At 37.3% G+C, this 112,351-nt stretch overlaps 10 protein-coding genes across 20 annotated transcripts; 4 read left to right on the top strand and 6 right to left on the bottom strand.

Annotated features, from left to right (window-relative positions):
* Positions 1-479: 479 nt before the first annotated feature.
* ppef2a (protein phosphatase with EF-hand domain 2a) lies at positions 480-23,131 on the bottom strand. Of its 3 annotated transcripts, XM_084412893.1 has the most exons (18): positions 22,992-23,131; positions 21,782-22,183; positions 20,349-20,408; positions 19,645-19,772; positions 19,468-19,522; positions 19,191-19,366; positions 15,997-16,111; positions 15,862-15,908; positions 15,602-15,768; positions 12,607-12,643; positions 8,296-8,445; positions 7,866-8,213; positions 5,894-6,079; positions 4,042-4,184; positions 2,526-2,632; positions 2,151-2,314; positions 1,942-2,029; positions 480-1,464 (listed from the first exon to the last, which is right to left on the bottom strand). In XM_084412893.1, exons 3-18 carry the CDS (start codon positions 20,398-20,400, stop codon positions 1,073-1,075), a joined length of 2,355 nt encoding a protein of 784 aa, XP_084269019.1. In that variant the 5' UTR covers positions 20,401-20,408; positions 21,782-22,183; positions 22,992-23,131; the 3' UTR covers positions 480-1,072. The 3 variants fall into 3 exon arrangements, with proteins under 3 accessions (XP_084269019.1, XP_084269017.1, XP_084269018.1); XM_084412891.1 differs by having other exon boundaries at positions 19,645-20,408; XM_084412892.1 differs by having other exon boundaries at positions 19,645-20,408; positions 21,782-21,874.
* Positions 23,132-25,448: 2,317 nt separating this feature from the next.
* LOC311293458 (N-acylethanolamine-hydrolyzing acid amidase-like) lies at positions 25,449-39,638 on the bottom strand. Of its 2 annotated transcripts, none has more exons than XM_084413770.1 (11): positions 39,410-39,638; positions 30,253-30,417; positions 30,017-30,140; positions 29,329-29,419; positions 29,091-29,167; positions 28,819-28,991; positions 28,586-28,648; positions 28,434-28,500; positions 28,132-28,160; positions 25,991-26,057; positions 25,449-25,602 (listed from the first exon to the last, which is right to left on the bottom strand). In XM_084413770.1, the coding sequence occupies exons 1-11, from the start codon at positions 39,583-39,585 to the stop codon at positions 25,591-25,593; spliced, it is 1,044 nt and encodes a 347-aa protein (XP_084269896.1). In that variant the 5' UTR covers positions 39,586-39,638; the 3' UTR covers positions 25,449-25,590. The 2 variants fall into 2 exon arrangements, with proteins under 2 accessions (XP_084269896.1, XP_084269895.1); XM_084413769.1 differs by lacking the exon at positions 39,410-39,638 and adding an exon at positions 30,800-31,116.
* On the top strand, positions 31,308-38,722 carry LOC311293459 (flavin reductase (NADPH)-like). Of its 4 annotated transcripts, none has more exons than XM_084413771.1 (5): positions 31,308-31,421; positions 34,938-35,099; positions 35,823-36,024; positions 37,112-37,276; positions 38,126-38,722. In XM_084413771.1, exons 2-5 carry the CDS (start codon positions 34,965-34,967, stop codon positions 38,269-38,271), a joined length of 648 nt encoding a protein of 215 aa, XP_084269897.1. In that variant the 5' UTR covers positions 31,308-31,421; positions 34,938-34,964; the 3' UTR covers positions 38,272-38,722. The 4 variants fall into 4 exon arrangements, with proteins under 4 accessions (XP_084269897.1, XP_084269900.1, XP_084269899.1 ...); XM_084413774.1 differs by lacking the exon at positions 31,308-31,421 and adding an exon at positions 32,855-32,907; XM_084413773.1 differs by lacking the exon at positions 31,308-31,421 and adding an exon at positions 33,243-33,332.
* A 14,876-nt stretch (positions 39,639-54,514) lies between the features above and the next one.
* LOC311293808 (flavin reductase (NADPH)-like) lies at positions 54,515-60,670 on the top strand. Its single transcript, XM_084414297.1, has 5 exons — positions 54,515-54,644; positions 55,178-55,339; positions 56,049-56,250; positions 56,932-57,096; positions 59,622-60,670. Exons 2-5 carry the CDS (start codon positions 55,205-55,207, stop codon positions 59,777-59,779), a joined length of 660 nt encoding a protein of 219 aa, XP_084270423.1. The 5' UTR covers positions 54,515-54,644; positions 55,178-55,204; the 3' UTR covers positions 59,780-60,670.
* Positions 60,671-62,668: 1,998 nt separating this feature from the next.
* LOC311293805 (long-chain-fatty-acid--CoA ligase ACSBG2-like) lies at positions 62,669-73,856 on the bottom strand. Its single transcript, XM_084414293.1, has 15 exons — positions 73,719-73,856; positions 72,258-72,327; positions 72,030-72,124; positions 70,088-70,365; positions 69,284-69,372; positions 69,022-69,142; positions 66,925-67,005; positions 66,551-66,700; positions 66,236-66,403; positions 65,915-66,096; positions 65,599-65,832; positions 64,554-64,771; positions 63,931-64,070; positions 63,531-63,774; positions 62,669-63,275 (listed from the first exon to the last, which is right to left on the bottom strand). The coding sequence occupies exons 2-15, from the start codon at positions 72,317-72,319 to the stop codon at positions 63,199-63,201; spliced, it is 2,139 nt and encodes a 712-aa protein (XP_084270419.1). The 5' UTR covers positions 72,320-72,327; positions 73,719-73,856; the 3' UTR covers positions 62,669-63,198.
* Positions 73,857-75,178: 1,322 nt separating this feature from the next.
* hint2 (histidine triad nucleotide binding protein 2) lies at positions 75,179-76,484 on the bottom strand. Its single transcript, XM_084414300.1, has 5 exons — positions 76,285-76,484; positions 75,994-76,131; positions 75,756-75,860; positions 75,585-75,657; positions 75,179-75,432 (listed from the first exon to the last, which is right to left on the bottom strand). Exons 1-5 carry the CDS (start codon positions 76,396-76,398, stop codon positions 75,341-75,343), a joined length of 522 nt encoding a protein of 173 aa, XP_084270426.1. The 5' UTR covers positions 76,399-76,484; the 3' UTR covers positions 75,179-75,340.
* Positions 76,485-77,188: 704 nt separating this feature from the next.
* Positions 77,189-84,988, top strand: mrps30 (mitochondrial ribosomal protein S30). The gene is made up of 5 exons (XM_084414294.1): positions 77,189-77,821; positions 81,025-81,170; positions 81,348-81,453; positions 83,923-84,099; positions 84,656-84,988. The coding sequence occupies exons 1-5, from the start codon at positions 77,257-77,259 to the stop codon at positions 84,916-84,918; spliced, it is 1,257 nt and encodes a 418-aa protein (XP_084270420.1). The 5' UTR covers positions 77,189-77,256; the 3' UTR covers positions 84,919-84,988.
* Positions 84,989-85,030: 42 nt separating this feature from the next.
* Positions 85,031-88,880, bottom strand: emb (embigin). 2 transcript variants are annotated; one of them, XM_084414295.1, is made up of 8 exons: positions 88,677-88,879; positions 88,310-88,369; positions 87,948-88,137; positions 87,726-87,808; positions 87,500-87,627; positions 86,318-86,606; positions 86,189-86,222; positions 85,031-86,082 (listed from the first exon to the last, which is right to left on the bottom strand). In XM_084414295.1, the coding sequence occupies exons 1-8, from the start codon at positions 88,777-88,779 to the stop codon at positions 86,022-86,024; spliced, it is 948 nt and encodes a 315-aa protein (XP_084270421.1). In that variant the 5' UTR covers positions 88,780-88,879; the 3' UTR covers positions 85,031-86,021. The 2 variants fall into 2 exon arrangements, with proteins under 2 accessions (XP_084270421.1, XP_084270422.1); XM_084414296.1 differs by having other exon boundaries at positions 85,036-86,082; positions 87,948-88,017; positions 88,677-88,880.
* Positions 88,881-92,250: 3,370 nt separating this feature from the next.
* On the top strand, positions 92,251-95,470 carry cplx4b (complexin 4b). The gene is made up of 3 exons (XM_084414053.1): positions 92,251-92,531; positions 92,783-92,870; positions 94,685-95,470. The coding sequence occupies exons 1-3, from the start codon at positions 92,467-92,469 to the stop codon at positions 94,910-94,912; spliced, it is 381 nt and encodes a 126-aa protein (XP_084270179.1). The 5' UTR covers positions 92,251-92,466; the 3' UTR covers positions 94,913-95,470.
* A 761-nt stretch (positions 95,471-96,231) lies between these two features.
* Positions 96,232-109,500, bottom strand: malt1 (MALT paracaspase 1). 4 transcript variants are annotated; one of them, XM_084414049.1, is made up of 18 exons: positions 109,367-109,500; positions 108,303-108,527; positions 108,034-108,200; positions 107,072-107,193; positions 106,846-106,993; positions 106,588-106,766; positions 106,020-106,119; positions 105,618-105,692; positions 104,699-104,722; positions 104,590-104,613; positions 104,294-104,497; positions 102,495-102,672; positions 102,337-102,408; positions 102,122-102,249; positions 101,648-101,797; positions 99,680-99,837; positions 97,261-97,386; positions 96,232-97,119 (listed from the first exon to the last, which is right to left on the bottom strand). In XM_084414049.1, exons 2-18 carry the CDS (start codon positions 108,449-108,451, stop codon positions 96,661-96,663), a joined length of 2,463 nt encoding a protein of 820 aa, XP_084270175.1. In that variant the 5' UTR covers positions 108,452-108,527; positions 109,367-109,500; the 3' UTR covers positions 96,232-96,660. The 4 variants fall into 4 exon arrangements, with proteins under 4 accessions (XP_084270175.1, XP_084270176.1, XP_084270177.1 ...); XM_084414050.1 differs by having other exon boundaries at positions 109,338-109,466; XM_084414051.1 differs by lacking the exon at positions 105,618-105,692.
* Between the last annotated feature and the right edge of the window lie 2,851 nt (positions 109,501-112,351).

The following is a 112,351-nucleotide window of genomic DNA, read 5'->3' as shown; positions in this document are numbered from 1 at the left end:
TTAAATTTTGGCATTACAGCCTTTTTATTTGTGTATTCCCACAACAAATGTTTACCTGGATGTGCTGGGTGTGCCGTCATTCCCAGCTCCTCAAGGTAAATGGAACGCAGCATTAGCCATTTAGCAGCGTTAGCAACCACCTTTTCCCAAGAAAAGTAAAACAATTTTTTTTTTTTTTTCACAAAGGGTTATTATGTATTTTGTCGTGGAATAAAATGTGCAAATATCTTAAGCTTCTGTTAACCACAAACCTTATTTCAGGCATTTAATCATAATCTCCTTCAAAAAACCTATTGTTTTCATGGCGATAGAATCTGAATTTCAAAAATGCTAACTCGTTTCTGTGTTTTAGCCAATAAAAATATTCTTCCCTGCATCACTACTACTTCCAAGTATACCACCCATACTGTATACTCCCTCTAAACCATTTCCCTCAGTCAGCGTGTAGGTAGAGAGGAAAACATCAGTCATCTTTTTGGCTAGTATGTTTTCTAGGACAATATCTTTTATTTCCAGCAATAGCACAGAGCTTAACGTCAACATGCCTCTTATTAAAAATAGCTCTTGAAACACAAGTTGCAGGCAAAGAGTTTTAAAACTCTATCTAGCCTTTTACTTGCATGCTTATGCAGACATCAAATCCATAATGAACAACATGTAGTCTATGTTACGGAACAGTTATGTCATGGTGTATTGTTCAAGATACCGATGGCTCATTTTCATACAAAATATGCAAACAAATTTGTCAGAGGCAATGAAGACAAACTCGAAAAGCCTCATGATCTTGACAGATCAAGTTTGCAGGGAGATAAGAACAAATGTAGGAATCCTTGAGAGATCAGCAGCTTGCAATACAATTTAGTACATTGAGGAAACATGGAGAACATTCATGATTGATCACAGAACTTCCAGGTGCATTGTAAACCTGAACCTGAAGCTAACACAGACGTATATTTGGTTTAGAGAGGAAGATTCAAAGTCTAAAAAAAGCATATAAAGGTTCATCCGGAAGGTACAATACCAAGAGGAAGACTACAGTTTACAACAGTTTATTTTTTTCAACAGCCAATAGTTATTGTGGTGGAACAACAACAGAAATGTCACAGAGATCTTCAGTCTGTGAAGATGAACAATCTTCAGTGTGTGTACCAAGCGAACCTGCAGTTTGTGAAGGTGGACCTTGTGAAATCTGTGGGCCTGTAGAGTCTGCAGTTTGTGAGGTTTCTTCCTCCTGAGGAAGACGCTGATATTCCTGCTTGAACTGTAATGGACTTTTACCTCTCTCAAGTCTGCTTTTGTCCACCAGCCGAAAAGCCTCCATGAATTCATCAATGTCAATGCTACCGTCGTTATTTGTGTCTGTGCTGATGACCAGCTCATTGATGACCTCATCGGAGATTTCCATTTTCAGATAGGCACTGAGCAGTTTCAACGTCTGACGGAAATCCTCAAAAGAGATGAGACCTGAGAAAAACAGAAACATAGGCCATAGGAAGGTGCTATGGAAAGCCATCAAACTACATTTAGTCTATTCTCTGAAGGAATCGTCATCAACAGGGAAATGTTAAAGCTGCAATGAAATCCAAATGGACAATTCTTAAAAAAAAAATCCAAATAATACAGTGTTTATTATAAATGATTTATCCGTACACGTCTCGAGAACGCACTCCCTGAAATGGGTTCGAAGGTGCAAACGATCATCCGTAATGTGGGCTCATAATCTTTCATCAAAATAACTTCCCCCTCGCAAAAATTTCTCTTCTCTGATGACGTGTTTACTGGCGTGAGGGTGGGACAATCACAGAAATAGCAAACCATGTTGTTTTCACTGGAAGATCCAGTTATGACATGTTGATTAAGCATTACGAGGTCAAACATTCTTTACATTTAATAAGTATTTTATCAGTATTATTATTACTACCTGCAAATATTTTTTCATACCTGAATTATCTGTGTCCACTATTCTGAAAATGGTCTCCAGGGTGGAGCGATGTTTATACAGTGTCTGCAGCATACTCTGCTCAATGTGCTGTATAGTGAGAACAGAAGAGAGCGCTTTCTGCAAAAGTATCTACAGAATTTTGCGATACTAACACAGCAGACAGAGAGATGCATTTCTGGAAATGTTCAAATCAAGGGTTCTGCTTTACCTCAGAGCTGTGATTTTTTAGGGCGAGATCCCGGAACCAGCCGTGGTAGTCCAGCATCCCGTCAGGGGTGCTGGACACTAGCTGAGGTTGAAGAACTCTCCAGGGCAGATCCAGGTGAAGAACTCGCTCGATTGCACTGGCCCAGTCGGACAAACAGATCAGTCCTGTGATGGCATTGACATTGCTTTGACATTTGAACAACTGCAAAACTAGCCATTAAGTAACTAGAAACGCAGTGATTTTAAATATTAAACAGTCTGAACTCCATTTTTATTCCTTAGCTATTAGTGGAAGTGATATCATCACACCACTAGGTAGCAAAATACTGCAGTACTGTATTAAAATATGCATTTTATATCAGACAGTTGTCTGTACCTGTGTTCTCCTTATCAAGCTCTTGAAAGGCACTGAGAAGATCTGACTTGTGCACGAACAGTTGCTCTCGTAGGACCTTGAGAGCAGTGTGCTCTGTGCGTTTTACACTGAAAGAACATCGAGAAATGAGCTGGAAACTTGACAATGAACCTGTAAGACTATAAACTATCCAGAATGACTGGAACACAACATCTGCTGTAGATTTTCCAACAAAACTTAAGTCATACCAAATAACATATTTGAAATTGTGAATGAAAATCATTCCCCTAGTTCAGTGGTTCACCGGGGCCACTAGGGGCCTCAGGATAAAAGATGACTCAAAATAAGACAAAACAAGCATTCAACAACTACAAATCAAGATATTTCTTATTTTAATTCAATTTCATTTTTTTCTTTGAAGAATCAGGATATGTACATAAGGTAGTTTTTTTTTATATTTATTTTGGTTATTATACTATACTATACTATCCTTTTTTATGATAGGATAGTATAGAGTGGGCATGAAGGAAGGTGGGAGAGAGAGAAGGGGACGGGATCGGGAAAGGTCCACGAGCCGGGACTCGAACTCGGGACGCCCGAAGCGCAACGGCGCTATATGTTGGCGCGCTGCCCACAAGGCTATCGGCGCCAACAGCAAACCTAATTTTGAAAGTGTGATTTATAATAATAATAATTTTTTACATTTATATAGCGCTTTTCTGGGTATTCAGAGTGCTTTACATATGGAAGGGGGAATCTCCTCAACCACCACCAATGTGCAGCATCCACCTGGATGATGCGACGGCAGCCATATTGCGCCAGAACGCCCACCACACACCAGCTTACTGGTGGAGAGGAGACAGTGATGAAGCCAATCAGTATATGGGGATGATTAGGAGGCCATGATGGACAGAGGACAAGGGGCAAATTTGGCCAGGATGCCGGGGTTACACCTCTACTCTTTTTCGAAGGACATCCTGGGATTTTTAATGACCACAGAGAGTCAGGACCTCGGTTTAACGTCTCATCCGAAGGACGGTGCTCTTTGACAGTATAGTGTCCCCATCACTATACTGGGGCATTAGGACCCACACAGACCACAGGGTGAGCACCCCCTACTGGCCTCAGTAACACCTCTTCCAGCAGCAACCTGTTTTTTCTCAGGAGGTCTCCCATCCAGGAACTAACCAGGCTCAACCCTGCTTGGCTTCAGTGGGCAACCAGTCTTGGGCTACAGGGTGATATGGCTGCTGGCATATAGACATGTAAATTAACCAAATCTTATAACTCCATGGGCATTTTTATAACAAATAAAAAAAATGTCTAGTTATGCCAAGCTCTAAATTATTTTAGCAGGTATAAGTGAGTAAAATATGTTTAAACAAATCTTTATCCTAAATGCTTATTCAATTAATCATGAAAAACTGGTATTTGGTCATTGGGCCTTTGTATATTGTTGTGGACAATGAGAGGCCTTGGAGTTAAAAAGGTTGAGAATCACTGTCAAATGGCTGATGATGGTATGTGTGTTGATTACATTTGTGGAAAGCTCAGTCCTCGGATCATACTGGTGGCCTGATACTGAACAAAGTAAGGCACGAGATCTGGACCCAGTCTGACAAAGGCTCCTCTGTTACTGCCAATCTCATAGTAGTTAGAGGCTGAAAAAAGGGTCAGGACCTGAAAATCAAAATACATGAATCAAATCAACTTTAAAAACTGTCAAGAACTTTTCTACAAACATACACTGGCCCCAAAAATATTTAGACATTTAAGATGAAAAAACTGCACTTAAAGATTGATGCATGTCAATCTGGACAACTAAAACATTAAGTAGGACTGCACACACTGCTAATGAAATACACTCACCTAAAGGATTATTAGGAACACCTGTTCAATTTCTCATTAATGCAATTATCTAATCAATCAATCACATGGTAGTTGCTTCAATGCATTTAGGGGTGTGGTCCTGGTCAAGACAATCTCCTGAACTCCAAACTGAATGTCAGAATGGGAAAGAAAGGTGATTTAAGCAATTTTGAGCGTGGCATGGTTGTTGGTGCCGGACGGGCCGGTCTGAGTATTTCACAATCTGCTCAGTTACTGGGATTTTCACGCACAACCATTTCTAGGGTTTACAAAGAATGGTGTGAAAAGGGAAAAACATCCAGTATGCAGCAGTCCTGTGGGCGAAAATGCCTTGTTGATGCTAGAGGTCAGAGGAGAATGGGCTGACTGATTCAAGCTGATAGAAGAGCAACTTTGACTGAAATAACCACTCGTTACAACCGAGGTATGCAGCAAAGCATTTGTGAAGCCACAACACGCACAACCTTGAGGCGGATGGGCTACAACAGCAGAAGACCCCACCAGGTACCACTCATCTCCACTACAAATAGGAAAAAGAGGCTACAATTTGCACGAGCTCACCAAAATTGGACAGTTGAAGACTGGAAAAATGTTGCCTGGTCTGATGAGTCTCGATTTCTGTTGAGACATTCAGATGGTAGAGTCAGAATTTGGCGTAAACAGAATGAGAACATGGATCCATCATGCCTTGTTACCACTGTGCAGGCTGGTGGTGGTGGTGTAATGGTGTGGGGGATGTTTTCTTGGCACACTTTAGGCCCCTTAGTGCCAATTGGGCATCGTTTAAATGCCACGGCCTACCTGAGCCACGGTTTCTGACCATGTCCATCCCTTTATGACCACCATGTACCCATCCTCTGATGGCTACTTCCAGCAGGATAATGCACCATGTAACAAAGCTCGAATCATTTCAAATTGGTTTCTTGAACATGACAATGAGTTCACTGTACTAAAATGGCCCCCACAGTCACCAGATCTCAACCCAATAGAGCATCTTTGGGATGTGGTGGAACGGGAGCTTCGTGCCCTGGATGTGCATCCCACAAATCTCCATCAACTGCAAGATGCTATCCTATCAATATGGGCCAACATTTCTAAAGAATGCTTTCAGCACCTTGTTGAATCAATGCCACGTAGAATTAAGGCAGTTCTGAAGGCGAAAGGGGGTCAAACACAGTATTAGTATGGTGTTCCTAATAATCCTTTAGGTGAGTGTATACAGTAACTGAGAACTTGCGTTTCTTTAACTATGAAAGGGCAAAATGTCTGAAGAATAATTTTCCTCCGAGCTCATCTAGAGAATTACTATATTACTCACAGGACAAAGTGTCCTAAAAAGCACTCTAAATTAACATGAGCCATCATAAGTACATGAATGTAAATGTAAATAAGACAATTGATCACCTTTTAAAATGAGTTTGTTAATCTAAATTCAGTCCCTGCCTTAGCCGAAATGACAAAGTCATTATTATTTCCTTCTCAAACGACTGTACAAGTCCTCAGAACATTGCATTGCTGACCTTACGATTGTGGCAAAACTCGTAACCATCCTGCTTGCACTCGTGTGAGCGGATAATGAGCTGGAGATTGTGTCTGTTCAGAAAGTCCTCGGTGACATCAGGACCCCAGTAACAACCTCCGCCACGGACCTCATTGGGAACGCAACCGTCCTGGGACATGGGGTCACTCCACAGCAGGTCCAAAATCTGATGACACCAAAGTATAAATGTAATTGCAAGGAGAGATTGTAAAACTATTTAACTGTTGGCATAATTACCTATGTTTTTAAGAGTAATGGTCCAGATTATAAACAAATTGATCACACTAGTCTCATATTAGCATAGATATACTTTTGAAATCTTTTATACTTTATTACACTTTTTGTGTATTTTAAAAAGGTACACCATGTAACTTTTTTCCCCCCAAAATTTACTACATTAAAATAAATAAGTCAATACATCATCAATCCTTGTGTGTTTTTGTCTTACCCTGATTCACTATGGTAAGCCTATTAGAATTGTTTGTATTTTAGGGGCTTTACACAACACCGTTTTCAACTAAACGGTTTTGGCCGTTAATTTACACGACACCTGTGTTTTGGGTGCCTGAAAATGGAAAAATTTGAAAACGGGTTTCAAAGTGCAAGTTTTTGAAAACGATATCCGTGTAAACAACAAAAACGCGAATCTCTGAAGACGATGACGTCATGCACATGCGTATTACATGTTCAGTCTATACCGTTTCATCGCCATCTAGTGGCCTGGCAGCAGAATACAGTGTTTTTAGTCGTTTTCACGGATACGTGTGAATAGGGATCGTTTTGAAAAAGGTGTCGTCTTTACGCGGAAAACTCAAAGGAAAAACTTCTCCTTTTTAAGCATATCGTTGTCGTGTAAACATACCCTTAGACCTGTTGGGATGGTTTTCGCAGGAAATTGCATACATTTGTCACTCGCCCGTGCATGTGGTATTTTATTGAACAGATAAATTGCCATGTGTAGCTCTCTAACACAGTTCAATGTAAAGCATTATCTATTGTGAAGGATCATTTCATTATGGTTGTTGTAGTGCTGGGCTGGAAGTACTATGTCTTACTTTAACGTCTTCAGTTAGTCAGCTTGAGATCCTTTCCATCTAAACTGGTTATATCTCTTAAGCCTAGTAGTGAATTTTGTATAAGCAGCAGCATAACCACAGCCGAGGCACAACCAAAACAATGTTCCTCCACAAAATGCATGCAGTTTTGCTTTTTAACCTTTAGAGGGCCAAAAGTTACATTGTGTCCCTTTAATGTTTATTTTTGTGCAACGTCTTATCCAAAAGACTTCCATTGTACTATAAGTACAATACACCAAATGCAATTTGTGTTTTTTATACACTGAGGAATGAGTTGAAATGAATGGTTCAAAACTACACGTATCAAATTAGTACAGTGGATCTCAACCAGTCAACCAGAGCCCACTAGGAGGCCTCAAAATGACATACATAATTTTAAATAAAGACAAAACAAGCATCAAAATAAGACCAAAATAAAATCCAACTAAGACCAACTAAAAACATCATATTTCTTATCTTATTTCACCTCCTATGAAAGTATGATTTTAAGTAATTTAAAGGAGCCGTATGTAAGATTGTGGCCAAAACTGGTACTGCAATCACTTTCAAATTACTGTAGAGCGGTGCTGATGTTTAAGGTCACCTAGTTATATTGTACTTCCTCAAATAAGTACTGAGTAATATTAATTAACTACTATTAATGTACTTGCTATGGAGTTACGATTATAGGGTTAGTTACTTATAATTATGCATAATTTACTGTTATTACTATAGTATACTATATGTACACTATATGTAGTAACGTGTAACTACGTCACCTTAAAAATAAAGTGTTACCTAACTGTTTTAGTACTAAACTTAAAACTAGTACTTTAGTATTAAGTACTAAACAAATCACAAACATGTACCAAAGCAGATACCGTCAATGAAGCCTACCTGTTTCCAATCATCATCGCTGGTGTCGAAGACCTCAGATGAGTCTGATTCAGACACACAGGACGGGGCAGAGCCCAGAATGTGGTGAGACTGGCTGAAGCTGGACATGGTAAACTGCGCTTGCCTACGGCGGACCTCGAGCTCCTCCTCAACCGTCCGAGCCACAGTCCTTGAGAAGTCTTGAAGGGAGCGTCTCTGGAAACTGTCCCGAGCAGCAAACTGTTTGGGAAAGGTCATCGAGCCTGTTCTGTTCTTACAGATGATCATCTCATTATAACGCTCTGAATCTGTATGTAAACTACTGCGGGATGGAGTCTTCTTCTTCGGGGGCTTCATAGCAGACACATACTATAGAAAGACAGGTCATATTCATCAGTTAAAAGAGGAGATGTTCAGGATTTAACAACATGTAACCGTTTGTTTGACTCACTTTGTGTCTGTCCACTCGAGCTATCAGAGCGAGTTCTGTGGTATCTGAGATTCCTCCATGGACTATCAGCACCCGGTGGTCGATTACCGTCACTAAGGGCAACCAGCTGAAGATCTTCTGGAGCAACTTGAGGATACGCTTTCCATGCAACTTAAAGGAATTGAACAGATAAGAGAAGCTCCTCAGATTCATTTCACCATAATGTGAAGCTCAGAGCAGGAACAGAGCAGAGCTTGAAACACATTACTGACGATGTTAATGAGTTATTCCTCAGCAGAGTTATTGTCGTTAACTAAAACCATAAAAATACTTTATTACTTACAAACATTAACTGAACATAACCTCAGTTAATTTCAGTTAGCACCATCAATAGATATTTTGCCAAAGATGTTTGCCATTGACCCTAAATCTGCCCAAAAAACAACACTTGACAAAGATCATTCTATTGCCCATCTGCTTAAAGGGATATTTCACCGTTGGAAAGATGAATGTGTATTTAAATTGGGTCATTTATGTAGTAGAAATGTGAAATTATTTTAGAAGTTGGTGCCTTCTAGACTGACAAAAGCCAAAAATATATATATATATATATTTGGCTCACGTGGATGAAAGACAACAACTCCCAGAATGCACTTGCTTCGCTCCCCTACGAGGCCATTCCCAAGCCACACCTACCAGTTACAGAGGGCAGTATCGGATGAAATGATACAACTAGGCTACTAGTTGATGCGAAACTGAAAAGACACCGTTTTATCGTGAGATCCCACCCCCTATGGGCGGGTTGAAGACATGCTGAACTAGCTCCTACTACTGGCTATAGTCTCTAGCCTCTGGCCAAAAAAGCCTCCGAAGATGCAAAAAAAATAAACACACACATATATACACTCACCTAAAGGATTATTAGGAACACCTGTTCAATTTCTCATTAATGCAATTATCTAATCAACCAATCACATGGCAGTTGCTTCAATGCATTTAGGGGTGTGGTCCTGGTCAAGACAATCTCCTGAACTCCAAACTGAATGTCAGAATGGGAAAGAAAGGTGATTTAAGCAATTTTGAGCGTGGCATGGTTGTTGGTGCCAGACGGGCCGGTCTGAGTATTTCACAATCTGCTCAGTTACTGGGATTTTCACGCACAACCATTTCTAGGGTTTACAAAGAATGGTGTGAAAAGGGAAAAACATCCAGTATGCGGCAGTCCTGTGGGCGAAAATGCCTTGTTGATGCTAGAGGTCAGAGGAGAATGGGCCGACTGATTCAAGCTGATAGAAGAGCAACTTTGACTGAAATAACCACTCGTTACAACCGAGGTATGCAGCAAAGCATTTGTGAAGCCACAACACGCACCACCTTGAGGTGGATGGGTTACAACAGCAGAAGACCCCACCGGGTACCACTCATCTCCACTACAATTAGGAAAAAGAGGCTGCAATTTGCACAAGCTCACCAAAATTGGACAGTTGAAGACTGGAAAAATGTTGCCTGGTCTGATGAGTCTCGATTTCTGTTGAGACATTCAGATGGTAGAGTCAGAATTTGGCGTAAACAGAATGAGAACATGGATCCATCATGCCTTGTTACCACTGTGCAGGCTGGTGGTGGTGGTGTAATGGTGTGGGGGATGTTTTCTTGGCACACTTTAGGCCCCTTAGTGCCAATTGGGCATCGTTTAAATGCCACGGCCTACCTGAGCATTGTTTCTGACCATGTCCATCCCTTTAAGACCACCATGTACCCATCCTCTGATGGCTACTTCCAGCAGGATAATGCACCATGTCACAAAGCTCGAATCATTTCAAATTGGTTTCTTGAACATGACAATGAGTTAACTGTACTAAAATGGCCCCCACAGTCACCAGATCTCAACCCAATAGAGCATCTTTGGGATGTGGTGGAACGGGAGCTTCGTGCCCTGGATGTGCATCCCACAAATCTCCATCAACTGCAAGATGCTATCCTATCAATATGGCCAACATTTCTAAAGAATGCTTTCAGCACCTTGTTGAATCAATGCCACGTAGAATTAAGGCAGTTCTGAAGGTGAAAGGGGGTCAAACACAGTATTAGTATGGTGTTCCTAATAATCCTTTAGGTGAGTGTATATATGCCCAATCTGAGATTTTTGAGACACACAATACAGAAATCTCTCGTCTCAGGGGGACATGAGGGAGGGAAGCACGGTCATTCGAAAATACTACCAGGTTTCTACTGATACAAAGCTTAATGCTAATTGGTGAAGTATCCCTTTAACCTGTGATGTTCTTTAAAATACTATCATAAATATAGTATATTTTCAATGTTAAAAAATGACTGTCATTTAAGGTGTCATATGCAGATAAATGTTTGTTACCAACTAGTTAACAGCCACCAGTCCTTTAAAAAACTAGTAAAAATAAGTATATTTCCAAAAATGACTCATGACTAAATATATTTAATTCTCTACTAAGTTGTCATATATGCAGTCAAATGTTTGTTCATTTAACAACTAGTTAACTGCCACCAGTACTTCAAAATACTTGAATAAATGTAGTATCTTCCAATGTAAAAAGAATTACACATTACCGTTTATTCAATTTCCTAAGGCGGCATGTCAACAGTTAGTTGATTTAGCAGCTAGTTAATCCATACCAGTGACAGAGTGCAAGAATGTTTAAGACTTTACGTTGTAATCCTCTTACCAAGGACTGGCCAACATTCACAGTGAAAATAACTGCAGGAGAATTGACCAGAGTTTCCCCTTTTAAACTCTAAGCAGGCTACTAGCAGTTAAGAGGTGGCATTCTTGGAAAGAAAGTGTTGGGATATCCCTTACTGTTTCATAATGGAGATAAACAGCTAAGGGCGTATGGTAAACAAACTCTAACGCATCTTTTTCTCTCTGTTTTGGACTTCCATTCACATGAGACAGCGTTTTTATCAACGAAAACAAAGCTTTTTGAAACCGCTCTCTAGAGTGGATAAAACGCAGTTTTCGTGTTGTAGTGTGCACTGTAAAAACTGAGGTATTTGAAAACAATGAAGCACGTCATGGGACACATATTGAACCGATAGATAATGTTTTTTTATACCGCTATTGTGTCTGTTATGTGCAATTCACTTTCACATAGTTGCTAAAATGTTACTTTGCACACGCTTCATATCACAGTCCTGCAAAGATGACAGGAAATCCATTTGCATTTGTGGCAAAACATGAGAGCAGCTGCGTTTTAGACCAAACATATAATTGTGAGTGAGTGTGACCTGAACGCATCAGTGAATGGAGAGATCTTTTGCTAAAAGTTATCATGCAATTTTTCTGGCAGGATCATTTTTATTATGATGTCTGTATCATCTCAGTGAGCTTTTATGAGGTTTTACACATGTGAGTGACTCTATAATTGGAGATACATTTAGCATTTTCTTAAAAGTTAAGGGGAAAAACTGTTCACTAACAAAAATTCTTTCCAGGATCTTATTGTAAACATTAATTTTAATAACTCAATGCTTGCCAAACACAAGTTACTTCCTTTTTTTTTCATAAAAAAAACAACAAAACATTTCCTTATAGTCAAATTCTGCTACATACTGTCAGCATTGTTACTCTAACTTGGCAACAGAATTTGACGGTAAACCGAATTGACCATTTTAAACTTTAGCCAAAACCCCACTGGCTAGCATAAATGCTAATAAACCCCTAGAGTCGCTGTGGAGTACTTGTATTTAACGTTACTGTCGTAAATATCACTCACGCAGAGCCGTCTCTGCACTCTGACCGCGCTTTCTTAGTTTTTTTCGTCGACTCTGCCATGATTCGCGTCTGAAATGCATGCTAGTGTCTTCCATAGAGGCTGCTTCATATGTTGTTGATGTATGTGACGTCGTGCCGTAAAGCAAGTCGTGATTCTCGCGAGATTTGTCGGGGCGCCACCTCTCAAACTTGCGTCCCCCCCCCCCCCCCCCCCCCCCCCGCTTTGCTTTCGGGATGATTCGCCCTACTACGAGTTCGTTTACCATCGAAATGATTTTGAAGCTGTTATATCAAGGTACAAATCTTGCATAGTGTGCCTTTAAAGGCAAAGTATGGTACAGTAACAGAATTGACGCATTCATGGACACACATTTTTATAAAATAAGTTATTTTTAAACAATTTAATGTTGCAGAATTAAAAAAAATACTATTTAGGGCTAAATGAAATGCAGTAAGGTAAATTAAGCACTTTCCGACGCTTCAGTGAGGACAAGAAACTTTTGGAAAACGCTTGAAAACGCCGAGAGTTAGGAACTTGAGGAATTGTAGAACACAGACATTAGATGTAATTAATGACCTACCTTGTATTTTCCCAGCACTTCTTTGGTGAAGCCATACCTTTGAACAGAAAATGAAATGTTATCACCAAGAAAATTAAAGGAGTCATAATGTAGAAATTTCACTTTTCCACGAGAATCAATGTATGTTATGATTGCATAATGATTATACACTGGCCGGGAAGCCGATATTTAAAAGTGAAGCGTTTGTTTACCGCGGGGTTTGTAAAATAGGCCACGTGCACGCGCACGAAAAAACGAGATTTTGATTTCTTCCCCTTCTTGACGTCAAGACGGGGGAGGATATACCAAATATGGACACCGCAAACCTATGCCGCGGGAAGCCCGCCCCTCTCCCCCTCTCCCCCTCAGATTCAGTTTAGTTGACTCGAGAAAGATGGAGAAATCGAGTGCACACCTGAGATGCTCTGTGGGTGACTGCCACAAACAACATGCAAATGTGTTTTATCTACCAAAAACGGACGAAACTATCAGGGAACAGTGGATGAAATTCATTTTTAATGACGCTGTCCCAACAATTCTTTCAAGTGGCGTATCGTTAGGTGTGTGTGCTAAACATTTTACACCGGAATCTTTTACAAATTTGGGGCAGTATCAGGCGAACTTGGCCTCGAAGCTCCGGTTGGGAAAAGGTGCCATCCCAACCATCAGGGACTTGCCAGAAATTGAAAAGGTAAGACTGTGTTTTTATTGCTCTACTGTGGTTAACAAATAGCAGCTAACTGCTAATGCGGCTATTGTATGTAACGTTACCTTCGAGGTAAACACGGGGAATGGACTCTACGAATGCTAGCCACATCTTTCCACTTTGTTTTACACTAGCAGCTACAGTAGTGACGGTACAGGAGTCCATGCTCAGTGGCTAAAACTGTTTAAATGCAAGTATGAAAACAATATACCACTAAACATTATTAGCCAAACTCATGCAAAACATGCAGTTTGAAAATAGCTTTCAGTTAGTGGGGCTTCTGTAAGAATGTATATGGCAATGGTGTATTTTTTCTTTTTTCTTTGGTTGTGATTACAATTTCACTAACAATAAGTACCGTCACATTTATTGAGCTATTGCAGTATTTTGTCTATGTTTTTGTACTGCTTGGAAGTAGTAAAATACATTCCTGCAACGAATCAACGCGCCCCTCATTTGCATTATTATAATGACCGTCCACGACAGCCAAAACATCGCATCAGATCTCGCGAGACAATAATGCCTTTAGAAATAAGGGTCTGAGGGGCTCCGTGTTGATTTTTTTTCCACTTTTCTTTTTTAGAAGTGCCTAAAATACTATAATAGAGCATTTGGGTATCCAAGGTAACACAACATTATGACTCCTTTAAATAAAGTAAAATTCAAAGTGGCAGAAGATTTTTTTCTTGCAGAAAAAGGGACATCAATCTGACCATCTGATTTGTGAACACTGAAAGATTAAGATAAAAACAGAATCTTTATTCTTGCCCTTATGGTTATGTGCTCAGAGCCGCCCTAACCTAATGTTAGGCCCCGGGGCTGAGAGGTTTTGTAGGCCCCATCCCCTCGATTTATAGTCTCATTTAAAAAAAAAAGTGTAATATCTAGGTAATCTACATCACAGTTGAGAAATGTCAATTTTATGCAAATGAGAAGCGATTTTCGCGAGCGACTACCAATAGGAAAGAAGCCTTTCAGTGGAGCTCAGCTCCCGTCGTCACCGTCTCGAGTGCAGTGCAGGGCAAAACAGAAGAGTTCGAGGGCGATTTCACTGTTTTACATGATTTGACTGTAACTAACCACATACATGGATATAATAAAATGATGCATGGAAAAGAAACTGTCGACAGTCTCAGTGAGTTTAATTCATACATGTATAGTTCGAGTGTTGTAGTTTTATGATGCAAGTTTAGCACTGCTGCAGTTGATTTTACAGTTTCACCTGCATTACGTTGACTATTAGGGACAAGAACATTTGTTATTTGTCAAATTCGGATGACGTTTTAGTAATTTATGACAGTATGAGTGAGTTTAATTTGTAGATTGATCGATCGTTAATCTAGTAAATTATTTAATCCACTGCTGTGTGGTAATATAAAAACACTCCCTCAACAGCATACTGTTTTTTTTAGCCTAATTCCTAGTCAAATTAAAATAATATAGCCTAGTTGTATTACTTGTGATGGTGTTTTGTATAGATGTGGCCAGACGAGCAGTCTACCAATAACATTAGAGCGACAGCACTATCAACGCCCACAAGCGACTTCACAGTATAGAGACTACTAGCGACATACAGCGACAAAATCGCTGGCTGTGTGACTGGGCTTATGGAGCCACGTGGGTCACTCAATCAGCAGACATGTAACGTGCGATTAGAGTGATTGACAGAAAACCTGACAAGTTACAAAACAATATGACCTTTTCAGCTCATCATGAACCTGAACATGGGAGGCCCCTCAACTTGGGAGGCCCCTGGACTTCAGCCCAGGTAAGCCCGTGCATTAATGCGGCCTTGTATGTGCTATATTGTAAATGTAACATGTAAAATGATCACATTATAGCGTCATCTTGTGGCTGATTCTCACAAAAAAATTGTACACCACCTCATCTAGACCAGTGGTTCATAAACGTTTTGACTCCAATATGTGCTGTAATAAAAAATAAATCAGTTTGCTGAGGCCCTCTAGTGGTTGACAACCACTGATCTAGACACTGATTAATATGCTCATATACCTATGAACCAATTTAATGATTCAGAATTGTTTTGATAACGTTTTTTTGTCAAGGGAGTCTGAAAAAAAACACATATGAATTGGTAAGAGAGGAGTTAGAAAAATAATGATGCTTGATGCTTGGACCCTTAATTATAAAAATGTAAGTTATTAGCTCTTACGTTTAGTGTTGGTAACATTATATTTACTTGGTTGAGGTACTCCAAAATGCTTGTGGTGAGCAAAGTTTTAACAATATATAGCACGTATAATTATTATATAAATATTGTGTCACTGAATGCATGTGTTCTTCCATTACCTCAAATTAATAATGTGGTCTTCATGGTTTCCTCGATTAAGATAAACATCTCCAGGATACACAAGCAGGAAAGCAAACAATATGAGCAGAATCTCTATGGAGTCTTTGCCTCGGTCCACATAGTCTCCATTGAAAACGTAGGGTTTCTCCATTGACGGCATTCCATTCTGGGAAAAGAAATAGACCACAAATTCATAGGAATAGATACATTGTACTTAAAGGCAATCTCGTAGTTAGGTGTGGACAGATTTGAAACCTACCTTGTAAAATATTAGTAGCAAGTCCTCTAATTGTCCATGTAAATCACCTGTAATAAAGTTTGTGACTTGATTTTCGAAGAGGCGTTGAATAATGTAACAATAAAAAAGTTAAAAGGTTGTGTCGGGTATTCTTACCACAAACAGTTATTTCTTTGCTATGGCATGTAGAGACTCGGTTGATATTTGGCAACCCTCTGAGTAACTTCCACGTTTCCAGAAGAAGCTGAAGAACGTAACGAGAGTGAAGCTGCTGCTTGGAGAAACCAGAAGTGTACATGGTTAATAACATTAGTGTTATCTGACTGTCACATATCTATGACAGGGATAGGCCACTGTCCTGCAGAGTTCAGCTCCATCCCTGACAAAAACTCACCTGCCTGTAGATTTCTAGTAATCATGAAGACATTGATTAACGTATCTTTTCCAGGTGTGTTTAATTAGGGATGGAGCTAAACTCTGCAGGACAGTGGCTCTCCAGGACGGAAGTTCCCCATCCCTGCTCTATAAAATAAAGGTTCCAAAAGGGAGTTTTAGCAGCAATGGCACAGTGGATCCTTTTTTGGGTTCTCAAAAACTTGGGTTCTCACTGTATATTTCTTAAAAGAACGTGAAGATTCTTCTTGGTGTGAAGAATATCTAAACCAGGCCATGTTCAATTCAGCTCAAGATTTTGAGGGAGATTGGCATTTCGGCCACTCAAACTCTGCTCAAATCTGCTCTTTAACTGAATAACTTCTGGATAACTGCAACAGGAGTGTGCGAAAGGCTGGAGAAGGCAGGCAGATTACAGGGAGAAGAAGGTCCAGGCAGAAGGGAGGTGTATTCAGCGGGAAGACTCATGACCCATGGTGGAGCCGATGGAGGGAATAGCCATGGAGGTTGAAGGGCAGAAGATTCTAGGGCGATGACGGACTGAGGTGGAAACGATGGGGGGAGGATGACAGGGAGGAGACGGAAGTTCACTGGGCCATGGTGGAGCAGAGGGTTCAGAGGGACACGGGGAAGCCGCTGGCTTGGGCGACTGAGGTGTAGACGGGGACACAGAAGGGCGCGGTGGAGACAGAGGGACTGAGGACCAAGGAGGGGAGTGAGGAGTCCAATGGAGCCGAGGGGACGAAGGGACGAGGCGAAGCCAGAGAAGTGCAGTCCAGAGGTGATAGAAGGTCGATGAGCGACCAAGGTGAATCCGGGGGGTACGAGGGAGCTTGGTTGAACTGGTGAACTGATGGGCCACGACGGAGATGAAGGAGGTAGGAGCCAAGGGTGAGCTAGTGGACTGATAGGCCGATGTGGAATCCTACGTGGTGGCTGGAGTAGGATCCCAGGCATCCACTGTCCAAGATGGTGCTGAGGACTGGAAGCCCCTCAGCGAGCCCACCATTCCACTGGCGTGAAGGCGAGTGATGGGGCTGACAGGAGAGGAGATGAGGATGGCGGCTGGATGATAAGAAAAGGCGGAAGAGGGAGGTTGGGAATTCAGGCTCAGGAACCAACTCAGGCGTAGCGGCGTCCATCTCCGCTGAAGGCTCCGGCGGCGAGGCTACGGCAATCTTTGTCGGAGACGGATTCTCAGACTTGACAGGCGGCCATCTTGGCCAGAGACGAGGGCTCAGGCTTGACAGGCAGCCATCTTGGCCAGAGACGAGGGCTCAGGCTTGACAGGCACGGCGTGAAGCTCAGGCTTGACAGGCACGGCGTGAAGCTCAGGCTTGACAGGCACGGCATGAAGCTCAGGCTTGACAGGCACGGCGTGAAGCTCAGGCTTGACAGGCACGGCATGAAGCTCAGGCTTGACAGGCACGGCGTGAAGCTCAGGCTTGATAGGTACGGCGTGAAGCTCAGGCTTGACAGGCATGGCTTGAAGCAGCTCTGGAAGGGTGGTCTCGACGGGACGAGACTCTGGAAGGTGGGGTCTCAGCGGGACGAGACTCTGGGCGCAGATTGGGTACGTCTCTGGGCACTGGACGAAGACAGGAGGCTTAGCGATGAAGATGGCTGGCGACGGTGGTTGAGCGGTGATGTCATCATCAGCCTTCACCGTGGGCTCAGCCGCAGCACATGATCCAGGTATTGTGCGAACGTACCTGGGATCGCTGCTGCTGGAGCTTGCTGGTGCAGATGATCGTCCAGTCCGTATCAGAAAACAGTCTTTAGGATGCCATCTGCCCAGTCAGCATGGTGTGAAATCTCGAGAAACCTCTCGACATATTCCTCGAGCAGTTGGCAATCCTGGAAACAGGTTACGAGCCGATCTGCGGGATTCAGCAGGGTATGGAGAACGCCCATGTTCTCCTTTATTCAGTCGGTCTATAATTTCCGACTTTTTTGGTGTGGTCGGTTCTTCTGTCACGCTTTGGCTGCGTGTGGCACGTTCAGGAAGACGGATCAGGCTTACACTCTATTATTTACAAACAAGACACGTACCAAACATAGCAAACTGATGACAAGGATGATGATAGGTAACAGGTGAAACCGATTAACAATAAAACACATGGTGCACAAACACAGAAGGCAAAACAAAGTCCAAGACAGGTGTCACGGTGACAGGCGGGGCCAGTGAAAATTTTGGCAGGGCAAATAACCAGTAAACTCCTTAGCGTTGAGCCCTGTGTGTTTATATATAGAGTCCCTTTTAAGACCTGTCCCTTTTAGTATAAAATAAAGTTACAAAATCTGTCACGGGGAAAAAATTTAATAATGTCAAAATGACCAGGAATGTCACTTGGCCAGGTTATCTTTACATGTTAGAGCCGCCAGGGCTTGAAATGAACATCCTTTTTACACTATAAAGAACCTTATTTTGCAATAGAAAGGTTCCATCCCAGCAAATAAAAATATGTTTAAATACAGTGTGCATTAAGTTTTGAAAACATTATTTCTGACTGTTCTTTTAATGTTCAAACGTCTAGTTTTTAAAAAATGTTTTTCCTGGTTATGTAAATGTTAAGGAAACTATTAACATTCTATTTGGTCATTTTGTAAACATTATAGCAACGTTACTTTTGAATGTTCTCTGAACATTCTGAAACAAGTAGCATTTAAAACTAAAATGTTTCCAGAAAAAACATTCCATGTACAATGTATAAATAATGTGCTGTCGTTTTGAGATTATTAAAGACCAGATTGCTCTGACCGAACATTCTATAAACGTTACTGGAAGAATGTTTCCTCAACCTAGCCAGAATACAAGCCAAATTTCTGAGAATGTTCCCTGTTAGCCGGGGTGGATGTTAAACTTTCTTTATGAAACCATAGATCCCAATAAAGAAGCCTTATTTTTGAGAGTGTACCTAAAATATATTTTTAATGCATCCTCGTTGAGCACCTACTTGTTTGTTTTTGAAGGCCTCTACAAGATCAGCAGCCTGATCCATATCTAAAGGAAAAGTTAGCCGTGGGCCAGAGTAGATGTCTGGCACATCAATTTTGGTGTAGTTGAAGTATCTCTCCCACTCCGCATCTCGGCAAACCTCGTTTTCTCTGAAGATATGTGAGATCAGATTTCCTACATGGAAGAAGAACACACAGGATGCTTTTAGCATGGATAGATTCCAGTGGAAAGCTGTATATGTGGTATTTGTGTTTACATGCAACAGCTTATTTTACGTTCACTGCTGGATGGAGTGAAGTTATCCATCAGGTAACCAAGAAAATTGTATAACTGCGTGAGGAGGTGAGAAAAAAATATTTGTCATATCATTATAAATGTTGTTTACAGCTTTCTTGGAGATAAAGTAAGTATTCCATCCATCCATTGTGATTAGATTATCGTGGATTTCATACTTTGATCTGATCTTGTAGGTCTGCGTACTCCATGGACTGGAAGATGTTCCAGGTGTATCTGCGTCTCATTTCCATGCGGGCCGCATACTGTCTGTACCAGCGCTGGATTATCACCGCTGCTTTCATAGCTTTCAAGAGAACGTGACACGGGTTTTTACCACTATCAGAATACCTTTTTTTGTTGTTGCTTAGATTCATTTAAATTAATAATTAAATGAATTTGTCATAAATGCATTAACTTTCAGGTCAGGCTTCTAGAATCACACTCAGTTCATCCGAGAGAGATTAATGTCAGATTTATAAACGTCGTATAATATAACTCTGGGTAGTGTGCACTACTCAACAACAGTCAAACAAATGTCATAGTGGTGATAAAAGAGGAATTTTGCTTACTTATGGCTCCTGCAGACATGCATGAAAAAGAAGGCATGTTGAGAATGTAAATGAGTTACTTATATTGACACTGCACAGAAACAACTGACAGCCGTGTTCTATAGCCGCGAAAGATAAATAAGGCTTTACACAAGCTTTGTTGGACTTCTAAAATCTCACCTGGCATGACATTTCCATGTGTTTTAAGAAGATGAAGTCAGTGAGGTCAAGTTAAATTTAAGCTGAATATTCATTGAATAAACAGTACTCAAACATATCATTCTTTAATTTACGCTAGCCATTCATATCCATGTTTTTAGTAAACATATTACCTTTGTCGTATCTTTTATTGAATTCGCTGTTTTTTGCAACACCACACCCCATGGCTTCTCCTGAATGCAGAACATAAGACAGTCAGTATAACAAGCACTTTTCATCTTATCATTTAACACCTGTATGAGACTTTATGAATCATATTTGATCTATGCCTATTTAATTCAAACCACACCCAAAAGTATAAAGCATGTTTTTATTTTTAAAATGCTTAAGAAACCATAAACAACACTTAATTCAATAATACACAATGTTATTTATTATATATAAATACTAAAATTCAGATCTTAAATATATATTAGTACCTAAAGTGTACATATTAGTAAAGATTACCGCCCCAGTGACAGCTCCCCTTTTTCTGAGTGCAGTAAAATCATATTGCAGATGAGATGAGAATAAAAAATCTTGTACAATATTGCCAAGCTTTTAACATGAATATAGGCTACACCAAATGTGATGTTGTTGTAGACATTAATGAGATCCAGAGAGCGAGTTAATCTGGGGTCATTGCTCTCTTGCACTGGCCTCAATCCTCCTTATAGAGCAGACGACGTCAACACGCACCTGTGCTTCAGTCAAAGCCTACAACTGTCAAACAAAGCCTCAATCTAAATCAGCTTGTTATTTATTCGAATAGTTTAAAAAAATATGGCTAATTATCTCCCTAATTTTTTTAATCACGAGGACTCAGAGGTGATTTTTTTTTTAAAGTGTATTATTTTTTAAGGAAATCCTGCATAACTAGGGATTATGGACTATGGATTTATAGACTTGTTTGTAAAGAAGGTTATTCATTAGCTCACCAGACAGCACAATCATTTAGTGTATAAACGGACATGCTAGTTTTGAGGTTAAATGTTGACAAAAGCTCTTTTCAATGGGGTTTTGTATAGGTTCTTGATTCAATTTTAAAGAACCCTTTACGCCAAAAATATTCTATATACTGTAAGGAAAAATGTCTTCAATGATTGCGTAATACTTTCATGTTTAACAGATTTTTTTCAATTTTGTCTAGTGATAAAGTATGTTTACAAGCTGTCTATTTAATTAAAAATCATCGAAATAAAAAAAGAATTCAAACTTAATTAATTCAAACTAAATGGTCCCATGATGGAAACCCCTAGAAGACTTTAAGGTTCTATAGAAACTTTTCTTCAAAGAGCATAAGACGTGTAGACATATTTAAAACGTAATTTATCCCATACAAAATATTGGCCATTTAAAAAAAAAAGTGGTTTAAGATTTTATATCATTATAGATTACCATTAAATCAGTTTTTAGTAGCTTTTAGAACCTTTTCTGTGTATTTCTTTGATTAGAATATTAATATGAAAGGCTGTGTAAAGAGTGTCAGCAAACAATTAAGCCATTAAAGGTTTCAGCAATGGATAACATATCAAAGGTACACAACCCCAACATGGGTAAAACTCACCTTGTGGTTTTCTCTTCTAAGTCCCAGAAGCTTTATTTCCACGACATGTCACCCAAAGGAATGTGTCCGCCTGGTGTACTCCATTGGTGCTTGCTTGAGTTAGTCAATCCGAATAGTAGAAACGCAAATAAATCAACTTGTGAGGACACATATAAAGCATCGTCACAGGCTTCCATATATCCCCTGAGACCTTCAATGTCCTGAGCAAAATGACACCATTTTCCTTCAAAAAAGAGAGAAGACCTTGTGTCGAGCTCCTGAGACCTTCAAATAGGTGTGTTTGTTTTTCTGCTTCTTAACAGTCTTCTGCTGTGTAGCTGAATTAAGTGAACAAGCCCCGGAGGGATTAAGGGTAATAGCTTGATGCGACTTGACTGGACTTCCCTAGGAAATGGCACTTTCCTAAAGGAAGCAGATGGAGAAGTCTGGACGATGTTGATGTAAAGTATTTCGTATGTAATCAATCCAAAATAATGCAAGATACAAAAATAAATAATTTGAGGAGAAAGCAGTGAATTGATTTTGACATTTTATGTGCATGAGATCTGAGAGCCCTCAGTAATTATAATGAACAATTACTAGAATATATTGTGCCCCTTGACCACAAATTTTATGAAATTGAGATTTATACATCAGCTTTCCATTGATGTATGGTTTGTTAGGATATAACAATATTTGGCCGTAATACAACTATTTGAAAATCTGGAATCTGAGGGTGCAAAAAAATTGAAACATTGAGAAAATCGCCTTGAAAGTTGTCCATTTATGTTTGCGATAGTGCTGCATTCACTCACAAAAATAAATGTTTTATATATTTACGGTAGTAAATTTACAAAATATCTTCATGGAACATCTTTACTTAAGAAAAATCAATAATTTTGACCCATACAATTTATTTTTGGCTATTGCCACAAATATACCCCGTGCTACTTGTGACTGGTTTTGTGATCCAGGGTCACATATTGTAAAAGGGATAAATCAGATCTAAGCTTAATTGTGGTTTACATGTATAAGGGAGAATTCACAATGCTGTCATGATCTCCAGTCACTGCAGCACTACGTTTCCCAGCATCCCTCCTGGCTCCCACCTGCACACACTCAATCACCACCTGCACCTGCCATCAATCACCCTCTCAGCAGGACAACATTTAAGCACGCCATCCATACTCTCACGTACTAGGACTACATGCATGATTCATGTGATACTTACCTGCCTTTCTTACCTCCCGTGTTTCCTCCTCGTCGTTGCACCTGCGTATCCAAGTTCCATATCCACATCTGTGAGAGAAAGACGATCAGTCGTTAGAATATCTACATGGTGTAATAAAGTATGTGTGTGGGGCCGTACTCACCTGTGGCAAAGGATCCTTCATCCAAACCTTCATTCTACCGTGAACTGCTGTTGTTTATTCTCAATTATTGCATTTAACCTGTCATCTAACCTTAATATTATATCAATAAAACCCCATTGTGTTGCACTTACAATCTGTTCAAGTCTGTGTTTCCTGACAAATGCATGATTATAGTATAAACAACATTTTATAAACTTTCAGGGCCCTATTTTAATGATCTATGCGCATGGCCTAAAGTGCACTTAGGGCGTGTCCGAATCCACTTTTGCTAGTTTAGACGGTAAAAATTATCACCCGGCGCATGGTCTAAAAGTGTTGTCCCTGTTCTCTTAATGAGTAATGGGTGTGTTTTGGGCGTAACATGCTATAAAAGTCTCATCTCCCATTTCCTTTAAAAGCCAGTTGCGCTCGCGCCATGGCGGATTCGATATTTACATGGCGGAATTTGCAAGCGGAAAGACCGAACACTTCTCTAGCGAGGAAACGGATCAGCTCGTTCTTGAGGTTAAAGCGCGCAAGCAGACCATCTATGGGACAAGCCGGATTCCGCCATATCTTTATGTAGCCTACACAATAATAATCTTTTACATTGTAATCCTTTTGTTTTTAATATTTGGCTAGTTGCTGCTTTTAATCTTTGTGTGTGTAATAAGTAGAGTGTACACGCGTTGTTCACCCGCATTTAGGCACATATAATAGGCATTCTACGCACCCTTTAAATAACAACAAACATATTGCGCCATTGACTTTAGACCAGGTTTTTGTTAGCACCTAAACACCTTGTTTTCAAACCAACACACCCATGGGCGTACAAATGGGCGCAAATGCATTTGCTATTTAAACAACGTGGCGCAGGAGGTTAAAATGATAACTGTGTCGGGCTGAAACTAGCAAAACACACTTGCCTGGTGCCACATTGCGCAGGGTGTATGATAGGGCCCTCAATATTGCATGCAATAATATTACAGAATTGTACATAATCTGAAATGTTATTAAAACTACCATTTTTTTTAATTACAATAAACTCAAATTCATGTGTGAAATTATTTTTAGTTACTACACTACTGAGAAGGCTGTAGTCTTACATTACGAAATAAAAAAAAAACCTCATTGAATGTTATAATTTGTTATATAGCTGTTCAATAACTGCAGGGTTTTATTTGTGTCATCATTTAATATGAAAAATCATTGATTAATCCAACCTTACATATCTGATCAACTGTGATGTTTTATTTCAAAAAAAATTTTTTATTTCATCTCGACAAAATATTTTTGTTCAAATTACATTTTTCATTCAATAACATTAGTTGTGGAAAAATAAATAATTATTAGTAGACCTATTACGTGTCCTAAAAAATGTCATCACAAATGCTGTGAAAGTGATGCTCTTCAACCAAAGATACTCTCAAACCACTCTGACCACTGAAACACAGTAGCATAAACGAACACAGTGCTGCATTTCACTCTGAAACTCGCAGCAAGCACATCTATTTATTTGCTGGGAAGTTGGTTTGACATTTAAAAATTAAGAAATTAAGACGTAAATAATTACAGTTGTACTATACATTTTTTTATATATTTTTTTTATTAAATTTTTTTATTTGACAGTATAGCAAGTTTAAATATTTGTATTTAATAATAATCACAATAAAAAATTATAACATGCATTATTATTGTTAAAAACACATTTTATTACTATATATTTTATAATCACATTTATTAAATCAAAGTCAAACAAAGTGGGAATGTGGCCTATGAAAACTCAAGTAGAAAGATATTTGAGCTCTTTTAGTAAACTGTGACTAAATTGTTCAGCCATAAAAGGATGGTTCGCACTCAAAAATGTTTTCAGAGTAACCTGTCATTTTTCATTATTCAATCATTTTATGATGTTTTATTAACAAAGTTCGGGAGGAGCAGGTTCAGATAATTAACCAAATTATGCACAGCTGGAGATTAATCAGTAATCAACTCAATGACAGAGTTTAAATTCACAGCAGACCTATCTCTGTTCATTGAAAGTTTGTCAGCATCCCTCCTCCACCACCCCATCTCCTCACTTCCAGTTCCATCTACACTTACCAACTGGGGGGAGTACTCTGGGTTCGGGCCTAACTCCGAGCTCGGAGCCCTCTCCCCGGACAGCACGCCAAATACGCATAAACTTATTGTACTAATTATATGTAGATGTGAACTCGTGAAATGTTCTATGCTGATGCACTTCTACACAAAAATACCACAATCATTCTACAATGATTTCTTCTTTCCAAATAGAGCTATTCAAGTCATCTGGTGAAAATTATTTAATTGCAATAGGCTATATATAGATTTTTTTTTTTTCAATATCGTGAAGTTGTACTTTACAGATTCTTTCCATTGTGAAAAGCATGAAGAGAAGCAGGATTTGTTGGTAAGATCAGAATTAAGCTGAGTTGATCAAGAGAATGGCTCATTCCATCACTCACACATCTGTGAACAGAAAAGAAAGACCATTGACTGTATTTAAAAAGTCAGCTGACAGTTAAGTTTCAAAAGCACAGAAAAGACACACAACCCAGTTATTCACCCAAAATCTTGTGATCCTCCTTGCAAAAGCTGACAGACTGTTCAACTGAGTGTTGCAAAATTCCCTTAATGTCAAAATGACTTCAGAAGCTATAGTAACTTCTGACATTTTAATAGAAATGCTGTTTCATCCAAAAAAAAAAAAAACATTACTTAACCAGCCAACTAGACTTCCTCAAATGACAATAACGGTAACATAAATAAAGTAAATCTTAAGTGAATCTTGAGCAGAATATGTTTTATGTAAATACATTTTAAAGTGGAACTGGGTATTGTAATGGCTTGTTCTTACATCTCTGACAAATGTTGTGTACTTCTCAGGTGTGGCGGCACTCATGACGGTTGTATAAACAGTGATCCTGGAAGGAAGAACATACTCACATTAAAAAGCCTTATTACAGAAAGTGATCTGAAGACACAAGCACTTAACACTCCACAACCCTAAACCAATGCACTTACACCAATGTTCCAACTGTATTAAAGCTGTATTAGAAATTATAATATGCTATAGGGCTCCTACCAATCAAATGAAACCAGTATCAAAAATCCATTTTTGCACTGCAGTGGTTGATATATAAAATCGATATCACAAATAGTACTCTTGCTCATGTGATAATATATAAACAATTTTCCGACCTGCTTTTTTGAGGTGAAAATGAGGATCTAATCTGTAAATTTTAGTTTAAATTTTTCATTATGTATGAAATGATGTCATTTTATTTTCTTTGTATATCTATATAATATTTGTGATAACATTCCCAATGCTATGTACCATCTTTATGCAGACGACACTACTATTTATTGTTGTGCTTCATCAGCCTCACAAGCTCTTCATTATTTACAATCAGCATTTGAAATTGTACAGTCTCGTCTATGTCAACTTAAACTGGTTTTAAATATAGATAAAACCAAAGTAATTATTTTTTTTCAAAATCCAAAGCTCTACCAAGGAATCTTACTGAAATTATATCTTCCCAAGGAACAAAAATAAAATATGCTGAGAGTTATAAGTACCTGGGTATTTTATTTGACAGCCAATTAACTTTAAAGCTGCATATTGATAAACTACTTTCTAAACTTAAACGTAAATTGGGTTTTTATTTCAGAAACTTTATTTCCTTTTAGTGCAAGGAAATATTTGGTATCTGCAACCTTTTTACCACTATTGGATTATGGAGATCTGCTTTACATGAATGCCCCAGTACATTATTTTTAAAAAATGTATACCGTCTATCATAGCGCTTTACGTTTCATTACTGGTTATAGTTATCAAGCACATCATTGCACTTTATATGATAAAGCTGAGTTGCCATCTTTGTATACTCGAAGAAGTTTTAACCGGTATTGTTTTATTTATAAGTCTATTTGTGGGCTACTTCCATCTTATTTGTCTCTCTGCGTTTCTAAAACAAATGTTTGCTACAATCTTCGGTCTAATGATTTGTTATATCTTAAGGTTTCTCGAGTTCGAACAGAGCTAGGAAAAAAAGGCTCTAAATGTAATGCTTCTGCTTGGAATAATTTACGAAACTTCTTAAAGCTGACTATGCTTCCATTACTAAACGAGTTTAAGTTACTTTTAACTGATTATGTGTTTTAATCTTAGGTAAATTGCTGTTGTGATCCTTGATTGTGTTTTTGTGTTTTGATGTGTATTTGTATGTCTATGTTCTTGTAGCTGCTATCTTGGCCAGGTCACTCTTGTAAAAGAGGAATGGTAAAATAAAGAATGAAAGAAAACTGGGACAAATAACTAACAACGTTGCGTTGTGTCAGCGGAATGAAAAAGTTTTATGTTTCTAGTATAGACTAAATCCTCTCCTTTTTCTTCTCATTTCTCCTCTGCTCTAGCTTGCTCCCTCCTTTAGCTTTCTAATAAACCTGCCATTGTATACTATGAATGTTGGCTCTGTGACAAATTCCCAAAAATTGTAAGTCACTTTGAATAAAAGCATCTGCTAAATGCATTCATGTAAATGTAAATGAATATCATCATATTGTTACAAAGAACCCACTAGTACCACATGACAAAATAACAACTCTGACAAACAATGATAAATAAAGTTAGTAGAGCAAGATGAGTTTAAAATCAGTGTTAAGTTTGGGCATCAGACATGAAAGAGGGTGAGAGTTCAACAGATATCAATGCTTGGACTGTTCTGATTTCCAGCTGAGAAACTGAAACAATGAGTGTCTGTGAAGCTGTGTGAAAAAGCAGAGGATTCACATGACTTGTTTCTGTGATCTCTTCAGGATAATACTTAAAATTCTGCATTGCGTTGTTAAATCCTAATAATAAAACCTCTATGAGGAAGTATATAGTATATTTGTACTACTGGTTACCACATACGAGAAATGATCACTCTACTTGGGGTCATTACATAACCATAAAATATCATGTGATAGGTGAAAATACATAACTGTCCTCCTTACCCATTACATACAGGATTCACAGATAAAACCTGTAAAAATGAAACTGACATGGTCACTGAATCAACACATTTTTCAATAAATTATTTAATGAAAGTCCATACTATCAAAAAACACAAATATCATTAAAGAAGATCTTTTCGATATCCAACAGCAGAAATTGCTTATGATTGAATGCATTTACTTATATACTAAAAAACATTTATACAAGCACATTTTATGGTACATTAACAATGTACTGTAGAACAGAACTAAATGCCATAACCTACGACAATAATAGGCAGCCAAAATGGATTTGTTCATACCTCATACAGAGAATCCATACTAATATGGTTTTGACCAGTAGAATTTAATGCTTTCATTGCCACATCTCTATAAAAAATAAAGACCAGGACATTTGTAAATAATCCCTCATTTATGCTGTCATATCATTGATAAAAAAGAATTTTCAGCTTGCCTTCTGTCATCTCGTTTAGGGGCGGGTAGCCAGTGGTCATAATTTGTTTCAACTCTATACCAGCTAAAATAAGCAACAGTCAAAATCACAGGTTTAGTAATGTAAACACTTTCAGGAAAGCACTAGTACTATATAACAGAATGGTCAAATGGAAGCCTATTGTAGCATTGTCATCACTTTTGTCTTTCATCATAACATTTTTATATCATTTAAAAATTATGGCTGGTGCTTACTTTCCATGAAGTCCATCCAGGGGCCAGATGTCAGCTGATCCTCCCCTGTCTCTGGTGATGACCACACCCTCACCAGCATGAACACCACCCAAAATGTAATAAACATCTGTGATGATCGGCACCTTGGCCAGCCTCATTACTGCATCCTGGAAATCCACAGCTGCTTCAAGAGTCTGAAGAAAATCAAACAAATTTATAAAAAAAAAAAAAAGTCTCTTCATAGTCAAAAAGTCAGTAAAATACTGAATTGTAATATACATGTGTTCTCTCACCTCTCGTACTAGCCAGCTAACTGGAGAACTTTTTAATAAAATGGCTGAAATTATGTTCTCCCACCAATGTCCCTTATCTGTGGAAATACAGACATAATAAAAAAGACCTTGATTAGCTGGATCAGGTGTGTTTAATTAGGGTTGAAGCTAAACTCTGCAGGGTTGTGGCCCTCTAGGAACTGAGTTTGACACCCCTGCACTAGATGATCTCATTGAAAAAAAATAAAAATAAACCTACTGCGTTCATTGCCAGACACTGTAAACTTGTTGGGGCTCTGTCCAGTCCACAGCCCGACATAACCAGCAAAAGTGGTTCCTCTGTAGGCCACCTGAGGAGAAACAAATTTCAGAATATAATTTTCATGAAATAATCAGATAGAGTAAAAGAGTACACGTATTTGGTGTGTCAAACTCGGATTTTGGCCCGAACCCAGAGTACTCCCTCATATCTCTGGCTAGGATAGGAACCAGCCAATAGTGGCGGAGGGATGCAGAAAACAGTCGAGGAACGTAGGTGAGTCGGCTTTATATATATATATATAGGTCTCCTCTCATGCTGATTGGAAAGATCAGTAACACTTTAGTTTAGGGTCCAATTCTCAGTATTAACTAGCTCCTTATCAGCTTGCATATTACAAGGATATTGGCTGTTTATTAGTACTCTTACAGCACATATTAATGACTTATTCTGCATGACCATATTCTACATTCCTTAATCCTACCCAATACCTAAACTTAACAACTACCTTGCTATTAATAAGCAGTAATTAGGAGTTTACTGAGGCAAAAGTCGTAGTTAATAATTCATTCTTAGTGAGAATTGGAGCCTAATCTAAAGTGTGACCGATAGATCTTTTGAACGTGTTCCTCCCAAACTCTGTTAATAAAACATAATAAAAATATACAAATAATAATCACTTTATTACCTTTCCATTTTTCATGAAATGTACGTCTAGAGTTAGATTTCTGAGCACGTCGTGGGGATAGTCCAGGTTTCTTCCATGGTATATATTTCCCTTTGTATCCTGAGTTACAATACTGGTGCAAAACCTGAAAAAAAGCAAAGCAACCACAATGAATGTTGAAAAGACGTTGGCAACTTTCAAAAGAAGTGTTGTACAAAAAAAAAATCAGAAAAGGTCAACAGCTATACAGTACTTACGCAGATACTTCATAGGCAAAGTTCAGCAGCACGATATCTGAAATGTCAGTCCCGTAGAATGATGCCATGCCCTGTATTTCTCCAGCATACGGCTGTGGGATGTATTTCTCCAGAGCTTTAACTATAGGTTTAATGGCAACATGAACCCATTTGGGAACAGTCGAGCTGCAGAAGAGGGTGTTTTAAGACATAAACACATAAGACATTCTGTGGCTCTGGAATGATGATGACAAAAACTGACTAAACTTTACCCTACAGGTAAAATAACGACAGGTAAGTTGCAAAACGATTGTGAATAAAAAACGAGAGGGGGAATGTCAGCCTTCTCAGAAGCGCTTTAACCACGTGATTCGTGTATATGCATTTTTTATGCTTTGCGAACGTTTCTGTGATTACAAATTTTGTGCTTAAACCTGTTCAACTCGTCAGGTAGGTAAAATTATTAGATAATTTAACAAAAACCTTGTCAAAATTGCAAGAATACCATCGAAAGCAACTTCTCGTAGTGTGTGAGTGTGCGGGTTTTACCGTACTATTTGATACTTACTCGATCACTTCAGAGGCAGCTTTTCTCAAGAAATTAATGTCATAGAGGTTCTTCAGAGGAGCCCATCTCTGATTGGCGGGCACGTCCAGACTGATGTTCACCACTGGAGGAGAGAAATCAGCTGTCGATACGCAGAAAAATGTTACGCCGAGAAATAGACAAATCTGAAGCTTCATGGTGAATGTTGAACACTAACTGTCCTTGTGATAGTGACATTTGAATAAGCGAAACCGAAGAGTCCTTCAAACTGCCCAACTTCTGTATTTGAAAACAAGGAACTGATATTGTTGTGACAGTAACACATTAACCACAAGGGGGTGGTGTCCACTGTGTGAAATCATAATGGCTCTTTGGTTTGAGTATATGGTTTCTGTTCAAGAACCCTGATAGCAATAATAGACTCCAGCTCCCAGGTCCGCGGCCATGCGCACTGAACATGTCCCCGCCTCCTGTCCTGACAGCGCACTGTCAACTCGCGGACTCATCAACCTGGGCGGACCCGCTGACCAAACGCGCCTATTTCAACCGTCTATGATTTCAACCAGACTGTAAAAAGATTTCAACTGTCGCCATCATCACTGAATCATTCTCCGCACTGTGCTTCCGACAAGCACGGAACACGGTAAGAATAGTTAAAATATGCTTTATTTGTACAGTTACTTAGCCTGTAACATTACCGTTCAACATACCGATGATTTTATTTCTGAAATGATTGTGGCAAACCAAGTTAGCAAATTGTCATTTAGCGTAGATTTGAGTAAAAATGTATTTGATAATTAATAACTTTTGAGTAAAAAGCTATTTGGATGGTATTCTTTCTCTCTGGGAGGTTAACTTAGGTGATTTAATTAACGTTAGCTGTCCGGAGTTTTATCAAACCCTGAGCGTCAGGCGAGACATTATCATGGTAGGCCTTCGTTGCTTTATTTTTGACTGTCACATTAATTTACAGATTTATTTTTTTACCTAAGATTTCTGTGGTCTCAGATTGAGGAAACGCAGTATTTATTACGCACTAAACGTCCACATGAAGTTCAGAAATGCATTTCCTGGCATTTGTATAACGTTACGTTACGTATAGGCTAAGTTACCCCATATTTTTGTATTCAAATTATTATTATTTTTAAATATTAAATTTCCTATTTACTTATTCTATTTTCATTATTTATTATCCTGTCACTGTCATTCTATTTGTACTGTGGAAACTTCTGTCACCAAAACTAATTTCTCGTATGTGCAAACATGCAATAAAGCTCGATCTGGGCATATAACGTTAGCCAGTAAGGTAAACAGCACTTCTACTCACATGACTTTATTAAGACTTTATGCTTCTTGCATGCTGACTCATGTTTAAAAAAAGAAAAAATATAATTATTTATTTATTATATAGGCTATAATTATTAGTTTCAAATTAGTAATTTTTTTAACGATACACCATTGGTGTCAAAATGAGTAACGTTAACATTCTTATGGAATAAATACGTAACTTATTCAAATTCAAATTAGTTGAACTTTCGTTAAAGAAACGCCATTCGTCTTCTGATTTTGTTCGCTCACGTTTTTATTAGCGGCGTTTGTCCCAGTCCAGAAGTATTTTCCCATTCATGTTCAATCCATGAAGCCATGAACCACACCAAATAAGCAGCCACGAGGCGAATCAGAGTTTTTACAAAGTTTTATTTGGAGCAACAACATAAACAGTTTAAAAAAAACGTATGCTGGTTAACTGCCCACCATAGAAATAAGTAAGGTTATTATTAATTGTTATTAATAAATATATTTTTAATACCATAATATGATATCTTTTTTGACAGCTTCTGTATTTCTTCTTCTTCTCTTTTCTTTTTTTAAAGATAGGGTAATAAGCCATTTGTATTACAATGCCAATGCCATATATTACAATGACTGCAGCATAATTTATTAATTTATTTTACTTTTTTTGGGAAAACATGCTTTTGGATGTGCCAGGACTCTTGCGTGAAGTACTCGCAATGCGCATGCGCGCTCAAGTCCTCAAGGGTGAAAGTTATATCAGCTTCAGTTTGACAGCAGGGAGCGCGGTCGGTCCAAGTGTTTACTGTTGCTTTTCCACCCCCATCATTTTTAGAGTGAGTTTGGTCATTGTTAGGAATATATTTACTGACATGTGCTTTATTTTGCGATGTTGTAGGCTACTACGACAAACACTGCACTCGTTGCACACCCACGCTGCCGATCACAGCAATTAAACTGCGCTTATATGACATTATGTCACTGAATTTAGTTGTTTCATTTGTGCATTGACGACAGGTAGGCTATTAAACAGTGTTGTATTTGGTAATGCTCGAATTCTTCCGATGATTTACAAATAATTTACTTCGGTTAAAACACACACTTTCAGTTTTGTGTCCGCAGAGCTAACGTTATGTGGCGATAGAGCGGTATTACAGGTAGAAAGATTTACGACTACGCCACCCGGGGAGTTTCGCCCCGGGAAATATGGACAACACTCAGATTATCATCATTAGGTCACTCAGGTTCACTTTCTCTAAAGGTAGGCAGAGACATGGGTATCAACAATACAAAAGATTTATTACAATTTAATTTATAGCAAAAAGACAAATCACATTAAAAGACAACCATTTCATAAAATAACATCTGGAACTAAGAAGAATATACTGACACAAGGTCAACAAACGACATATACACAAAACATTAATACAGTTGACAAAAAACCCCCAAAAAGACACAAATTGACAGGGCTGAGGCACACCACGGGAGACGCAGTCACTAAGTTTAATTTACCAAAGCACACTCACACACCATAGTGCACTCAGGTCACACCATCAAGCACTTCAACAGTGTCACACGGCAAACACTCGAAGAAACACCACCACCATAAGAGACCCACTACCCGTGGGACCCCAGCTCCTGAAAAGAAATAAGAAAATTAATACACAAACTTTAAAATAATAATAATTACAACAAACCACAATTAGAAATTGTCCCAGTATAAGCAAACAAATGATGGTAATAATTTAACAAACACTCACAATTGGTACGCAAAGATCTAAACAAACAACAACACACTCAATTTCCATCACGGGTTCACATAGAGCCACAGACGGTTTTGTGCACTGGTTACAGATCCTAATGAGTGTTAGTTCCACATGTTGCAAATGGTAATATTACACCCTCAATAAATAAAACCAAACCAGACAGCAGCAAGAGTAAACGCCACTGGTGTGACCGGAAAGCGGCAAGCCCTTCTCTTTGCAGAAATATATGATGTTCTTGTAATATGGCAGCAAGGAATCGACAAGATTATAATGGCTATTTATAGCATCAGTAGAGAAAATGATCGCCCGGACGAGAGGGAAAATCCTGGTCCAAAGACAAAGAAAACACCACTAAAATGTTATGCCTCAACGCTAAATGTTAAACTCAACTCAGTTACATGCGCAATAAACTTACCAAAAGAAGATGATCTAACCACCCATGGGGTTTATCCTTTCGTTGCACAGACGCTCTGAATTTGTGCACTCAGCTGGAGCACAGAGACACTGCACACAGCCCAAAACATCAGTCGATCCCAAACAAAACAGACAGTTCGCCCTCCACACCCAATTTGCACATACCTGATTGTAAAGCAAGCACACGAATGCACCCACTAAGACGATGCCACGGACAAGGCAGAGAGAAAAGACAGGCTAAACACAACACAAATAGTCAGTGCCATACATAGAGAAGATAACCATTGCTATATGCTAACCCACCTACCTACAGCCACTGTCAACAACGAATCAGGAGGCGGAGTCGGACGTGACGCATGCCAGGCTACAGCCAACCAGCTCTTAAATAGGGTGGATTACCTGCTGATAGGTGCTCACTAATGTCAATCATGTCATTCATTCGGTTACAGTTATATAGTTGTCCTTGAGGAGGAGAATTGCGATAATAAATGTAATTTATGGACTGCAGTTTAGTAAGCAGGTTATATCCATAGACTGTAAAACAAATGGTTATATCAGAGGCAGAATATCTTTTCGCGACCTTCTGCGCAATAACCTATGCATATTTTAGCTCTTCTCTGGTGTGTTGTATAAACGTGTGTTACTGTGTTATAGCAGCGGTAATTTGACTAATTTTCTTTTCGCAGGAATAAAAGGTTTTGTCTTGATTAAACATGAAGATTGCTGTACTTGGAGCGACTGGTCAAACCGGACAGCAGCTGGTGAATCAGGCTCTTCAGCAAGGACACTCCGTCACAGCTGTCGTCAGAAACCCGGGAAAACTGACTGTAACACACAAGAACCTCAAAGTAAATAGTAGGATAAACATTTAAGAATTTCAAAGTTTCATTTCAAAAGGTATTATTGTTATTATTTTTTAAATGGCATGATGAAAATTAAGAATTAGTTTATTTTACGTTACATTTGTTCATGTATTGCTCAGGTGTAAGTAAAGGAGTGGACTGCACATCCACAATCTCAAATGCAACTAAATTCATTTAGCAATGTCCTTCATGACAAACTTAAGCGTATCTTACATTTATATTGTATTTATATAAAGTATGAGTATATAGTCTTATTTTCTTTCTTACCTAGTTGACTCAAATTTGCACAATGATTAATGTTGAAAGGACTTTTTAGTTTATAATTTGAATAAAAGTAAGGACTTTTAAGTCACCAAGATGCAAAGGTGAACTTTTTAATGCATAACCTACATGCAAATGTTTGTTTTGCAAGAGCTTTTGTATGTACAATTCAGCATAACATCACAAGGGTGGCATAAAAAATGAATGTGATCGATTTATGGGTTGATATCATCACATGATTGGCTTGCCCCACATTTTTGTGCAGAAAGTATTTTACGGACAGTTATCCAGACACAGCAAATAAGGATATGATTTACACCAAGCCGCCAGTGTAGATAATACTTCATGTGTTCAAGAGAAGATTTTCAGTGACCACTTTGTAGTTACAACTAGCGTGCAACCTCATAACCATGTAACCTTGTTTAATTGCATGCCCTCATGTGATAGGTGGTCGAGGGAGACATTTTTTCTGAAGACAGCCTGAAACCGCATTTCAAAGGCCAGGATGCTGTGTTGTCCTGTCTTGGCTTTCCAGTCTCATTTTTTCATGGAATCACTGGCTACACCCAGTCTATGACGGCAGCATTAAATGCTATGCGTGATGCCAAAGTGAATCGAATCATCACCATGACCTCATGGTACACTGACCGTAAGTGCTGTTATTATTTGTAGGTACATGAATCTGAAGGTTCTTTACTAGGGGTGTAACAATATATCGTGTCACAATGTATCACAACACAAAAATGCAACAATATGTATCGTGGATGGTGGCAGAGTTTTAGTGTCAGTACTACATTAAAGTACTATATATTAATGTTGAATAAAATGTATAATAATGCAATGGGGGAATATTTGTGGGTTCTAATAATACCAACTGTCTTATGTTACCAGTAAAAAGTGACTTGCATTTTAAATATTTCCAGTCAGTGAAAGAGTGCAAGTGTCATGAAACTGCACGAGGAAACAGACAGAGGAGATCCAAACGCAGGCTTTAATGAAGGATAATCCAGATAACACAACGAATACTCAGGCAGAGGGTCAGAGTCCAGGTAAGCAGTCCAATACAGCAGAAGTACAATACAGGGACAAGGCAAACAGATAAACTAGATACAGGCAAGGTGTACAGGAAACAGGGATACTCGGACTAGAACAGGATACAAGGAAATAGTACAGACTTGCAGCGTGGCAGTCTAACAACACTTCACAATGAGACAAAGGAAAACCAAGGCTTAAATCAGAGAAGCTAACAAGCATAATCTAAAACAGGTGAATGACATAAGGCATAATCAGTCCAGGTAAAGCCCTAAGATCAAATGATAAATAGAGAAGGAGTGCCCCCCAGTGGCTCACGCGGGCACTCCAGCCGCTGATTGTCACAGCAAGCATATTCGTCTAAAATAATTCTGTTTTCAGCTTCAGAAACGTGAATATTTTTATTCTGGTGTCGCTATTGTCCTGTGCATTGGGTTACCAGCACCAAGTCCAAGCCTATTCATTTCCACCCATAATGTAATACAAAATTTTAGCATTTTAATCAACAGTACATTTTTCGTTAACCTTTCACCATATGTCTTGGAGTATCGCAATAATATTGAATCGTGAGTTCAGTATCGTGATATGTATCGAATCGTGACATGAGGGTATCGTTACACTCCTATTCTTTACCTAACAGAGTATTTTTGGTCTGATCAGGTGTCTGGTATAGTAATTGGACTGTTTTATGACACGCTTCACAGCTAATTCAGGCTCCAGTTCTCCCTTCTTCATCCGCTTCATGTTGCTTCCCATGATTAGAAGCGTTCTGAACAACATGTATGAAATGGAAAACTTGCTTAAGCAGACTGATGACATCAACTGGACTGTTGTCCGGCCCCCTAGCCTCAAGAATACACCAACAACAGGTGGGATTTATAAATAAAACAAATATGATATGAATTAAAATATAATAAATGTATGCATTTTCTTCGATTGTTGTTACATTTAAGCGACGCTATGCAGTATGCTCTATAGAGCTCCCCCTACAACTTCGGAATAGATATTTGACAACATTGTTGTAAAAACACGTTGGCGACTCTCCCCCCTCCCATCCTTCACCCTCTCCCGCCGGCCCAAAGTTGCAAGTGAGGTTTTTCAGCTCACATGCGCTAGGGGGAAGCAAGACAGCCACCATTCAACCTGAAAAAAGTCATATAACCATTCCAATGACGCTGAATTTTCACGTGCATAAATAAATAGATCCGACAATTTTAAGTGTGTATTTGTATAAGTGGTCCAGTGGTAGAACTTTTGCCAAGCGTATCAGAGGTTCTGGGTTCTAATCCGCACACGTATAGGTTTTTTTTTCTTCTCATCAAAACCGATTATGTTTATCAGTGGTTGTATATCAGGCAAGGACACGTTTGTGTGCATTTTGTTTTGTAATTTCACCGGAACGAATAGAGAGTCTCCACAACGGATTGAAGCGTGCGTCCGAGTGAAGACTGTGCTATTTTATGATCTGGTTCGGAGCCCTTCTTGTTCTTTTAATACTTAAGTACATAAAAAATCAAGTACTTTTATCAAATTGAAAAGGATTAATAGTTTATTAGAGTATCTGTACTTTTATTCAAGTACTTGATTTGTTTACTTTGTCCACCACTGGTAAAATGCTTATTGACAAATTTGCCTTCACTGCAAAGCTATTAGATTATCACAAATTGCACTTTTGTATTTTGTTAAATTTGTGGTCATTTTTCTCAATCTTTTCAAAGCCAATGAGTTCCTCACACATGAAGGTTATTATGTCCCTGATGAAAATGGTCTGCCAATGTCAAGAGGAGATGTGGCTCGTTTCATGCTCTCTCTACTCAATAACAATGCCTGGATGAAGAAAGCTGTTGCTATCGTCACCAAATGAGTTTGCACTCTGCATTCTCAACGTGAACTAGAGAAAAACATTTATTTCATAATGAGATTTTCCCCCTATTGTTTTACTTCAATGAAAGGTTAGAATGTTGTGTATTTTTTGAATGAAAGATCAAAAGGATAAATGCAGATTTATTCTCACAGCTGCCTTTGCTCATATTTACCAAGGGTGCCAATATTAGTGGAGGGCACTGTATATGATGCTTATTTTAATTTTAAAATGTGTTTCTTAATGCCAAAGAAAGGTTGGCAGAATTACAAGAAAATGTAATTCATAAAACCTTGTAGAAAATGCATTTTGTGATGTAAGTTGGATTTAACATGAAATTACAGGGGTAAAAATGGAGAGTAAAGAAATGACATTAAGCTCCATGCACTTTTGTCTTCTCTAAAATACTGTATATGAATTGTGAAATTAAATGTGAAAGGCCATAATTTTTTATCAAGGCAACTTTTGTTCATTTCTAATCATTATCAGTCTATAATTTTAGACATTTCTGTGCATTATGTGTAACATAAAACAAATTAATCCCTGTCTTAATATTTTATTACATTTTTTCAATTCCAGTCTACTTTAAAACACTATTATATAATAATAAAAAACTTTCTGAACTATATAATCCTGTCTAAACCTGTATTTTGCATGTAGGTTTATTGTTACTATATGTTTTTTTTTTTTTGTTGTTGCATATTTTATGTTCATTGATGTATTCAATTTCTCTTGGTTTTATACAGTACACATAGGCCTACAGATTTTACATTTTAAATAGATTTTATACAGCTATACACTATGACTACTTGGATGTTCGGGTTAAAATTTTGGCTATATTGGTATATGTTATATAACATGTTAAATAAAGCACACTGACCAGTCGTAAGTGATTTAAAACCTTTGATTTATGTATGAAAATGTAAAAATGTATCTCTGGTTTAGACGAAGTAAACACTAACTAATAGCAAAATATCTTTAGAGAGTACCTGCAGTTTGTTCCTGCCACAAACACTAATTGGCTCTTCGCCAATTAGATAATTTAACAAAAACCTTGTCAAAATTGCAAGAATACCATCGAAAGCAACTTCTCGTAGTGTGTGACTCGAGCGTGCGGTATCATATACTATTTGATACTTACTCGATCACTTCAGATGCAGCTTTTCTCAAGAAATTAATGTCATAGAGGTTCTTCAGAGGAGCCCATCTCTGATTGGCGGGCACGTCCAGACTGATGTTCACCACTGGAGGAGAGAAATCAGCTGTCGATACGCAGAAAAATGTTACGCCGAAAAATAGACAAATCTGAAGCTTCATGGTGTATGCTGAACACTAACTGTCCTTGTGATAGTGACATTTGAATAAGCGAAACCGAAGAGTCCTTCAAACTGCCCAACTTCTGTATTTGAAAACAAGGAACTTAGTGCAGCAGATTACTAAAAAAATCGTTCACTTTGGTATAAAAGCATGACATTTGGCACAGATACTCTCTAAGGGCCACTATTTTGGAAAAAGGCGTTGGCCACTCAAAAATTCAATGCTTTTCAATGCTTATTATATCAATTATTCAAACAGTGATCCAAGCATAAAATTTGATACAAAAACTCTCTAAAGGACATGTTAATGGAAAAAGATGCTTGTCCCTCAAAAATTCAAGATGGCAGCCATTTTTAAAGATGACCACCGTTCCTGTCGAATATGAATTATTTCAATTGTTCAAATGGTGATTCAAGCATAAAATTAGGCAGAAATACTTCAAGGAACACTCTTTTGGAAAAAGGTATTTGCCACTCAAAAAATCAGGATGGCGACCATTTTCAAGATGAACACCATTTTTTATTCATATTTGCATTTGCACAGTTCTGTTTTCCTCGAAAACTATGGTTGCGCGTAACCTGCCCCGCACCGTTTGTTACAGACCCGAGTGAAGTGTCAAATCGACCGGCTCATTGAGGAGAAGTGTGCTATGACTTTTCTAAGCGATCGGGTGTACGATGTTCGCACAGCGGATGAAAAAGCGGCCAAAAAAGTCCCATTGACTTAACATTGAGGAATTCTAAAAAATGTTAATCCCAACTGCCTTTTTCACACACACACACAGGTGCGTTCCATTCGACAGGGTCCATACGCAGTGTTCACTGCTCCCCTACTCCCTGAGCACGGTATATCGAAGTGGACTTCACTGACAATAGCCGCTCATTTGAAACGCCCTGCAAACGTCATCAAAGGAAGTCAACGACGGGGTCGCGCAGATTATGATATAACATAAATATATATAGGACTACATTCATATTTTAATTTTTATTATTATATTATATATTTACAATTATATTGCACTATTTTTACAACTACCTAAAATAAAATCACTTTACTTCACAAACTAGCTAAGCTGGCTGCATTCACTGAGGTAAATTATAATCATCAAAAATAGTATAGGCCTATGTAATATTCACAACAATAACCGTTAAAAATACTGGCATTTGTATAACAATGGCGAAATGTATGAATACTTGCACACATACGTAAACTCCTCCATCGTTAGTTATGACCGTTCTGACTGGTGATGACGTGGTGCGCGAAATGACAGTTGGGTGATCATCGCTCTCCACTTCCTGTGAAGTGATGTATCGATGTTCCCTTATTCCCTATGCCGTGCGCAGTGCCCTTCGAACTGAACGATTGGAATCTCACTTAAGATGGCGGAATACCCTGTGAAGTCCACTTCGCAGTCCACTTACGGTCAAATGGAACGCACCTACAGACTCCAAAGGGCCTGACAGTCCTGCATCTCTCCCTCTCTCCCTCAGAGGATTTATATTATCAAGCAACCAATAAGTAATGGCCTAAAATCTTCCTAGCCACACCCTAGCAACCAGTTACAGCACCCTTGCAACCACTAAGAGCTCTCTAGCAACCACCCTAAACCAATAAATCATTTTGAATTTTTTTTTTAAAGCAATATCACACTCGTAGCCTTGCGATATTGCTCCATGCTTGTGCCTATTCAGCCATAGGCATGAGGCCGCAGGCCAAATGCCGTACTGAAGGCACTCGTTATTAAAGATTTTAAGAACTATATAAAAACTCCATAGTAACCATCTTTGACAACTACCAACCACCTTGTAACATCATAGCAACTACCAAAAATACCTTAGCAACCACCCTGAACACCCTAGCAACGTCTAGAAACGCTCTAGTAACCACCAAAAATACCCTAGCAGCCTCCCAGAACACCCTAGCAACTGCCTAGCAACCACCCAGAACACCTAGCAACTGCCTAGCATCCACCCACAATACCCTAGCAACTGTCTAGCAACGCCCTAGCAACCACCCAGAATACCCATAGCAACCGCCTAGTGAAACCCTAGCAACCGTGCCAAATTTTGCCACTGCAAGCACCACTCACATTTTCTTCAGGAAATGTACATTCTAGTTTTCGAGTGAGAGAGACAAAAACTGTGTAATTTCAGTGGTCCTCTCTGTGTTGTTTGAGGATGCCACAGACGTCATGGCAACTCTCAACTCCCAACTGCCACTCCGAATTCAGAAAATGCAATTGTCCAGTGCAAATTCATTATAATTATAGTTTAAATAAAACATACATAAACTGTAAATAAATTGAAATATAAATTGAAATAGACATAAATAAATACAAAATTATATAAATGCTTAAATATTTTTGTGACCCAAATATACAGAAATGGTTGCCATCTTGAAAATGGTCGCCATCTTGAATGTTTGAGTGGCACACATCTTTTTCCATTATAATGTTCCTTGAAGAATATTTGTACCAAATTTCATGATAGCATCACCATTTGAAATAAAAGTAAGGATTCAAGAAAAATGGCTGCCATCTGGAAAAATGGTTGCCATCTTGAATTTTTGAGGGACAAGCTCCGTTTTCCAAAAAAACATTCTGAAGAGAGTATTTTCACAAAATGTTATGCCTACATCACTGTTTGAACGATTGACATAATGAGCATTTGACAGAAATAGCGGCCATCTTGAAAAAATGGCCGCCATGTTGAATTTTTGGCTGGCCAACGCCTTTTTCCCAAAAAGTGACCCTTAGAGAGTATCTGTGCCAAATTTCATGCTTTTATACCAATTTGAACGATTCTGTTGAAATATGCCATTAATCTGCTGCACTAACTGAGATTGTTGTGACAGTAACACATTAACCACAAGGGGGTGGTGTCCACTGTGTGAAATCATAATGGCTCTTTGGTTTGAGTATAGGGATCTCACAGTCACGTCACCCCTAGCCGCGTGTCAGCCATTTTGACGGAATACTTCAGCGCACCTACATACATGAGAATGCGGATTATCACATGTTTTATGACAGCAAATTGATTAAAATAATATAATAGTATATAATGGTCACTGTATTAATTATCTTGAGCCTGCTGTAATGTTCCTATAAATATATTTTCTTTCCAACTGTGCATTCTGAATAATAAATAGGCTAAATATATGTATCCACTAAGCTGCAGCAGTCCTATGCTCGTCTTCCCATTAACAGTTTTTTTTTTCTTCTTTCTGACATTTCATACCTGTTGGGTTTACATTTTTTAATTAAATTGACTATAAAAAAGATTGCTTGTGTGTGCTGGTGTTTATTCCAGTCTTTTAAAATAGTTGAATGAATGCGCGATCGTGCCTGTAACGATGTTAAATAGGCTATGTTAGGCTATTTAATCAATAATGTACACAGGGTAGAGGAGAATGACAGTCAACTATATTATAGCATTTTGGGCATAAACATGTAAATAGTGAAAAGATTGACATTGAAAAATGACACAGAATGATTAAAATTTAATATTTAATTCAAAAAATAAATGTTCGTTCTCACACACTTCAGCGTCACGGTCACTGGTTTAGACGAACACTGACCATTATCTATTATTAGCACAGCGGCCGTCAGCTAACTGTTCACGTCATGTCATCACAAAAAGAAATATACAAGAGGAAGATAAAGGAATTAGAAATCATAGATCCATATGAAGCACCACAAGTTAATTTTTTACAGACATTAAATGTGTAGAAAAACTTCCTGACATTGAGTTCGGTGACATACAGCTAAGTTACCTTATTCACTTCCCATCACGCTACACCGGAGCAACACAAGCTTAGCAGGCTATCGTTATCACAGCATCGCTCGGGCATGATAGAAGAATAGATGAATATTTCGCGACGAGCTGTATTATCACCAGCGGTTTAGCATTTTCTATTCCGTCAAGATGGCTGCTCCAAATGGCGTGACGTCACGCGGGGTTTCTGTTCAAGAACTCTGATAGCAATGCCCCAGGTCCGCGGCCATGCGCACAGAACATGCCCCCGCCTCCTGTCCTGACAGCGCACTGTCAACTCGCGGACTCATCAACGTCGGGCGAGACTTATCATGTTAGGCCTTCGTTGCTTTATTTTTGACTGTCACATTAATTTACAGATTTATTTTTTTCCTAAGATTTCTGTGGTCTCAGATTGAGGAAACGCAGTATTTATTACGCACTAAACGTCCACATGATGTTCAGAAATGCATTTCCTGGCATTTGTATAACGTTACGTTACGTATTAGTCTAGTAGCCAACTAGGTGAACCCGGAAATGTTGAGTACACCAAAGTTTTTTTGCAGAAATGTGAAGTATGGGTCCCCAGCATACAGAAACTGCCGGATGCTAATTCGCATATGTTGAGCAATTTGCATAATTAGCATAATTAGCATTATTAGCTTAATCGTCCATTTTTAGCAGATATTTTACACTGTATGGCCAATTTCTACAATATGTGAGTGGTTTTAGAGGTTTTAGAGGATGCTGATTTCATTTTTGGCATTTTCAGATTTCAAAGAGCTAATTTTATTACATATTTTGATTTATTTAGGCAAATTCTGATTACTTTCAGTTATAATTTTAGGTTATTTTTATGGTATACAAAATAACTTACATTTCAGAATCTTGAGTGCTCTTGTGAATATTGATGCATTGTTTAGGGTGTGGTGAGGCTGAATCCCCTCCTGACACTTGAAGATTCAAAATTGCTTTTTGGATAAACGATGAATCTTTGTTAGGCTGAATGTTATGCATTTCTGGAGGGAAAAGCAATGCGGGTATTTGACATAACTTGGATCCTGCAACTGTACGATACATATTAATGGGGTAGCTCTTTAAGACACCCAATGAGATGACATCACCTAAGCCCATCACCATGTGTGATCAACAAACTATGTACAAATATTCACTGTAGGGCAATGTATGTACAAATATTCACACGCTAGGGCAACTCCCGAATGGCAGAAGGGCTGTCCAGGTTGGTCCACAAGTCGCAAGATCCAATGGGGACCCAGTTAAAACTCCGCCAGATGCAAGAGTTAAAACTGTGTCTGGCCAACCCGGGTCAGCCCGCCACACCAAAAGTTAACCAAGAGGGCCTCACCTCCACACCACACAAAGCACACACTGGCTACCACCTTCAGGCAAACTACTATGCCTCACAATTAATTAACAAAAGGCAGCCTCATCATCTTCACTATCCTCGTCTGTCCTGGTGAGTCGAGCAATGGTCCAAAGACACTTATATTCTGTATATACACTGTGACGATCTTGCACAACATTGTAGGCAGACCAGTCCAGGGGAAGAGGAGTAGAATGGAAGCAGCATCCCTCCTCCTGCTCTAGAAACCCTCTCTTGGATGCTCTCTTGGACAGTAGCTGTTCTTGGCACTTCTTTCAGAGCGGGTGGAGTCAGCTTCTTAGGGCCTGTATAATGTTCAATGGCAAGACTGCTGTTAGCTACCGGACAGAATTTCTCAGCTTGGAGCTTTGTCAGACGGGGAACTTTTAGTGACGTAATCCCACCGTCTGGAGTCGCCACTCCAGGGAACAGGATCCCTGCAGGATTTTGCGCAAACTGAGTGGCCATGGCATGTCTTGTGCGGCAACCATTGGGTGTGAAGACTACAAGATCAAAGTTATCACCCCAACTGTGAATAGGGCCAATGCACCTCTTCAGTCCATACCCACAGGTACTTACACTGAAAAAAAATATTCATTGAACTTAATCAATTTTAGTTCAACTTAACGCATTTGTTTAAATGTAGGTAAAATAAATTGAATGCAACCACTTACGATACAATTTTTTATTAAATTCAACGAATCATTTATTTCAGTGTATCTGCATCATCTGAGGCGTATTTGGCAGCTGATTTCCAGAACCCGGAGGACCTCATCATATGTTACGACAAGACCATGCTCATTTAGGTCCCGAAACAGTTCTGAACTACCTTATGATGAAGTTTTACAGCTAGCCCCAAAGTTGTGTGATTCCAGCTTTTACGGATGTGCTGATGCATTGAGCAAGTGTGAGTGCTGGTTTGGTCACCGTTTCTACCCTGGACACAAGACTGGAGACAAGTCTTAGGAGAGTTGGACTTGTATATTGAATGACCCTTTCATGCCTAAAGCTGCCAAGGTCGTATTCACGAGGCAATGGAATATTCTGGACCTCTCCCCGCACTTTTCTGACAAACTTGTCGACATCATCATCATCGTCATCATTGAAGAGGCCAGTTTGTCCTACTAATTTGAGTTATTTAGCAATGTACGGCCTAAAGCCAACAATCGTCTGACATCCTTCAACTCTCAGTACAATAACGGCATCACCATAATAATCACACAGGTGTGCTAGCATTTGTTTCCGGCACAAACTCCCAGAATTAGCTATAAGAACATCATGTAATTTGGAGACAGTCCAAGTCACTGACTTGTTTGCACTCATGTGGTCTATGACCGAAGCTAGGCAGCTGTCAATTGGTTTACTAGCAACCAACCAACTAGAGTCAATAGGTACCTTCCTGAAAGCATTGTAACACTTGGGAGTGATACTGAGCATCAGCTGCAGGTAGGTCCATGATGCCATTCTCTCGTAGCTTCACAACTTCTGCCCAATCATCCTGCCGTTCATTAGCCTGGAAAGCCAGACCTACATCAAGATGTTAGGTCTGGCAACTCACCATTGGCAGGGCTCAATCCGAGGGGCGGGATAAATGGTTGTCTTTCAAATTCCCTCTTCACGCAATAGGATAGCGCTACAACCAACCAGAGTGTTTGCCCACCAGCGGAGCTAGTTGATAGATTAAACTTTTGCCGCCGTATCTGGTCGGCAAAACTACAAACACATCTTCCTTTTTTAAGAATGACTTAAGTGTCGTACTTTGTTCTTTTCTAAAAGAAAAGCTTAACTCCAAGTCCTCCAGAGTCGCGGCCAAAGCCGATTGGAAAGACCGCTGTTCGCCAGCAGCAGCCGCCATTCTTTGTTTTCCAAGTAGCAGGGAATTCACGCAGAACCATCACAACTCTGCCATCATTGTTAAGCCCGCCCACCGACTCTATACATGATTTGATTGGCCTGACTAGAGTTTGGTTTTTCCAGCTCGAAAGTCAATGGAGAGTTGCTAGACTACACTGGCTGCAAAATAATTTTTGCTGCCGCTAGGGTGCATCTAGATTTCTAGGCTAGCCGTTCATCACATTTAGACAAAATCACATCTTTCAAGGGTGGAAGGCCTGGCCTATCTAAAGTCTGACATTTTTTAACTGGATTCCACCTGTTAGGATTTTTAGAGTCTTTTTCTTCACAAATAAGACCACAGAACAAGCACTGTTTTGAATACTCAAAGGCAGAGAGTTGAGAACGAATGATTCGCTTTCCTGGCTGACTCTGACATGAGTCTGACTTGCGTTTGCTCACGTTTCTAGAGCTAGTAGTATATGAGCTGTAGCAAGATTTGTGACATAGCACAGAAGCTGATGAAGCACCATCAGAAGCAATAATGTTTCACAAAGTCTCATGTATGGCTGTCTCCGAGCTCTTAATTAGCATAGTAGCGATTCCTTTGGACCCAGATATTTTAAAGTTGCTAACTTTGCCACTGCATGGAGCAAACAGACACTTCTTTCCCGACATTTCGACCTGATCAAACCATCTCTCTTTGTTTTGAAAGTACTTAACCCTAGAGTTGAATGGTTAAATAATCCTCCACAACAACTTGAGAAAGCAGCAATAACACTGAATATCGACTGTTTTTAATCCTTTCCTTATCAAACCACAAGAAGTCTGAATTTAAAAAAAAAGAAGAATCCGAAATTTTTAAATAATGGGAACTAATTTTAGAACACCAGATTCACCCACAAAATGGATCTGACTAGAAATGTACAATGTATTGAACAATACTGTCACTCCACCTTTTATCTTAATGTGAAAACATAAGTAATATCAACATTAAAATGTCAACATTAAATCCCTTGACTGACTTTTACGAATATTAAGGTGATATAAGAAAAAAAATATTTGCAAGGTGAATTTCGACTTTAAAACTAGACTATGCTCCCTTGCTTTACAACATACTTATTACAACTAGCTAGCTGCAACAGCTTATTTGCATAAAAACATAAGTGGACCTCAAGAAATGTAAACAAATTTAGGTTTGCAACATTCACATCAAAGAGCAAGAGCTCTTGTGATTCTGAAATGTGAGATTATTGTGTTTACCATGAAAATAACCAAAATTTTTGGCTGAAATTAATAAAAAATGTCTAAATTTATCAAAATTTGTTATAGAATTACCATTTTGAAGTCTGAAAGTGCCAGAAATGAAATCAGCATCCTCTAAAACCTCTAAAACCGCTCACACATTGTAGAAATTGCCCATACAGTGCAAATTATGTGGTCAAAATGGACGATTAAGCTAATAATGCTAATTATGCTAATTATGCAAATTGCTCAACATATGTAAATTAGCATCCGGCAGTTTCTGTATACTGGGGACCCATACTTCACATTTCTGCAATAAAACTTTGGTGTACTCAACATTTCCGGGTTCACAATGGGGCTCTATGGGCTGGCTACTAGACTATATAGGCTAAGTTACCCCATATTTTTGTATTCAAATTATTATTATTTTTAAATATTAAATTTCCTATTTACTTATTCTATTTTCATTATTTATTATCCTATCACTGTCATTCTATTTGTACTGTGGAAACTTCTGTCACCAAAACTAATTTCTCGTATGTGCAAACATGCAATAAAGCTCGATCTGGGCATATAACGTTAGCCAGTAAGGTAAACAGCACTTCTACTCACATGACTTTATTAAGACTTTATGCTTCTTGCATGCTGACTCATGTGTAAAAAAAGAAAAAATATAGGTGTTTCAAATTAGTAATTTTTTTAACGATACGCCATTGGTGTCAAAACGAGTAACGTTAGCATTCTTATGGAATAAATACGTCGCTTATTCAAATTCAAATTAGTTGAACTTTCGTTAAAGAAACGCCATTCGTCTTCTGATTTTGTTCGCTCACGTTTTTATTAGCGGCGTTTGTCCCAGAAGTATTTTCCCATTCATATTCAATCCATGAAGCCATGAACCACACCAAATAAGCAGCCACGAGGCGAATCAGAGTTTTTACAAAGTTTTATTTGGAGCAACAACAAAAACAGTTTAAAAAAACGTATGCTGGTTAACTGCCCACCATATAAATAAGTAAGGTTATTATTAATTGTTATTAATAAATATATTTTTAATACCATAATATGATATCTTTTTTGACAGCTTCTGTATTTCTTCTTCTTCTCTTTTCTTTTTTAAAGATAGGGTAATAAGCCATTTTTATTACAATGCCAATGCCATATATTACAATGACTGCAGCATCATTTATTTTACTTTTTTTGGGAAAACATGTGCTGAGTCCCAATTCGCATACTATCCGTCCTAAATAGTATGCGAAACTAGAATTAGTACGTCCCAAATCTTAGCATGTTGAAAGGAGTACTCCAAAGATACCCGGATGGTCTACTATTTCCGGTTAGAATTCGAAGTGCAGATCAATGCACACTCTAACGGCTAATATTGCCCACAACCCATTGCGTGCGGGAGGGAGGAGCTTTGCGGTGATGATGGCAGAGAATGTCTAATATGGCGAGAAGTTTCACTCTCAGTACACTTCCGGCTTCTGAACTGGTTGCAGTTCCTCTCTGATTCCATATGAGGGCGCTCACAGGACGAGTGCAGAATGAATGGAGGTCTATGGCGCTATACCAATAAAAATCCACTTTTCTCAGGATATAATTTTTTGTCTAGTAATTTGAATGTTGTATTCGAAAGGAGATGCAAATAAATTACACATCGCTGGGTGTTAGATTTTTTTTAGTCACTTATTTGCTTTAAAAAGTGTTTTAAAGTGTCAATGACGTCATACACATGTACGACCAGAGATACTGCTTAACGGCAATCCTTCAGTCACTTTGGTGCTTTCGCGCTCTGCACTTTCTTTTCACTCGAGGCATCGACAACACAGCTGACACAGGTAAATACACGTGCTAGAAGAGTTTTTGTTTTGTTTGTTTCTGGTCCCGCTGCGGATGACACGATGCCATCAAGCGGTATCTCTGGTCGTAATCAGTCCTTCACTGACCAATCAGCGTTCATTAGCAGAATGCTAGCGTGTTATGGGCAACAACAACTCAACCTGTAAGAAATCAAAAGGACATAAGTACTTGTTCGTTCAACTTTCGACCTAAAACCCATGTTGAACTTGCAAAATCTACAATCAGATCTGAGATTCCTCAACGGCAATCGGGTGAAAGAGACAAATTTAGCCATCTAGCCCCATTGACTCCCATTCATTTTGCACTCATGGCGATCGCCCCCAGTGGAGCTCTGATGGTACTACAACCAAAATTCGGTACAATAGAGCTTAATAGGGAGTGGGTAGGCTCTCCGTAGACGGGCTCTGATGATGGTGATGTAAACCTGGCAGTCGGATGCAGCAACGGAGATGCGCCCTCAGTTTTTAAGTGTAAGAATTCAAATGTTTAACCCTAATTAAAGTTATATTTTATTGTCTCGTAATATTAATGGGTTTATGTTGTGCCAAAAAAGTACCGTGTTTATCTTGTTGGGTCCGATGAAGATACCGAGCGCCTCATTGCAGGCTACAAAACAATAAATAAAAAGGCTCTAGTAAGTTACAGTGTCATGCAAGTGTCTTTTTTTATGTATTTCTTTTGATGTTTCTGTCTGACTTATTTGTAGTAGGCTAATACTGTGGCTGTACATAATTATGTTAACTTTATCAGTCCAACCAAAAAAAAAAACATGGTTACTACACTTTTACTATAGCATGGTTCATTTTCATCGGGGTATTTTTAAGTATTATACATAAGTATAAGATTAAGTATAAAATACGTTAAACAATATTTACACTATAAACTTTAAATAATTTAACTCAGAAAATAAGTAACGTTAGCGCTAGCTTTTGTTACACACATTTGCACATGAACGTCAGAACCAGCCGCCTCACAAACGACCTGCGTTTGGTTGATCTACGACGACGCCCTGCTTCACTCCTCAATTTGGTAAACACATTGTAAATGTATTGTGGAAAAAAAGATGGGAATAGTAAATAAAATTATATTGGATATATAAGAATGAATGAAATGTTAAATATTTTGTTAAAGGTGCTGTATGTAGGATCCAGCGGCCTCTAGCGGTGATGTTTCAGATTGCAACAACAGCGCTCGTGCTCGTGAAAAGCAATAAAGTTACAACTGTAGTCTTTCACATCAGATAACGTTAGCAAATGGTCGGCGTTAGCTGGCGAACTAATGATGTCTAACTTGAGCCAACTAAAGCACAAAATCACAATATATTTTACATGCTTTGAAGTATTGTTAGCTTACCTGTCCAAAAGGATGAAAGCCAACTCAGGGTCTGTTTTTATACCTAAAACAAAGCGGAGGTCTCTCCATAATTCAAACGCTCTGCCAATGTTGATCCGTGTTTTCGTCCTGAGTCGATCCGATTGACGTTTGGCCTGAAGAGCTTCAGCAGATACATTTTTTTTTTTTTTTTTTTTTTTTTTTTTGGAGTTTGTGTTGGAGTCTGTGTTGTGCTGGAGGCAGGTCGTTTTTTTTTTGGTGTTTTCAGACTCCATGTCGTTAGCTGCAGTGCCGTGGACTGTATATATAAAACCATAAATATCATATAAAGGCTAGATGTCTTAAGGCGGAGTCACTTCCGGTATCACCGGCGGCCATCTTAGGACAGGACTCTGTGAATTAAGGTGAGTGAGCAGCACGCACACAAATCCTCTTATCTCGCTGAAATCTGGACGGATTTACAAACGGTTTGGTTTCTTACAAACGTTATTAACGTGGCTATAATTCTGAATGCTTAAACATTTTGAACATAATTATTCATATGTATGCAGTATAATAGCTACATCTCTGACGTTTATAACAAACCAAACCGTTTGAAAATCGGTATAAAATTGAGCAAGTTATGGTTATTTAAAAGTACATGCACCATGTTATGAGTGAACCATAGATATAAACACTAGATGTCGCCTTGGGGTTCTAAACATGCGTCAAAACCGCCGCCATCTTTGAACAGGGGTCTTGCCATAGGAAGTAGCTAGGTAACGCTGCTATCTCCGCCTATACTTCAATTTTATGGATGATACCGGACTTTTGTGCTGCGTATGGATGTTCACACGAACGAAATCTAAACCAGACAGCATGGGATTAGATTTACTCTGTGGATGGTAGTAGTCAAGTTGTTTTTTAAAAAGTTCAGTGTACATTTCTCTGCTTGGAGGAAGAAAATGAACTGTGATTCTCGCACAGCTAATGAACTGTGAATATTCTTTAGATATTATTTGAAATAACTCTTGTGTTTAAAATGTACAATATGCAGGAGTTGATCCTCAATACCCACTTTTGGCTGTGATGTGCTGTGTTGTTCCTAACTTTTGATTTTTTACCGATTGTACTCAAACCTTTTAATGAAAAAAAAAAAAAAAAAAAACCTGTAAGTACAGTCCTAATAGTATGCTGGTCCTCTCCCTGTCAATCTTCAAACAGTACATCCATGATTATTATACATAGAATTCCGCAAATCTTATGTATGTGTGCGTTTTGCACAAGGACAGTGGGCTCAAGGGCTTGTTTCTTTTCCTTGCAAACTGGGGATGGATGTGTGGAAGGAGGGAAGGACACTGAAATTTGTGAAAATGTCAACTGTTTAAATCCTTTCTTTAAAGTGAATTTCGTTTTGTATAAATTGTATCTTAATTTTAATAAATTTTATTCATCAACAAATTGCTTGTTGATATAATCATGGAGGCGTCCGCGCGGTCACTTACTTATTGCACGTTAACTGGAGCACATCTCATCCTAACTTAACGAAACTCAGCCTATGCCTCACACAGACAAGAGAAATACATCAAATACACAAAGCTTAAATAGTCTTTAAACGAAAGAATTTAAAACGAAAGAAAAAAGCTAGGCTACTCTCTGATTATGTAATCCATTATGTGCATTTCTCTCTCTAGGCGCGTTCACTACGGAGATGGCGATCGTCAACTTCATCTCTGCAGCCGAGTCGACACTGTCAGAAGTTTATTAATAAAAATCAATGCACGCGTCACCGGATTTACAAATGCACTTCTTGCTTGTTGCACGCACACATATTATGTCGAAATAACGAGATATTATGTTGAAATAACATTATTCTTAATAAAACATCTTTTAGAATATTTGATTGAATGCTGAATGTTGCGCTTGTTCAATTTAATACAATTAAAAATGTAATTGTGATCATTAAAATAATTGAATATTAAATATTTAGTGGCCAAGTTTTGCTCATTTATATATGTATTATATAGCAATAGTTTATTCTAAGTTTACTCAAGTGGAAGAATGTGACTAATAAACGTAGGCCTACTAGCACTATGCATTATATTTTGAAAAAGAAGTAATTATCTTAATATCAAAACCTTAAATTTCCTCTGGACTCAATGATAAATACATGACTGACCGTTGGAACGAACCATAAAAACTAGAAAATCGCATTCATGACGATTTATGGTGATTTTATTTCCGTTAGACCTTTGCCTACATTGACGCTGATGCATTAAAGAGGAGGGGCTCCCCTGTTCCAAGATGGCGGCTCTATTGACGCATTCGTTCCAATGAGCTGCCGTATACAAGGCGACATCTAGTGTTTATATCTATGTGAGTGAACGAGCATCCTGTCTTAAGATGGCCGCCGTGTGCGGATGTCGAGCTCCATTGGCCAGCAGCGCGGACGAGACATCTAGCCTTTATATGATATCTATGTATAAAACGGAGAGGCTCGGGAGCGCGCATGCACGTCACATCCGGTGGATTTCGCAGAAAATCCGACCCGGAGACTTCACATAAAAATAGGAATACTGGCCTTCAGAGGTAATAGCAAAACGCGAAAAGTGGATCATTGTAATGTGTGATTACAACCCCTTCACAGACGGGCAATAAAAAAAGGATTCATTTTATAAAAAAAGTTACATACAGCACCTTTAACAGTTGCGGTGTGCGTAACTAGGCAACCACGTTCAAGTTCACGTTGCATGACGTCATCGAAGTATGTCCCAGAACGTGCATACTTTTTTGCTACACACTCAAAAGTATGTACTTTTTCATCACAAAAAAAGTACATACTTTTAGGTCGTAGTATAAGTAGGCGAATTGGGACTCAGCAATGCTTTTGGATGTGCCAGGACTCTTGCGTGGAGTACTCGCAATGCGCATGCGCGCTCAAGTCCTCAAGGGTGAAAGCAGAGAATGTCTAATATGGCGAGAAGTTTCACTCTCACTACACTTCCGGCTTCTGAACTGGTTGCAGTTCCACTCCGATTCCATATGAGGGCGCTCACAGGACGAGTGCAGAATGAATGGAGGTCAATGGCGGTATACCCCTCAAAATCCACTTTTCTCAGGATATAATTTTTTATCTAGTAATTTGAATGTTGTATTCGAAAGGAGATGCAAAGAAATTACACATTGCTGGGTGTTAGATTTTTTAGAGTCACTTATTTGCTTTAAAAAAGTCTTTCAAAATGTCAATGACGTCAGAATGCTGACGTCATTAGCAGAACGCTAGCGTGTTATGGGCAACAACAACTCAACCTGTAAGAAATCAAAACGACATAAGTACTCGTTCATTCAACTTTCGACCTAAAACCCATGTTGAACTTGCAAAATCTACAATCACATCTGAGATTTCTCAACGGCAATCGGGTGAAAGAGACAAATTTAGCCGTATAGCCCCATTGACTCCCATTCATTCTGCACTCATGGCGAGCGCCCCCAGTGGAACTCTGGTGGTACTACAACCAAAATTCGGTACAATAGGGCTTAATAGGGAGTGGACAGGCTCTCCGTAGACGGGCTCTGGTGAAAGTTATATCAGCTTCAGTTTGACAGCAGGGAGCGCGGTCGGTCCAAGTGTTTACTGTTGCTTTTCCACCCCCATCAACAGGAGCGATTTTAGAGTGAGTTTGGTCATTGTTAGGAATATACTGACATGTGCTTTATTTTGCGATGTTGTAGGCTACTACGACAAACACTGCACTCGTTGCACACCCACGCTGCCGATCACAGCAATTAAACTGCGCTTATATGACATTATGTCACTGAATTTAGTTGTTTCATTTGTGCATTGACGACAGGTAGGCTATTAAACAGTGTTGTATTTGGTAATGCTCGAATTCTTCCGATGATTTACAAATAACGTTAATTTCCTTCGGTTAAAACACACACTTTCAGTTTTGTGTCCGCAGAGCTAACGTTATATAGTTGTCCTTGAGGAGGAGAATTGCGATAATACATTTAATTATTGGACTGTGGTTTAGTAAGCAGGTTATATCCATAGACTGTAAAACAAATGGTTATATCAGAGGCAGAATATCTTTTCGCGACCTTCTGCGCAATAACCTATGCATATTTTAGCTCTTCTCTGGTGTGTTGTATAAACGTGTGTTACTGTGTTATAGCAGCGGTAATTTGACTAATTTTCTTTTCGCAGGAATAAAAGGTTTTGTCTTGATTAAACATGAAGATTGCTGTACTTGGAGCGACTGGTCAAACCGGACAGCAGCTGGTGAATCAGGCTCTTCAGCAAGGACACTCCGTCACAGCTGTCGTCAGAAACCCGGGAAAACTGACTGTAACACACGAGAACCTCAAGGTAAATAGTAGGATAAAAGTTTCATTTCAAAAGGTATTATTGTTATTATTTTTTAAATGGCATGATGAAAGTTAAGAATTAGTTTATTTTACGTTACATTTGTTCATGTATTGCTTTCAGGTGTAAGTAAAGGAGTGGACTGCACATCCACAATCTCAAATGCAACTAAATTCATTTAGCCATGTCCTTCATGACAAACTTAAGCGTATCTTACATTTATATTGTATTTATATAAAGTATGAGTATATAGTCTTATTTTCTTTCTTACCTAGTTGACTCAAATTTGCACAATGATTAATGTTGAAAGGACTTTTTAGTTTATCATTTGAATAAAAGTAAGGACTTTTAAGTCACCAAGGTGCAAAGGTGAACTTTTTAATGCATAACCTACATGCAAATGTTTGTTTTGCAAGAGTTTTTGTGTGTACAATTCAGCATAACATCACAAGGGTGGCATAAAAAATGAATGTGATCGATTTATGGGTTAATATCATCACATGATTGGCTTGCCCCACATTTTTGTGCAGAAAGTATTTTATGGACAGTTATCCAGACACAGCAAATAAGGATATGATTTACACCAAGCCGCCAGTGTAGATAATACTTCATGTGTTCAAGAGAAGATTTTCAGTGACCACTTTGTAGTTACAACTAGCGTGCAACCTCATAACCATGTAACCTTGTTTAATTGCATGCCCTCATGTGATAGGTGGTTGAGGGAGACATTTTTTCTGAAGACAGCCTGAAACCGCATTTCAAAGGCCAGGATGCTGTGTTGTCCTGTCTTGGCTTTCCAATCTCATTTTTTTATGGAATCACTGGCTACACCCAGTCTATGACGGCAGCATTAAATGCTATGCGTGATGCCAAAGTGAATCGAATCATCACCATGACCTCATGGTACACTGACCGTAAGTGCTGTTATTATTTGTAGGTACATGAATCTGAAGGTTCTTTACTAGGGGTGTAACAATATATCGTGTCACAATATATCACAATACAAAAATGCAACAATATGTATCGTGGATGGTGGCAATCTGTTTTGCATAGTTACAAAAATAAAGTTTACAGAGTTTTAGTGTCAGTACTACATTAAAGTACTATATATAATGTTGAATATAATGTATATAATGTATAATAATGCAATGGGGGAATATTTGTGGGTTCTAATAATACCAACTGTCTTATGTTACCAGTAAAAAGTGACTTGCATTATTTTAAATATTTCTAGTCAGTGAAAGAGTGCAAGCATATTCGTCTAAAATAAGTTTTCAGAAACGTGAATATTTTTATTCTGGTGTCGCTATTGTCCTGTTCATTGGGTTACCAGCACCAAGTCCAAGCCTATTCATTTCCACCATAGACTGTAAAAAATCGATTTCCACCCATAATGTAATACTAAATTTTAGCATTTTAATCAACAGTACATTTTTCGTTAACCTTTCACCATATGTCTTGGAGTAGCGCAATAATATTGAATCGTGAGTTCAGTATCGTGATATGTATCGAATCGTGACATGAGGGTATCGTTACACTCCTATTCTTTACCTAACAGAGTATTGATTTAGACTGTTTTATGACACGCTTCACAGCTAATTCAGGCTCCAGTTCTCCCTTATTCATCCGCTTCATGTTGCTTCCCATGATTAGAAGCGTTCTGAACAACATGTATGAAATGGAAAACTTTCTTAAGCAGACTGATGACATCAACTGGACTGTTGTCCGGCCCCCTGGCCTCAAGAATACACCAACAACAGGTGGGATTTATAAATAAAACAAATATGATATGAATTAAAATATAATAAATGTATGCATTTTCTTCGATTGTTGTTACATTTAAGCGGCGCTATGCAGTATGCTCTGTAGAGCTCCCCCTACAGCTTCGGAAAATAGATATTTGACAACATTGTTGTAAAAACGCGTTGGCGACTCTCCCCCTCCCATCCTTCTCCCTCTCCCGCCGGCCCAAAGTTGCAAGTGAGGTTTTTCAGCTCACATGCGCTAGGGGCAAGCGAGAGAGCCACCATTCAACCACCAAAAAATTCGACAATTTTAAGTGTGTATTTAAGTGGTCCAGTGGTAGAACTTTTGCCAAGCATATCAGAGGTTCTGGGTTCTAATCCGCACTCATATAGTTTTTTTTTTTTTTTTCATCAAAACTGATTATGTTTATCAGTGGTTATGCTACTGCTAGATCGGACATTGACGTCACTTCTGTGAGTTGAGAAAAGTCAGTAAAAGTCCTGGCAGAAAGCGAAGCATAAGGATGTAGTGTGATGACGATCTGAGATCCCGCGAGATCCATGTGTTTGGCATCTTGTCCTATCTTTTAAGTCACACTACAGTAGTCTGAAGGAAAAAGTGCTTTATTTGTAATTTAAAATAATGGTGCTGATGATTTTTAGAGACCCCCACAGGTGTATGATTTTACTGCTTTCATAGGAGCTCATCCTCTCTCTATGGGAGCTCAGCTCCCACTGGCTCCCACGTAATTCAAACCATGAGTAGGAGTATGGAAAAGTATGGAATTTGATTTGAGTAACTTCCAGGTTTGGATAAGTATGGAAAAAAGAAAACAGAATATGGAAAAAAAAATTGTGTTTCCAGGCTAATACCCCTATTTAGTTTTCTAAAATATATAATTTCTCATTTCAAAAAAAAAAAAAAATTGTATCATACAAACAGTGTGTTCATGGCAGAAGTTTAGTGATCATTTAGTGAATGAAATCAAGGCACACATTTTCATTACGCAAAACGTCTCGGTTACAAATGTAACCCTGGTTCCCTAAGAAGGGGAACAAGACACTGTGTCTGACAAGACGCTATGGTGAACAAATGCCCACTATGCCATGCTGAGGGGAATGACTGCCTGTATTCGCGTATTCCCTTCCATTCAGCGGGGACAGACGTGATATGAGCCTCTTCATAGAGAAACTCTTTATAATAACGCACAAGTCACATGTGTCCTCAGGTGTCAGATAATGCTGACACAGAGGAACACACTTCCTGAAACGCATTACCTGCCATTCATCATAACACTTTAAAGGTTGGTGACACATCCTTGGAAAAACTCCTGAGATCCAAAAGCTAATGCCAGCGACTTATATGGCGACTTGACTGCTGAGTACGGGCATTTGTATTAGTATAGGCCGTAGTCTACTATTTGAATTCATGATTTGTTGACTGCCAAATATTAAATAAAACGTACATTTTTCCTTAAACTTACCTTACCGTACCTTTTTCCATCAGATCTAAAAAAAAATTCTTTTCAGGCTTATGCTTAACTCGATAACACCTTTAGTTTGGTTTTAATCATGTTTTTATTTGTTTGGTGATGTTTTGTATTAATTCTGCTATTTTATGATCTGGTTCGGAGCCCTTCTTTTAATACTCAAGTACATAAAAAATCAAGTACTTTTATAAAATTGAAAAGGAGCAGAGGTGTCAAAAGTATTCACATTCATTACTCCGGTAGAAGTATAGATACTAGGGTTTAAAAAGACTTCTGTAGAAGTTGAAGTATCAACTCAAGCTTTTTACTCAAGTAAAAGTATAAAAGTACTTGTTTCAAAACTACTTAAAGTATAAAAGTAAAAGTAATGTAAGGAAAAAAAAATGCAATTAATTCTCTCTCTCTCTCTCTCTCTCTCTCTCTGAATCAATATTTGACGCAATTTGCCCCGATTTCTCCCTCGTTTACCGCATCTAGGTTTCCTTCGGAGGAGTTTTGGCGCTTCGCACAACCAAATGTGACTACAGCCTCTCACAAGTTAGAAAGACACCACAACGCCAATCAGTTTAGCGATGTGTATTCATGAGGCGGGACTCAGATCTAAACCGTTTCTGTAATTGGCCAAGTTTTTTTTACTTTTTTTTTAACGACGACAAGCCGGAATGAAAACAAGCCGAAATTAAATAGGAGTAACGAGGCTATTTTTAAAATGTAAGGAGTAGAAAGTAAAGATAATTGCGTGAAAATGTAAGGAGTAGAAGTAAAAAGTTGTCTGAAAAAGAATTACTCCAGTAAAGTATAGATACCCCACATTTCTACTTAAGTAAGGTAACGAAGTATTTGTACTTTGTTACTTGACACCTCTGAAAAGGAGTAATAGTTTATTAGAGTATCTGTACTTTTACTCAAGTACTTGATTTGTTTACTTTGTCCACCACTGGTAAAATGCTTATTGACAAATTTGCCTTCACTGCAAAGCTATTAGATTATCACAAATTGCACTTTTGTATTTTGTTAAATTTGTGGTCATTTTTCTCATTCTTTTCAAAGCCAATGAGTTCCTCACACATGAAGGTTATTATGTCCCTGATGAAAATGGTCTGCCAATCGGTGCGTCTGTGTCAAGAGGAGATGTGGCTCGTTTCATGCTCTCTCTACTCAATAACAATGCCTGGATGAAGAAAGCTGTTGCTATCATCACCAAATGAGTTTGCACTCTGCTTGCTCAACGTGAACTAGAGAAAAACATTTATTTCATTAAGAGATTTTCCCCCTATTGTTTTACTTCAATGAAAGGTTAGAATGTTGTGTATTTTTGGAATGAAAGATCAAAAGGATAAATGCAGATTTATTCTCACAGCTGCCTTTGCTCATATTTACCAAGGGTGCCAATATTAGTGGAGGGCACTGTATATGATGCTTATTTTAATTTTAAAATGTGTTTCTTAATGCCAAAGAAAGGTTGGCAGAATTACAAGAAAATGTAATTCATAAAACCTTGTAGAAAATGCATTTTGTGATGTAAGTTGGATTTAACATGAAATTACAGGGGTAAAAATGGAGAGTAAAGAAATGACATTAAGCTCCATGCACTTTTGTCTTCTCTAAAATACTGTATATGAATTGTGAAATTAAATGTGAAAGGCCATAATTTTTTATCAAGGCAACTTTTGTTCATTTCTAATCATTATCAGTATAATTTTAGACATTTCTGTGCATTATGTGTAACATAAAACAAATTAATCCCTGTCTTAATATTTTTATTACATTTTTTCAGTTCCAGTTTACTTTAAAACACTATTATATAATAAAAAAAAAAATTCTGAACTATATAATCCTGTCTAAACCTGTATTTTGCATGTAGGTTTATTGTTACTATATATATTTTATTTTTTTTACTTTATTTTTTGCATATTTTATGTTCATTGATGTATTCAATTTCTCTTGGTTTTATACAGTACACATAGGCCTACAGATTTTACATTTTAAACAGATTTTATACAGCTATACACTATGACTACTTGGATGTTGGGGCTAAAATTTTGCCTATATTGGTATTTGTTATATAACATGTTAAATAAAGCACACTGACCAGTCGTAAGTGATTTAAAACCTTTGATTTATGTATGAAAATGTAAAAATGTATCTCTGGTTTAGACGAAGTAAACACTAATAGCAAAATATCTTTAGAGAGTACCTGCAGTTTGTTCCTGCCACAAACACTAATTGGCTCTTCGCCGTTCAAGGAGTTCAGCATAGACACAGAAATCTAGTTTTGGTTGTTTGTTGTTGAGCAAATGAATGAATTAAACTGTCCTCTAATATTCAGTCTGCTAGAGATAGTAAGTGACATTTGTTACGCAATCGGTGTGACCGAGTGTCTCATGACCACATGAGCGCAGTGTTGCACTGTTCATAATAAACCGTTTCTGTGGTGAAAGGCTGATGTCAGTGTGTCAGAGAGTCTATAGCCTACCTTGGAAATACATGTGGGTATATGTTCTATATTGTGTGATAAGCTGATAGCTGCCTTATAATTGTTAAAGTAAGCGCCAAAGGACTTTACATTAAAAACTTTCTAACAAAAGAGCAGCCTGAACATTAGTGCTAAAGATTTTCTTTTGTGTTCCGAAAAAGAAAACAAATTTTAAATGACATTAGGGGGAGACAGAATTTACATTTTGGGGTGAACTGTCTCTTTAAGACTTGTGGAGTAAGATTTCACCCAGTAAATTGATATGTAGTAATTTTCTAAATAAAGGTCAAATCCAAAACCAACACAAGTCTGTCTATGTTGCGAGAGCCAAAGGCAACCCGTAAGGACACTTTCTAGATTGTTCCAGAGCCAGAGCGGTCACATACTAATCTGCTCTAGTCAGATGGATGAAATGACAGCGAGAACAGTTGTTGCTAGAGTTCAAGTGAAATATTTTTACTTAATACTTGTTATCAAAGTGCAGTTTTTTTATTTCAACCGAGATAGTGAATGAAAATTTTATTTTTTTATTACTGGTGAGCTTTTGCAAGTTGAACTGATGACTTCCTTTGATTAATGTTCTGATTGTGATCTGAGGACTTTGTCCTCAATGGACAGATATCATGTTTGTTCATCAGAAGAGCAATAACTAGTGTTAGGTAAGAGGATTTATGCGTAATGTTGAAGGAGTACATTAAATCATTGGGGGACAAATGATGATTTACATTTCAAATAAAAATATGAACATATTAATTGATAAAAAATGATTACTAATGCACAATCCCGTTGCCAAGTCTTGTTTTGCAGCACATTGTTCAGATTTGATTTGATCAACCAGGACAAGCTGTATTATTAAGAATATTTGAATAATTATATTTTAAAAGAGTATTAAAAAACGTGTACTTTGACATAGAAAAAAAGATTAGCTTAAAAAAGTGCTTGGTGCTTGATTGCATCTGTATAGGATGGGTCCTTTCTAAACGGCCACGTGGCTGAAAATGATGCACTGACGCATCTTAAGCTTTTTAAAGAAACTTTGATGATTCTCCATATGCATGTTATATATAAAAGTAAGAGTGTCACACATACATACGTAATAACTAGTCAGAACAGTGACTAAGCAGTAAAATTACTTTAGATGTCATTTTATATCCTAAAATCTAACCTCTTAGCTATACTAACTTAATAATTACATAATTATAGTAGTTTAGTGGGTTCTATAGTTGCATGTAACACCAGAACCTCCAACAAATGGAAATGCAAAACACACAACAGATCAGTTTCAATGAAACCGTCTGAGAAGTGAACAAAAGATTAATCTTTTTTTTTTTAAAGAGATGATGTTTCTTGATAAACCCTTCTTGTGTTTCTGCATTACCTCAAAACTGGTTCACGAACACAATATGAACAATAACTGGGGGGGCGGGGTGGACTTAAACCACAATGTGCTTTTAGTTTGAGACCTTATCAGAGAGACTTTTGTGTTGTTTCAGAACACAAGCACATAGGCAAACACAAACATATCAGCAGTTTTCCCTGCACCTGCTCACTAGAGACACTCCCATTTTAAGAAATGTACACAAAGAAAAAATTACATTCATAAAAGGAACTAAACAAATACTTACTGAGTTCCAATATATTATTCACTTATATTCCAACATATGCTGACAGCCTCCACTCTCATAAATATTAAATGTGCTGGGTGAAATTTTAACAGTATTAAGAAGACAAACATTCATTACACATCTGTATCTTTACAGTTACACTGTAACTGTCTGACGTACCAACAACACTCAGTGTGCAAGCAACAATATTATCCTTGCACATATCACTCAATCTAAGTCTGTTTCTAGACATTTTGATTGAACTCCTTCACAGATCCTAGATTAACAGTAATGCGCACAGTAATATCACATACAATCAACTCCAATTTCATACATTGTACAGAATATACATAACCAGTTATAATGACAAATAGATAGATTTGAAAACGGATTAATTGACCATTTATAGAAGGTAATGATGTATTTTTTGTAAAGTTTGACTGAGGCCCATGGAGTGAGCAAAATACAAATTACTGAACAATGGCAAAAGAATATGATCCAGTGTAGTCTTGCATTTAATTCCCCCAGTTTCATTTGGGTTCTTCTGTTATTCACCATAAAATTGGTTGATTTCTTCTTGATACATTTTACTGACGACAGGCCTTTTGAGCTTCATGGTTGGACCTGAGAAGAAGAAAAAACTTGAGCTCACTTCACATCCAATAAGTCTGTTTACATTCCTCTCGGTAATTATGCATTCAAGAATGCAGTTAGGCAAGCATGTTCAGTGTGTCACGTAAAGCCATTTCATCAAAACATGTGAGACTTACATGAATTGTACTGACATCAAAGCTGACAGATAAAAGTACTTCTGCACTATCTTCACTTCACTTCATCTATTTTATAGTCTTGTCTACATAAAGAAATAAAAACACTCACCAAGTTCTCCGCCAGATATGGAGAAGTCTCGTGGAAGGAGGGTCCACTTCTGGACTCTCTGGGCATTGGATGTCGCTTTGGCATTCACGCGGTCTACGCCCTCCTGGATGGCTTTGTAAATGGCTGGCTCTTTTTTGCTAATGATCTCTGAGACTTTGCTGGCAGTTACACCATGCTGCCGACAAAACTCCACCGCCAGTGGTGTCAGTTCATCCGTGGGGTCTCCATTGTCATCAGTGTTACACTAAAAATAAGATTCAGTGATTTAAAAAGAAAATATAACAACATACATTTTGAAAATGGTGCCTTAGCAAATACTCTTTTATAGTGGCTGGTATAAATGTAAACATTTGGTAAAATGTGCACATTTAATGGTCCCACTAAGTAAAAATAGACTTACTTTGAGTGTAAGGAGCATAGCAAGGAACTTCTTTTTGTCTCCAACCAACATGATATTGCTGATGATTGACACCTCCTCCTTTAGGGCATCCTCTATAGGGACGGGTGGTATATTTTCTCCACCGGCAGTAATGATTAATTCTGCAAAAGCAAGGTAATTCTATATGTATTTATCTAATTTATATGATAATTTTCTGCTCACAGTAACATGAGTGTTCTCCAAAGGCATGGAGAAAAAAAAAATTCCATAGGGGGAAATTATTTTTAATGATAACGCTTTAAGTGAAAAACTACATTACCCATGATTCTGCAAAGAAATATGCAGCAAGACTGCATCAAGATTATGTAATTTGCAATGCAATGGCAGTTCTTTCCCTCATTTAAGCCACTAAGTTCACAGTCTTGTACCTTGCCTTTTTGTCAAATTTTCAAATACTTTTTTGATTAACCTTAGTTGTGATTCACCTTGAAGCTGGTTGGTTTGGTTCATATAACTCTTTCATGAAGACTTTTAAAAAATTCCATGGGAAAAGTACTTATGGGACCAAGGCCAATGAAAAAGTGAACAGGCACTGTTGCACCCTAAATGTACAAATGTGAAATTCTCCAAATGTGTATTTCTACCTTTTATTCTGCCAGTGATGAACAGGAAGTCATTGCTGTCATGTTTGCCCAGGTCTCCTGAGTGGAGCCACCCTTCTGCATCCAGTGCCTCCTCAGTCTTGTCTGGCATGTTCAGGTATCCCATGAACACATGCCTTCCCCAGAAACAGATCTCACCATTCCCATCACTATCTGGCTTGTCTAACTTGGTTTTGCAGCCTGTCAACGCCTTACCACAGCTGGAGAAAAAAACAAAAAAACATGTATGTCACATACAATTGTCATCAGCAACTAGAACATTTTTTTTTTTTAGAAGTATCCAGTGACTTTTAACCAGTAGTCGATGTTTGAAGTCAAGTTCACACAGGTTGAGTTTATCACATTAATCATGGACATGTTCTATAAAGCCTGAACCAGAAAATGTTTTGTCAAAAAAAACAAACTTGTAGGCCTATTTCATAACTTTTTTTGTAAAATATTTTGTTCATTAAATAAATACAACATTTTCTTACTTTTCTTGGATGTATATTTTGTCATTCAATTTTAAAGGGATAGTTCACCCAAAAATGTACATTCTGCAATCATTTACTCACCCTTAAGTTGTTCTAAACCTGTTTTCTTTTTAATGTGGCTTAAGTCTCCACTTAGTTAATAGGACCACTGTAATTACGAAAAAATTAAATAGCACGACATATTCTGGTGTTTATTTTAAGGTGACATAGTTATACATATTATGTGTACTTACTATAGTAATAACAGTAAAGTATGTATAATTAAGTACTGTAACTAAACCTTAACTAAACCCTAACCCTATAGTTTCAGTTTATTTATTTTTAAAGCACATTTAAGACTGACCAAAGTGCTGTACATGAGAAAAGTAAACAAATACAAAAGTATAAAACTCTAACCCTATAGTAAGTACATGTAATAGGTATAAATATAATACCCTGAAATAAAGTGTTTGCACTTTTTTTTTTTATATGAAAATAGAAATAATACCAGCACACAGGTTTGGAGCAACATGAAGTTATATATATATATATACACGGCACATCATGCCTCTGACCTCATAATGCGATAACCCTCAGCACAGGAGATGGTGTGAGGTCCAGTGCTCTCGCTCATGCCGTACAGCTCAAAGACAGGGATGTAAAGGCTCATGAAGTACTCCAGTGTGTCTTTGGTGATGGGAGCTGCACCGGTGAAACAGGCTCTACAGCGGTCAAGACCCAGAGCTTTGAGCACATTCTTGAAAACCAGATGATTGGCCAAGGTGAAGCCCCAAGGCACTGAAGAATCACTGCAGAGAAATAACATGAGCTTCGGGTTTCTTTCAAATGATTAAATCTATAAATGAACTTGTGGTTCTTTTAAAAACTCACCCATTCATGGCATTATAGCTTGCTTGAAGTCCGATTCCCTTTGCCCAGTCGGCAATCTTCTTCTTCATGACGGATGACTTCGCACCTGCGGCTTTCATTGCTTCTTGCATTTTTTCCCACACTCTGGGAACTCCCAAGAAGCCCGTGGGACGCACCTCTCTCAGCGTGTTGGCCAGGGAGCCCTGTATTGTTTAACCAAGACGCTGCCAGTTATTCATTTGAGTTTCCTCATTTCTACAGAAGTGTCTGCTGAACAAATTTAAATCTAGACAAATAATTTTTTTCCATGAGTAAATAAAGTAAGCATCTTAAGACTTTAACCTTCAGGGCATCTGGCTCGGCGAAATTGGTTACGGCGGCAAACCTCATGCAGATCCACATGTCTTGGACTTGGGCTGCCACGTGACTCAGGGGCAAGTAGCTCACCACTTCCTCCTCAGCCATCTTCAGCCGGACCATGTGACCTGCTGAATTGGCTGTCCATGTGATCTGGACAGAGGAGGGATGAATTTAAGGAACAACACTACTTATCCATCAAAATGAGAAAAAAACACTGTTTATCTGTGATTAATTACATTTGGCATTGAAGTAAGTGCTGAACTAGTCACTTTATGTGACACTATACGTGGTACTCACATTATCATGGCTGAGCATGACCCCTTTGGGATTCCCTGTGGTGCCTGAGGTGTATATTAATGTGCAGCACTCATTGGCCCTTTGACTGTCGATCAGCGTATCCAGCTCAGCATCAGGGACATTCTCTCCCAACTTCATAAATTCAGCCCACTGAGAGGACATCAAATTCATGTATATATTCAAATATTGCACTGTTTAATTATTTGCTTAGTAGACATGATGGAACGTTTTGCTTGTTTACATTCACTTTCCATGACTATATATACATATCTGTAATTATCAGTGGACCTCCAGCTTGCATTTGTATGTTTTGTACAGAAAACCATTTGACACACCACTTGGCAGTTTTATTGTATTATTTGGCAAAAACTTACTGTATATAAGTTTGGTAATTTCTGCTCCAGTTCACCCTTGTACTGAACAATAGCCTTCAAATGTGGCAGCTGATCCCTCACCTGTAATGACAGTGAAAGAAAATGTATTAGTATTTTATGAGAAGATTCAGTATACTATGTATAGTTTTGGTTTCTGTTCATATGTTTAGTTCCTGTGTCATTTGTTCCCATTGTTTCCTCTGCTAGTTTGTTAATTGATTATGCTCACCTGTCCCATGTTGAATTCCCATCTTTCCCAGTGTACTTAAGCCTGTGTTTTCAGTTCAGTTTCGTCAGTCCTTGTCTATGCATGTTCTGTGATAGATGTTCTGGTTTGTGTTTGTGTTTTCTCCAGTTTCTTTTGTTTCTAAATAACGTTTGCTGCAACTAGATATACATATATAAACTACTGACACACTACACTATTTATTGTTATTTGTTCAAATTACATTAACATTAATACTTTCATTAATTCCCCAGTTTCACAGACGAGACTTAAGCCTAGTCCCAGACTAAACTGCAAGTTTGAGCTGTTTTAACTGAAAGCAACTTGCACAGATATATCTTAAAATATGTCAGTTCCATGGTTTCATTTTAAGATGCACACCAGAATTTTTTTTTTCTAAGGCACGTTTATAAAAGCTACTTAAATGCCCTAATCCTGGCTTTATGTAAGCCCTGCCTGTGGGCCTGTATGTAAAAATGTACATTAGTCAAGATTATTTAATGCTGCAAAAGCATTGTTCATAATTATTTAATGTTATACCATGGTCTGTCTGAATACTCAATTCTAATTGGCTGGAAGTGCATTAAGTAAGGGATAATTCACAGCTAGCTGTCCATTAAACGATTTTAATGCACGTCGTGGAGTCAAAAAACTGCAAAGAATTCGTAAAGATATGATTCATAATGATTCAAAATTGTTTAATGTACAGCTAGCCATTGATTATCCCTTACTTAGCTAGTGAATTATCAAATGTTAAAGGATTAGTTCACTTCGAAATGAAAATCCTGTCATCATTTACTCACCCTCAAGCTGTTTCAAACCTGTATGAACACAAAAGAAGATATTTTTTGAAGAATGTTGGTAACCAGACAGTTGATGAGCCCCATTGACTTGCATAGTTTTTTTTTTTTTTTTTTACTATATAAGTCAATGGGGTCCATCAACTGTTTGGTTACCAACATTCTTCAAAAAATATCTTCTTTTGTGTTCAGCAGATGAAAGAAATTCATACAGGTTTGAAACAGGTTGAGGGTGAGTAAATTATGACAGAATTTTCATTTTGAAGTGAACTATTCCTTTAACGTTCAGAACCTTTTTGTAAAATGTTACAGATGACTAATATATAAGAACTTTCAGACTAACAGGTTATTGTACTTCAGGCAGGAAATAAAACTGTTACATTTTTTGAAAAGATTATTTTGAGAAGATCCCATATGATCTCATAATAAGGATTATGTTTGAAGGAAGTATTTCGATTTAGTGGTTTTTTTTTAAAGGTGGTGTAATGAATAAATGATTCATCTGCTTTTAACTCATTACACACTCAAGATAAGATGGGTCTAATAATTTATCACATTTTTTATTGAAATTATTAACTTGGTAAACTAAGTTGTACATATATAAATAGTTATTTTTTATATCCTTCCAATTCTATCTGAATTATTTAATAAAAGCTTAACTAATAACTGTTAATGCACTAACTCTTTTGTTAAAAAGAATACCATCTCTGTATTAGCTTATACATTTTTGAGTAGTTCTGAAACTTTGTAATGCACCACTTATGTTCAAAACCTGCAAAACTGTGGGCCCAAAAAATTAGGATTTTTTGGAAAAACGGATTGAAAAACCGAAGGTGCGGTTTACAAATCTGAGCGCATGGATTGGAAAATCAGGGGTACAGTTAATTAACCCATGGGTGCGATTTGTTAAACCGAGGGAACAATTTAGGAATCTTTAAGTATGGTTTATAAACTGAGGGGACGAATTGCAAAACTGTGGCCACGGATTTGTGGGACTCCCAGGGCTCCGTACATTCGTAATTTGATAAAAGCATCCACTAAATGATAAAATACCGTTCATTTTCAAACTACCTGGAGGATTTTGATCAGTTGCTTGTTGTTTTCAACCACCAGAACATTAGCTTCAGAATTATCAGCAACATACTGGCAGGCCTCTGGAGAGTTGGTGGTGTAGATGCCAGTGGCCAGTCCCCTGTGACAAAACAAGATATGTACTGTATGTTCACATAGCTACTTTATCTGATCCTACATTCCATAATCACTTATTCTCAAGTCTTTTCCTCATTGTATAACTTTTGAGAAGATGAACTTTTAACAGATGAACAGTCAATACCCTGCTAGGATACATCCGACATCTGCTATAAACCATTCAGGAGAATTGAAGCCCAGAATACCGACACCATGGAATCGCTCCAGGCCAAGCTAGAGTACACAAAGAGCACAGCGACTCAGTATATGCAAAAGCAATTCATCACCTAGTGTTGTTTAGAGCTTCGACACAACAATGAAACTAGAGTTGTAAAAGCTTTGACTCCTTAATGCCTTAAGCCAATATTTTGATTATTACACAAATTATAGGATATATCAGTCAAACTTCAAAGGTACTTTCAAAAACAAATATGCTAGATAAACTTGTAGATAAAAAAGACATTTAGAATATGTTCGTGTTTAAACATCCGACTATAGCATTTTTTTGTTTGTTTTTTGCACCACAGCACATTCTATATAGGAACTAAATAGCTAGTAAGTAAAAAAAAAAAAATCCATTCTTGGTAACACTTTACAATAAGGTTCATCATTTAACATTAGTTAATGTATTAACTAACATGAACAAACCCTGAGCAATACATTTGTTACTGTATTTGTTCATCTTTGTTAACGTTAGTTAATAAAAATACAGCTGTTCATTGTTGTTCATGTTTGTTCACAGTGCATGAACTAATGTTAACAAGATTTGAATAAAGTATTAGTAAATATTAGTAACATTAACAAAGATTAATAAATGCTGTATACGTGCAGTTCATTATAAGTTCATGCTAACTAATGTAGTTAGCTAATGTTATCTAATGAACCTTATTGTAAAGTGTTACCCAGTTCTTTTCATACACAGTGTTTCTGAAAAATGATAAACCCTTACCGTCAGAAAGCTTTTGGCTGCCGCTCTTGAATGTTGATAGTACTCCTTATAGGTCAGGGTGACCCATGCTCCATCTTTCTTCGCACGGAGGGCAGGAGAGTCTCCGTACTTCTGCACTGTAGCCATGAACATCTGATGGACCGTCATGGGAGGTTCTGAGCTGAGTTCTGAAGCGTTCATCCTCAGTTTGACAGCCTTGTCTCTGGCTGTGCTCCACAGCTCCTCGGCTGGAGCGAGACGCACATCTTCAGCCTTCAATGGTATAGCCGGTTCATCGTCTTCATGAGCAGGACAGCAGGGACACACAGGAGACATGACCATATATTAAAAGTGCTTCTGAAAGGAATCTTATATTTATGGATAAAGCTTCTGTATGCTGTCTAAGCGAGAACAGATCAGTCCATCCAAGAACCTGCCCTCGTCTCCTATCACACATTCAGAAAAACACAGACGAACTGACAGCTTAACAAGAGTGAAGAAATAGGTCAGGTTACTGGCAGGATATGGTGTGTGTTTCTCACCAATCAGGTTTCACAACTGGTTCAAAAAAAATCGATTTCTATTTTTAACTAGTGCATTTACATGTTGTGAGCTACAAATCTGCATATCTGCTGCAGCTACATTGATAAGTTAAATTGTAGTTGTTATTATTTTAATAATTATTATTATTGCTAAATGTATTATTTAGATATTTATTCATATTATTATAAAATCACACACATTTACTAGGCTATGGGGACTTGCAAAGATTTCTATTGTTTTAATATGCAGCTAGTTATAAATACTGTAACCTAAAAGAAAACTTTCTGCATATTTACAATAATTTTTTTTTAAAAACTGTATTTGCTGTATTTTATGCTGTTTTTACAAATGAGGACATACCCAAGAGGAGTTTTTGTCAGGTTTAACTCACTTCTGGGTACAAATTTGTAAGGGATTCACTGATGTGAAAATTTTGGCCGATTCTGATAACCGATAATTCTTTATTATTTAAAAGCCGATAACCGATATATTGGTATAAACCGATATATTTAGATAAATCTAAACCTCAATTTTTTTTATAATTTTTGAGAGCCTGATTACAAAAACAAAAGTCTCCATGTCCCAAGCACAAAATTATAATGTTCTCATTATAATTTTATGTAGCCGATATGACATATGCGGAAATGACTGCGCAATATTGAACAGAGGGCAGGGTTTTACTTTAGCGCTCCTCCATCTCCATCTCTGCTCATAGCAGACTAACAGTTTGAGGGGAGTGGTTAAGCGTTTTCAACCCAAGCCGTCAAACTGATGTCATCAGAAAAGGAACGCCATTCCAGACCAGAAGTAACTGATTAAAGATTACCACGGCATCTTTTTTCTGTGTATTAACTTGCACAGATGAATTGTTCACCACAAGACTAGTAATATGCGCTAACAAAGTAAATAGGGTCAATTTTGATTTCATGTCAACTTTAACTGTATTTTCCTTTTTTGAAGTGATTCAAATCATATTTCAAAACCATCATGGAGAACAGTGTGCATCTGAAGTGTTTCAGCTGAAGGAAATAATCTACTATTTATCGGCTTTAATATATCGGCCTAAATTTCTTATCAGGCCGATAACGATAACATTAAAAAATGAACATATATCGGCCGATACCGATATGGTGGTATATTATCCCCCATAATATGGTACACAATAGTAGGTACACACACATACATACATTTTATATCATATTTGTGTATTTGTGTTCTACAATACACTTGACCTAGATCTGTTTTTTATGTGAACAAAGTGACATTCAGAAACAAAATAATTAGTCATTTTCACAATAATCTATGTGTAAATAATCTTCTGTATATCTGCCAGCAAGTAGAACATGACTGGTGGGTACTGAATATTCCTCAGAATTTTCAATATGTAAACATTTTGGGAATATTCATGAGAAGACTGTACCTGTGTTACTCTTTACAGAGACTGAACAATTTCCATTTGGATGGTTTTTGGAGTCATGGAGTGCTACAGTCTGATATTCCTCAGTTTTAACAGAACTAAGGAGAAAGACAAATGAGACTTCTGTCATGATAACATAATATGTAGATCAGCAAAAAAAAAAAAAAAAACTGAAAATACGCTGTACATTATCAAGTATTAAATATTGGAGGACAGAAATTCCATATTTACCCATTTCCAGAGACAGGAATTTCCTTGGAATCACTCGGTGACATACACTCATCAGCAGACATTGTAGAGTCTTAAAATGACAAAAAAAAATAATTTAATTTACAAAACTCCAAAAACTTGGGCTCACAAAGCAGTGACCAAACGCAATATTAAAAGAAAATATAGTATGTCCAATGTCTTCCTTTCAGTCAAAACTGGCCGAGACTCTAACACTAGTGGTTACAAAATGTCATTTATCTTTATATGTACCCCAACTCTTGCAAAATACTAGCAATATGTGCCAGTGGATACAGTGCCAGATGATGAAAGCAGCAGAGGAGAGGGTTTCTGTGAAGCACTGGCCTTTCATCTACATTAGGAAACTGTTTAAGACAGGCTAGTCGAATGTGCAAATGTGCATGTCTTTAAATCTAGATTTTCAAATGAGAAATGCCTACATCTTTTGGTGATTCCTGAGGTTTACACTAGTGTGCCATCTAGAGTATGTCTAATGTATTTCTTATATTTGACTAGATTGGATGTTGCATTTTTGTTACATTTTATATTTGTGATTGTGGTGATTGTAGAATAAGGTAGGCCTACTCAAAAGATGTCAAGCTTCTGACATTTGTCTTGAATCCCATAAAACAGTTCATAAATAAAATTAAAATCCTTGTAATGAGACCTAGAAGTTCATCACTAGACTGTACTCAAGATTGCAAAATGACAAAGGTCATGATAATTACAACATTAGTGTGGCCACATCATGATCTTTGTCATTTTGAACTTGTACACAGATGTGAGAAGAAAAAAAAACTCTGAGACTGTCACAGTTCATTGCTGACAAGGAGAAGGAAATTGGCTCAAGTATAGCCTAATCTTGTGAAATAATTTGATGGCTTTAAGGAATCGGATCCTAATCTGTACTTAAAAGTAATGAGAGTGATGGTGTCATGTTCAATGTTCACTCATTCCCATAAGCAGCTTTTTATAAATACCATGATATTGTACTGAAGCTTTATGCATGAAAAATTATTTTAAAAACTGCAGCAGCTCTATAATGCACACTATAACAGACCACCTGATGACAAAGCAGGTGAAGAAAGCAGCTTGAATACTTTTTTTGTAATATAACGGAGGGAGACAAGGGCTAGCGGTCTGGGTTTAATTGGAAAGTCAGTCTCGATAGGCGCACCATAAAAAAAATTAACATTTACACTGTTATTGCCCAGAGGAAAAATAATATACAGTTAATGTCCCATATATAGGCATACTATCACACTATATGTTGTAAATCACAGTGGAAACAGCAATTCAATTTCACTCAAAACAACATTAGTTTTATCTAACAATGACCTAAATTTTGTACTACTACTTTCAATTGTACCGCGACAGATTCGTTTTAAGCAAACAAATGATCTTCATAACAAATGCGTCGTTATGTTAACTATGTATAACTATATAAAAAAGTGAATTACTTACATGTTTGTGTTTTTTTCCCGTCAGTCCTTGTTATGTTGACGACTTGCAATTGTGCAGTTAGCAGGAGTGGATGAGCCACAGAAGTATGTTTCTCAGGTGTAGTAAGAACTTACTTGGCACCTGGTGTTCCAGTCAAACCTATGGACCGCAGTGTAATCGTCACATGACGTGACAGATTATTTATTGTGCTGTGTCTGCGCTCACGTTTCCATTAATAAATAAACGATTTAATCGACACAGCACAATATACGTTTTAAATGAAAATAAATACATAAATGCAATCTAAATTCGACGTTTGTCGTACCCATAGGCCTACTTTTTTTATATAAAAGAAAAACAACACGCATACAACTTTATGAACAACAACTACGAATGTCTGTCACAGACATAAAACAGTAAATAAAGGAACTTTGACTATATGTGTGGCACGTCATGTGAAATATTTTAATAAAATTTGCATTAATCTATTTAGGTTGCATTTCACGGCATTTGCATAAAGCGTGCAGTAGCTACATCTCAAAAGCAAATGTCTGTGTTATTGATTCATTCATTCATGTTTGCAGGCCTGCTTTTGGTATTTCCGTTTTATGGTAAATATAGTGTTTTGTCAACTGATCGGCATGTTATTCATTAAGATTGTGTCATACAAGCTCCAAGGCCACAACGTAGATACACTTATAACCAACAGATAGTATGAAAGAACTGAGAGATTAAGATAAGATTAAGATTAAGTATCTGAGCGGTTAAGATAAAGCAAAACTCATAATTGATAAGACAATTGTGGACATTCGTTATTGATAAGACAGGTGTGGACAATTTAATTATAATGTATTTTGTTGAATTGAGATGGAATTCACGTGTTTTATAATAATTTGAGACAATGAAAAGTCGTTTATGTTTAAAATATTGAGATTGTTGTAAACTTTTTTCTTCCAGTCAGCAGCACAGACATTGATGCCTGAACTGTACCGATGCATCTGATGTTTCAGCAAATAAGATGAAAGTTCAGTTAATATAAACAGTTGTGCATGAGCCATAGAAACAGGCAGACTGGCCACCAAGGTCACTTGATCACACCACCCGTCACCAATGAAACAGCTCTACAGGATGACCTTAGCTGAGGCCAAACCGGTTCTAATGCAAGATGCAAAAGGAATTGCAGTGTACTGTAAAATGTTATTAACTAATTTATATGTAAATAGTCCCATTGACTTGAATGCAATTTGTTCTGCTTGCATATCAAGAATAAAACCCATTATGCATGTTATATAATACCTGTCCTTCTTTTCAGTACTTTGTTGCATATGCTGAGCATTTAATATCCATTGCTCAACAACCTGGGACACTTTCAAAACTCACCAAGACGTTTTTATTACTGATAGTAAACAATAGTAAAGTCAACCCAACCCAGCTAAATGCAGGTTATTCAACAGCTCATTAACGTCAACTGTAGACTGAAATCCAGTGAAAATGTTTTAATGTAACAGTATTACATTTTCCCACACTCTCATTATCTGACAAACATTTTTTTTATAATATCCAACAGTTGAAAAAAAATTTTTTTGATCAGTAATCTCCTCCAAAAATGCAGAAAATTACTTTTATTCTGACAGTAGGTCCATCTATCCTGGAGGCCATTTCATTTGCCGTCCTCCAAGAACATGAATGTGAAGGTGATACACGGACTGTGCCCCATTTTTTCCATCATTAATGACTGTAAATAATAATGACACATAATTAAGCAATTATTACATACATTACAGCTAATGACATGGTATTATAGCGTACTGCACTAAAAGTACTGCAGATATAAAGATAATATAGATGCTAAATGAACCCATTTCAAACAAAGGCTATTTCACTCACCAACTCTGTACCCTTCATCCAGTCCTTCTTTCTTTGCTACGTTTTTGGCCACTATCAAGAGATGACCCAGGAGCTGGGTGGAAAAAACATCAATATTTTAGAGGAGTGTCATACTCTGTAATTACTAAGACAAGAAATGTATAATATATATATATATATGGGCAGATAAACCTGTGCATCATCATTGTGTGCTTCACTGATCCTGGGAATGGGAATCCTTGGAATAACCAGGAAATGAACAGGAGCCTGAGGATTTACATCTCTGAATGCCAGACACTGCAACAAAACACATTTGACATGCAAACTATTCATTTATAAACTGTAATAATAATAAAATAAAATAAATCACAAAATGTTACCTAACAATATATTAATCAAAGTTACTAAAGATTTGTGGTCTGTAACTTACCTTCTCATCTTCATAAATGATAACTGCAGGAATAGTTTTGTCAATTATTTTAGAAAATATAGTGGGTTCCGGTTTTCCATACTTCTTGCTGGCCTCCTTTGCCAAGCGAACCTCATCACTCGTGGAAGAGCAGAAGCTCTGACACAAACAAGCAAACAAACAAACCCTCAGCAACAACATCTCTCCTAAATCAAGCTTACAGTAGACTTTGGCGCACTTCAAATTCAGAGCATATACAGACGGCACGGCACTTAAACACTGACGGAGTGTGCAAAAGATAAATTTAAGCACCTTCACGGGTAAGGCACGCCGTAAATGATGTCCAAGAGGCAACACTTGCCGGGTTAGTAAAATACTGCGGGCTGTCATTGCACTGTTTAAGGACAAACAGCGTCCATGTTCCATATAAGATCAACTCTCATGTGCTGCTGCTGCTGATTTGTTTACATCCGGTGCTCAAGTTCTGCGGATTTCAAAATAAAGGTCGCCGAGCTACTCACAGTAAAAAGATTGGTTTCATTACGCAGATTTTATTTTCACACTTTTTTAGATGAAATGTGATCAAACATTACATATTTTCGTGAGATTTCTACATTTTTATTGAATAAACACAACATAATGCACTTTGGTTCAATTGCAAATACTAAATGCATATACATTTATAACAGAAAACTATAAAAAAATAAATATTTTTTATAGTTTCTTTGTTATTAGTTATATATTGCATCTACAGCTACATAAACGTGCATTTGTGAAAGTGAGTAAATGTATTAAATAAATATTTTCCATTTATTCATTCCAAATAAGTACAATGCCAAAATAAATACAAGGTGTTTTCATGATAGTTATTACAGAAAATACAATATTATACCTTTTTAAATAATGATTTGCTGGACACAATTTGTGTATACGAGATTTACCCCTGGTTTCACAGACAAGGCTTAAAATAGCCCCAGACTAAAATGTATGTTTTAGCTGTTTTAACTGAGAGCAACTTGCACTGACATATCTTAAAATATTTCAGAGCCATTGTTGTCTCAAGATTCACACCAGTAATGCTTTATTTTTTTCTAAGGAAAGTTTATAAAAGCTACTTAAATGTCCTAATTGAACTAAGGTCTAATCTTGGCTTAATCTAAACACTGGCTGTCTGTGAAACCAAGCCTTTATTCTCGCCTCACCCGCTCCAGCAGATGGCAGTAGAAAACCATACAGTGACACTGAATGACAGAAGAATAACTCTACAGATCACGTGGGGAAAACATGGCGTCTTGCAGCAGGTTGCCCTTGCATCCTTTTCTCTCCACTACATCAACACGCCTCGTCTGTAACAGAAATGTCCAAGTTGAAGCCTCCACAGCAAAGAGTTTATATCCACCCATTCTGCCCTCTCGGACCGCGAAGAGTAAGTCAGCGAAGGGCCGCGTGGTCACTGAGTTCTTCGAGCAGCTGCGCGCGCGCCCCGTCCAGGAGAAGATCCGCGCGCTCACTCGCGTTCAGCGCAAGAAGTACGTGATTTATCCACAGACATTTGCTCTCAACGCGGATAAATGGTACCAGCACTACACCAAAACCGCATATCTCAGCGGTCTGCCAGAGAAATACACCGAAAAACATTCCGCGCCGGTGATTGATGAGTCTGTGTTGTCCGAGTTGCGATCTGTGGTCTGCAGCTTCATCTTACAAGAACATTGGTACTTGAAGAAAGGGAGAACTTTCCTCCACAGAGAGCAAGAGCAATTCGTCACCCCATTTTTAAGGAACATGGTCTGTGCTCTAAAAAACCTTCCTGCCAAAGAAAACCCCGTGCTGTGTCTGTCTAGTTTAGGTGAGTTTGACCTCCATGTTTACTCTTTACTGCAACATACTGGTTGCTCATTCAGTAATGTAAGATTTCTCTTCATATTGTTTAAAGTCACAATGGAATCAGTCTTTTATGGAATAATGCAGTGTTTGTTATGAATGATTATCCGTGCACATACTTTAAGTAACGTGCCCTGTAATCTTATATTAATGTCTTCCCCTCCCTCTTGCAACGACTTCTCTTCTCTGATGACGTGTTTACTGGCATGAGGGTGGGGCACATGACATCACAGCAATATACAGACCCTTTCCAAAAAATTAGAATATCATGGAAAAGTTTATTTATTTCCATAATTCCATTCAAAACATTAAACTTCCATAGATTATAGATTCAGGGCCCACAACTTAAACGATTTCAAGTATTTAGTTGTTTATTTGTACATAATTTGGGCTTCCAGCTCATAAAACCCACGAAAACAGGATTTCAAAAAATTAGAATATTACATGAAATCACACAGTAGTTACACAGTGATGCCATGGTCATTGAACCAGCTTTGGTTCTTTTGGCAGTGTGGGCAGGTGCAAATCCTGCTGGAAAATGAAGTCAGCATGAAGTGCTCTGAAAATGTCCTGGTAGACGGCTGCGTTGACTCTGGATTTAATAAAGCACAGTGGACCAAAGTCCTCTTTTCTGATGAGAGCAAATTTTGCATCTCATTTGGAAACCAAGGTCCCAGAGTCTGGAGGAAGAATGGAGAGGCACACAATCCAAGATGCTTGAAGTCCAGTGTGAAGTTTCCACAGTCTGTGTTGGTTTGGGGAGCCATGTCATCGGCTAGTGTTGGTCCACTGTGCTGTCCACTCAACGCAGTCGTCTACCATTTTCAGAGCACTTCATGCTTCCTTCAGCAGACAAGCTTTATGGAGATGCTGACTTCATTTTCCAGCAGGATTTGCATCTGCCTACACTGCCAAAAGAACCAAAACCTGGTTCAATAACCATGGTATCACTGTGTAATTACTGTGTGATTTCATGTAGCCTAATATTCTAATTTTTTTAAATCCTGTTTTCGTGGGTTTTATGAGCTGGAAGCCCAAATTATGTACAAACAAACAACTAAATACTTGAAATCGTTTAAGTTGTACGCCCTGAATCTATAAGTTTAACGTTTTGAATGGAACTATAGAAATAAATAAACTTTTCCATGATATTCACATTTTTTGGAAAGGGTCTGTCCCTTTTTCACAGCAGCGCCATCTTTGAATGAAAGCGAGGCTGTGAGGGATAGACATTAGGGTTGTGCCGATAGACGATAGTATCGTGTATCGACGATAGACAGAGATATCGCCGATGGCAGATGCCTTTGACGATATCAATACGATAATTGGCTCGTTTTCCTATTAATGTATTAAATCATTATTATTATTATGAAGCTAGTATAGTTACAATTATTTGCCTTGCCTAAATTCATAACGACATCTCACCACATAACCACACTTGCGACATCACATAACCACACATGCAACGTCACCGACGCGCGCGTATGAGGACTCCTCAAAGAAAATATTTTTAAAACAGAAAAAAATTACATCCCACAACGAAATTGAATTGCAAGGTGATCCATTCACAAATTGCCAAGAGTGCTTGTTTTAACAGACGCATCATTCTTATACAGAGCCAAGATGAAGACGCGGCATCGTTGTTCGTCAGTATTTTGTTTCCATAGCACATTAACAAAATATTTAATGACAGTAAAAACACTAAAAACAGTACAATTACAAAATATTAATTATAATAATAATATCAATAAAATTATATAGGCCGCCTAGGCCTAATAAAGTCTTTAGTAGGCTACACGAAGCATCTGTGAAACTCTGCCTGTGAAAATCACAAGCAACTTCAAACTTGTTTAACAAGAAATATTCTTCTATTTTTTTCACTGTCAATAATGTAAGTCCACAAGAGAAATATTAAGCCAGTAAATTAAGATGCTGTAGCCTACCGTTATATCCACCGTCGTCTCTGAGAGAACGCGCAGTTAATGCAGTGAAAGCGCAGTCCGTTTCTGCTTTCGTTTTCAGGGAATGAGCGCGTTTACATGCACGTTATTAACTCGATTATGCTGAATAAACTGACAATGCATGTGGTCATGTAAACGGATTAACCCATTTTCCTTTATCAGAGTCAAGTCATAAGTAAGTACCGATCGACTTTTAGATTTTTGCCTCTGATTTCTCCCGGCATTTAAAACCCGCGTTATTTCGGTTTATTGAAGTGCGGTGCGCATAAGTGAAGTGCATCCAGACAGAGAGAGCACTGGTCGGAGGACATATCGCAGACTCCGACTCTTTCTTGACCCAATAAATTAAAACGTGTTCTCATGATCTCGTGCAGAAGCAGCCTACAGAGGTAACGGCATGAGGGGATCATGTGTGTCCGTAAATTTCCCGCTGACATGTTGAAATATACAAGAATGGTCAGATACAAGAATGATTAGGATCTTTTTTTTTACCTCACTAATACCAGGAAACAACCTGATTTAGCCTATTAATAAACACTCCACCTTTGCTAGCAAAATAGAAAAAGATTCTCATTTAAAACGAAGTAATAAAACAAGCAAATTGATGAGTAAATAAGCAAGTTAATAATCAAATAAGTAAGCCCCGCCCCCCTCACGATAATATCGTGTATCGCCGATCTCACAGGCTGACGATAGGACGATATGAAAATGGAGCATATCGCGCAACCCTAATAGACATGCATCTCTTCAGTGGGTACTGTTATTTAATGTGTTTTGGATTGTTCTGCTGACAAAACAGTGCAAAAATCTTTCCAAGAAATGTCAGTAAACAAAAAACTCCAGACAACATGATCAGTGGAAAATAAGTGATCTTAGAGCTTTATATAGCTTTTACAGCAGATGCCATTGAAAACCCGGTAAGTGTATTCCTCACAGCCTCTCTTTCATACCTGTCGTGGCGCTGCTCGCAATCTGGTCCATAGCAAACCACAACAATCCAAAGATCCAATCAAATACAGATGGACAAAATCAAGTCCCACCCTACATTTCTTTCTTGTTCGAGAAGCCATTTCACTCGGATATAAATCACAATAGGGAAGAGAAGACTTCCGTTTCATGCTGGCTTTAAAGTATATAGTGTTTTTTTTTGGTCATTCTGGTGTAATTTAATTTCTTATTTATATATATTTTTTATTATTTTGTGAAGATTTTGATCCTCAAGTCAACTATTACTGGTTACGGGGAGAAAGGACTATTCCAGCAGGACACAGGAGTGGACGGATCGAGCCGATGAGATTCCAGATTGATGACAAACCTCACAGTCAGATCAGAATCCCACAACAACTTCCTGAGGTAGGAAACATACTCCCATTATGATTATGATGAATATCATTTATGCAAATTTAAATGATGGCATTGTTTAAACTGTAACTTTAACAAAGTCTGTGGTAAGTGCTGTTGTCATGCAACATTTTGGAGGAATAGCATTAATGTATGATATGTACTTAAGAGTGATGTCATTTCCTGCAGTTTGTTCCTCTTGAGGCAGAGATCTCCGCTGAAGTTCCTGTCATCAGTTTGGCTCCAGACCGGCTCCCCTTGTTCAGGAGACAGTATGACAACAACATCTTCATAGGTGGGTCTGTTCTAGTCTTATTTTAGTATATATGTAATATTATAGTAATACTCATTTTTATTTTATTTAGTTGCCAAAAGTTTGTTTTCATCTGTTTATATTTTCTTTCAGCTTTCTTTCGATTAAAATGATTTTTCATAGTTTTAGTTAACATTTACAACACTAGTCTGTTCCCAGTTTTTTGTCTTCAGATATCCCATGATGCAATAGATAATTGTAACTCTAAATTCTAATTGGATGTTGTACATTTTATATGAATGGAAAAGCTTCCTATGTTGCTTGGTTACTGTAAAGGATTTATATTTAGTCTAAATAACTAATTACATAGTGAAAGAGTGTTCACTATTATACATAAAAAAATACAATAAAAAATACATGATTTTGAGACATCCTTACATCACTGCTTCAAAATGTTTCACAATTTCAATGGTCCACCTCTAGAGGGCGATGGTCTCTGTGAACCCGTGTCTATATAACTTTTACCTGATCTTTGAGCAATTTTATAAAAAAAATTTATTACACAATTGTAAAATAAAAAGGAATAGTTGTAGTTAAAAGTCTCTAATTGGTCTGATTAATGAAGCGCTCCATAAAACAAACCCTACAATAACACATTAAAAAGACACTTTAATGGTATTAGATGATTTGTTAAAGGTCCCGTTCTACGTGATCCCATGTTTCAAACTTTAGTTAGTGTGTAATGTTGTTGTTAGAGTATAAATAATATCTGTAAAATTATAAAGCTCAAAGTTCAATGCCAAGCGAGATATTTTATTTAACAGAAGTTGACTACAAAAAACGGCTCGATTGGACTACACCCCTCTACTTCCGTCATTAGTGACATCACCAGAACCGTGTTTAGACTAACCTCCGCCCACAGGAACACAGGCGTATTGATGGCGAAATGTCAACAGATGGTTGATGTTTATCTATAATCGGATACCGCAAAAGTTTAATTCGAAGTTGCTAGTTTGTTCTGTCCATTTCACCACGGACTGTTTTTCTAACCTGGAATAATATCAAGCAGACTTCTCTCAGCGTTTCATACTGACGAAGGGGACAATTTCAACTATATTCCAGCAAGCGGTAAGTACAAGTAGTGATTTAATATGGAAGTAGCGATCAACTTCACATCGTTTCTCTTAGTAGGATGAAAATAATCTAACTTAAACTGTGATTAATATACAGAACGCGATCAAAGAACAATCCCTTTCCAATCGTCCAAGCTGTCAATCACACAGCGCGAGTTTATATGGACACTTGCCAACACTCGTTATGAAATCAATGACGCTGTTACACTGCACAACGAAGCTCTTACTGTATTTATATGCCTCATGTTTGCATTGGTGAAATCATTAGTGAGTGCAGTAACCGCGTTGCAATGATAAGATCTTTTTTCACGCGATCAACAGGCTGTCATCTGCTCAATGCTCGTCACTGCAATTTTTTATGTGATTGAAAGAGATCTAAATACTTAAAAAACTTCTCACGATTCATTAATCCCGATAGCTGTAATAGTAAAAATGTATAATAGCTGTAATAGTAAAAGTTTTCCAGATAGTTCCACATGTAATGCCAGATATTTCATATGCAAGCATTTCAGCCAATCACAGCAGAGGGCGTTTACACTGAAGTCTCTCAGCAGACACGCCCCTTCAAACAGAGTGTTCAAACCAGGGAATGAAATCAGGCTAGGAAATATGCCTTTTATTTCTAAATTATAACAATTTTTGATCTAAAAAACATACTAACATTATAAGGGCACCCCTGGAAACATGATAAAATAATAAAAATAATCCATGGAATGGGACCTTTAATTGTTTAATTGACTACACCTTCAATAAAACATTTGCAATTGATTTGTAAAAGGTGTTTTATGCATGTTTGCTGCATTCCCACTGTTCTGACCAGCAGGGGTCACCATTGTGTGGCGTTTCAAGCTCTTTGAAACTGAATAATTTTGCAAAGAAATTGGTTCAAAGTTTCGAAAAAGCTTAAGATCGTAACCTCATTTTCAGTCTTTCTTTTTCACTCATTGAATGAATGACTGATGCCTCCTCTAACATTTAGGCTGCCTGGGCCTCTCCTTCATCTTGGATGATCTTGTGCCTCTGATCTTGTTTTGCTTTCTCCACAAAGAACTGAGCTCTTTGGCTTCGTTTTTCCCATCACTACCTGTAGAAAAATCACTGTAGTGTAGTAGTTCTCAACCGAGTGCTGGGGCCTCTAAGGGTCCTCTGCAAACTTCCAGGGGGTCCCAATGAATCTTTAAAAAATTATTCAAGTTTGGTTATATATATATAATAAACACTTTTAGCCTATTTGTTAGACCTGAGGTACAAACCAGCTTGGACCCACTGCTGTAATTGCACAGCCTCCCTATGGCCAGTGGTACATGAAAAATGAACTATTAGTTTTGAATTTAAATTCATTATGCTGAAAGTATGTGCATGTTGTTTTACTCCACAGGCGCCAAACTGGAAGATCCATGCTGCTACGGCCACACACAGTTTCACATGGTCCCGGATAGGTTTCGCAGGGACAAAATGAGCAAGAGAGGCCTCTCTGATCAAGTCGAGGTGTCACTAAGAGCTAACGGTATTGCCAGCCTGTTTGCATGGACAGGGGCACAGGCTATGTATCAAGGTTAGTGTTTGGATATTTTGGGGGGACATTTTTATTAATAATGCCAGAATTGTCCTGAGCGCAGGTTAAAATAAACTAGAGCTGCACAATTAATCGTTAAAATATTGCAAACCCGATTCAAACACCCTCATGATCCTATCCTCAATAACAATGATTCGGCCATGTCTTTTAAACCTTTGACAATCACAGCGAAACATTCAAATCTGCATCAGTAACTCACCTTTTGAAATAAACTTGACACTTCTAATGAAGATTGTATCAATTACAGGGTTACACCAGTAGGTGGCGACAAGTGACTGTTTGTCATTGAATCATTAATTCCAGAGATTCGTTCAAAAACACTGATTCATCCAGTAATGAATATGAGCGAGTCATTGAATCATTTATTCAAACGGATTAAAAATAATAATTCATTTTTTAAATGGACTATAGCAATTAACATTTTGTCAGAACCTCTAGTAATAACATATTTAGTTGTCCGTGCAGAATCGTGATCTCTATTATAAACAAAAAAAAAGTATTTCTTCCTTAACTAAATGCGTTTTGTTCTGCCAAGGCTTTTGGAGTGAAGAGGACGTGAGCAGGCCGTTTGTGTCTCAGGCTGTCATCACAGATGGGCAGTTCTTCTCATTTTTCTGCTATCAGCTCAATACTTTGGCTCTGAGTCCAAGGGCTGATGGCAACAATGCCAGGAAGAACTTATGCTGGGGCACAGAAAGCATGCGCTTGTATGAGAGAGTCACAGACGGAGACATAGTGGGCTGGAATGATGCAGTCCTGAGACTGATGCTGCAGTTTCTGTTGAACAAACCACAGTGAGAACGCTGAAGCGTGGATATATGATAGGATTGTTCTGTGTGTGTCAATAAACATAATATATACAGCTGCGCAGTTTTTGTCTTCATTCAAGTATGATGTTTAAAGAAGATTTCGTTTCGGAGTCAATTCACCTTTATTTCTATAGTGCTTTATACAATGCAGATTGTTTCAAAGCAGCTTTACAGTGATAACAGGAAAATAACGATTCAATGATGCAAGCAGAATTCAACTCTGCTGTTAAGCAGCTCTAAAAAGACAATAGTAAACAGTTATTAATCAGTTCAGTGTTGTACATCAAATATGAAATCAGATCAATTCATCTATAAAGCAGTTCTGCTGTGTTTCCCAAAAGCACCTTAAGCTTAAGTTGATCGTAGAACAATTGCCACCAATGGTCTCTATGATCAACTTAGGCTTACGATGCTTTTGGGAAACGTAGCCCAGCTCAGTTCAGTTTTCATCCGATAGTGTCAGTGCATTCAAATCAGTAATATTGCTGAATATTAAGTGTCCCTGACTAAACAAGCCACCTTCATGGTGTTCCAAAACCATAAGACTTTTATCTTTGAAAGGCAAATTAATATTAATTAATAATCCTTCCATTGAAAGCCCACACAACCAAAACTTTCACAAAGTGCAAAAAAGACATCATAAAAGTAATCCAGTCTTCTGAAGAGACAATCACTTTACATGATGAACAAACCCTATTGGTCCTCGCTTGTCAAACAAGCACAGCTGAGCTTCCATTGACCTCTATGAATGTGCGGTGATAAATGTTATTTGAATAAAAGCCTAAAGCATGTTCATCATATAAAGTGATCTAACCCTTAAATAAAGCCTTCAGGAATTTAGTTGACCTTTATTATGTCCAAAATAGGTCATATGAGCCCTGAAACTTTTACAATAGCACTATGTTGAAGTATGAAAACATGCTGTTTTAAAACATTCAATATTAGGAATGTAAATATATATGATATAGGATATTTCTGTGACAGACAAAAAAACCTTATTGCTTATGTGATTCAAACCACAAGAATTAAAAAGCAGAATAAAAATGTTTTATATAATCACACGCTGCTCTTTCATCTGATTTCATGAAAATCTCAACGCTCCAGTTTTCTTTGTCTTGCCGTGTTCTCCGATCCATTGCTGTCATCATGAGTGCTAGAACAGAAATCAGCACCATCACTAACAATGTCTGAAAAAACTCCAAACAAGTCGAGCTATTTTACCATCAGGCTTCAGTGAACTGATCTGAAAATACACTTACAGTTTTCTGGTTTGTTCAGAGTAGACATCATTCTCTGAGAAAGGAAAATTTGCAGAGAATTTACATTAGTGACAGCTCTTTATAAAATGAACGACGATCTTCCTATTAATCGTTGAAGTATTACTGTACCTCCTCCAGAAGAGTTGCTCTGTTGCGGCTTGTTGCATTTTTCCCAAAGCAAAATCAGTGTGACCAGGACAATGACTTCAACCACTATGGCTATGAAGGGTTTGAGAGGCTCAGTGTACGACATGACCTTCAGCTCCACATACGACTCGCTGGCTTTGATGTCAAACTCGGCACTGCAGATGTACTTTCCAGAATCTTCCTCGGTCAGATTCAGTACAGTCAGTTTTGATTTAGTTCCATTATTAAGGATCTTGTAGTTCAGAGGGTTTGCAGTGACATTGATGAACACCTGTGAGGAGAAAAATATTGCTATGAACAGTGTTATTGTTAACTAAAACTTAAAATACACCTAAAAAATTGTTTTAACTAACTGAAATAAAGATGAAATAAGATGAAATATAAATATTAGATGAAAAGAAATGCTGCCTTGGTAAACCTGTCAAATAAGGTCCAATTACTTAAAGGGATAGTTCACCCAAAAAAAGAAAGAAAATTCTGTCATCATTTACTCACCCTCAAGTTGTTCCAAACCTCCCTTTAACATTATTTAATGAACTAACAGTAACAATGAACAATACAACTGTAATTGTTTACAGTTAATGTTAGCCCAGGACCATTAAAAAATATTAAAATAAAAAACATACAACTTTTTATTTAAAAAAATGTATTAGTAAATTTTAAAATGTACTAATTTAAAACTTTAAAATTAACGTGAACTGAATTTAATAAATGCTTTAGAAGCATTTTTCATTGTTAATACATGTTTGCTTAATGTAGTGAACTAATGTTAACAAAACTGACTAAAAATTAAATAAAGATGGTAGCATTTTATTTTACAGTCATGTTCATACGATGTACTTATATCAATTACAACAACTGTGTTATAACTAGGTACTAACCCTGAACCTACTCCTAAACTGAACCTTAACCCATGTAGTTACCTTATATTACCAGTACTTTCTTGGGAAAAATAGTGTATCCATAAAAAATAACAAAAAAAACGAATAAAAATGACAAAAAGTGCATAACTAAATTCCCTAAAACTAAAACGAAAATTATAAAAATAAAAGCTAATTCAAAATATGAATAGATACTATAATAGTATATAAAATAACACTGTATATGAATAAGCCTTTTATTGTGTGGTAATAATCAATCCCACGTTCCGCATTTCTGATTCACCTTTTCAGTGTTGTTTGCCTTGTACCAGTTCCATGTGTTTGGTGTGTGTTTGAGTTTACACTCGAGTACAACTGAATCTCCAATGTAGCTCACTATCGGCTTGACTCTTTTGTCTTTCATTACCGGAACTTGAGGAAAAGCACAATGCATCAGTTTATCCGGCAAAATCTCCAACAATGACAAATATGAAAACCATTCCGAGATGTGCATAAAAGGATAAACATACCATCTAAAACAAATGTTACTTGTGCCTCATTTTCTCTGAAGACGCATGAATAATTTCCCAGGTCTCTGGTCTGTATACGGAAACTATGAAGGAAGGTTAAACAACTTAGAGCAGTCTCAAGTCATTGTTTAGTAATACTGAATTTCTTGTTTACTTCTGCATTAATTCCACATTTAATAGAAATGACACATAATCATTGTGTGTAAATAGACATCCACTTACGTCCTTTTAAGAATATACTGTTCATTGTTTCTAGTTACAGTTTCTTCAGACTTTTCAATTTCTTGTCCATCTTTAGTCCAATAGCCAGTAATGTACAGGGGGTTATTTGGTAAATCAGTTAAGTTACATAAAAGCTCTATATATTGGGGTGTCAGGATTGTAAGCTCCTCAATAATGACTTGACTTTGACCTGTATGCCAAAACATCAGCAAAACAAACCTCTTCATTGCAATTATGTAAAGTAAATTCAGCTAATTATGATGACTAAATTTGTATTTTATCATTTGTACACTTTTAAATACATCCGTTGATGTCAAATGCATGCTTGTGTTGGCTAATAAGATATGACAGGGTAACCGTACCTTTAGATGCCGCTTTTTTGGTTGTGATTACAGGACCAGACTCTGGGGAAGAGGTTGTCTCTGGGGAAAAAAAGACAATGTGTCACATTCAAATGTCAAATGTTGCTAACTCACTTCTACTTGAGAGACAGGCCTAGTCAAGGTTAAATGAGATTTGCATTACTATAATAAGCCTCAGCTTATTGAACAATAAAAAGTGCAAATTCAGGAATAGTGCAATTACTTTAACATCCCCTAGAAACACTGGAATAAAAGTCGAGAGAACTTCATTTCAGTCTTACGGATAGCAAGGTCATAATGTCAAAGCTTGAAAATAACATAACGCTGCCCTAATGTTACACTAGACTAAGAAGCAGACGTGCCAAACCTGTGTTCATCCCATCACAGTAGAGAAGAAGTAAGATGAGAAGCATGACATTAGCCATGGAGAAGAGCGCTCCTTCCCTGCAGCTCTGCTGTGTGCGAGGCATCTTTACTGGTGCGTCGTCTTTTCGGAAGCAGGTCCCCAGGGACAACAACCCCCCCTCCCTTCACCCATCTTTACTGCTGCTATGGTGACTTGGCAAGACTGGTGTATGCTTGCAGCTTCCTGCTTTAAATTAGTCAGGAGGTGGCCACGGCACTGCCTGATCAGATGATAGGAGAGCCTGTAACATCACCCTCTATTGAGATGGAGCAGACACTGTGAACTGCTGGCACATCTCAGTGTTTAAATACAATACAAAACAACTGGCACACTGCTATTCATTAACTCGAAATGTTTCGACCAGACCACAAGGTCTTCGTCAGGCAAACAGCAAATATACTACTAAATACAACTTATATATCAGCATAATGAATTATCCCACCTGACCTAATGAATCAATGAATTACCTAATCATCCAGTGGACCAATGAAAATAGAGGGGAGGGGGGAAATTCATATATTGAATTTTCGTTCAATATATGAATAATAATGTATTATTCATATATTAAATAATGAACAAATAATATTACAAATATTTATTTATTTATCCATAATATATGACCCCCCCCCCCTTCTCTTTCTGTACTTTCTGTTCAATACTGTTATGCTGTGACTTTTACCACGTTCAACATTTCTTGACATATTTAAAGGAGCAATACCATTTTATTTGTTTAAGCATATGGTTCAAACAGCACAATTGATCTTACAATCAGAATTTCATTGTATACACTGAGCACGCAACACAACTCCTCGTCCAGGCCCTGGTCATTTCTAGGCTTGACTACTGCAATGCTCTTCTGGCCGGACTTCCAGCATGTGCTACCAAACCTCTTCAGATGATCCAGAATGCTGCAGCTCGTCTTGTCTTCAACGAGCCCAAGAGGGCCCACGTCACCCCTCTGTTAATCTCTCTGCACTGGCTACCTCTCGCTGCTCGCATCAAGTTCAAGGCATTGACGCTTGCTTACAGATCTATCACACGCTCAGCTCCCTCCTACCTTCACTCACTCCTACGAGCCTACATCCCCACCAGACGCCTACGATCAATCAACGAGCGACGTCTCGTGGTTCCATCACAGAAAGCCACAAAATCACTTTCCAGATCATTCTCATTCACAGTTCCATGCTGGTGGAACACTCTCCCCACCCTCATCCGGAATGCTGAATCCCTGACAACATTAAAAAAACAGCTGAAAACCCATCTCTTCCATGAGCACCTAAACTCATAAAAAAAAAAAAAAAAAAAAAAAAAAAAAAACCTTTCCCTTAAAATCCCACTTATCATGCTTATGCTACTCTGAATAATGCCTGAACTTCGTATTCTGAACACTTCTTGCGTTGTTGTTGTCTTTTGCCTCTTCATGATGACTCGCTTAATTTAGTCCTGATTTGTAAGTCGCTTTGGATAAAAGCGTCTGCTAAATGACTAAATGTAAATGTAAATGTACACTTACACTGGAAGATCAGTAGTTCAACTCTGTTATAGGGGAACAAACAGTATTTATTTAAAAAATATATATATTCTGAATTCATATTTTGAATGGATCTGGGTTGGAACAAAACATGTTTATAAGTATATAAAATCCATACTTACAGTGATGTAATTAAAATAATGTAGAGCTTAATTTTTAGGCAATGTAGAAACTAAACTAATTATTATTAGACTTTGCATGACTGTAATCACACTTTCATGATTTACGGTATTAGATCAGATATAAATTGTAATAATAATATACATTTATTATTGCTGTTGTTATAATTATTATTCATATTTATCAATAATTAATTATTGCAAAGGCAACTGTAATAAGTAGTATTATAACAAGCAAACAAACAAATAATTTCCTGTAAGTGTCCCACACAAATAATCAAATTTGATGAAAAAGGTGCTTTGGGACTAATAATAGCAGCAGCAGCAGCAATAATAATAATAATAATAATTTATTTGTATTACTATTTAACAATAATCAATTTAGATGCAAATGTAATAAATAAATAAATAAATAAATAAATAAATAAATATATTTTTCATGAGAATGCCCCACACAAATAATAAAATTTTCTGAGAAAGGCTTTTTTGGATGGAAATAATAATAATAGCAACAACAACAATATAAACAATATATAACAATATAACAAAAAAAAATATATATATATGTATATATACAGAGGGGTAAATAAGTATTGAACACGTCATCATTTTTCTCAGTAAATATATTTCCAAAGGTGCTATTGACATGAAATTTTTCACCAGATGTTGGTAACAACCCAAGTAAGCCATACATACAAAGAAACAAACAAAAATAAGTTCAGAAATTAAGTTATGTGTAATAATGTGAAATGACACAGGGAAAAAGTATTGAACACATGAAGAAAGGGAGGCGCAAAAAGGCATGGAAAGCCAAGACAACTGCTGAAAACTTACAGTAATTAAAAAGCAATCCAGCACCATGTCCAGTAACACTGTATTAGTATGGTGTTCCTAATAATCCTTTAGGTGAGTGTATATATATATATACAGTGCTATGCATAAGTTTAGACACCCATGCTAAAGTTGACTAAAAAGAGGAATAAAAAATCATCTTTTGGAAATTGAACTTAATGCCTTATTAAAAAAAATTAGGAAAAATCCAACCTTTAAGGACACCAATTTTCTTTGTGAATGAATAATGTATCATAAATAAATAAATGTTAAATGTTAAAATAGCCCCACATCATCACATAGCCTTCACCATACCTAGAGATTGGCATGGTTTTATTTCAGTTAGCCTAATAGCTGGTTTGATTTGCATTGAGAGATGATCTTATGGAAAGTACTCCATGCCAATCTCTAGGTATGGTGAAGGCTACTTTAGGTATGGTGAAGGAACTTTATCAGGATGCATAGTATCCTGGATCCATGAAGTAACTGGCCTTTAAAAATAAAAATCTGCCTGCCTCTATGGGAATTTAACATAGGGGTGTCCAGACTTATGCACCCTGTATTTTAAGGAAGAACATTTATTTATTTACGATACATTATTCATTCACAAAGAAAATTGGTGTCCTTAAAGGTTGGATTTTTCCTAATTTTTTTAATTAAGGCATTAAGTTCAATTTCCAAAAGATGATTTTTTATTCCTCTTTTTAGTCAACTTTAGCATGGGTGTCTAAATGTATGCATAGCACTGTATATATATATATATATATTTATTCTTATTTAACAATAATTAATGATTGCAGATGCACCTGTAATTATTATTAGCATTCATCATAAATAAATAAATACATACATACAAACAAACATAAATAAATCCCTGAAACTGTCTGGCACAAAAAGTAAAAAAAATTGTGAAAGTTTTTTCTGCAAGGCCTTGACAAAGTTGTAAATATTGAGCAAATGATTAATCATTTCTGGCAATGGAAATAGAGGCCTCAGACGAGCTGATGGAATTTGGCAGAATATTGTTACTCTTTTTTTGGCCTGGGTCATTGTCAGGAATCAGGATGTTCTTGGTGATGCAACTTGTCTGCAGGGCTCTTGCTCAGAAAAGCCTCTCATTGGATTTACTCTGATAGACCAATCCTGGAGCTAGAACGAAGCTTGATTCAGGAAAAAAAAAGGAAAGGAGAAGTGCATCTTTCTTTTGCAAAGATCATCAGTTCACATTCATTGTGATCAGCCAGGTGAAGAAGCAGGAACAACTAGCAAAATGTCTCATGATGGAATGTCCAGGGAGGAATATGAGGAGTATCAGAAGCAGGTGGTGGAGGAAAAGTAAGTTTGAATCTCTTTTAAAGAACATTGGGTTAGAAATTAAACTCTTACTGCATTTGTGACATGGTTTATAAACTCATTGAGTATCAAATATAACTACCCTTCCAAACATTACAAGCATTACATTGGTTGAGCTGTGAAAGAAACTACATGGTAAATGCATGGTAAATGTGAGGTATGATGCTCTGTTGTTGAATGCAACTGGTGTCTTTGCTGTTCTTTTATATTCCTGTTCTCTGTGATCAATCAAGGATGGAGAGAGATGCAGAATATTCTACAAAAAAAGCAGAAAGGGCTTGTTTGAGGACTTGTTTAAGAGACAAATATCGAATTCCAAAGGTGAGAGTCCCATGCAGACGCAGATAATCCAGGAATCCTTCTCAATGATGCTTAAGGCAGAACACTACAGAAACTACATACACAAAACTTTATAGTTTTATTCCTATCCATATTAAATGTATAAAACATTTTATTCCTAAAAATATAGTGAGTATATCCAAAAATCCCCTTCGTAAAAACATGTCAACGGAATGAAACAAGAATTTTGAACCTGGCTTATGTTCTGGAAATGTATGCAAATGAGTGCATATTTAATTAGATAATCCCACATTTGGATATTTAAACATATCATTTAAGAAAATTTGTAATGTAAAAAAAAAAAAAAAAGGGTCAAATTCTTAATGTAATAAATCACCTGAAGACGTATGGAGATATCTGTTAGTATTATTATTTTTTTAATCCTATTCACCTGAGGAGTCTTGCCTTAATTGAGTTATTCCTGTCCCCGACTGACTGTAAGCAGCACATTAATAGCATCAGTTTGAAAAGATGGTTAACCTGTCACGTGTGTGAAAGCTTCCATTGCAGATTTGTGGCAGGAGATTAAGTCATAAAATGGTAAGACTAAAATAGTCACTTTGGATGAATAAGGCTTAACCACCCGCAGTGATTCTCTAAACTGAGCTTTAAAAGCACTGCTGTGATTCTAACCTGATCTCACAGGAAAACGTAACTTGTACGAGGTGGCAATTTGATGTGAATGAAAGGCCACCCCTAACCCTGCCCCTAAACCTGCCCCTAAACCTACCCGCCAATTTGCCAAAAACGTAAAATAATTACGAATTGCTGCGAGATTTCATGTCGACTGACATCTGTTGAAATGAAGATTCATTAAAGAAGAATGGTTATACTAGAAATCATCTTTAGAGAAGTCTGACTCCCTAGGGAAAATTTACAAAAATGCCAAGGGAGGTATAAGTTTTATTAATTTTATTTTTTTATTAATTTTATTAATTTGCATGGCCTTTCCAGTTGTATAAATCGGTCTTTTATGATTAGGCTACCTCATATATCCAGGTTTTTCAAGACAGGCGCCCCAATGGGTATTAAATGACCATTATTATTTTGAGAGACAATGTTATCATGGTTACACTTTATTTTACAGTGTCCTTGTTACATATGTTACATGTACTTACCATAGTAATAACAGTAAATTATGCATAATTACTTGCAACTAACCCTCAACCAAATCCTACCCTAACCCTATAGTAAGTACATGTAGTTGCTTAATATTACTCAGTACTTAAATATGTAATTACACTGTAACAACGACACCTTAAAATAGAGTGTAACCCCAAACCATCATCCTAACCCTATAGTAAGTACATGTAATAAATTATTATTACTCAGTACTTAAACGTATAATTACACTGTGATACTGACACCTTTAAATAAAGGGTTAAACTTTATTTTAAGATGTCATTGTTACAGTGTAATTATATATTTAAGTACTGAGTAATATTAAGCAACTACATGTACTTACTATAGGGTTAGGGTAGGATAAGGATTTGGTTGAGGGTTAGTTGCATGTAATTATGCATAATTTATTTTTATTACTATGGTAAGTACATGAAGCACACAAGGACACTGTAAAATAGTGTTACCGGGTTTGGTTTAGGGTTAATTGCATGTAATTATGCATAATCTATAGTTATTACTATAGTGACTACATGTAACAATTAAACTGTAAAATAAAGTGTTACCATTATAATTATTGAAGTAACTAAAAAGCGTAGTGTCACCACTTATGTGTTTGGAGTATATTATCCTTTTCAATTTAGGATTGATTGACCTGCTGATGTTTTTTTCCCCAGAGCGAACAGGACGAGATTATGATTCAGCAGGCCGGAGACGACATTGACGTGCCAGAAGAACTGCTCAAGATGGTGGATGGAGAGGCGCCACCGGAGGAGGAAAAGGAATCCATCATGGATCAAATGCAGAACCTTCAGAACATGGATATGGATCAGATCAAAGAAAAGGCTCAGGCCACATTCGTGGAGATGAAATCCAAGGCTGAGGAGAAGTGCGCTCTTATGTAACGTGTAGAAGAGGTTCAAGTTATCTAGTGTAGTTCTCTAATCTTGACACTCATTTACTTATTAATAGTTTCAATAACCCGATGTCCATCACTCTTTAAGAGATCAATGCCCTTGTTCTGAAATGCATTTATTCTTAGTTCTTTCATTTGTCCTTTTTTTCTTTTCAATCAATCTTTTTTCTTTGTTTTTCTTCTGTTGCTTGATTTTCTTTTTTTAACCAAACTGTGATCACTGAGTAATCTTAAATTGCAAAGTAAATGTTATGACTTATGACCAATATCTACATGCTAAAAGACAATCATATTTGATTCATGCACTTTTTATTTAAAAATAAAGGTTATTTTTCTAAACATCTGTTTAAAATCCACATGAAAAAGACATGTTAAAATGTAATGAGATGATGAGATTTTTTTTTATATAAATGATAATTTAACATGACTAAATACTTACAGTATGTTACAATATTTTCTGTATGATCAAATATTTTGAAGGTGCCGTAATAAGTTAGTCACATAAAGGTGAAGAAACTGTTGGAAATTAAACATGACCACCTGAGATATAATTTTTGCATCACTACCACCACCAAATGCAAATGCAAAAATAATGCAGTCAATTTATGGATGGATCACTTATAGTTCATTTATAATCTGGACATTTAAGATGGGATAGGAGACAGCTTTACCCTTAACATTCTAAACCCACAATGAAAAATCTCTCATCATTAAAGCCAAACTCAGACTACAGGAGTTTTTAAATCTTAACCGATTGTAAAATCTGGTTGCATCACGCACAAAGCCGGGGATACACTTAACGACTGTATTTTGATACTTACGATTGATCATGCCGAAATGTGCCGAGTCAGAGACAGTTGTGTTCAGTCGGAGTTCACAGTCTGTGTTTACAATCTGCTGCGGTAATTGGAAACAGTCTGTAAGTATGTTTCAGCTGGTCATTAAGTGTATCCCCAGCACTGTAGTAAAATAATGTGTATGTGCGCAGGCGCGAAGTCTTTCTTTACAAAGTGACATCGCCAACTACTTGTCTGGCATGCATAACACAGCGTTAATAGTCGTTTTCGAGGATCCGTGTGGACGGGGTCGTTTGTTGTCATATGTACAAACAAAAAACTTTTCCGTTTTTAGCACATTGTTGTCGTGTAAACGTACCCTAAATATCAAACATGTTAGATATTGTCGGGGCGGCCCCAATGTGTCTGCGAGCAGATCAGGAGGAATAAGATTTGATCTGTAAACGCCTCACATTACCAGATAATCTGGGCCGAACAACAGAACCGACCGATGCGTTTTTTTGTTTTTTTTCCGAATGTTGGGAGGGGTAAATGAAACTCCTGTAGTCTGAGTTTGACTCACTCTCATGCAGTCCGATATGTACGACTGCCTTTCTTCAGATGAACACAAATGAAGATTTTTAGCAAATAAATCCATAATCCATCTCTGTGAATGCATATAATGTAAGTGTACGGGACATCCCAAGCTGACGCTTCAAAAACCCACACAAAACTCGCTTATATCATGCTGTGCGCTATATACACACACCTATCGGTTTGCTTCGGAAGACATTCATGATTCATCAATTGGGGTCATATGGGTTACCATCGTGTTTGTTTTCAGTGGTTTTTCAACTTTGAGGGTCCCATCCACTTGCATTATGAACTCGCAGAGATGGATTATTATTCGAAACATTTTCGTTTGTGTTCATCTGAGAAAAAAAACGCATTGTGTGCTCAATCAAGGATGGTTATAGATTTGCAAACTATTCATGAACTCATTCTGCATGTCATCAATGTCATCAGTGGTCTCAATGGGAATGCTCGGTGGGTTCCGGAAGGGTGAGCATGGCATGTTCTCGTATTCATGCGTATGGTCACCGTGCAATCGAAGGTCCCCATAACCCCCCACAGCTCCGTGGAGATGCTCGCAGACGTTGAGGTAGGGGTTGGCGTACTGCTGGGTGAAGCAGGGACCCTGGCCGTGGAAGCGGCGGTCAGACGCGGGACTGTGGCTGGGACTGGTCGAGGGACTGTGCGGCATGGGACACGTCAGCTGGCAGCTGTTCTTCCTGGTGGGGCGGTTGAGATCCAGTTTGGCGGTGAGGGGCTTGCCGATGTTAACGTCCATGTTCCACTGGACCAGGTCATCTAGGCAGTTAAACTGGACTTGAAGGCAGACAGTTAAAGCTAGTTCCTCCTGTAAAACGGGAAGAAAGTGTGAGAAGAAAAAAAAGGGATCAATGTAGTTTTGAATTAAATCTTAAATGCATTGTAAAGCTCAATCTAGCTAAAGACCTATTGTGAATCTTTCTAGGTTGTGATGAGTCTAGAGATGTACCTTGAGTTTCTGCACTGAGCTGAGTCTGGTGTAGAGGCAGTGCTGAGGAAGACTGCCTGAAAGTAAGAAGCTTCCCGTTTCTTCCAGAGTTTCCTTATTCATCAGCTTAGGGTCTACATCCAGGTCCTTCAAAGTCAGATTCAAAACATTCATGTGTATCGCAAATACATGTCAAGAAACACAGGTCATGTAAAATGTTAAGACTGCTATTAATCCAAATAAGATTATACAAAAAAAAAAAAAAAAAGATTAGTTATACTGTATAGCTAAATAAGTTGCTCAAAAGTTTGGGGTCGGTATGATTTTTTATGTTTTTGAAAAAACACTTATACTCTCCAAGGCTGCATTCCATTAAGAAAAAAAGAAGTTATATTGTGGGGGAAAATTCTAGTTTAATATATTGTTAAATGTACTTTATTACTGTGATGGCAAAGCACCATTACTCCAGTCTTCAGTGTCACGTGATCCTTCAGAAATCATTCTAATATGCTGATTTGCTGCTCAAGAAACATTTATTCTTATCATCAATGTTAAATGATCAATGTTATGATCAATGCTTCTTAGTTTTTTTTATGGAAACCATTACAAGATTCTTTGATGACTATAAAGTACAGAGGAACTTATTATGACCGCCGCTAGCATAGCTAGCGAAAGCGGTCATATAGGGATTGTCAAAGTTTTTTTTTTTTTTTTTTTTTTTATCTACTGAATTTTTCATCAACGATACCAGGGACACCGAAACACCAGGGAACATGAAATTTGGTGGGCATGTAGGCCCACTAGACTTTTACGGAAAAATTTCGTTTGGTCCCCGGGGGCCACTCCCCCCCCCGCGCTGGGCCCCCCCAAACCCAAAAAATGCAGTTTTTCCTAAATAACTACCTGAACCGTGGCACCGAGGATGAAGAAATTTTTATGGTATGTTGGTCTTAAGGGCCCACATCAACCTAGCCCATAATCACTCATTTGTGATTTGCGCCCCTCCCATAAAAAATGAAAATGCAATATTATTCTGCTTTAATCGCCCCTATCTTCAGTTGAGATGTTCAGAACTGCACCATATTTCATGTGTATGATTAACTTGACATCCTCTGGGGGTATGCTAAGTTTCGTAGAATTTCATCCATGGGGGGGTATAAAATAAATTCATTTATGTGCACATTTAGTGACTGTACACTCATCGGCCTGTAGATGGTGCTGTTGAGCGAAGGGTTGCTGGTTTAGGATGATACTGTCACACACACACATGCAGGAATACAAACAAACGCAAGCATGCACACACACTGACATCCACATGCACAGACACACACACACACGCGCACACACATGTACGCACGCATACATACACGCACAGACACACACATACACAAACACACACACATACACACACACATACACACACACAGACAGACATGCACATACTACTACTTTTTTTTAGGTATCAGCCATATACCCGATTTACCAATACCCAATGTGTTATGCTTGGGCAGTATACTAATGAGGTGGGTGGGACATGTTTCATGCCATGTTAGATCACATCCTGAGAGTCTACGCTTTCAGAAAATATATAGTTTATAATATTATTATTTATTTGTTCTTCCCTTTTATTATACAACAGTTTCAACATTATGCATGTGACAGTTAGACTTATATTGGTAGATACAATGCCTTAAACATAGATAAAATTAGTATCAGTGAATTCATTTACATAACTTTTAATGTAACCTCTGTCCTCTGATTCTTGCAAAATCCTCACATTTCATATAATATTTTACATCCTATGAATACATTTTAGCAGCGTTATGGACATAACATGAAATACACACACTTTACAAGTGTCCTACAAACTCTGTAAATTATTAAACAAACTACCAATGTAGCATGAAAAAGACTTGCTTGAACACAATAAGTGTGTTTTTGAAACTCATTTTTATAATACATTATGTAGGGAAAACCACTGTTATGAATGTGACATTTTCACATTACGGATGTTAAGTGTCTAAACTAATGACTTTTGATATAAAACTTAAATAGTAATAGCAAATAATTACAAAACTCTAAATTATCCATGATCCACAGGAATACTCCAGACAGTCTTTTAAAATATACAACTTATATACAGCAATACAGCCAAATTGCTCCACGTCATTTATTTTTGTGGAAAGCCAGTGCAGGCCTGAGTGGCGGTCATATTTTGTACCGCCATGCGGTACATCTAGTTTGAAACAGATGTTTTGTATCATTATAAATGTGATTACTGTCACTTTTGATTAATTTAATGCATCCTTGCTGAATAAAAGTATACTTTAAAAAGCGTTGCTTAAAAAATCATCTGAAAATCTTACTGGTTTTGAATATGAATATGAATAAATATTGCATTGCAGATTCTTTCTTCAAAATAAAAACAAAGACCACTTACCAGAGGAAGGTTAGTTATGTGCGCCTGGCATGCCAGCATCTCCTCTGACTTTTTCACAATGCTGGTGTAGATGACCAGCACATTGGAGAACTCAGCAGCAAAGTCCATTTTTATCTGAACTCCACACTCAAAGTCCAGAATTTTGCTCTCCGGCAGTTCTGGGTTAAAACAGATGCAAAATGTTAGTTTGATTCCCAGTACTATTTCACTTATCTGGAATTATCATCTGTGTTAAAGGTATAGTTCAAAATGAAAATTCTGTCATCATTTACTCAGCCTCATGTTGTTCCAAACCTGTATGACTTTCTTTCTTCTGCTGAACACAAAAGAAGATATTTTAAAGAATATGGGTAACTAAACAGTTGATTGACTTTCAAAGTATGGAAAAAAAATAAAATACTATGAATGTCAATGGGAAGGGAACATCAACTGTTTGGTTTGTTTGTTTGTTTTCAGGTTCAGGTTTGAAACAGCTTGAGGGGGGAGTAAATTATGACATAATTTTCATTTTTGGGTGAACAATCCCTTTAATATCATCAACAATATTTTGGGGGGTTTTAGTGGAGTATTGTCAACAATGAAAAAGAGGTGAAAATCATCATTCAATCACCATAATTTTGTAGCAAAATAAAAATGCACTGAACATTTGTTAGAGAAAAAGGATATGGTTGATTAAAATAAACCAAATTAACTGTTACTTTATGTAATAAATGATAAAAAAAATTATTTTTATTATTTTATTTTTATTTATTTGGTCTAATAACTGATTGTGATTTTAACACTAGAACTGCCATGGCGGTCATTTTGACCGTTTTGAATTTTATATCTGCAACAACTTTGTTGAAAAAATAAATACAATCCTGCTGGTACCTGACTTTTCCTGAAAGTGTCTGTATTTTCATTTAAAATGTTTTTCATATAAATTACACATAAGGCAAAAAAACAAATGAACATATTTACCTATTTCGGCCATAGACGGTCATATTGACCGCACTGAATTTCACGGTATTATTATAGGCTATAGCCTACCAATATACACAACAATAAAATGTGGTAAAAAATACACTAAACATATTCAACAACAAATCATTTAAATGTAATGATATTCAGAACAGAACAAGAATGAAAAAATAACTATAAACAAGCCAAAATGAAATACTTTATAAGCGAAAGTGAAAGTAAGCGGCGTTAGGCTCACGTAGGCTAACTCTCTAATTAGAATCAAAATGTTTCAACATTTGCGATGTATTTGGATGGTAAACTATTCTTTATTTATAGGCTTTGTACTTCACTCACGTTCCAATATCGACGGAAAAAATCATCCTGTAGTCTTCACATGCGCAAAATGGTACGAATTGTACTACTGACAAACAGAGCAGTGGAATTTTTATATGTTAGGTTGACTATTTTATTATTATATTTTATTATGGCTATAATGAACAGGCTGCAATGTCAAGATTGCAATGCTGGAATATGGTGTGTGTGTGTGTGTGTGTTTGTGTCGGCGGGCGCGGGCGCGATCGAACAGTGGAAACATGAAAACATATAGGCTACTCCTTCATTTTGTTCAGGACATCGATATTATTTATTTATAAATGTATAATTAAACTTGTTTAAATGTACAGTTTGGTGTTGTTTTGTTTTTAAAAGACATCCTAATATAATAAATGCATTAATCTCTCAATTGGGTATTTATCATTAAAGATATAGAGTTTGGAATCTAGTGGTCAAAATGACCGCTTGCGGCAGTTCTAGTAGTTATGGAACTGATACATTTAAAAAAAAAATCATCTTTCACATTACTTGCAACTAAAACGTAATTTTCAAAATATGCATTTTTTGTAATTATTAATATTCTGCTTAAATTGAACTAAAATGACCACTGCTTGCATCTAGACAAAACCTTTAAACCTTTTTTATACTGTTATGTATTTGAGTTGCACAATATGTTGAAGTAGCTGAAAATACCATGTGCTTTAGACCAGAGCAGGTTGTGTGCCTCGGCTGGATGGGAGTAGTCCCCGGGGCGGATGGGATCGGTGAGGGAACGTCTCTCAGACAGGCTGCTGCGGATCTCTAGAGCCTGCTTACCCTTTGTGGGGTCAAACTGACCCATATCTACAAATAATCAGTACAGTTCTTTGATAATGAAGACACACATCAAGCACACGTAGATGAACTATACATGTTTGACATATTTCAATTATAGTTTATTTATTTGAATATCTAAATTGATCTTTGAAATGACAACGTATAATGTTTACTAGAAGTAAAGTTAAAGTAAAGTAAAGTAAACTAGAAGTTATATAGTCATAGTGCAAAATAGTAGTACTCTTTTCAGATCAGTTAATCATTTGTTTGAGCTTAATGGACCTGCATTTAACTATTAAAAGCTGTAACGCTTCATTTAACTTCAACATGCTATGCTCATGGTTCACTCACCTTCAGCCACACTGTCCAGCAGAACAGTTATCTTCTCATCCTCTAGGAGGCGCTCTTTCAGGAATTTGATAAAGACTCCATTGGTGAATCCACTTGAACTCAATTCAAAAGCCTCAGCATCTTGGCAGCTTCACAAAAATAATATATAATGGGGTAATATGTCAGATAGAGAACATAATGTACTTCAGCTTGTTATTTTTGGATGAAAAACTCACGTTGCATATCCAAAAACAATATTGGCTGTGACTTTGAGCATGACATTTGGCATGGCGTCGTCATGAACATTTCTGAAACAATGTACTAGTATTAGAATGATGACAACCAATGTGAATATGTTGTATTATCCTCCCTTTTAAAACCACGAAATCCCCACCTTTTCCTGCACATATCCAGGAGGAAGACATTGAGTCCAGTCTCCTTCTCCTGCATCAGTTTCAGAATGCTCTGAACACAGAGACAGTTGCCTGAGCGGTATGGATTTGGGGCATCCACGGGCACCATGAAGCTGTTCCCAAAGTTCTCATAACCATGTCCAGCATAATACAACAAACCTACAAGGAGGAGAAATCATCAAAGAGTCAGTTCAGCCAAAAAAAAAGAAAATCCTGTCACCATTTACTCACCCTCATGTCGTTCCAAAGCCACATAACTTCCTTTCTACTGTCAAACACAGAAGAAGGTATTTTAAATATTGTCTAGTCTGTTCTATCCCATATAACGAGAGCGGATGGTGAATTGCATTGTCAATAAAAAAAGTACCATAAAGGTAGTCTAATTTAACTTGTGCGCTGAAGTCAAATGATTGCTTTGCAAGTTATTTAATGAAAATCTTCATTTGAACTTGCGTACATATTGGGCATATGATGATATCAAATTTTCGTATCACAATGGTTGCTGAAACATTTTTATCAAGGTAAACGGTATTATCACAGTATTGAATTTAAGTTTAAATAACTTTAAACTTAAAGCAAGTTTAATAACTTTTTTAAATAACAAAAAGAACCTTGAACATTTAAATTCAATAAACATTGCACAATAAAATTCAAGTGCAAAAGGGCACAACTATAAAGAACAGAACATTTTAAACAATATCAGGATATCTTTTCTGGACTGGCATGTTTTAGTCTAGATTGTTTGAACAAATGTTTGAAAAATAATATTAAAGTTATCATGAAATCAAAATGGACAATTCTTGTTTTTATGGAATATTGCAATATTTATTATAAATGATTTATCCGTGCACATTTTTTTTAATTCATGTGCCCTCATTATCTTTAATCTAAATAACTCCCATTCTCTCTTGCAGCAACGTCTCTTCTCTAATGACGTTTCTCTCAGCGCAAGGGCGAAACAATCTGTCAATCACATGAGATCACAGCGATAGCAAACAACAACGATCCAAAGATCCAATCAATACCCGACAGACAAAATCAAGTCCCACCCTACATTTTATCTTGTTCAAGAAACCGTTTCAATCGGATATACGTCACAATAGGGAAGAAAAGACTATTGTTTCATGCCGACTTAAAGTATTTAAATAAATAATAAGCATTTTCACGGCTTGTCTGCCATTTTTGTTCTGACCAATGTGAAAATCGGACTAAATATGTCAATTTTGATGAAAAAGCAACTAATTTGCATTCTAAAAATCTAAACAATTTGGATAATAAGGTATCTGGAATTATTTATACAGTTAATTACCACAATATTATACCAAATATCAGCACAAGCTTACATATTTAAACATGGCACATTCAAATGTGTTGTGCCAAGTTTGGCATCAAAGATGTCAAATGCCATTAGTTCTTTTGTCTAATATCTGATAAGTGACACGCCGAGTGTTAATATGTGTGAAAGCATAAAAAGATGGGAAGTGTGATCTCCTTTTGTGCTCCACAGAAGAAATACAATTATACAGGTTTGGATTGGAATGACATGAGGGTGAGAAAATATTGTAACTAATAGTCTCCTAATCACCTCTGAATTCAGCATTCAACCAATTAGTTGTACTGTAGTTTTACATATTGCAAGATGGCATGGTTATTATGGCAATTATATACTTTCCAAAAATCATGTTTGTTTGATCTTTCAAGGCAATTACCATGTTTATAGTAGTCTGCTATAAAACGTAGTATACTACGGTAGCATAAACTATAGCAGAAGCCACAGTACCATAAACTCCCTTATGAAGCAGAGATAAGAATTCCTCCACGGCGTTCCGCATCTCTGACTCGGTCAGATCCAGCAGAGACACCACTTTAAAGTTGAGCTGCCGCAGCAGATTAGTTAGGTCGTACACATCCACCATGGGCGCCTTCAGCTGCGGGTGGTTTCGATATGTGAGGTTACCGATCAGAAGGGCCACTTTGTCTGTAGCTGAAAGGAGAAACACATATTCACTGTGAAAAATGAGAGACTCCAGCCATTTTGAGTTAAATTAATTCATAGAATATATTTGGTCTGCTCACCATAAGGTTTCTCAAGACTGTAATCTGATGAAAAAAGTCATAATCATTCACTGACGTACTAAAAGCAAGAAATCTTCAAGACCGAATGTAATGGGAACACAAAACTTACCCTTCTCAATAGTCAGAAAGTCATCTGAAAAAGAGAAACGTATATAGTAGGTATTTAGAGGATTCTTCTCCGAAGGCATATGATGATGACAATAATGAAAAGAAAGTTTATAGATCACAAACAGAATACATTTTAAAGACGGAAAAATTACATCCTGCCATAGTGAACCCTTAATGCCAGTTCACCCTCAAGTTGTTTCAAACCTGTATTATTTTCTGTCTTCTGCTGAACACAAAGGAAGATATTTTGAAGAATGTCAATAACCAGACAGTTGATGGACACCACTGATTTACATAGTAGGGAAAAAAAATACTATGGAAGACAATGGTGTCCATCAACTGTCTGGTTACCAACATTCTTCAAAATATCTTCTTTTGTCTTCAGCAGAGGAAAGAAACTCATACAGGTTTGAAACAACTTGAGGGTGAGTAAATGATGACAGAATGTTCATTTTTAAGAAAAAATATTTTGTCACACATTTGGTCATGTTCTCACACTGCACTCTTTACCATTTCAATGGAAAGTTCTCATTTTTGCAACAGACATGCAGAGCTGCATTACTGAAGGCATCAGATCTACCAGTGTTCTCCACCACCTCAACCAGTAAGAGTAGTCAAGAGAGTAGGGAAAAACATTTAAAGGCGGTTTCCGGGTTCAATACAAGCTCAACGGTGGCACACCGTCGATTAGCACAGAAAGAAAAAACATGTTTAATGTAATGCATTTCACATTGTTTATGCTATTGCTGTAGATGGAGCTTGTTTTGAACCTGAAACGTTCATTAAAAGTTGTTAGGTTAGCATGCATTAGCATTAATCGGCATGACACTATGATGATTAGGTATGACATGCACCAGATTCAGATTGATACCAAAAAGTCCCTAGATGTTAGAGAGGTGCCACTACATATTACATAATACCTTCAGAGCACTCCATTGCTCCTGAAATTTGTAGAGATATTCTTGGATCTTTCATTTCAGAATGGCAAGGATTTTCTTGAGGAGGAACAAGGGGTTGGACCACAAAATGAGTGTATATAAAGTGAACCTAAAAAGAGAGCAGCTCACACTTCTTTCAATAAGGCAGTCCACTAACACTGCCATACAAATCAACATTGTGCTTTTAGAGGTCCCACATAGAGGTTACCGTCTCTGCACTAGAGTTGGATAGGATACAGTTAACATTGCAAAGACCATTTCTTGGTATCCTAGCTATATCATCCTGGAGTTATTTATATTAGAATTACTACTGTTCAGAACACTGATTTGATCTGAAAACATCTAACCAAAGAATAGATATAAAACAAAAGACTTGATCCATACCAGAAACAACAACATCAACTTCATTGCTCCATGTTCGTTCATTAGTGCAGAAGATCTCGCAGCGATATCTTCCCTGGTGCTCTGGCAACAAATTCTTGACCTAGTTTAAGCCAAAACATATTATTCAATCACTCTCACTTCACTGAAAAAAAAAAAAGTTGTAAATAAAACAGATTACTGGAGCATGTTTTACAAGAAAATTCAATCTGTTCATCATATTAAGCGATCGAGTCTCTTAAGAAAATTTGGACTAAAGCGCTCGATTCATATGGATTAGTTTAACAATGTCTTTATGCACTCAAAGTGCTAGATGCGTAGCTGTCAATGGAGATACAGAAATCTCTCAGATTTTATTTAAAAGATCTTCATTTGTGTTTTAAAGATGAACGAATTTTGGAACGAATAACCCTTTTGGTTGAACTAACCCTTTAAAAATGTCACGTTTAATTCTTTACTTGCTGATTCTTTGTATTTATGTGTGAAATTTGCTACTAATTGCTGAGTGAAACGGTCTCAGTAATGAAATACAGTACACTATAAAGTACAATTGAAAATGTTATCCTCTTACAGTGTACTTCCTCCTGTTGGCTTTTATGATCGGCACCCCGTTTCTGTACCATTGATATTGTGGAAGGGGTCTTCCAATTGCTCCACACTCCAGATAGAGTATATCACCCACCAGCAGCCTTTGAGGCTGAGGCTGGATCAGGACCCTCGGCCTGCCCTCTGCTCCCAAAGACACTAGTCCTGTACAAAAAAACATCAGTGACACGCAGTGACAATATCATGACAATTCAACCAAATGTCTCTCTTGTCTCTGCTTTACCATATCTTGGTGGAACATCAAGGACGTCTACTTGGGCCCAGTGACTGAACTCATATGCGTTTCCACAGTTCACTCTACAGATGTAAAACCCTGCATCTTTGACCTGGACTGGGCTGAACACCAGGTCTGGGGAAGAGCTGTTATATACCTGAAGGGTTGCGTTAGTTAAATGATCGTGTGAATGACAGACAATTAATTGTTCCTCACTGTAATCTCCTGAGTTTACCTCTTCTGTTTTCTTAAACCACTGGAACTGCACATGCGAAGCACCAACAGCACAACAGCTGAGACGAAGGTTATGTCCGGCAATGACAGCCACTGACTGCGGCTGGACGAGGATTTGAATTCCTGTGAGATCGATTGAGAAAACAGCATCTGAAAGTGGCTTATGAATGCAAATAAATCACTTATGGCTATATCTACATAGAATCTATGCCAGGAATTTCTGCAGAATTTAAATGCATGTGATTTAAAGAGTTGTGCGTTTGTTCCTTAAATATTTTAGCAAATTTTATAATGTTCTCAAATACCAATAAGAGTGTAAAGGTGCGGCCACATTTGGCGAATTTTTGCAGGCAAAATCCAGTCATTTCAATAGCAATCCACAATATCAGGAATTTCGTGTGAAGCCAAACGTTTTCTGTCTGATGTTCAAACTGGTCACGCGGATTTGCCACATTAATCAACAGAAAGCTGACTGGTTTGAAAGTGATTTCTGCAAAATTTTGCCGAAATTGAGTGACCACACCTTAATACTTTCTTTTTAACACATTTTACCATATTACATCCATTTCACACACTGTGAAAAATTATATGATCAATAAGTTATGACAACATATGTTTTTACACTGCTTTAACTCATCAAAATTAAGAAATATTTTTGAGTGTAATTTTTAAGTCAGTTTAATGTAATTTAAGTTTAAATGACTTCAAAGTCCAAGTTGATTGTACTTAGAAATTTAAGGCAGCAACTCATTTTTACAGTGCAGAATTCAGATTTTCTTTGATAATCAGTACCAAAAAAATGTTCTGTGTGGGCATGAGACAAATGTTACAAGTATTTCACTTTAAGACTGTAAATATTAAATATCTGAGTACAACACAAACAACGTAAGATAATGTGATGCAGCACTGTACTGTTGAGACATAAACTCTCTCTTTACGATGTTTCCACAAAGGAAGTTGTACCTGGAGGTTTAAGGAACTGCAGCCCATCCGTATGACCCATGATATGTAGAAACTCAACCAGTTCACCCAACATACATCCTTGATCTCCCATGAGTTTGAGCAGAGTGCGGGAGGGACTCCCTTCCGCCTCCAAAGCCTTCAGAGAACACATGTCCATATCATTGAGACTGTCCATGTGAGTGGAAGGAGAAAACAAGAAAAAGACTGTGAGTTTATTCGTATGTATTACAATAAAAGGAAAAGTGAATAAAGACAAATAGAGTTGTTACCTCACTTTGAATCGCCTGTCACTGTTCACAATCTCCCCCAGTTTTCGCCATCCCTTATTGTTGGCCTTATCAAGAGACTCACAGAGTCTCTTTAACACAGATTCTTTCAAGAAATTTATGTTCAAAGAGTTATCATTCAAATCTGACATGATTGAGGATAATGGCTCATCCACAACTGTGATTGGCTGATCTGCTGAACTCAGGTTTAAATGTTCAGCAAAGCACCTGCAATATGGGACATTGACATGACATTTCAGACAGTGTCCCGAGATGTGACATACTTCATATGAAAGATATAAAAAAAGATTTTCAGACAGCTGAAATGAACAGCAAAAAATCATGAAATAAAAAACTTAAAATACCTCAAATATAAACTTTACCTTAAACATTTGTATAATATTTAGCCTAAAAATCTACAACCTTATACAACCTGACTTCATTAAATTATGGCAGATAAAGTTTTTTTTATGGGTCAGCTAGCCTAAGTGAAAGTAGCTATAGGGTTAGTTCAATTAAAATGTCAAATTCAGTCATAATTTGCAAACCTTCATGATGTTCCAAACCTGAAAGACTTTATTTATGTCCGTGGAATACAAATTAATGGGATGTTAGAGAGAATGACAGTCACCAAGTCACCATTGTATCAAAATGCAATGAAACTGAATGGAGGCACTTTCATTTCTTTCTTTTTTTTCTCTTCCACATAAGAAAATAAGTCGATACGGGTTTGGAACAGAGGTTTGGAACGAGAAGAAGATGAGTATAACCTACATAAGGGCAACATTTTAATTTCTTGTACTACCTTTAAGATAGTTTCACTTTTTACAGTGACTTCAACAACCGCACATCGAGTGATGAAGGTTTGTAGCCTAAACTATGAAGGTTTGTAAACTATGTGGCAGCGCGCCATTCCTTCCTATTTTTTATTTTCAAATGCAGATTACTACTCAACTGTATGAATTTCTAAAAGTAAATGTTTATGGAAACAAACAGAGATAAAACAGATTAGAATTCACCACGAAAAAAAAGTAATACCAGAAAGAGTGTAAACATCGGTCGCATACCACAGGCAGATCAGGTGTTCACATGTATCCCATTATTATACGTGTATCCCATTAATCTTTCGCTGCACTGACTGATGCGGGGAAATCCAACTTACAAAGCATACGTGTGTGTATGCATCACTTCCTGATGTCAAACAAAGAGGAAGGTGTTCTCGTCTCTCCCGAGTTCAAAGAGTCCTTAAACGGAAGTGTGTTCTTAAAGTCAAAAAGAGATAGAGACTTGCTGTTCATAACGTATACGTGCTTTTCAAACGATTACTTCACACACACACACACACACACACACACACACACACACACACACACACACACACACACACACACACACACACACACAGTTTAGTTGATTAATGGCCAGACCATCAATGATATTCAGTATAATGGTGTGTAACTATCTCCTCTGCCACATTACTACACTTAATATGCTGTGGGCCTATATTTTTTACAGTTTGCTCACAGTGTGAGTACAGAGGTTCTCAACCTTTCTGACTCCAAGTCTTGACTGACTCCAATACTTTTTGACTCCTTTATGACTTTTACAGTTGTTCATGATTTAGCTATTGGATAATGATTAAGAGTAGGGTTTTAAAAAAAGATGTTTTACTCAATTTCTATCCACTAAAATATTTTAGAGTTTGGCATAACTAGAAAAATGTATATTCATTGCACAAAATGCACATGAAGTTATAGCCTACACTGCAAACAAAATTTTCTTAGTATTTTTGTCTTGGTTTCTATTGCAAATATAAAAAAGTCTTAAATCAAGCTACATTTACTTAATTAAGATATTAACCCCCGGTTTCACAAACAAGGCTTAAGATAGTCCCAGACTAAAATGCATGTTTGAGCTGGTTTAACTGAAAGCAACTTGCACTGACATATCTTAAAAACATTTTTTTTTTTTTTTTTTTTTTGTCTTAAGATGCACATCAGTAATGTTTTTTCTAAGGCACATTTAAAAACTACTTAAATGCCCCAGTTGAAATAAGGCCTAATCCTGGTTTAATCTAACCCCTGTCTGTGGAACCATGCCTTGTTTTCTGCAAAACTAGCGAGTTTATGCTTAAAATAAGAAAAAAATATCTTCCAGTTGTGTCAAAAAAATTACAAAAAAATTAAAAGGAAAACCAAGATTATTATTTTTTACCTCACTGACAGATTTTTTTTAAATCTTGTTTTAAGCATAAACTGCACTTCATTTTCACAAGTAGGCCTACAAACTCAAATACGTCTTGATTTAATAATGTTTATATATTGGTTCTGGAAAAGACAAGTAAGAAGACCATTTTTGCAGTTTAAGATTTTATTCATTTAAATTACTTTTCAGGTCTAGAAAATCACACTTTTTAATTAGGCTTACTTGTACATTTGAATTCTGATTTCTTCAAAGAAAAAAAGCTGTTGATAGGGTGAATTTAAAAAAGAAATATGTTTTAAGCTTGTTTTATCTTATTTTTAATAATTAAGTCATCTTGGTTGGGTCCCCTTGGGAGTTTGCTGAGGCCCTCTAGTGGGCCCTGGCCTGCTGCATGAGAGTTCACTGCCAAGTCCTATTAACTAGACAGAACAACCTAGCAACAAGCAGCAAGAACACCTCAGTAGTAACCAGTCAGAACCACATAGCAACCACTTAGTAATGCACTGTCCATCTTTTTATCTGTCTGTATGTAGGCCCATCATCGTCTTTTTTCTCTTTGACCGCCTTAGTCCCATAACTTTAAATAATAATAAAAAAACTATTTTAAACTTCCAGACAATGCTTTATTAGGCGAACATCAGTGTTTTATATATCGACGAACTTTCCTCATCTGTTGGAAACGTCACCATTGGCCCATTTGTGTGTGATGCAAGTAACATCATACCCTGGCTCTCCAATAGAATCTGTCTGCAGCCTGCAAGACTTCAAGTTACGCCCCTTCAAGTTATGCCCACTTCAGGTTACGCCCTCTTCAAGTTGCTCACTGGTTTTTCAACTTAAAGCAGCGCTGCATGTCGGTGTATGACATAAAAGTACGAGTTTAACATAAACTGAACATCCTAGAGTTGATTAAACTGACTCTTAGCTGTTCAAGAACCGAAATGTTTGTTTTGGTATACAGTAAAGCAAGCTGCAATCTGCATTAGTGCCAGGGTACTGATAATGTATTGCAAGAAATGTATAAATTATTTTATAATTTTATTCGTCCCACCTCAACTAGAGTGTGGAGCAAGCACTAATATATCCTTTTGGAATTGGGCTTTATTTTTTAAAATAAATAACTGTAAACATCTTTTGATGTCTTATTGTATTCCTGATTTGCTGATGATTAAAAATGTTGACTGATATCAACGGCACTAATGAACAGCTAAATGTACCGCTGACAAACAAATCTTATGATACTTTTGAGACAAATGAACAACAGGCACACAATAACAAAATCTTTTAATTGAAAGGCAACACAATGAGGGTTTATGCAAACCCAATCTAATATGTTCTGGCACTAATTCTGTTCTGGGCTACTGCTGCAGCATTACATCCAATAGAAAATCAGATCTCAGAAAGTAAGTGCCACCAGCCACATAAAAACAGTAGAAATCTAATCCTTGTTGTTTTCCCCTGTAGGCTTCACAGTCTTTGTAGAGAGAATTGCATTGAATGCAACAGGAGATTAGATGGAGTTCTGTTGGTCCTTCTATGCTCCTCTGAAAATGTGTTCCAGTTTACCACACCTGTTGACAAAAGAAGAGAGGGTTCATGTGTAAAACATGTTCAGATTTTTATTTATTTTTATAAGAAAAAACACTTTCTGGTAGCAGTGTTAAGTTTCCTCAGTATTCATTTTAGTAGTGGTGTCACCACAGTAAGAAAAATGTGCAATTAAAAGAAACACCTATATTGTCTAAAATAAAGCATTAGTCTTATAGAAGTAATTATTATATTATGATTATTAAAATAATCTCAACAACCTCGACTTGAATCATAACTATGATTTACATTTTAATAAT

The sequence above is a fragment of the Rutilus rutilus genome (genome assembly GCF_951802725.1).
Source record: "Rutilus rutilus genome assembly, chromosome: 7".
NCBI lineage: Eukaryota > Metazoa > Chordata > Actinopteri > Cypriniformes > Leuciscidae > Rutilus > Rutilus rutilus.
Note: the sequence above shows the minus strand (reverse complement) of the source record. Positions and strands in the feature narration are given on the sequence as shown.

What these genes read in the sequence shown, in the direction of transcription:
- ppef2a (XM_084412891.1), bottom strand. Translation starts at nt 19,842, where the DNA reads ATGAATCTAAGCAACAACAAAAAAAGGTATTCTGATAGTGGTAAAAAC. An exon ending in CACTCCATCCAGCAGTGAAC is followed by an intron (nt 19,367 to 19,467) that starts GTAAAATAAGCT and finishes TCTTCCATGTAG; the next exon opens with GAAATCTGATCTCACATATC. An exon ending in GCGATGATGATTGGAAACAG is followed by an intron (nt 6,080 to 7,865) that starts GTAGGCTTCATT and finishes TGGTGTCATCAG; the next exon opens with ATTTTGGACCTGCTGTGGAG.
- LOC311293459 (XM_084413771.1), top strand. Translation starts at nt 34,965, where the DNA reads ATGAAGATTGCTGTACTTGGAGCGACTGGTCAAACCGGACAGCAGCTG. An exon ending in TAACACACAAGAACCTCAAA is followed by an intron (nt 35,100 to 35,822) that starts GTAAATAGTAGG and finishes CTCATGTGATAG; the next exon opens with GTGGTCGAGGGAGACATTTT. An exon ending in CAAGAATACACCAACAACAG is followed by an intron (nt 37,277 to 38,125) that starts GTGGGATTTATA and finishes ATCTTTTCAAAG; the next exon opens with CCAATGAGTTCCTCACACAT.
- LOC311293458 (XM_084413770.1), bottom strand. Translation starts at nt 39,585, where the DNA reads ATGAAGCTTCAGATTTGTCTATTTTTCGGCGTAACATTTTTCTGCGTA. An exon ending in TTAGCTGGCTAGTACGAGAG is followed by an intron (nt 28,992 to 29,090) that starts GTGAGAGAACAC and finishes GATTTTCTTCAG; the next exon opens with ACTCTTGAAGCAGCTGTGGA. An exon ending in GTATGGATTCTCTGTATGAG is followed by an intron (nt 28,161 to 28,433) that starts GTATGAACAAAT and finishes TCATTTTTACAG; the next exon opens with GTTTTATCTGTGAATCCTGT.
- LOC311293808 (XM_084414297.1), top strand. Translation starts at nt 55,205, where the DNA reads ATGAAGATTGCTGTACTTGGAGCGACTGGTCAAACCGGACAGCAGCTG. An exon ending in TAACACACGAGAACCTCAAG is followed by an intron (nt 55,340 to 56,048) that starts GTAAATAGTAGG and finishes CTCATGTGATAG; the next exon opens with GTGGTTGAGGGAGACATTTT. An exon ending in CAAGAATACACCAACAACAG is followed by an intron (nt 57,097 to 59,621) that starts GTGGGATTTATA and finishes TTCTTTTCAAAG; the next exon opens with CCAATGAGTTCCTCACACAT.
- LOC311293805 (XM_084414293.1), bottom strand. Translation starts at nt 72,319, where the DNA reads ATGTCTGCTGATGAGTGTATGTCACCGAGTGATTCCAAGGAAATTCCT. An exon ending in GAGGGTTATCGCATTATGAG is followed by an intron (nt 64,772 to 65,598) that starts GTCAGAGGCATG and finishes TTTTTTCTCCAG; the next exon opens with CTGTGGTAAGGCGTTGACAG. An exon ending in CTATGCTCCTTACACTCAAA is followed by an intron (nt 63,775 to 63,930) that starts GTAAGTCTATTT and finishes TCTTATTTTTAG; the next exon opens with TGTAACACTGATGACAATGG.
- hint2 (XM_084414300.1), bottom strand. Translation starts at nt 76,398, where the DNA reads ATGGAACATGGACGCTGTTTGTCCTTAAACAGTGCAATGACAGCCCGC. An exon ending in GGCGTGCCTTACCCGTGAAG is followed by an intron (nt 76,132 to 76,284) that starts GTGCTTAAATTT and finishes TGTTTGTGTCAG; the next exon opens with AGCTTCTGCTCTTCCACGAG. An exon ending in TCATTTATGAAGATGAGAAG is followed by an intron (nt 75,861 to 75,993) that starts GTAAGTTACAGA and finishes GTTTTGTTGCAG; the next exon opens with TGTCTGGCATTCAGAGATGT.
- mrps30 (XM_084414294.1), top strand. Translation starts at nt 77,257, where the DNA reads ATGGCGTCTTGCAGCAGGTTGCCCTTGCATCCTTTTCTCTCCACTACA. An exon ending in TCCCACAACAACTTCCTGAG is followed by an intron (nt 81,171 to 81,347) that starts GTAGGAAACATA and finishes CATTTCCTGCAG; the next exon opens with TTTGTTCCTCTTGAGGCAGA. An exon ending in TGACAACAACATCTTCATAG is followed by an intron (nt 81,454 to 83,922) that starts GTGGGTCTGTTC and finishes TTTACTCCACAG; the next exon opens with GCGCCAAACTGGAAGATCCA.
- emb (XM_084414295.1), bottom strand. Translation starts at nt 88,779, where the DNA reads ATGCCTCGCACACAGCAGAGCTGCAGGGAAGGAGCGCTCTTCTCCATG. An exon ending in CTGTGATGGGATGAACACAG is followed by an intron (nt 88,370 to 88,676) that starts GTTTGGCACGTC and finishes TTTTTTCCCCAG; the next exon opens with AGACAACCTCTTCCCCAGAG. An exon ending in AGTAACATTTGTTTTAGATG is followed by an intron (nt 87,628 to 87,725) that starts GTATGTTTATCC and finishes CTTTTCCTCAAG; the next exon opens with TTCCGGTAATGAAAGACAAA.
- cplx4b (XM_084414053.1), top strand. Translation starts at nt 92,467, where the DNA reads ATGTCTCATGATGGAATGTCCAGGGAGGAATATGAGGAGTATCAGAAG. An exon ending in AAGCAGGTGGTGGAGGAAAA is followed by an intron (nt 92,532 to 92,782) that starts GTAAGTTTGAAT and finishes TGATCAATCAAG; the next exon opens with GATGGAGAGAGATGCAGAAT. An exon ending in ACAAATATCGAATTCCAAAG is followed by an intron (nt 92,871 to 94,684) that starts GTGAGAGTCCCA and finishes TTTTTTCCCCAG; the next exon opens with AGCGAACAGGACGAGATTAT.
- malt1 (XM_084414049.1), bottom strand. Translation starts at nt 108,451, where the DNA reads ATGTCAGATTTGAATGATAACTCTTTGAACATAAATTTCTTGAAAGAA. An exon ending in GACAGGCGATTCAAAGTGAG is followed by an intron (nt 108,201 to 108,302) that starts GTAACAACTCTA and finishes TCACATGGACAG; the next exon opens with TCTCAATGATATGGACATGT. An exon ending in ATTGTTTTTGGATATGCAAC is followed by an intron (nt 102,250 to 102,336) that starts GTGAGTTTTTCA and finishes ATTTTTGTGAAG; the next exon opens with CTGCCAAGATGCTGAGGCTT.